At 46.9% G+C, this 143,593-nt stretch overlaps 2 protein-coding genes across 2 annotated transcripts in view; both read left to right on the plus strand.

Annotated features, from left to right (window-relative positions):
- The first annotated feature begins 20,843 nt into the window (after positions 1–20,843).
- Positions 20,844–114,896, plus strand: Adcy1 (adenylate cyclase 1). The gene is made up of 20 exons (XM_042702395.1): positions 20,844–21,482; positions 33,940–34,089; positions 49,622–49,740; positions 60,186–60,297; positions 75,459–75,586; positions 80,711–80,869; positions 82,409–82,550; positions 83,422–83,577; positions 90,238–90,432; positions 90,570–90,667; positions 91,580–91,664; positions 95,138–95,227; positions 95,945–96,198; positions 96,528–96,654; positions 107,174–107,290; positions 108,192–108,338; positions 108,854–108,952; positions 111,338–111,452; positions 112,959–113,083; positions 114,594–114,896. Exons 1-20 carry the CDS (start codon positions 20,844–20,846, stop codon positions 114,894–114,896), a joined length of 3,360 nt encoding a protein of 1,119 aa, XP_042558329.1.
- A 24,761-nt stretch (positions 114,897–139,657) lies between these two features.
- Igfbp1 (insulin like growth factor binding protein 1) overlaps positions 139,658–143,593 on the plus strand; it is a 5,438-nt gene continuing 1,502 nt past the window's right edge. Inside the window, exons 1-2 of the mRNA XM_042702398.1 lie at positions 139,658–140,045; positions 141,678–141,862. Of these exons, the coding sequence (XP_042558332.1) occupies positions 139,658–140,045; positions 141,678–141,862 (573 nt within the window). The remainder of the gene's footprint in view (positions 140,046–141,677; positions 141,863–143,593) is intronic.

Genomic DNA, 143,593 nt, shown 5'->3' on the forward strand with positions numbered 1-143,593 from the left:
ATAGATATCTGGCTTTAAAAAAGAATCTTTTGAGAATAGCAGCTACTTTGGGGGAAGGAATGAACTGGAAGAGTGTGATGGTGCCAGCTGGGTGCTGGGAACATCACTCATTTGATTTGGGTGGTGGTTATGTGGGTTTATATGTAAATAAGAAATGAATCCACATTCCTCAGATCTGCATATTTTGCTGTAATTAAGCTGTGATGGGCTGAATCATGTCCTTCTTCAAATTTACATGAATTCCCAGTACCTCATAACGTGAATTTTTTGAAAGTAGGATTGTTACAAATATAATTAAAGAAATCATATTAACTAGCAATGTTTAATTAGGATGAGCTGCTAATCCAATACAATGGGAATCACTGTGAAGAGGGAATAGTTGGCCACACACACACACACACACACACACACACACACACACACACACACACACACACACAGAGTGAGAGTACTTACTTGTGCAGGTTGGAGCAAAGCTATCACAAGCTAAGGCACCACCAGGAGCTGGAAGAGGTCAGAGCAGACAGCCTAACCACCTTTGGGCTTCTGGCATCTAGGGCTGTGGGATGATAAATACCTGCTGTTGATTCCACCCAGACTGTACTGTTCTGTTATGGGAAAGCTAACTAATACATCCTTAGCAAACTATCCCCTCAACTGTACCTTGCCTTTTAATCATGTGTATCAAGAAGCCAATGAACCCACTGCATTTGCTTATCATCTCTAAGGACATAGAGAAGGAGAGAAGTTAATAGTGCCCCCAGCGATCTGACTGGACTTTGGAAAGCCTCCATGTTGGCTTCTTCCTCTTTAGGGTTTGATTTGTGCTTGCTGGATGTTTAGCGTGGACTTTTTCTTTTCTTTTCTTTTTTTTTTTGAGGTAATTTGTGAGTTCTTTGAGGAAATGCAAGTGCTCTATATAGGTTAGAATGTCTAATTACAAACAGATAATTATAAAAATTAAGAATGGGGGGCTGGGAAGGTAGCTCAAGTGGTAGAGTGTTAGCTTTGAGTGAAGAACTGAGGTACAGCATCCAGGCCCAGAGTTCAGGCCCCACGATTGACCCTCCTCCCCCCAAAAAAGTAAGAATGGAAGGTGTAGATTTTAGAACTTAAAAAGTAAGATAAACATTTTACTCCGAAACAGCAAAATGCATGTTTTTTTCTTAAAAGCTGCATGAAACGTCCTTAGACATTTTCAATTGTCATGAGACAATTCTGGCTACAAAAAAATGCTCTGAAGAAATGTCATAAGACTGAATCGAAGCAAATTCTCTGACCACAATGGAATGAAAGAAATTTGGGTAAGTCACAAGTGTATGCACATTTAAATAATACAAAAGCAAAATCCTCTTCAATAAACAGCAGGTCAAAGAAAACAATCACAAGGGAAATTAGAAAGTGCATTGAGATGAATGAGAATAAAAACTCAATTTAGGGTATGGGACCAAAATTTATGAGATTAGTGAAAACAGTGTCTAGAGGGAAATTTATAGCTATAAATGTCTACATTAAATAAACAGGAAAGATTTCAGATTTTTCTCCAGTAAGATTGGGGGTAGGAGGAGATTAGTTCATGTAATTGTAGGGTAGTGAGTCCAGAGTCTGTAGGGTCACCAACAGACCAGAGACCCAAGGAAGTGTTGATATTGAAGCTCTAGTCCAAAGGCAATTTGGAGGCAGAATTCTTTCTTCATTGTCAGCATTTTTATGTGGGTGAGTACCACCCACATGATGGAAGCTTTTTTCAAAGTCTGTATATTTAAATATTAATTTCACCAAAAATATCTCCACACGAAAAGAAAAATGTTTGACCATGTATCTGTGTATTTGTAAGGTTGACACATACTATTAATCATTTCTCTAGCCTTCTACGTGAAGAAACTGGAAGAGAAGAACAAACTAAATCCAAAGCAAGAAGAAAGGAAACAAAGATCAGAGTGAAAGTAAAAAAAAAAAAAAATAGAGAAGACAAAAAAGAAAGAATCACTGAAACCAAAATAGAGTCTTTTGAAAAGATTAACAAAACTGACAAACCTTTAACCAGACAAAGGAACAAAAAACACTTTGTGAAAGAAAATGAAAAATGAAAGAGAGAACATTGATTTCTACAAACCTTACAGAAATTAAAGGATTCTAAGGGAACACCAATGACCAATTGTAGGCCAAAAAGTTAAGCTAACTGAAATTGACAAATTCCTAGAAATCATAAATGGATTCAAGAAGCAAAGGAAAATGGATTAAGTCCATTAACTAGTAAATCAATTGGATTAGTAATAAAAAATCTTCAAGAAAGAAAACTTTGAGGCCAGATGGCTTCACTGGTGAATTCTTTTGAATGTTTAAAGACAAATTAACACACATATGTCATAAACACTTGCAAAAGTAAAAGACGAGGGAACAATTTACATTATATTTTAGGAGGGCATTATTACTAAAACCAAAGAAAAGTAAACCAGAGCCAATGTTTCTTCTAGGTAAGACGAAAAGCCCTGCTAAAAACACAGCTCATTAGCCAGGCGCCAGTGGCTCACACCTGTAATCCTAGCTGCTCAGGAGGCTTGAGATCTGAGGATCATGGGTCAAAGCCAGCCTGGACTGGAAAGTCCATGAGCCTCTCTGCAATTAACCACCAGAAAACTGGAAGTGGTGTTGTGGCTCAAGTTGTAGAGTACTTGCTTTGAGCTGAAGAGCTGAGGGACAGTGCCCAGGCCCAGCGTTCAAGGCGCCCCCCCACCCCCACCCCCACCCCCCCCGCCCTGCAACAAAAACACAAAAAGTCAAAAAAGTAAAAAATAACCACAACAAAAAAACCCCCAAAAAACAATACTAGCACACTGAGCTCTAGTGCATATGAAAAGGACTAGATATCATGAATAAATAGGAGTTAGCTTAGCTATGCATGGGCAGTTCAACATATGAAAATCAAACAACATGATAAATCACACTCATGAAATTATGAAGCAGTCCTGTCAATAGACACAGGAAAATCATTTGACCAAATCCAGCACTCTTACACGACAAAAAAAATACACAAGTAAACAAACAAAATACATTAGCCTGGCACTGGTAGTTCATGCGTATAATGCTAACTACTGAGATTTGAGATCTTGGTTCAAAGCCAGCCTGGCCAGAACAGTCTGAGAGATTCTTATCTATGAAAGGCAGAAGTAGAGCTGAGGCTCTGGTAGTAGAGTACTAGCCTTAAGCAAAAAAGCTCAGGGACAGCACACAGGCCCTGAGTTCAAGTCCCAAGACTGGCACAAACAAACAAAAACAAAAAGCCACCAAACCAGGAAGTGGCATACAGATCCAGCATTTCCCCATGATTTAAAAAAAATACAAAACAAACCAGGAGCAGGATATAATAAAGTGTGAGTATGAAATCTTATACCAAACACCATCTAGAATGTTGAAATGGAAATCTTTTTCCTTTAAGATTAGGAACAAAATAAGATGTGGTCTTACCACTTTTGTTCATCATTATCCCAGAGTTTCAAGCCCAAGATAATTGGGCAAGAAAAATGAATACATAAAAAGCATCCTGATTGAGGGGAAAAAGTTAAATTATCTCTATTTATAGATGGCACAATGTTATATATATAGAAAATCTCAAGGAAGCAGTGTGCACATACATGTCAAAAGCAGCCAACAATCCACAGAGCTAAAACAAGGCGAATGAATTTGTAGGATACAACATGCAAAATATCAGTTTAAATAAATGGGCACCCATGCTATGTTCAGGAATTAGAAGTTATAATATGGATAGGATGACAGTACTCTCCAACCTGTCTACAGATTCCATTGAATAAAATTCTAGTGAAGAAATCAACGAGCTTATCTAAAAATTCATATGGAGACAAAACAGTCAAACAATCTGGGGAACAAAGTTGGAACAATTTTTCAGAGCTTAAACTTTATTAATTTTAATATTATAAAGTTTTGTACTTTGCAAGGGCTTCCAGAAAACTCTAAATGTAAATTATGGGAGTGGGGTTTGGTATTTTCTTAAAAGTTAAGAAAATGTTTCTAAGATTTAATTATAAACAATATTTTTCCTGAAGGATTTGATAGAGGAAAGTTATCCTTCCATTTGTATTCAATTAGATTTCTCTGGACTACGTCACAAATTCCACCAAATGCTTTTATTGCATCAGCTGAGATAGTCTATATTTTCCTCTCAGATTTTTCTTTTCTTTTTTTTTGTCCGGTCGTGGGGCCTGAACTCTGGGCCTGGGCGCTGTCCCTCAGCTCTTCAGCTCAAGGCTAGCGCTCTACCACTTGAGCCACAGCGCCACTTCTGGCTTTTTTTTTTTCTTATGTGGTACTGAAGAATCGAACCCAGGGCCTCAGGCATGCAAGGCAAGCGCTTTACCACTGAGCCATCTTCCCATCCCATCCTCTCAGATTTTTCTAATGCTAACAAACCATTGCAAGTAGCTCCTAAAAGAGGCTGTACATCCTGGCAACTCAGAGGACTGAGATTCAAAGCCAAACATGCAGGAAAGTTTGCTAGACTCCATTAACAATTAATCAACAAAAAACCAGACTGGAGGCATGGCTCAAGTGGTAAAGTACCAGCCCCGAAAAGTACAAGGCCCTGAGTTCAAGCCCTGGTACCTCCAAAAGAAGCTATAAAGTATTTCCTTGGTTTATAGTCTCATGAAGTGTTTGTGTGATTCTGGAGAAACACAGTCCTCCAAATTTTCAGGTTGTTTTTTTTTGTTGTTGTTGTTTGTTTTTTTTAAAATTGATTGTGAAGCTTGAACTCTGGGCCTGAGCACTGTCCCTGAGCTCTTCAGCTCAAGGCTAGCACTCTACCATTGAGCCACAACACCACTTCCTCCCCCAAATTTTCTTTGTGTAAAGTCCTGGAGTTGTCATGTATAGTGGATGATTATTGTTAATAACGGCAGTTATTACTTGAAATTCACTCGAGAGAGCAGCTTTCAAGAGTTCTCACCACAGGCATCATGGTAGCTCTGTAAGAATGAGGTATGTTAGAAGAGGGTTTTGTTGGCTTGGTTTTTATTTTCTTGTAGTGCTGGGGATGGAACCCAGAGCCTTGTGCGTGCTAAGCAAATGTTCTTCTGAGCTATCTCCCTATCAGCTCAGATGATGAATATAAGAATGAACTCCATGTGGTAATCTCTTTACAACACATTCATACATCAAAGCAATACCTTGCCCACCGTACGTGAGTCTAATTTTTATTCATTAATTGTCCTTCAATGAAGCTGGCAGAAAAAGGGATGGTATATTCTTTTTTTTATTGTGAAAATACTGTACAGAGGGGTTACAATTACATGGGCAAGATAATGAGTGCATTTCTTATCAAGCATTGTAGCCTCCTCCTTTGTTTCCCCTTCCCATCCCTTCCCATCCTCCCCCCCCCCGCCCCCCACCCAATTCTCCCTGCTCCTCCCCCTCCCCCCCCAAAGTTGTAAAGTTCGTTTTCAACATACGACTTGTACATCTCATTGTTGCAATGGGTCCACCTGTATCCCTATTTAAATGATTTGTTTTTTTCATTTAATTTTAGACTTTGAAAAATATTGGTCCTTCCCTCGCCCCTCCCCTTCTCTTCCCTTCCCATGTTAGGATGGAACTACGACTTTGAATGCTCCATCACTGAGCTACGGAGCTGCACTTTGGCCTCCTCCTCCACTTCTTCCTTTTCCCCCTTTCCTCCCCCTCCTCTCCCTCCCTCTCTTTTTCCTCCTCCTCTTCTTCCTCTCCCTCTTCTTCCCCTCCCCCATTTTTCCTTCTTCCTTTCCTCTTCTTCTTCATTCTCCTCCTTACCTTTGCCTTTTCTTCCTCCACTTCAACCTTCTCCTCCTTCTTTTTTTTTTTTTGATTTTGGGGTTTTGAGACAGTCTCACTATGTGAGACAGTTCCAGGCTGGCCTAGAACTCATGATCCTCCTGTCTCCTTCTGTAATCCCCAGTGCTGGGATTACAGGACTGCATCACATCACCTGGCTAATTTTAGGCTCTGCTTCAATAACATAGTCTTCATGGGCTGTTTTAATTAATTTATTTTTTCCATCATGGTACTCTCTTTTTTTAAATTTTATTGTAAAGGTGGTTATACAGAGGGGTTACAGCTACATAAGTAAGGTAGTGAGTACATTTCTTTTTTTAAAATAAGTTTTTTATTGTGAAAATGCTGTACAGAGGGGTTACGGTTACATGAACGAGGTAATGAGTACATTTCTTATCCAGCATTGTTGCCTCCTCTTTTGTTTTTACCATCCTGTCCCTCCCACTTCCTCAACTACACCCGCCCACCCTCCCCACCCCCACCCCCTGTTTTAATTTATCTATAGTTCTTTACCCAGTCTCTTCAGTTGGGTGTTTGTTTTTTATGTTTTAACCTTTTAAAATTTTATTTAGAATTTGAGGCATTAGGCTTCTCTATTAAATGTTTTCATAGCATCTCTTTAAGTTTGAAATGTGATATTTTTACTGTTCAGTTTAAAGTATTTTAAACATTGCTACTATTATTTCATTTGGAGTCATACTATGTCAAGAAGTCATACTATGTTTTTGTAGTGTGGATACTGAACTCAGGCCTTATGCATGCTAGGAAAGTGCTGTGGTACCCTTGCAAATGCATTTTAACATATAAGTAAATGACTAATTTTGTTCAGCAATCTTTTTTAAATTACATATATTTTAATGTTGTTCTGGCTGAATAACTGTTCTATATGAATTTGAGTCTTTGGGAGATCTTAGGTTTGCTTGTAGAACAGGTCCCACTACCTGCTTTACTACTTGTTTTCTTCCTCTTCTTCCCCTCCTGCTCCTTCCTTTTCCCTTCCTCTCCTTTTCTCTCTCTCCCTGTCTCTCTCTTTCTATCTCTGTCCCTGTCTGTCTTTGTGTGTTTGTGATTCTTAGGGTTTTAAGCTCATGGCCTTGTGTTTGCTATGCAAGTACTCTATCCCCATGTAAATCATGCTTTAAGTTTTGCTTTAAGTTTGTTTTGTAAATAGGGTCTCACACTTTTGCCCAGAATGTATCTTCATTTTCCTACCTCTGCCTCTGAGTAGCTGGGATAACAAGTGAACACCACCACATCTAGCTTGTGTGTGTGTGTGTGTGTGTGTGTGTGTGTGTGTGTGTGTGTGTGTGTGTGTGTGTGTGTGTGTGTGTGTGTGTGTGTGTGTGTGCTGGTCCTGGGCTTGAACTGAGGGCCTGGGCACTGTCCCTGAGCTTTTTGCTCTACCACTTGAGCCTCAGCTCCACATCCAGTTTTTGTTTTTTGTTTTTTGGTAGTTTATAGGAGATAAGGGTCTCATTGTCTATCCTGCATAGGCTGGCTTCAAACTGAGATCCTCAGATCTCAGACTTCAGAGTAGCTAGGATTACAAGTGTGAACCATTGGTGCCTGGAAACCTAGATTATTTTTGAGAGAAGATCTTGCTAACTTTTTCTGGGGCTGGCCTGGAACTGCAATTCTCCTATCTCTGCATCCTGAGTAGCTAGGATTACAGCCACCACACCCAGCCTACCTCTTACTCTTCTATGGACACTTTGGCAATATCTCAGAATCAAATTAATGTAAGACTGGACAATGAGTTTATAAATGGAAGACTTAATTAATTTTACACATACATAGAGACTTTCCCAAGAAGCATGCCAATGAGTTAATATTCAGAATCATTACAGCCCTAATTTCCAGTTGTGGACAAGGCTGCTTTCTTGTTTGGTATGGGCAGAGGTGTCTTTATGGCTTCCTGCATGCAGGAAAAGCTAGGCCAAATGGCTTTCTCTTTGCTTCTCATTCCTTTCTTTTCCTTTCTCTTCCCTTTCCTCTTCTTTTCCCCACTCCTTGCCTCCATACCCTTTCCCTGTCCTTCTTCTTTTCTTTCATCTTTCCCTTCCTCCGTCCCTCATTTCCTCCCTCTTTCCTTCCCTCCCTCCCTCTTTCCTTCCTTCCTTTCTTCATTCCTTCCTTTCTTCCTTTTCTTTTCTTTCTTTCCTTCTTTCTTCCTTTCTTCCTCTTTCTTTTTCTTTCCTTCTCTTTTTTCCTTTATTTCCTTCTATCTTTCCCTTCCTTCCTTCCTTCCTTTCTTTCTTCTTTCTTTCCTTCTTTCTTCCTTTCTTTCTTTCTCTTTCTTTCCTTCTTTCTTATCTTTCTTTCTCTTTCCTTTCTTTCCCTTCCTTCCTTCCTTCTTTCCTCTCTTTCTTTCTCTTTCTCTTTCCTTCTATCTTTCCCTTCCTTCCTTCTTCCTTCCTTCCTTTCTTCCTTTCTTCCTTTCTTTTTCTCTCTCTCCTTCCTCCCTCCCTCCCTCTTCCCTCCCTTGGTCCCTTCCTCCCCTCCCTTGGTCTCTTCCCCCTCTCCCTTCTTATATCTCTGTCTCTGTCTCTCTTTCCAGGACCTTATGTCCTTACTCTGCTTCCTTGCTTGTGACTAGCATTCTACATTTGAACCATGTCTCCAGTCTGATATTTTGCTGGTTAGTTGGAGATGGAATCTTTCAAACTTTAATGCCCAGATTGGCTTCAAACCAAGATCCTCTAGGTTACAGCCACCTGAGTATCTAAGATTACAGTCATGAGCCCAAATGGCCCTTTCTTCAGGTATAATAATTCTTATGCCATTTCAGCCTGAAATAACCAAGGTACTCATTCAGTATATTTTGAGATGGCATTTCCTGAATTTCTTGTAAACACAGCTGGAAGAGATAAAGGGCCCTCTTCTACAGACTTATTAACCTGTGGCACCTAGACTGAGCAAATATGTGTCTGTGGTAGAATCATTGCCCAGCCACAATAATTTTGTATGGCAGTCCTAGGAAACTGCTAGTGATCCTTGACTTACCTCAGTCTCTCTCCCATGTAGTGCCTGGAGCATGTTGCCACCTCTGATTCAATTTAATGTCACATAGTTCTGTCCCTGGGACTCGGCCCTTGGCAGTAACACTCAATAAACACTGATGGAATTAGAGCACATAGATGTGTCATGTAAGTAACTATGTGCAAGTAGAAATGGCCTCTGGAGAGTTATTTCCCCATTCCTGTCTTCCTGCTCTAAAGCCAGAGGCACCAGAGTGTCACCTACAGCTCTGGCCAATTAGAATCTAGGTGCCTGTTTTTTCTTCTGTGTACATTCCTGTGGTTTACACAGCTTTTATGACAACACTTCATGAGCAGAAAAATGCCATAATGTTATTTCGGAAAAGGATGAATTATAAATACACAGAGAAAAAAAAAAACCCAAACACCAAGTGAGGCCGTGCATTTACTCCATTTGTAATTCTGAAGTCCTTGTTCTTAACTGGCTGGAGGATGCAAATATTAATCGGATGGAAGCCAGCCCTGGCAGACCTGGCCAGATATGACTCTGGCTCCTTTCTTGGGAGTTTCTGCTCTGTACATCTTTTTTTTTTTTGGACATTTTTCTTGGTGATACTCAGGTTTTTACTCAGGGCTTTGACTGAGTTAGGAGAGTATTATGATCACTTGAGTCACTCTCCTAGTTCTTTTGGCTTTAGTTTCTTTGTCAGATAAGGTCTCATGCTACTCTCCTTGTCCTCTGGGGGTAGGGGGAGGGGAGGGTTAGCATTGGACCTAGATCCTCCAATCTCCCCGACTCAAGCAGCTAGGATTACTGGCACGAGCCACCTTGCCCACTCTAGACAGCATGTTGTTTATGAAAAGAGAATTGAGATATAGACACATTTATTTTCTGCCACTCATGTATCTCCTGATGCTTCACGCAGGTAGGGAACACGGCTAGTGACCAGTCATTAATTAACATTCACGGATAGAAACTGGGTTAAAATGCTACTGAAATCATCATGGGTGAGGGGCTTAAAATTCCAAGGAGCTGTTGCTATATACCCAACAGAATAGCTCCAATTAACCTCAAACTTACTGCACCTCATGGCTGGTATGCCTGTGCCCCTGGGCATGCCTATACTGGCATCGGGTTGTTCCAGGGTGCTGCACCTAGACTTCAGACAGACTTCTTTGGTGGGGCTAGTAGGAAGTTCACTTTTCAAAATTCCACCAAGCTTGGAGTCTGGATGGACATAGCCTCAAGTTTGTTGCTTGTCCTTGACTTATTTTAGCTCTACTTGTCTAGCTAGAAGCTCTCCAGAGGACCTAGAACTAGGGGCTTGAACTCAGGGCCTGATGAGCTAGCTTGGCCTTTTTGTTCAATGCTTTTTCACACTCTACCACTTGATCTATTTCTGGCTTTTTGATGGTTAACTGGAGATAAGAACAATTCAGATTTGTCTTCTTCAAGCTGGTTTTGAACTTCAATCCTCAGTTCTCAGATCTCAGTATCGAGGATCATAGATGTGAGCCACTGGCTCCCAGCTCAGATTGTCTTTTGCCATAAGAGATTAAAGGTAAATCCTGCCCTCCATGGAGACAATTGCAAAATGACTTCAAAGGGACACCAACTCTAGGGATAGTGTGAGACCGGGTGTCCCACCATTGGACAGCCAGCTGCTGGCAGCACTGGTTCACATGGGAAAAACTTTTGCACTCAGGTGAGCAGCTGGCTTTTCCTATGTCCTCTGCAGAGAGGACAAGAGATGGGTCCAGGCTGTGGACTCACAGGCCAGTACCACCATGTTGTAGCAGAACGTAAGGGACATGATGTCACAATGGTGTGTTCAGGGGAAGGACACTTCCCACTCTGGGCTATAGGCCCAATGCTGACAGGCTAGCCTCTCCACAGGGTGCTGTTAGGTTTTCTCTGGCTTGATGTGTTGGAAATTCAGCCTTAAATAAACATAAGTACATTCTTGCTTATGGTATCTTTGTAATGCATTCAAAGACAACATTTCTCCTACTCCCCCTTTTTTCTGAAGAGGTGGCTTTCTCAAGACTGACAGGCTGCAAAAATACACTTTATTGGATGTTTAGAGGTACTAGGAAGCTATTGATTGTTCTTAGAGAAAGAAACAGAAAATACCCTCTTTACATGTCATAACAAGTGTGTTGGAGGCTGAGCAGAGGTGTGTGAAGAAGGCAAGGTAGGGGACAGAAACAGAGAGCAGAGGCTGATAGTGCCAATGGGCTTCTCATGAATCTGGATTCACACCTGAATTCAGGCCTCAGCAGCAGGCCTGGCGTGGAAACACATAGGACAGAGCTATTTGGGGGAGAGGAGGAATGGCATTCACGGGACCTGGTGACAGATTGAACACAAGGAGGAGAGGGACATGGAGTATGTTTAGTTTCAGGCTGGAGAAAGGTGGAGCTTGGAGATGGGGAGAATCCAGAATGGGCTGTATGGGGTTTGGATGGCATTCACAGCATGCTAACAAGAGCACTATTACGTGTGGGTGTCAAGTGTGACCAGGAACTGTTTAGTAGAACCCCAACATGGGCCAGCAGGGACATGGTAGGTATGGATCCAGGACCACGGATGGCTATGAGCAGCCTCTGGCTCTCTCTGGAAAGTGCCTGGCTCTTCAAGCCCAGCTCAGGGACCCTGCACACACAGAGAGGCTGCGTTAACAAACCCGAGCCCCCCCCCTCCCAGGCATTTTCAGAGGTGCAAACATTATTTTGAAATCTTCCTGGAGGTTTGGTTTTCCTTTTAATCCCAAATAGCCTTTTAAGCTTCTGGCTCCTATATTTAACCTATTTAATGAGATTTCTTTTCCAGTAATTCCTGAAACTGGTAATCTCTAATTGGGTCAGATTCTCTACCCACAAGCCAGCGATGCTATTTTTAGGACAAATCCTCAGGCTGAAGCTCCTCCAGCCTTTCAGAGGCAGCTGTCAGCCGACTGTGCACGCTGCGCCCCGGTCTCTGGAGCCAGACCTGATTTAAAGTGTTTTCGATATACATTTCAGGGCGGGTCTGGGAGCCACGCCCTCCTGCTTCTCCGTCCTCCTTCCTCCCCCTCCCTGCTCAGGATGGTTTGCTCAAATCCTTTTATTGCTTGGTCCTCCAGCGTCACTATAAATAATTGAATGCTGGCACTGGCTCAGGGAAGCACCTGAGCTCCGCTTCCCTCTGTCTGTTCCTTTTGGGGACAAACCACCTGGAAAGGGGGGCTTCTATGGACCTTGGAAGTCACATGGAGACTGAGAGACTCCCTTTCTTCTGACTTTATTCAGCCAGGGAACCTTTCTGATCCTTGAGCTGTCTTGGGGCTCCAAGATCATCTTGCTCACAGCCCTCCTGAGTGCCTCCAGGTGTGTGGGGTGTCTCTGAGGGCAGGGTTTCTCTGCCGGGTGTCCACGGAGCCCAGGATTCTAAGCACACCCTTGTTTGAAGGACATGCCTCTCTACCTGCCAGGTGGTAGTAGAGTCCAGGACCAGCAAGCCTCAGCCTCATTTCCTTGAATGCAAGATATGGATACAAGGGAGCATCCTGAGGTTCATTACCCTTGTGCAGGCTTTTCCCTCCCTAGTGACTGCCATCCTGAACACAGTGACCGCCATTTCCACGGTTTTGCTCACCAAACACCCCAAGAAAGTACAGAAGGATATCTGGCCCAGCTTCATGATCACCTTGTAAGGCTTAAACCCTGGGTTTTAAAGTTTGCACACTGACATGTGGGTGTGGCTTGCCAGTGTTCAGGCAAATATTCTTTTTTTTTTTACAAAGAACAAAGAAAAGGTTTATTGCCAGTAAAGGGGCCAGCAAGGCCGCAAGGCCCCTTCTCAGGAGAGGAGTGAGGTGTGCTGGCTATTGTCTGAGGTGACCTATATAATCTACTGAGGCTAGGAGGGGCTAGGAGGCAGAGACCCTGGTGTGGATGTGAGGACCAGGGGCTTCATCATGGCAGACTAGGATTTATGGATGCTGCCCAAGGGGCCCTGCAGCTGCCCAGACCTGAAGGTCACTCTAAGGGGCTCTTGTTGCCTTTTTTTTTCAAATTTTTTATTGTAATTAAGTGGTTACATAATTTCCCAAATTTCACAGTATTGCGGGATAGTGATGCTCAGTGAAAGTCACAAACACATTCTAACTTTCCTGGAGCAAATTGTCTATCATGGTCTATAACATTTATGAGTTCTATGAGCTTTGTAATACCGTTATTTCTTCCACATGGGGTGATATGTATGTTGTTTTGCATAGCATCACCTGTTCCCTCTTTCCCACTTGTTCCCTCCTTCCCGTTGCTGCCATTAAGTTGCTTAGTTCATTTTGGTCAATGTCCAGTGCAGCTGATGGGTCTTGCTGTTGTATGTTTTCCCCTGATTCCCTCTAGTTCTGTGTCGTCTTCCTGGTTCCCCTCCGGTGTACACATACATACCACATATGTGATCAGCAGCATGGGGTTATTTAGTAGTGATTCGACCAGATGAGTGGAAGTCCTTTGTTTCTTAAGTCCTGTTAATTTTGTCGTATCACCTAACATTTTGGATTTAACATCCACTTATCAGGGAGACCATGTACCATTTGTCTCTTTGCTCTTGGCTTATCTCGTTCAAAATGATTCCTTCTAGCTCCATCCATTTCCCTGCAAATGCCATTATTTTGTCATTTCTAATGGCTGCATAATATTCCATTGTGTATAGATACCACAATTTTTGGAACCATTCATCTGTGGTGGGACATCTGGGTTGTTTCCATATCCTGGCTATTGTGACCAGTCAGGCAAATATTCTTACCAATATCTTTCCTTTCTGCTGAGTTAGTCTGAATTCCTTGCAGGGTTAGTGTCATGTGTCATCCTGGCTAAGTCATGGAACTGAGAGAGTGGCCATGAGGCTGATTTTTGAATTATTTACACTTAAATTAATTGGCTTTGAGTGAAACATTGCTCTATGTGATGTGAGAGGGCCTCATCCAACGAGTTGAAGGTCCAACTAGAACAAAATGACTCCTTCAAGGAAAAAGAAACTTTCCAGGAGACGGCATTGGCCTTGCACTGCCACAAGGGCTCTTCTTCGAGTCTCCAGTGGTCTGCCTAGCCTGCAGATCTTGAACTTGCAAATCTCCCCCTCTCCTCACGCCTTGCCCCTCTCTCTACCTCCACACATGTCCTATTGCTTCTGTTTCTCTGAATAGTATTCTCCTCCAGTCCTACACTCTAAGTATTATTGGATAGTGCCCTTCCTGAGAGAGCTGTGTAGACACGGCTTGAAATCAGGCAGGAGGTTCTAGAAGGAGTCAGGAGAGTCATGGCTTATCTGTAAGAACTCTAAGCTACTCTCAGTAGAAAAGGGGCTTAAGGGCAGCTGCTTCTGCACCCCGCCCCCCACCTTCTAGAACAAGAGTCTGTGGCAAAGACTAGATACCTTTTATGAAGTCAGAAGTCAATCCAAGATAATTTGGGATAAATAAAGAACTTTCTATGGAAACTATACATGGGCCTCAAACCCTGGCGTACAGCCAAGAGCCAGGAGAGACCTCGGGTCCAGCAAAGTTCCCTGTGAGAGCCATACCCTTCACTATGGAACCTGTCACAAAGTGCATGCACCAAACACTGGGTCCACCCACAGAGAGGAGCTCACCTCACTGTTGGAGAAGACCAAAGTGGAGATTTGGCTCCTAGTAAATCACAGTAAATCTTCTTGCTTTTGGCTTTAGCAGGAAGAGATTACAGGGTGCTCTTGTTTGGGGCTCTCGTTGGTTGTGTGGAGTAGATCACAGCTTTTTCTTAGGAAAACCTGAGTGGGTTAAGGGTAGAGCCATCCTTTGTCTACACCCAGTGGGTCAAGGGTGGCATTATCCATTGTCGACACTCAAGAGCATGGACAGGAGGAGACAGACAGGCATCAGGGCTGTGTAAACCACTAGTATGGGATGTGAAGGTTGGCACTGACCTGAGAAGACGAGGCATCAGTGAATCTCAGGAGAGGAGGGGCACAGAGGGCTGTGGGGCCTTAGGGTGGGTCAAGGGAATTCTGGAAAGTGAAGTCCCCTGGCATTGTGGGGGAGAGGGAAGATCTCTGCCTCCCTTAGTCCTCAGGTGGGTTGGATCTGGGAAAGTGCTGGTTCACAAAAGAAAATTCATACAAGTTTTATTAAATTTGCATGTCTGTGAGGATCATCACCAGAGAGTGAAGTCTGGAGAAATGGCCAAACCATGATGCCGTTTTACTTCTTAGGTAAAGAATAGTAAACTTGGGCTGGGAAGGTGGCTCAGTGGTAGAGTACTTGCCTTGCAAGCATGAGGCCCTGGGTTCGATTCCTCAGCACCACATAAACAGAAAAAGCCGGAAGTGGCACTGTGGCGCAAGTGGTAGAGCGCTCGCCTTGAGCTTAATAGCTGAATAGCTGAGGCCCAGAGTTCAGGTCCATGACCGGCAAAAAAAAAAAAAAAAAAGAAAAGAAAAAGAAAAAAAAAGAATAGTAAACTTGCAAAGGAGTAGTAGGATAAATATGTGTCTAGACTCTGGGTAGTAAATTCTAGTAATGTTACTGAGAGATCTATGGGGCTATAGGTAGTCATGGCAGTTAAGGGTAATTTGGAGTTTATTTATTCAGGATTATTGCAGCCCATCCCTCCTGAAAGAATCCATGTGTGTGTGTGTGTGTGTGTGTGTGTGTGTGTGTGTGTGTGTGTGTGTGTGTGCATGTGTGCTCACGCACATGAGTACATGCACACACACACCACACACATGTGAAAATGAGAGTGAGATTGGGCTTTGAACTCAGGTGCCCTAATGCACCTTCTTGCACTTGTCATTATTTATTTTTATGTTGGACCTGAGGTTTGAACTTAGGGCCTGGGTTCTGTACCTCAGCTTTTGTGCTCTAGCACTCTACCACTCTACCACTCTAGCACTCTACCACTTAAGCCACAGCCTCTGGCTTTTTGTTGGTTAATAGGAGATAAGAATCTTACTGACCTTCCTGCCTGGGCTGGCTTTGAACTGCGATCCTCACATCACAGCCTTCTGAGTAGCTAGGATTACAAGATGAGCCACTGGTGCCTGTCTGTACTTGTTAATTTTGAGATATGGTCTCATTTCCTGTCCAAGTGTATGCCTGGACTGCAGGCTTCCCAGTGGTAGCTAGGATGACAAGTGTGCTCTGTGCCTAGCTTCTCTGAGACCTTTGGGATCTTATGGACTTTTCTGTCCTGGCTGGCTTGGACCTGTGCTCCTGTCAATCTTAGTCTCTCAATGGAGGTTAGGAGTTTAGTGATAGGCACATCCTTGTGCCCAACTCTGGATTGAGAAAGGTCTTGAAAACTTTCCTGCCCAAAGCTGGCCTTGAACCGTGATCCTCTGTTTCTTACCTCCTAAGTAGTTAGGATTATAATTGTGAACCACCAGTGACTGGCTCCAGGAAGTATCTTTAAAGCTTTCTGCATGTAGAAAAAAATCAGGCCTTTCCTGAATTTCTGGACTTGCTCCATAGATTGCACTTGAACAAGCAACGTGTGAGTTTGACATATTTTGAGACAGCCTGTCCTTATCTGTTGTGTGTTTCAAAATATCTCTTCTATTAACACTGTGCTCCCTCCATCCCCAGCTCCTCTGTGAAGCTTGGTATGAAGAGTGTTGATATGTGCTGCCTTGAGGGACAAGAGAATAAGAGATAGGCAGCTATAGGGAGAGGACAGGAGTAAAAGGCCTGGATGCTGGAGCCCTGCCCTTCCTTGCAGAAGCTTCTTTTAGAGCAGTCACAGTTAAGATTACACATTTAGGATTATTGGCTTTGTGCCCATCTCTCCCTACCAGCCAGGAGAAGACCTTATAGGGCCAAGCTGTACTTGTTCTGTTCAGCAGCAAATCCTAAGTTCCAAGAATAACCTCCTCTTGGCTGCCTGATGGTCAGTTTCCCTACAAACTGGGCCATAGGATCAGATGCTTATCTGGTGTCTGGCATCTCCTTTGGCTGGTCCAGGACCCTGGCACAGTCCTGATGCCTCATCACCCAATACCCATGAAGGTTATTATCCTCAATAGTCTCATTCATCATCCACTCCATCCTCTTCCTGTATCCAGAGGGATCAGAGGACTAGGAGTTAGGCTGGAAGTTAGATCTAATTTATAAATATACATGTAAACACATACAGAATCATATGTGCCTGTACACTAACGTATTATATATAATATATATATATAAAACATGTTATATGCAGGGGAGGAGTCTAATGGTGTAACTCACAGTCTAACAAAATGAATATTAGGAATCTAGAAGTTGAGGTGTGTGGTATGAAATCAAGGAGAGAAGGATAGACAAATGAAGAGAAGAAGGGTGGGAGATGCAGCCATGATAGTCAATGCACACAGGTGAAAATGGAGCTGGGTGAATTAAGGGGATGTGTGGGATAAGGAGAAAGATGGGGAGAATGATGAGAGGAGTGACATTGGTTAGGAAGCATTGCACTCATAAACGGATACTTTGGATTGAAACTCCTTTGTACAACTAAAAATAAGATTATACATATGCACATATGTATGTATAGATATCTGTACATATAGGTATGTATATATATATATATATATATATATATATATATATGCACACACTTCCAATCCATTTTGCTTTAGTTACTCTTCAGAGAGGTTATGCGATGGTCAGATCTTTCTCTTCCTGTGCAGCTGGAATCACGTCCTTGGCTTCTTCTGAGATACGATCTTGCTTTTTTTCCCTGTCTGCCCTTGAACTGAAGTCCTCCTCTCTCTACTGGTCCAACTGCTGAGATCATGGGTGTGAGCCTCTGTGCCCACCCTCCACAGAGGCACACATGTTTCTGACTGCTGTCCTCAAGTGGGGATGTGCATGTGTGTCCTGTGGCAGATGAAGCCAGCTTTGGGAATGTCACACATGACATGGGGTAATGGTGGTGGATGCATTTGTGGGAATGGTGGGAACAGCCCTCAGACATTCCCATGTGCACAGAACATGATGACTTGCTATGGGGTAAAAGGGCTGTTGTTTCATGCACAGGAAGCAAAGCCTTTGTGTGTCTGTGGGCTTTTCTTCCATGACACCTTAAAGATCACAGTTGACTTGCTTGCTCAAAATCACACAGAGGGAAAGAAAGCTGACCAGGAATGTGATCTGAGTGCCAAGGTCTTTTAGACATGCTGCCACATAGCCCCCTTTCAGACCTAGGTTAGATAGGATGAGTGAGGTTCCACTCTATGCCACCTCCATAATGCTGCAATTCATCTTGCTTCTCCAAAGGCCAGGAGCCCCTTGCAATCCTGAGGCCTGGAAGCCCAGATGTATAGGACACATTTTAAGTGAGGAGAAGCCACAGGGACACTTGCTGTTCTTGCTGCAAGTCATACCAAAATCCTATCTTGAAAGGCACCAACTTTCCATACTAACAGGAAACCTGATCCCAAGTTCCACTCTGTGTGAATAGGAGTACTCCAACTGTCCTGTTAGCTTGTTTTGATTATGCTCTGCAGGACCTGAAGATGACCGAATGTCCCCTTCCAGACCTGCACACACCCTGCCTGAGGACTTTGCTCAACGCTAGTGCCCTACCATTTAAGTCATAGCTTCACTACTAGCTTTTTTGGTGGTTAATTGGATATAAGAGTCCCATGGACTTTCCTGCCCGGGCTGGCTTCAAACCTTGATCCTCAGATCTCAACTCATTGAGTAGCTAAGATTACAGGCATGAGCCACCAGCATCTAGTCTACAGAATTGGCAGGTGTGAATGAGGACTGGCAGGTGTGAATCTCCTTGGGAGGGTGGACCTGGAGGACTGGCAAGTGTGAATCTCCTTGGGATGGCAGACCTAAAGGACTGACAGGTGTGAATGAGGACTGGCAGGTGTGAATCTCCTTGGAATGGCAGACCCAGAGGACTGGCAGGTGTGAATGAGTGCTGGCAGGTGTGAATGAGGGCTGGCATGTGTGAATCTCCATGGGATGGTGGACTTGGAGAGTGGTCCTGGAGGATTGACAGGTGTGAGTCTCCTTGGAAGGGTTGACCTAGAGGATTGGCAGGTGTGACTCTCCTTGGGATGGTGGACCTGGGGACTAGCAGGTGTGACTCTTCATGGAAAGGTTGACCTGGGGACTGGCAGGTGTAAATCTCCATAGTATGATGGACCTGGGGGACTGGCTAGTGTGAATGAGGACTGGCAGGTGTGACTCTCCATGAAAGGGCAGATCTGAAAAATTGGCAGGTGTGAATGAGGACTGGCAGGTGTGATGCTCCATGGGAGGATGGACCTGGAGGACTGGCAGTGTGAATAAGGACTGGCAAGTGTGAATCTCCATGGACTGGCAGGTATGAATCTCCATGGAAGGGTGGACCTGGAGGACTGGAAGGTGTGACTTGCTAGGGGAGGGTGAACTGGGGGACTGGCAGTGTGAATGAGGACTGGCAGGTGTGAATCTCCATGGAAGGGTGGACCTGGGGGAAAGTGACTTGCAGTGGATGCCTGCAGGCCAGAAGACTTTCCAGAGAGGTGTCCTCACTGGGGAGCCTACTCCAGGAAGGCCTGTTGGGAATGAGAGAGGGCTTTTGCCCAGGACACATTATCATCTTCATACTAAGGTCTGTGACCTTGACAGAAACGGGCCTAACATCATACTAAGTCCACAAAAAAGAAAGAAAGGAAGAAAGGAAGAAAGAAAGAAAGAAAGAAAGGAAGGAAGGAAGGAAGGAAGGAAGGAAGGAAGAAAGAGGAAGGAAGGAAGGAAGGAAGGAAGGAAGGAAAAAGAAAGAAAGACGTCAATTTCTAATCCTGGGGCTCATATAACAACTGGTGGGTAGTGGCTCTTGCCTTGAGAGTCATTGGGATCCCGGGGGTTTCTAAACTAGACCAGTGTTTGGAGTGGGTCAATTTAATTCTGGTTTCTGGAAGGGGGACTCCATATAGGTGGGGGGCTGGCCTTTGGGAGGCATGCTATTGTGGGACTCTGGGCTCCAGATTGATCTGAGGAGGTGGGGGGGGGGGGGGCACAGGACTCCCTGCAGTCCTTTCTCCTCTCTGGGCCCTCTGGAGCGAGGTGGGGTTACCTGGGATCCTCACCGCAGGGGCGTAGAGACAAGGACCCCACAAGCATCCATTGAGGCACTTTCCCGCAGGCACAGCACAAAGTCCCGCTTGCTAGATTGCACTAGGTGTAACCTTGGTGCAGTGGGTCAGTCCCTGCCATTGTCTTGCTGGAAGAGATCCTCTGGGAACCAGATCCCATTTAGGGCCCGTTTCCCCTCTCCTCTTCCCTTGCTCTGTCCAGGCGCCTCACACCTCCATCCCCAGACCTCCTCCACAGTCCCAGGGCTGTCTCTTGGACCTCACTCGGTTCCTCGCGGCACCCCCATCTGTGGTTTGTAGAAGCCCAGAGGGTTCAGGCGCATAGAAGGCCCCGAGTGTCTGCTGAGGGGTTTAGGGGTCCCACACTGCAGGCCACTGTCACCCTCCTGCCGCCCTGGTCTTGGGGCCCTGGCCGGCTCCTTCCCGGTGACCTGGTTTGGTGTGGGGAGGGGACACACATTTGCCAGGACGCCCTCTCGCTCCACCGGGAATCCCAGCTTTTTTCTTCTCCCAGAGGACACCAGGGGGTGTCCCACTGCGCCCAGCGGGGAAACTGAGACTCGGAGAGAAGGAGGCGCCCAAGGTCACGAGGCCGCTCGCTCCGGGGGAGGGGGCAACGCGGGGCGCGGATTGGGGCGCGTGGGGCCGTGCGCACACCCGGACCGCGGCGCCCCAGGACCCCCTCGGTTCCCCGAGGCTGGACCGGCTGCCGCAGAGCGGGTGCCGCCGGGGCTCGCGGCCCGGGGTGCGGGCGGGCTCCAGTGCGCAGGCGCGGCCGGCGGGAGGGGGCGAGGCGCGCTCGGGGCGCGCGCGCTGGGCAGCCGGCGCCCCAACTCCGCCCGCCCCGCGCCCCGGCGCCTCGCCGCCCGCCCCGGCGCCGCCGCCCGCGCCCCGGCGCCCCGGGCCGGCGAGGGGCGCGCCCGTGGCCGCGGCCGCTGCATGGCGCTGAGATGGCGGGGGCGCCGCGCGGCCGAGGCGGCGGCGGAGGCGGCGCGGGCGAGCCCGGGGGTGCCGAGCGGGCGGCCGGGCCGGGCGGCCGGCGCGGGTTCGGGGCGTGCGGCGAGGAGTTCGCGTGCCCCGAGCTGGAGGCGCTGTTCCGCGGCTACACGCTGCGGCTGGAGCAGGCGGCCACGCTGAAGGCGCTGGCGGTGCTCAGCCTGCTGGCCGGCGCGCTGGCGCTCACCGAGCTGCTGGGCGCGCCGGGGCCCGCGCCCGGCCTGGGCAAGGGCTCGCACCCGGTGCACTGCGTCCTGTTCCTGGCCCTGCTCGTGGTCACCAACGTGCGCTCCCTGCGGGCGTCCCAGCTGCAGCAGGTCGGCCAGCTGGCGCTGCTCTTCAGCCTCACCTTCGCGCTGCTCTGCTGCCCCTTCGCGCTGGGCGGCCCCGCCGGGGGCTCCGCCGGGGCGGCGGCGGGCTCGGCCGCCGCGGAGCAGGGTGTCTGGCAGCTGCTCCTGGTCACCTTCGTGTCCTATGCCTTGCTGCCCGTGCGCAGCCTGCTGGCCGTCGGCTTCGGGTTCGTGGTGGCCGCCTCGCACTTGCTGGTCACCGCCACCCTGGTCCCCGCCAAGCGCCCGCGTCTCTGGAGGACGGTGAGTGCCACCGCGCGCCCCCCGCCCCCAGGGGATCGCCCGTGCCGCCGGGAGTTGGGCGGGTGGGGAAACTGAGGTCCTGAATTAGGCGGGGGGTGGGGGGGGGGCTGTTCCTCAAGGTCACTCCGTCGGCCGGGGACGGCGTCCGCCCCGTGCCCTCCGCTCAGGGCTTTTTTCCGAGATCCACAAAGCATCGTTGGGCGAGCGGCGTGGAAGCGCCTGACGGGTGTGGGACAGCGGGGGGACGGGGGGGATTTGCCCAAGGTCAGGCGGTTGGTTATTGGTCGGGGAGGAGGTGGGGGCAGAGCCCCTGGAGCCACCGGTCTTTCACCGCATGGGTCCCCGCAGGAGGACCGAAAGTCCGGGGGGAGGGGGGGCTGCGGGCTCCCAGCCGCCTTCTGGGCTGGCGATGCGCGCGGTCCCAGGCTCCTCTCCCGGTCCCCAGGAGCGCCTTTGGCTCCCTAGTCCCCGGGGCTCCGAAGAGGCGGGGGTCGCGGGGAGAACCCCTCCAGTCTCCCTAGCTACACCTCTGTGGACCGGACACCGCACAGAAAGAGCAGAGTTGGCCAAGGTCACGCACGGTCCGGTCCCTGCCGTCTCCGCAGCGCCCCAACTCTGAGCCTGCCTCCCCAGTTTGGCAGGTGAGGTGGTGGCCAGCGACGTGGGACATCTGCCTTCTGCGGGCTCCTCCCAGACCCCGGAGGCGCCCGTTTCTATCAGGCCACCCCACGTGGACCTGGCAGGGAAGGCTCCCCGGGACTTTCAGAGCCTCAGGTCCATCCCTGCCCAGCGGCAGGCACGCAGGGGAAGGGGCGTTATTTCTGGTGCAGGCTACAGTTAACCGGAGACGGGCTGAGCAGATGAGATTGGCGAGCCTATCTTAGGACCAAAGGTGGCTATAATTGCAAATAGAAACAGACAAGGGACCCCTGGGGAAGCTGGACAGAATGAACAGTAACTGGCGCGCTGGTGTGTATGTGCGGTGTTGGCGTGCCAGTCACCTGTGCTGGAGACACCAACACTCAGCAGCCAGACCCCGATTCCAGAGACAGCACTTGCCTAACACCAGAACTGGAGGCCAGCATGTGCTCAGACCCATGGGCAGGGGTGGAAGGAAGAGGGGAGTGGAGGTGAGGGATAGAGGAGGTAGGTATGGGGACTGGCAGGGAAGAGGGGTTTAGAGCTGGAGGGTTGGGGCTCTGGACAGCAGGGTTCTGGCTTTCACACTTCCCAGGGGCACTCCCAGACCTCTTCCCAAACCACCCATTTATGTGTGTCTAGCCTGGGCCTCATGCTGGACTCCATAGCCAGACCTGTATCTCCAACACAACCTCCCACCCTAACCAGAGGCATGGCCAGATGCTGGAGTGACTTGGGGGGAGGGGGGTGGGGAGGATCCCACCATGCTGTATGGTCCCAGATTCACACCACGGAATCTGCAGGTGCCATCAACAGCCATATTACTGTCTTCTTTTTAAATAAAGAATTTCCCTGTGAGATCTCTAAGCATTCCTTCTACAGCAAAGATTTTTAAAAGGAAGGGGGAGTCTTCCAAAGTGCACCCGCCCTCCTTCTGAGAGAAGAGGAGCCTCTATTACTCTGGGCTGGGGGAGGGAGCTCATCCTGGAAGCAAGGATTCTTGGGGAGCAGACACCCTAGTTTCCCTGCTTATTCTGGATATTGCAAACCATTCCCTCTCTGAGACTCAATATCCTCACCTATATGAAGGGAAAAGAGCCTGTGCCCCCACCCCCTTTCCCCCTTGCAGGGATGCTGTGAAGGTGAAGTTCTTAGTGGAGATGCACATATTAGAAATCTCCTGCCATTTCTACATCATTTCATCCTCTTTAGAATGTGCATATTCAAGTTGATACAGTTGGTGGTGACATTGAGAGAAGGAAAGAGATTCATGCAGAGAAATCTATAGTCAAGTGTGTGGGAAGGCGCTAGGGGATCCCCAGTGGATCCTGTCTTGTCATTACCAAATTCCAGTCATCTGTGAAAGCTGGTCCTTAGCTCTGCAACTTGGTACTTGAGATGGGGGAAGCAGGTGGCTCACACATTAGGAAGTGTTAGCTTTCAGCTGTTGCTCCCTGTTTTACCACAGACCTTGTCATCTTTGCGGCACAGTCACCTGCTGATGGCGCTGCCTCCTCAGCTTGGATTTCTAGGCAGACAGCCAGGCAGGCCTAGGGCGTGTGCCCCCAAAGAGTGCAGGATGGACTGGATGATGGAGGAAATTACATGCTGCCTCCTGGTTTCAGGTCCCCAAAGGGGTATCCAGGTGCTGCGCCCCACCAAAACACCAGGAACTAGTCATTGGCTCTGGAGTCATGCCCCTCCCCCCATCCATCACCTGGTTCACATTACATACTTTCACTTATGACCATCCACGGAAAGGAAATAGATTGCATCTTATGCTGTGTTCTTCACTGTGGGCAGGGAGACAGGTGTCTGTGTGCCTCTGTCCCTGCCTGCCACCAAAGCTCTCAGTGTTTTCTTTCTGGGCTCACAGTGGTTTGGGCAGTGTCTCTTTCCTCTCTTTCCTGTCCCATCTCTGAGGTTTAGCAGCCCAGGCCAAGCTTGCTGGGTGGGCAGGTGGCTTTTGGGTTGGAGCTGGGTAGCCCCATGCTGACTCCAATGGGAATGGGTAGGCTTATGAGTGGGTGGATTCCCCAACCCTTCAAGGGCATCAGTGTAGTTTTGTGGCCTAGGGAAGGCTGATCTCTGTGCCTCAGTTTCCCCCACTACCAATGGGAGCAGTTGTTGTTTTCATAGGGCTGATGTGTCCTACAGGTAACATGCATAGATCCTGTCTGCCAGTCATTCTTCCACCCACCCGTACTACCCGGCTCAGTGAGGTGTCGTCTCTTACCATCAGTCTATGTCTGAAGCAGGTCCTATGCTGGTTTATTGCTAATCTGAACTTTTGGAGTGAGGCACTGGTTTAGAGTACTGGTATAGGTCTGATAGGCCTCTGCCTGTTCTCCACCAACTGTAATGGCCAGGTGGGCAGGGTGCATCCTGTGGCCTATGATGCCCATCTTTGCAGCCAGACCTAGAAGCTCCAGAGGTTGTGGTGGCAGGGCGAGTATAGACCAGGAGCCTCCAGGCTGCAAGGCGCTCTTCCCTGAGGACATGAGTCATGTCTGCCCCTCCTCTCCTCCTGCTCACACATGCTTGCACACGTGCCTGCGGTAAACACACCCACCAGCTTCTGTACATATAGGCACTCTTGCTGTCCCATTCTCACACACACTCAAATGCACATACATGCTCATACATAATCACATTTACACCCCACATGCACACACCCACATGTATGCTCACAGTCATGTACACATTCAGAAACACATAAGTGCCGATCACTCCACACTCACATACTAGCAATACTTGAGGTATACGCTTACACCAGTACCCCCATGGGCACACTCATTTTACACACATACATGCACACACAAGTATGTACACAGCCACCCATTTTTGCTCTCATACCCACTCATGCATACATACATGCACACTTATACTCATGTCCACTCACACACCACACTTTTATCAGCAAGCACTTTTATGGGTAGACATGCCACCCCCCTGTCTGAGGATGCTGTGGCCCTGAGGATAGTCTAGGTAGAGGCTCAGCAGGGCTGAGGCAGAGACCCTGACTGATATCCACCTTCTGCACCTCCAGTTCTACCACCTTGGACTGTGAAGTCAGGGATCCAGGCTCAGACTTTCCTACATCAGGAGACTCATGTGTCCTGTGGGACCTGAGGGCCAAGGGGATAGTGTCCAGGGCCAGGACCTCAGAGGCCTTGGCAGGGAAGATAGTGAGCCCATCCCTCACTTAATCCAGGGCAAAGCATCTCCCCATGACTTCCATCAGAGTGACCATTTCAATGGTGTGAAGCCCTTTCTTGTCTGTCCCTCCTGTACTCCCCCACCATACCTTTCCTCCTCCGTTTTCTTTAACCCCTTGTTTCCCTGTGCTTCTTCTCAGCCTGACCTGGGACATCCTGTGTGTTTTTGTGTTAAAGCACACCTTGCCACTCCATGTGGGCCACACAGACAGGCAGACCCAGGAGGAGAGTGGGAACCCACCCCAGAGCCTGACCTCTGCTCTGGGTCAAAGGCAGCAGAGCCCTCTATGATCCATCCATATCTTGGAAGGAGGCAGGGCCTGCTCTGATCTCCTAGCCAAGTGTTTGCTGAACCTTTAGCTGGGGCTGAGAAGGAAGCTCAGAACTAGGGACAGCCATGCTGCCTGTCTGTCAGGGCTCAGGTATGACTGTGTAGGGCTCTGATGTGGCACTGAGGGTGGCATCTCTGTGTGGGCATCGACATGCCTGTGCAATGTATGTGTACACACATGCAGGTTCATGCATGCCTGAGTTTGACCATGCACAGTGTGACTGTGTCCCTGTGTGTGTGTGTGTATGTATGTGTTGTGTAAGTGTGTGCAAAACAGCTGGTAAAACTCAGAGGACCTCAGGAGCAGGTAGACAGGATGCCACCCATGGTGTGATGCAATCCAGCCTCAGAGCCCTGAAGAGGAGGAAGCCCATGCTGGTAGCACATTCTGAATCTGAACAATAGCATGTTTTCATTCTAGAAATACAGAGCAGCCTTAAAAAAATCAATCAATCAATCTATCAATCTATCTATCTATCTGTCTGTCTGTCTGTCTGTCTGTCTGTCTATCCATCTATAAATCAGAGTATGGTGTTCTCTTCTCTGAAGGAGACTCTCCAGCCTTCAAAAGTAAAATTGGCCTGAGACAGCACTTGTGTGGTTTGCTTGGCTGGCCTGGCTTCCCCGGTGCTCAGCCACTGGTGTGCACTTTCCTTAGCAGTGTAGGTCATCTGATTGCTATCATGCCGTGCCTTGTCCCTGCTTCCTGGGAGCACCAGTGCTTCCCACAGATGGGACATCGCTGCTCATGTCGTACTGGGTGAGCTCCAGACTCCACGTGCTCACAGGGATGTGGGTTGTGTACCTTGGATAAGGCCAGGTCACAGAGGGCCATGCCTGAGTTGGAACATCTGGCCATTTCCACTGTCTGGTCCTGGTTGTTGTCCCTGGCCAGCCCTAGCCCATTGAGGTGCTGGTGGGTGATCCTGAACCCAGAGCACCCTCTTGGGAGGTTCAGAGAACAGTGGCTGCCTGTTGAGCGTCTGGGCAGGGCTGTATGGAACCTGTAAGGAGCTTCTTCAATAGCAGTTATCCCCAGGGTGCTTAGCCACCCAGGGCCTGGCATCTGTCTTCTGACTTTCTGCCCACTGTTGTCTGTGTCAGTCACTCCCTGTATCTTCTCTGTCCCTGTCCCTGGGAGACATGCTGTGTGTGATTGAGGATCAGAGGCCCTCCTCGAGTAGCAAGGGGTGGGTGCTGCTCAGGAGCGAGGAGTTCTATGCAGTTCCTATGAGGCCTTGCACAGCAGAATCCCCCTAGGCATGAAGGTGTGAGGAGTTACACAGGAAACATAGAAGACTGTGATTCCCTTGGTCCTGAGAGAATCCCATCCTTAGCCTGGCAACTATAGCTTCACAAGTTGGAAACCTGATGGCAGAATTTTTTCCTAGGGTTTGAACTCTGGCTCTGGGTGCTGTCCTTGAGATTCTTTTCTTTCTTCTTCTTCCTCCTCCTCCTCTTCCTCCTCCTCCTCCTCCTCCTCCTCCTCCTCCTCCTTTTTCCTCAAGGCTAGTGCTCTACTACTTGAGCCACAGCACAACTTCTGGGTTTTCTGAGTAGTTTATTGGAGAAGAGTTTCATGGACTTTCCTGCTTGGACTGGCTTCAAACTGTGATCCTCAGATCACAGCTGTCTGAGTAGCTAGGATAACAGGTGTAAGCCACCAGCTCAGAATTATTTTTTAGAACTTGTCTTATTTTGTTTTTATTATGAAAATTTTAAACATCATAAAATGAAGAGAGAAAAAGAGTGAGAGATAGACAGACAGAGACAGGCACAGTGATTCTTGGAGAATCCATCAATAGCTATCATAATGATCAACATTCTGCTGGCCCTCTTTCAAATGATGCTAATTCTAAAGCACTTATTAATTCAAAAACAGAGAGCTAGCAAGCAATTATGTTAATTTAGAAACACAGTTGTATGTGATGTTGAAAAAAAGAAAAAAAAGCAGCCGTGGTTGGAAGAGAGTTACATTACGATCACTGCCCAGCCATGAAAGAACAGCCACAAGCAGGAGTATGCCCCTTGTGGCTGGGAGTGTGGGAAGAGGCAGAGGACCAGACACACTTGGGAGGCCATGCAAGGTCAATGCTATCCCTGCCTCAAGAAAGTACTGTGTGCTGCACTGAGAGCAATGTGCAGGGTCAGCTCCGCTGGTGGTGGCCAAGGTGTTATCAGCTAATGTGAGAGAGGACTTCTGGAGCAAAGCCTTGTGTCCATGCCTGTACACGCCCTCCTCAAAGAGTCTGATTGGGGACACCTCATGGGTAGTTTGAATGCTTCTCAGGCTTGATTCCTATTGCAGGGCCAGCCAGCACAGATTGAAACGCAGAGACATTTACTACAAAATAGGGGTGAGGTTAAGTAGGGGCTACCACAGGTTGACAGGAGAACCACTTCACCCAATCTAGGAACCAGGAGGCTATTGAGTGAAGGAAAGAGCCTCCAGGCTGAGGCTGCTGTGGGAGTAGCAGCCCTGCCCCTAGCAGAGAGTGCTGTTTACCGAGGGCCATGTGTTGTCTGCATAGCGGGGCATGTACTCGTATGTGTGTGTGTGTGTGTGTGTGTGTGCGCACATGTATGTGCATGTGTGTGCAGCATACCCTGTACATGGTTGGGGGCCCTGGGGAATGGAGTGGAGGTGTGATCTTCCCTGGTGTGCCAGGGAGCATGGGAGGGCAGGAGAATCTGCTACTGGGGATGCTGGCTGCTTCCTGGCATGAGTTGTGCCAGGCAGCAGGAGTAGAGAGAAATGGGTGGCTGGGTCTTCAGTGGGTAGGAATTGGTGAAGGTGAGGGGCACCAAGATGGACTCACAGGCTCTGTCCTGGGCAGCAGCATCTGGAGGGAGTGTGGGAATAGCAGTGTGAGATAGGGACGAGTCATTTCTCCAGGGACAGCAGGACATTTGGGCTGCCCCAAGATCAACTACAAAACTCCCAGAGGTCCGTCCAGTGGCTATTGATGTCTGATGATTGTCTTGGGGATATTTTTGGTGTTAGGTTTTCAGCATGTGACCTGTCACATCCACACATGTCGACAAAGCGTGTCATTGGTGAGCTGCTGTGATTTCTGCTATTATCATCCTCCATGTCTTTACTTTGTAGCACTACAGAATGCTCCAGGCTTGTGTTGCATATTCTCTGCTCAGCCTGAGAACCTCTCCAGAGATCCCCTCATTCCTTTCATTGGAGATTTGCTTGGAAGACCACATCTGGCTCTTGGGGGTCCTTAGTGCTCCTAGGCACCTTTATTTCTGTCTGCAGAGAGAGTTACAAAATATATTTGTAGAGGCTGGGCATGATGGAGTATTTCTGTAATCGCAGCTACTTGGCTTCAGGGAAAAGCTAGAACTTATTTGAAAAACAAACAAACTAAAAGCAAAGGGCTGAGGTTGAAAGTTAAGTGGTAGAGTGCTTGCCTAGCAAGCATGAGGTCCTGAGTTCAGTCTCTTGTACTGAGAAGAAGAAAATGCATATATATGTGCATTTCTATAAATATTTGTGCATATTCTTATCTGTGTCTAAATTAAGCTAAACCCATGTGTATTCTGCAGTTGCTTATGACCCTGTGTTCCACCCCAGTCTCTTCCCTCACTATCCTATGACCCCCTCCTGCCACAAAGTAGGGGTTGAAGGTGTTGCTCAGGTGGTGGAGTGCCAGCCATTGAGTGAAAGTACCAGATACCAGATACCAGGAAGATGCTGGGTTCCAGGGCTGGTGAGCAAGCCCTGGGCATGTGAAAGGCACTTGATGACACCATCAGGTCTTACTGAAGTGTCCCTTCCCCTGTTCCCTTATGTTCTCTTAGTGGGTTTTCCTGCTAGGAGGTATGCTCAGCTCAGATGGGCCTGGCTATTTGACTCAAAGAATTCTTTCCTCTTGAGGGCTCACAGGTAATTGGCATCTACAGCCTGAGGGCAGATCCTGTCCCATCCTGAGGAACGTAGATCTGTAGCTAATAGAAATGGAAAGATGAACTTCTAGCTGCTGAGTCTGGAGGCTCAGGGCACCTCTGTGGAGATGAGGGGACAGCCTGTTCTTTCTCATGCCCCCATAACCTGCTGACATCATGTTCAAGTGCTCTGATGCACATGGGTAGGAAGGAATGGCCCCCAGGACTGGTCAGCCATCCTGACAATGAGTGTACCAGCTGTCAACTCCCTTTCAGATGCTCTAAGCTGAGCCCATTGTGTTCCAGGAAGAACACTGGAGAAAGGAAGCTATGATGTGGGCAGATCTCAAAAGGGAATTATGGGTTTTATTTTAAGAGTTGGGGTCTGCCTGTCATTTACTTCCTTTAGGAGGTGGGTGGTAGCCTCCCATGCAGGTCCTTCTGCCGGTCTTTCAGCTCAGCTGGTGGCCTGGCTCTTTCCAGACCCCCATGGTGTTGGATTGCCAGCCACATCACCCATCAGTGCCACATGTCTTGACAGTGTGTGATGTTGTCCTAAGACATACTGCTACCCTTCAGGCATGCCCACTCTGGCCTCCCCCCACTAAAGGGGCTGGTGAGGCTGTGGTCACTTGCCTGGTGACCATGATGTCCATCCTAGCATGTGCAGGGACTATAGTACTCCCAACATCCTGTCCCCAGTGCTGGGATCCAGACATGTGACCTCAGGCATTGTGTTTGGGATCTGACACTCTTTGTCTTTGGGTGTTTCGTTGGACAGTGTAGGCCCTGTTATAGTGAGCTGTTCTAGCAGTAGTGATCTGTTCCTGTCACTATGAGATGTTGCAATAATGGGATTGTGTCACAATGAGATATTTGTGTTACAGGAAGATACTTTGTCACAGTTAGATATCTGGCTCATAGTGACCCATTCAGATCATGTGCTATGGTCTGATCCTGGTGGATGCTAGATCACAGTAAGATGTTCAAACCACAGTGTGATGCTGTTCAGGTCGCTTTGCTATAATCTTGTGAAAGTGAGATGTTCAGGTCACAGTGATGTGTTCTGTTCAAAGGAGAGACTGGGGTCACACAGACGTGCACTTCATCCTAGGACATCAGGTCCAGTGAGGAGTCCAGGATGCAGTGAGATGTGCAGGCTGTGTTGAGGGGATCAGGTCCCCGTGCATTGAGTCACAGAGAAACATCCATGTCACCTTGAGATGTTTACATCACAGTGAGATAATAAAGACACAGTGAAACATTCAAACCATTACGACATGCTCTGCTCACAGAGAAACGTTCAATTCATGGTGACATGTTCAGGACATAGAAGGCTTGGGTCACAGTGAGATGTTCTTGTCACAGTAGGATATTAAGTTAGAGTAGGTTGTTCTTGTCAAATAAGATGTTCATGTCATAGCAAGTTATTAAGTTAGAGTACACCATTCTTTGTTGTCAGATAAGATGTTCAGGTCACAGTAAGATATATGCCCATCATAGTGGGGTATGAGGGGATGTTCTGGACATATCTGTTCAGGTCACATTGAGATGTTCAGGCCATAGTTGGATGTTCTAGTTGAGATATTAAGGTCACAGTGGAATGTTCAAGTCACAGCAACCTTCTAGTTGTGGTGATATAATCTGGTTCTGTTCCCCTTCACAATGAGGTGTTCAGGGCACAAGTGCATGTTAGGGTCAGATTACAGTTACCTTCTGGTCACACTGAGGTATGCAGGCCACAGTGAGCTGTTAGCCACAGTGAGGTAATTCAATCATGGCACATTTCTGGTGTTGTAGTGAGGTGTTCAAGTCAGAGTCAGATGGTCATGTCACAATATGATGCTCAGGTCACAGTGAGGTGTTTAGGGTTCATTTGGATACTTGGTGATGTGAGGAAACCTGTCCACAGTGAGGTGTTCAAGTCATAGTGAGGTGTTGAGGTCCTATGACATGCTCTGATCATGGTGAGACATTCCATTCACAGACATGGTAGGATGGTTAGTTTAGAAGGAGTTCAGGTCACATAAGATAATCCAGGTTATGTGAAGATTTTCAGGTTGAAGTGAGATGGTCAGGATGCAGCAAAAGTCTAGATGACAATGAAATATCCCAGTGATGTTCAGGTCAGAGTGACAAGTTCTGCTCACCATAAGGTGTTAGGATCACACCTGGATGTCAGGTCACATTGGGTTGTTCCCACCACAATGGGATGTACAGGTTGCAGTGAGGTGGTCAGGTCGCAGGTCACAGGTTATAGTAAGATGCTCAGGTCACAGGTGGCAGCAAGGTGCTCAGGTCTCAGGTGATGCTCATGTCATTTCACAGTGACAGTAATCATGGACACTCACTCACAAAGATGTTGGGTTCACAGTGAGATCCTGAAGCCAAAGGAAACATTAGATAATAGCAAGAACTCAGCTCATGGTGGATGTTCAGGTCACAGTCAGATATTTAGGCTGTATTTGGATGTTCAGTCACAGTGAGAAGCTCAGCTTAGAATGACGTGGGGGTTACAGGGAGATGTTTGGGTCATGGTGGACACTAGGTCACGGGGAGAAGCCTGGCTGAGGTCACAGTGATATGCTTGGGTCATTAGAATGAATTGTTCAGGTCACATAGCAAGACCTTGAGGGCACAGTGACATGTTCAGGGTATGGTGAGATTTTTTCAGCTGATACTGAGAGATACATATCACAGAGATAGTCCAGTCCAGTTCCAGTGACGTGCTGGTCACTTTAGGGTTTAAAGTTAGAATGAAATGTCAGGTCACAGGGAGAAGGTCAGGACCCAATATGATGCTTGAGTAACAGTGAGATGTTGATGTCACAGTGATGAGATCTGAACACAGTGACATCTTCAGCTCACTGAGAGACATCAGAGTCCATTGAGAAGTTTTGGTTGTAGCGGGATTTTAGGTGATAGTGAAATGTCCAGATGATGGTTCAGATAACTGTGGATGTGCAACTCATAATGAGGTTATCAGGTCACACTGAGTTCAGGTTACAATGAGTGCAGGTCTCAGAGAGATGCTCATGTCACAATGCACACTCAGGCCATAGTGACATATTTAGGTCACAGTCCCTGTTAGATCACAGTGGGTGTTCAGTTAGGACATGGTGAATGTTAGGTCACAGTGGGTGCTCAGTTAGGTCAAGTGAGTTGAGTGTTAGGTCATGATGTGACGTCACAGTGAGTGTTAGGTCTTGGTGGTCATGGTGAGTGTTAGGCTGTGGTAAGTGTTAGGTCATAGTGAGTGTTAGGTTGTGGTGAGTGTTTGGTCATGGTGAGTGTTAGGTTGTGGTGAGTATTAGGTCATGGTATTAGGTCATGGTGAGTGTTAAGTCACGGTGAGTAATAGGCCTTGGTGAGTACCCACAGTAGTATGAATGGCAGGAGAGGCCTCTTGGTCTTCTTCTGTTCTTGCAAGGAATATTCTGGTCTTGTTGGATCTTGACTGCAGTCAGGTCAGGACTCTGACATCATGAACACTGTATTCCTGGGATTCTGTTTTAATCTGATCTGTAGCCCTTTTGGTCTGGGCTTCATTCATAGCAGTCTCCGGATTTGGCCATCACAGCCTCCCTTGCAGGCTGGCCACTGCACAGGAGGGGCACCCGGGCCACACAGAAGTAGGCCTCTAGACACCATGCTTCCCCTTTGCCAGGGTGTACTTCATGCTCAGATGAACATTCTGGGTTCTACTGCTGTCGTCTCACCTCTTCAGAATCTTTGTCGGCCTTCTGCGCCATTTGGATATAGTGACTTTTCACAGTGATTCTACATAGATCGATTTGCTTGGGTGAAAGTTACAGAAAGTCAGGGCTGAAATACCAGAAATGTGGTAGGAAGTTAGAGATCCAGGCATGGCTGGGGCTGGCTTTCCCCCAGGCCGCTCCTTTACTGGGAGCCACCATCTTCTCTCTGAAGCCTCCTGTGGTGGTTATGCCTCTGTGTCTTTGTCCTAATCTTCTCTTCTTATAATGGACATTGGTCAGATTAGATAAGAGCCTACATTTTTTAAATTTTTGCCTCAAGTACCTTTTTAAGGATGTTACCTCAAAATATAGTCAAGTTCTGAGCTCCTGGGGACTAGGGTTTTAACGTCATAATTTAGAAAGTGACAGAATTCAGACTCGGAATTCTTGCTGGACTTAGATTCAGTTCGTGCCTGGGCAAACACAGTCATTGCTGTCCCCATATTGCCGCAACTCCCCTTCACTGTGGGTCTGGATGTGCTTGCAAAGACTGTGACGGTTTCAAAGCTGGCTGCGGGGTTGTTGGGGAGCCTTGGGCACTCACTGGATGGGCTGAGCCCTGTGGCACTTGGTCCATTCAATCCCCACACAGATGATCTGTTCTCTCCTTATAGCTCGGTGCCAATGCCTTGCTCTTCGTTGGTGTGAACATGTACGGTGTCTTCGTGCGGATCCTGACCGAGCGCTCACAGAGGAAGGCCTTTTTGCAGGCTAGGAATTGCATCGAGGACCGGCTACGTTTGGAGGATGAAAACGAGAAGCAGGTCAGTGGCTGCAGAGTGAACTGGCCCTTTGTTCTCTCTGTCTCTCTCTTTCTAGGCCATGTGGGCGTCAGCCACGTGGGTTACTTGACTTATGACTGTGAAATAGAGGGAATAGCTCACCTTTGTCACATCCAAATCTCAGTTTACCCTGTGGTGATAGGGCTTATACTTCCTGGGGCTTTGTGTTGATATTTGGGGTTGTGGAATAGATAACCTTGGGAAGATGAGGCAGTTGTTGGCCAGATGAATGAAATTGTGCAACCAACTGACCTGCTGGCCAGAGAACTCAAGAGAGCAGGGGTTGAGGTAGGCATCATCCTAGGTCTTGGTCCAGTAAGTTTAATCCCAGAGCATACTGGCCTGTCTGAGGTGCCAGGAGTTATAGAGGAGTGTTAGTGGTCACAGTGGCAGCCACCACACCATGACCAAGGACGCTTCTTTTTTATTGTCATTGTAAAGCTGATGTACAGAGGGGTGACTGTTTCATCAGTCAGGTCATGAGTGTATTTCTTTTTGGATAGTATCACCCCTTCCTGGGCTCTCTCCCAGTTTTTCCTTCCTGCCCTTTGCCTACAAGTTGTATAGTTCATTTTCAACATGTTTACTAAGTACCACTGCTACATTTATTCACCCATTGTCCCTCCATTTCTATGTCTCTCTTACTCCCCCAAAGACAGATAAATGAGGAAATAAGACAAAAAGGAAAAAAACCCTCACCATTTCCTGGAATTCTTGACAGTATTATTTTATATGATCTGAGGCACAGAGGCATTAAGAGTATCCTCCTTTGGTCTCAATGTGTGTGAATGCCTAGAGTCCTGTATAATTTATCATGTCGCTGTGTATTTTAGATCTAGCTTCTGTATAAGAGTGAAAACTTGTGCTGTTGGTCTCTCTGAGGTTGACTTACCTCCCTAAACATGATTTGTTCCAGGTCCATTCATTTCCCTACAAATGACATAATATTATTCTTTCTAATGGTAGTGTAAAATGTGCATGGATACCACAAATTTTGGGTCTAATCATCTATTGTAGGGCATGTGGGCCATTTCTTTTTTTATTTAGTTTTTAAATGTAAAAATAGTGTACCAGAGGGGCTACAGTTTCATGAGTGAGGTAATGAGTACATTTCCTATCCAGTGTTGTTACCTCCTCCTTTGTTTATTGCCTAACATCCCTTTCCTCCTCACCTCCTCACCTCCTCCCTTTCCCCTCCCTGCCCCCAAGTTGTAAAGTTGGTTTTCAACATAGTGTCTTGTACATCTCATTGTTACAATGGGTCAACCTGTATCCTTATTTCAGCATTTTGTTATTTCCCTTCCCCTCCCCAAATTAGAAAAATGTATATATAAGATACAGGGCACCTACATCAAATACAGTGAAAACAGGGGTTATATCATGGGGGAAGCACATACAAAAGAAGCAAAAAAAATCACATAGTACATTTTAAAGATGTTAAAAAACAATAGCAAGAAAAAAAAAGAGTTATGTCCCTATCTTGGGGTTCATTTCACTTAATATCATCTATATGGTCGTATGTACATAGCTTTTGACTTTTCTGCTTATCCTTGACTTATACTAGTTATTGCAAATAAGGGAAACCATGGGACCTATGTTCCTTTGGGCCTGTCTTACTTCACTTAATATAATTTTTCCAAGTCTTTCCATTTCCTAACAAATAATGCGGTGTCATTATTTCTGATGGAGGCATAGAATTCCATTATATAGATATACCACATTTTCTTGATCCATTCATCTACTGAGGGGCATCTGGGTTGGTTCCATATCTTAGCTATGGTAAATAATGCTGCGATAAACATAGTTGTGCTGGTAGCTTTAGTATGGTCTTGTTTGTGATAGTTTGGGTAAATGCCCAAAAGTGGGATTGCTGGGTAGTAGGGGAGCTCTATGTGGAGTCTTTTCTTTCTTTCTTTCTTTTGTTATTTTTTTAAAGTTAATTTTATTGTCAAGGTGATGTACAGAGGGGTTACAGTTACATAGTAAGGTAGGGAGTACATTTGTTGTCGAACTTGTTACCCCCTCCCTCATTTTTCTCCCACTTTCCCTCCCCCTTAACGTCCACCCAATGTTGTTGGGTTTATTTCCAGCATGTTTTCTTGTAAGTATTGCTGTTGCATTGGTTCACCCTTTGCCCTTTGTCTCATCATTTTTTTGTCCCCCTTCCCTCCCCTCATTCAGATAAACTTATATACAATACCCAGGGTACCAAAATCAAATACAGTAACAACAGGGGATAAACCATAGGTTAAAAAAAAGTAGAAAGAAAAAAGAAATCACATAATACATTAACAACAACAACAACAACAACAAAGATTCCATATCTCTTGTTTCCATATCTTGGAGTTCACTTAGCATCATCATATATGGTCATATGTACATAGCTATTTAACTATTTTAAATTGTTATCATAAAGGTGATGTACAGAGGGGTTACAGTTGCATATGTAAGGCAATGAGTACATTTCTTTTTAGACAATGTCACTCCTTCCTTTTTTTCCTTCCCTTGTTTTCCCCTCTCATTCCCATCCACAAGTTGTATAGTTCATTTTCAAAATAGTGTCTATTGAGTAGGAAAGTATTTCTTAAATATTAAATAAGGTTGGCAGTAGTGATTAGTGATAAAATGATTATTGGCATGCATGAGGCCCTAGGTTTGATCCTCATCATAGTATAAAATGTAAGATGAAAGATATTCATGGGAAAAATGTGGTTGTATATGTGTGTATGTGTATACATGTATACATAGAGATAGATAGATAGTCATTGCCTGGCTTTGAAGTAAATGGCAACAAATATCTTGCATCTTGTCTTGACACTAGCTGTGATTTGAATGAGAAGGAAATTTGTAATGTTTGTTCAACAAGAATGTAAGGAATTGTTACAAGCACTTTCCTGGTAATCTGTGTCCTTGGACTACTTGTACGTACTTCTATTGAGGTGGTGTGGGTCATGGAGTTGGATCTGTTCTGTTATCTGTTTAATATTCTGATTTATAGAAAAGCCTAGAACTCAACCCTAAATTCCAATCTAAATTCACGCAAAAGAACTGAGGCTACCATCACATCACACTGCATATCATCCTTTTTTTTAAAATTAAGTTTTTTATTGTGAAAATACCGTACAGAGGGGTTACAATTACGTGAGCAAGGTAATGAGTACATTTCTTATCCAGCATTGTTGCCTCCTCCTTTGTTTTTCCCCTACCATCCCTTCCCTCCCACCTCCTCAGCTACACGCTCCCACACACACCTAAATTGTAAAGTTAGTTTTTTGACATAGCGTCTTGTACATCTCATTGTTGCATTGGGTCAATCTGTATCCCTATTTAAACAATTTGTTTTTTCCCTTCCCCTCCCCAAATGATACCAACATCAAATACAGTGAAAACAGGGGTTATACCTTGGGGGAGGGACACGCAAAGCAACAAAAAAATCACATGGTACCTTATAAATACGTTAGAAACAATAGCAAGGAAGAAAAAACCACTTGTATCCCTATCTTGGGACTCATACTGCTTTCCAAAGTGGTTGAACAAGTTTACACTCCCACCAACAATGCAGTAGGGTTCCCTTTTGGCATCTGGGCCATTTCTATAACTTGGCTATTGTGAACAGTGCAGCAGTGAACATGGATGTACAAGTATCTTTGCAGTGTCCTGCCTTGTGATGTTCTGGGTAGATGCCCTAGATCCAAGCACCTTTCTTGAGCCTCCTCCTCATGACCTGCTAACAGTGTGACACTCCATTCTTAAGATGAATCAGGTTCTACCTGTCCCCATGGCTTGTCCCATGTGTTCTTGTCTGCTTTCTGGGCCCTTCCCATCAGCTGGGCCATGGAAGTATGAGTCGAGGACAAGGTCTGATATATCATGGATACTTTCCCAGGAGGATCTAGACTCTTCTCCTAGCTTGGGGCTCTCAAGGTTTCTGTGTGCCAGCTGCTATCATCTTAGGCATGTGGTTGTGAAAGTTGAAGGGCAGACAGGTTCCCTTTCTCAACTGAATTCTACTTTGGTTATAACTAGAGGATATGGTTGCACGTGATGGCACAAGCCTGTAATCATAGCTACTCAGGAGGGGAAGACAGGAGAATCACCAGTTCAAGTCATCAAGACACTGTCTCAAAACAGAGGGCTGGTGACATGGTTTAAGTGTTAGACCACTTAGCTAGCATGTTTGAGTCTCTAGTTCAGTCACTCAGTACTTCACAAAAAGATTATTATTATTACTATTATTATTGGCTGTATGTTTAAAAACATACATTTATTATCAGATATGGACATTATAATGAAACCCAGTACTTACTGTAAAAAGAAGAGACAGTGGAGGAATAGCTACTCCGGTCATGTGGGTATTGATGAGGGTGGGAAGTGGAGATAGGCTGTGGGGGAAGTATGTCTGTGTAAGGTATGTGGAGTTACATGTGTGCAGGTATGCATATTTCCTTCTTGTTTGTGTGCATGCATTTACATGGGTCACTGTGCATAGGTCTCATGTCTCTTTGTCTCTTTGCATGTGTATACCTGAACATGTCTTGTGTGGATATGTGGACATTTGTGTATATGTACTTATAAGTAGGTATATATGAGAGTGTATGCATGTGTGTATAAGAGAGTGTGTGTGTGAGAGAGTGTAAATCCTGCCTCTTTCAAGACTGTGTCTAAGCATTTCCTCCTACTCATAGGTCTTTGTTACCTTCTAAGTTGTTCACCTTGGTTTTGCTTCGTTTTTGGAGAAAGACTCTCCCTATGTAGCTCAAAGTATGAGAACCCATATCCAGCTTTACCTTAGTTTTATTATAGCTGCATGGGTTCATCGCTCGGTGCTCTACTCAGTTGTATCCTATTGACTTACACATCTGTTTTGTGTCAGAACCATGCTGCTGCTTTTGTTCTTCCTTCCTTCCCTTCCTCCTCTTCCTTCCCTCCCCTTCTTCCCTCCCCTTCCTCCCTCCCTCCCTCCCTCCCTCTCTCCCTTCCTTCCTTCCTTCCCTTCCTCCCCTTCCCTCCCTCCCCTTCCCTCCCTCCCCTTCCCTCCCTCCCCTTCCCTCCCTCCCTCCCTCCCTTCCTTCCTCCCTTTCTTTCTTTCTTTCTTTCTTTCTTTCTTTCTTTCTTTCTTTCTTTCTTTCTTTCTTTCTTTCTTTCTTTCTTTCTTTCTTTCTTTCTTTCTTTCTTCCTTCCTTCCTTCCTTCCTTCCTTCCTTCCTTCCTTCCTTTCTTTCTTTCTTCCTTCCTTTCTTTCTTTCTCTCTCTCTCTCTCTCTCTTTCTTTCTTTCTTGCCATGGCTCTGTAGTATAGTTTGAAGTGAAGTTAGGTGTTAAGCTACCTCTATCATGGTCCGTTTTTCCTCAGGTTTGCTTTGGCTACTGGGGGTCTTTTGTGCTTCCATAGTAATTTCATGGTTTATTTTTCTTTTTCTATGAAAAATGTAATTGGAATTTTGATGAGGATGGTGTTGATCATAGATCATTACATTAGAGTGGCTATTGTTACAATATTAGTTTTGTTGATCCATGAACATGGGAGGCCTTTCTATCTTCTGGTGTCCTTAATTTCTTCCTACATTGCTTTGTAGTTTCATGTAGAGGCTCTTTATCTTCTTGGTTCGGTTTATTACTAGGTGATTTTTTTCTTTTTTTCTTTTTAGTTTGTTGTGATGAGGTTGTTTTCCTGGTTTCTTTTCTCAGCATGTTTGTTTTTGACATATAGTACAGAGACTGAGTTTTCTATGTTAAGTTTGTATCCTGCTGTTTTGCTAAAATGTTTCTCAGAGTTAAGAGTTTTCTGATAGTGTCTCTAGGGTCTTTTAAATATAGGATCCTATCATCTACAAATAGGGAAAGGTTGATTTCTTCCTTTCCTGTTTGTATCCCTTTTATTTCTTCCTCTTGAAAGACTGGCCGATATTTAAGTGCCACTCTTCTGAAAAAGTTTTCTCTTAATGCACATTTATTTTCACCTAGACTTGACAGTGTGAATATAATATAATGTGCATATAATATTAATGCAATGTAATATGAATATAATATTATGCCATTTCTCACAGATTTCCTAGACTATTTTCCTAAAGGCTTTGCTACTTTATTTCCTTAAGTAAGGTCTAGTGGTTACAGTTTACTTTTATAGCACTACTTCTTTGAATGGCCAGGATGCACAGCATCAGTAGTACTGGAAAAACTGTCGGAAATGCAGATTATCTGGGGAAGTTCTGGTGAGCTGCATTGTAGTGTCAGGAGGTGATTTTGACGGGCTTTTCTGCCCCATTTCCCCTTTTGTTTTGTCCTTTTCTTTCTCTCCCTATTCCTGGCTCTGTTTCTGTCATACCATATTTTTATGTCTGTTTCTACTACTGTCTCTGTGTCTCCCTTTTAGACTGTTTATGTGTCTGCATTTCTTTGTCTCTGTGTCTCCTTGTCTGCGTCTGTTTCTCTGAACCTTCATCGCTCTCTATGTCTGTCTGTGTCTGTCTCCCTTTCATGTCTTATCACTTGCTGTCTTTCTCTGGGTATCACTCTGTGCCTAACTCTGTCTCTCCCTGTCTCTGTTTCTTCATCTCCTCTCTGTCTCTTTCTTTTTTGTCAGTGTCTTGCTGTCTGTGTCTCTCTCTCTATCAGATGGTAGCCCCTCATGCTTTCTTGCCCTTCCCCTGCCCCTGCCCCTTCCCTTTACTGATTCAGTAGCATTTCCTGATCAATGTCCACATTTTTTTGGTAAATCATGTGCTAGGCCCTTTGCCTGTGATGCTCTAACCATTGGGGTGCTTTGTGCATAGCTCACTCCCATAACAGAGGTGCTACTAAGGCAGAGTACATATGTTGATTCTCAAGTACTGAGGATATGTCTTCTATAGGTTCCTAAGTCCATCCCGAGGTCTCTGCAGTCCCTCTTTTTTTTTTTTTTTTTGTTGGTCGTGGGGCTTGAACTCGGCCTGGGTGCTGTCCCTCAGCTCTTCAGCTCAAGGCAAGCACTCTACCACTTGAGCCATAGTACCACTTCTGGTTTTCTGGTGATTTATTGGAGATAAGAGTCTCACAGACTTTCCTGCCTGGGCTGGCTTTGAACCATGATCCTCAGACCTCAGCCTCCTGAGTAGCTAGGATTACAGGCATTTTTCACCAACGCCTGGCTGCAGTCCCTCTTTTGTCTGTATTTTTCTGAGTCTGGAGTTGTCTTGAGACACCTGTTCCTGGGCTGACTGGTCTTTCCTGCCATTGGCCCATTGTAATACAGAGCACAGTCTCTTTGGGATGGTAGAAGGAAGGGAACAATAGGGCCCATTACGACTTGTGGTTCCTGGCTCTCAGGACCACGGTAGTCCATCCACATTTACCCAGGTGATGAGGGAGCAGGCCTCCCATGTGTCAATATGGAGCCATGGTCTCCTTGAGTGACAAGTGAGGGCCCTCTCTACCAGACCTACGGGTCAGGTCCATTTGATGGGCTACTTCTAAACACTCCCCCACTGACCATGAAGGCAACCTGCTGGGTGATAGAAGGGTCTTTGAAGCACATACCCTCATTCCTCCCACTGCCTTGGAGGAGACCCTCTAAGCTTAGGTACTGTTTAATTCTGTTAGTAGGTGATGTGGTCCCTTTGATACCATCTAGTGGCTTTAGGTCCATTTTTTCTTCACCAAGTAAAGGATTATGAGGCAGAAAAAATGGGAGCAAGTTTATTTGAAAGTGAGAGCAAGGCATGAGGGAAGCTGAGGGTATCCTGTTGGCTACTAGCTGGTAGGCATATGCCCCTAACTGGAACTCCTTGTGGGGAGACCACCTCCTGCTATATGAGGGCCTGTCCACTTGCTTCCTGGGGAAGGAGGAGAAGAAGAGGAACAGAAGGAGAGAGACGAAGAGGAAGAGGAGGAGGATATAGCTTAGATATAGAGTGCTTGTCTAGCATGCATGAAGCCCTGGGTTCGATTCCTCAGTACCACATGCACAGAAAAAAGCCAGAAGTGGAGGTGTAGCTCAACTGGTAGAGTACCAGCCAAGTAAGAGTGTGAGGCCTGAAGTTCAAGCTCCAGTATTGGTACATCACCTGCCTCCTCCCCCACCCCGCATTCATCTGAAAAGTGACCAGGCCTCTATCTCATTGCTCAGAGTGCAAGGACTTTATTCTGTTTGATTAATCTGAGAACTAGGGCTCAGCTATTTTAAATAACTTGGGAAGGATAATGAGAGAATTGCAGGGCAGTGGGGGCAGAGTTGAGGCCAAGCCCAGTATCTCAGAAAGGAGTGAGCTGCAGCTGCTTTGTGGCACATCCCTCCTCAGCTCAGAAAGGCTCTCTCAGAAGTGAGCATTTATAGAAAGCCAAGTAAAAGCGCTCCAAAGGGCTGGGAGGCATCTAGCAGGGCTCTTTCTGTTTCAGGACAGGAATGTCAAAAGTGGAATCTTTGAAATGGAAAAGCCCCAGAGAGACCTGTGGAGAAGAAAGTGAGCCCACCCACAGGAGAGGTGTGAGTGCTGTGAGCAAGGAAAAGGAGCTGGCTGCAGACAAAGCAACCCAAAATAGAGAGTGGGGAGATGCTAAGAATAATTTTGCCCCCACATATTTGAAAACTTAGACCAAACAGACAAATTCTTAGAAAAGTGTCAGTTATTAAAGATGTTGCTCAAAGATAAAGAAACCTATAAAATTCTATAAGCATGAACAATACTGACTCAGCAGTGTGTCTTATTTTTGTTTTGTTTTACATTATTTTATTTATTTCCTTGTTTCATTGGGATGTTAGGCACTGAAGCCAGGAGCTTACATGCCAGGCTGGTATTCTGTCACTGAGCTACTCCTCAGCATCTGACTTAGTATTTTTCAAGCTTACGCTGTAGTGGCAGCAGGCTCAGGTTTTGCAGGTGAGTTCTACAGAGATGTTATTGGAGACCCATCCTCCGAGCTCAGAGCAGCCTTGCTCAGCACAGAGAGTTGAGTCTGGAGGCCTGTGTTTAACAGGGGATCAAGTACACTCACAGCCAGTTTCTCTGTCTGTACCCAGCTCTTTAGTGTCTTCCCTGGCCCTGTGCTTCTGGGGCTTGAGTGGAGTAGAGGTTGGGTGTGTTCACTTGTCCCCTGTGGTGTTGCTATTAAGGCACTGGGTTCTCACAGAGGGGTGTTGCTGTGCTTCCACTGGGGTGGCCTGATTGCTTGATGCCTTGGTGCTTGGTGCACGTGCCACCTTGGCTCTTTGATTGGCTGAGCAGGAACCTAGGGCATTATGGGAAAAAGCACTGTGATGGGTCACATGCTACCTATCATGTGTTATGTCCAGTGTTTAAAAAATTCTACCTAACTGAGGCCTAACTCTCCTTTATGGTATTCTTTTTTGCGGGGGGAGGGTCCGGACCTTCTTTGATTCCTTTCTTTTTTTGTTTTTTTTGGGGGGGGGTTCGGTTGTGGGGCCTGAACTCTGGGCCTGGGCGCTGTCCCTCAGCTCTTCAGCTCAAGGCTAGCGCTCTATCACTTGAGCCACAGCGCCACTTCCTGCTTTTTTTCTTTTTGCTTATGTGGTGCTGAGGAATCGAACCCAGGGCTTCATGCATGCAAGGCAAGCGCTCTACCACTGAGCCACCTTCCCAGCCCCCCTTATGGTATTCTTTCTTAGGGACGCATGGTAGGCCAGGATACCCCATGTCCTAGGGTATATTGAGGCCAAGCTGTGTTGCAGACAAAGACATTTTCACTTGGAAACGTGGGGGTCAAACTCCTTCTGGTGGTGTGAAATGTTATCTGAGGCTTGGAAGGCTGGTTCTTTACCTCTTGAAGGGAGAGGAAGAATCAAGGGTGGACCCTTGATGGCTGTCACCATCACTGGCCTGCAACCACCAGCTCTGGGTGTCTTGCTTTTTCCAGATGTTTCTGGGTGGGGTGCAGTAGTCTGTCCCCTTAACCTAGAGTATCTCACGCACTCAGAAGTCCCTTTATCAGGTATCTGCCATCCCCATCCAATGAGCCATCCTTTCTTAGCATGCCCAGAATGTTAGACAGGATTGTTCTTTGGGGTGTCTCTCTGTAGATTTTACCACCTGGCACAGTGATTGGCAGATACAGCATCATGGCTTCCTCTTGAAGAGATGGGTCAAGGAATGGATGCCATCTAGGAAGAGTTCATGCACTGACTTCCTTGATCTAGCTCTCTGGGGCCACTCTGCATGCAGCTCTCCAGTGAGACCGGTAGCCTAGAGTGTGGGGTCAGGGCTGAGGACACAGGGAGGCAGACTTTGTTTTCCTTTGTTTTGTCTAACTGCGAGTTTTCAAGAGGGAGACAGATTTTGTTTTTCCAATGTGTCCAAGCAGGAGTTGTGAAAGAAAGGGCAGGTCAGCCTCAGCCATCAGAGAGTGGAGGACAGCAGCTCTAGGTACAGGTCAGCACAGGGCAGCATGGAGGTCACTGGCTAGTTGCTGTCTCCATGGATAAACTTCCAGGAAGGACTAGGAGAAAAGTCACCTCCAGGCTCAGGTCTCTGGCAGAGTGTGGAATGGCCCTCAGGACACCCTGAATCACTGGGGTTAATGGCTGATGGACATTTGGCTCAGGGACTCCCTGCAGCATGGCTGGACAGAAGACCAAGAAGCTGGCACCTGAGGGCAGGAGAGGGAAGAAAGGCCTACCTTTTGCACCTGTGGTGAGGTGAGATAGGGTTCTTTGGGCGAAGGGCTGGTCCAAGAGTCATCTTCTCTGCATTTGGTCCCTGCCTCCAACACCACTTCCCAGCAGCCCCTGGGGAGGAGGGAGCCTGGAGTCACATGGGAGGATGCACCTTATCTGGCAGGAGCCAGCTCAGTGTGTTCCTCAGTTTCTTGCCCACCCCCCATCCCCCACCCGCCCCAGCATAAATGAGATCCTGAGGCTGGGGCCATTTCCCCAGTCTGTGGAAACCCCAGGTGTGGGTGAACCCCAGAAAGGATGTCTGACACAGCCTGGGTGTGATGCACAGTCTTCCAGAGAACACCTGGTACACAGGTGCAGCAGCCTCTGCCCCTGTGGAGTAGGCTGCGTGGAGGAGTAGGATTGGGGCTTTGAGGGCTACGTAGGAGGTTTTCAGGTAGAGGCAGGGAAGTGGGCACTCTAGGTGGCATTCAGGTAGCAGATTGTGGGGTCATAGGGACTATTTGGGGGCAAGGATGGCCTGAGTTCTACCCCTGCTGCATGGAGAGAGTGGGGCTAGGACAGCTGCTCCATGAGGACCAGCAGGGGTCTCACTAGGCCCAGCCCTGGAGGTCTCTCAAATGATCTGAAGATCACCCTCAGCACCTGGGCTTCCTCCCCTACCACCCCTGCAGCCCATCCCGCAGGGCACCCCAAGCCCAGCATCCCTTTCTGAGTGTGAGGCTGGTCTCAGGTCCCTCAGCTGTGACTACGAAATCAGAATTCCCAAAATAACATGTAGCTATTTAAGGTGCACACTCAGTCTGCTGCCCTAACAAGGTAAGTGGAACGCCGCCGAGGGCCCCGTGTGAGCACACGCACCCAGAGACAGGAAATGGTCCCTTCAGTAATACTGGGTGAAGTTTTATACAGGCTGTCTCCCGTTTAGGCAGCAGCTTTCCAAACTACTGCTCGTGCTATTGATACTTTATTTTGGTGGCACTAGGATTTGAACTCAGTGCTTGTTAGGCAGGCCCTCTACCACTTGAGCCACATGCCCAGCCCTTTTTTGCTTTAGTCACGTTTCAGTTAGGATCTCACGGTCCTTTTTTGCTCAGGGCTGCTTTGGATCCTGATCTTCCTGTGTCTTGTCATTAGTTGGGATTTTAGGCACATACCACTACCTACAGCTTATTGGTTGAGATGAGACTTGCTAACTTCTTTTTCCAGAATGGCTTTAAACCTTGGCCCTCCTGATGTCTTCCTCAGGAGTAGCAGGGACTAAAGGCATGTACCACTGTGCCTAACCCTTGTACTTCATATGTGAAGTAGCTTCATTGATGGATGGCATCCCATGACGTACAATTGAAAGAGCAAAACAATCAAAAGGCTCTTTTAATAGTAATATATTTTATTGTAGAATAATTCTACAATAATCTCAATCCCATATTCATTTAATAGATAATCTTAAGTTTATTAAACATGCCTTTATATTTCAATCTTATTTGTGTATTAAATAATCTTAATATCACTTTGCAGAATTCTTATATGGTAATCCAATTTTAGAATACTTCATTGCCTTCAAAAGAAGGCTGGTTTCCAGTCACACCTATTCTCCTGTGCTCTCCAACCTATCCCTCAGCCAGAACTGGGTCCTTGTTCACTGATCTACTTTCTGTCTCTGTGTTTTTAACTATTCTGGACATGCCATCCACCAGAAGCTAGATGACACTGCTGGGTCTGGTAACTGTGTGCTTCTGCTTACTACAGATTTCTGAGGAATGTCTAGATGGTGATGTTGATCAGCTTTATTCCTTTTTATTGCCTAGTACTATTCCATTGTGTTGACAGACATGCTTTGTTCACCCATTCACACTGAATAACCATTTGCACGGTTCCTACTCTTCCCCTTTACAAACGATGCTGCCATGAAAGACTGTGTTGATCTGTTTGTGGGCAAAGTGGCCGTGTCATTTTCTGTTCCCACTGAGAAAGTACAAAGACACCATTTTTACCATACTCAGAATCTGTGGGTCTTTTTGCTTTGTAATTAAAATTTTGGGGAAAAGTGACTTGCACATTTAAATATAGTAGTAAGAGATAATCCAGAGATCTCCTGTACTCTTAACCCCACTTGCCTGTGTAAACCACGCTGAGTGGTGTATGGTACCAACACCAGGAGATGCCGCAGGGAAGACAGTGCACCCTATGTCTATGAAGCATGGGGATCTCCCTCGATCCCCGCTTGTCCTCCCAGAGCCTCCCCACCGTCCTCCAACCACCTGAGCCTGGGCTCAGGAATGACCCTGATCTATGAATTGCTAATTTAAAACATGTCATAAAATGGATTCATACAGGCTGCAGATGCTGGGGCTGTCACTCTTTCACTCTGTGCTGTATCTTCCTTGGATCTTGTATCTGAGCTGGTTTTCTGCTATGTCACTCTGGCAAAGATTGGGGTACCAGGTGGCGGTGAGGCCTGCGCCCCACATGAGGCTTACACTGGCCCTTGTGAGGGGAGGGGGCTCCCTTACTGCTGAGAAGCAGTGAGTTCCAGCCTTTATGGACCTCATTGAGAGCACTGAGATGGGGAAGCAGAGCCCAGTAGTCCTCAGGGTCCCCAGAGACTGGGGTTGGGTACAGGTCCACTCTCTTTGTGGCCTGCTCCAACACTGACTGGTGTCAAAGAGTGGCCTTCCTGTATGGCCTTCACTGGTGTGGTTCTCAGACATTTGGCCTGGAGTAGAGTGGTAGCTATCTAGAAGCTTCCTCTTGGAGGCTTTCTGTTCTGGGTCTTTGTACTGGAGAGAGCTTTAGTTGGACCTTCTTGATTTGTGCTCTTCAGCATTTGAAGTTGCCTACTTCTCTAGCCCTGGGTCTAGTGTGCATGATGCGAGCAGAAAGCCCAGAGGACTCCTGTCCATTGTGCTTCTTGTTTCTTGGTTCTGGATCCCTGCTGTATTCCCTCTATCTTCCATTCCTGGCTATTCCGCAGGGAATGACTGGGGTGTTTTGTGATGTTGGGAAGGAACAGGGGAATGCTTTTTCCATCTTCCCCAGAATGAAGGCCTGACAGGAGTTGTTTACATATATCTAATTTTTGTTGAGAATGACACATGGATTAAGGTTTTAGTATAGCCTTCATAAGCTTCTGTGGTACTGTGTATGATCTGCATTCATAATGACTTTGGTACCCTTGATTTCTGCCTTTGTGTTTTGTTTTTGTTGATCAGAATTTATTGATGTCATTATCTGTTACTGATGTTAATTGCATTTGGGGCTTCAAGGTCAAATTCAAGATTGGAAACTAATTTCAGGTATTATCTTTATAATGTGAGTGAGCTACTTTATCTTAGTTATTTTGTTTTTAATCAGAAACGGGCTCTTAATCTTATTAAGTGTCTGTTTTGGTCCCTGTGAGAAAGGCCATGCATGTCACTCTTGGTTATTGACAGGCACTGGTTTTAGGTGCCATTGCTCATGCAGTGGAGGAGCTAATGCCCAGTTTTTAGTTGGATGTAAAGTCTGTTTCTGAAAATTTACATGCCAGTAGCTTTCACAAGTGTAGCACATACAGCCATATGCACATATACATACACCTGTACACATACATATCCACACCCTCTACTTACACAGAATGCCCACATACACATGTGCACACACATACCACCCTCTTCCCCTCCCATGTACACACACACACACACACACACACACACACACACACACTCCCAGGCAGGCACCTGCTGCTTTCTGCCTCTATTCTGAAGTACCTGACTCAGCTTATAAAGGGCTCACCATTAGGAAGCTCCAGTCCACAATCAGTGGCCCCATGGCTTTGGGCATGCAGTGAGGCAGTATACCATGGCGGGAGCATGGTAGAGCAGAATCGCTCACCTCATGAGGCGGAGGAGGAATGGGCTGGGGGCCTACCATGCTGCGATGTCGCACCTCCAGTAGTCCAAGCCCAGCTGGAAGCCCACACCACTCCAAGGTCCCAGCGCCTCCCAATAGCTCTGTGCTAGGGACTTCACCTTTAACCCCTGGCCTTGCTGTGGGTGTCACTTAAGATTCACCTGTAGCATTTCCCCATGACCTTGGACTTAGGCTCAGCTGTGTGGGAGGCTGGGAAACATGGTCTTTATTCTGGAACTCTAATGAAGGTTCTAGCGGTAGAGCAGGGGGCAGCTGTCTCAGCTGCTCCTTGCAGTGCCTGTGCCGCAGCCCAGCCTTCCATGTGCACGAGCCCTCACATGGAGGTTGCATCATGGGGTTTCTGTAGCACAGGGTTGCCTCTGCAAGTCAGAGACCAGCCGGCATTGAGGCGAGTTCTCCCGCAGCACAGATGGGTAAAATTGGGACCTCGAAAGGGGTAGGGACTTTTTGTGGTGGCACAACTCTCCTTGAAAAACACAGTCATTTATCTTTTCCTCAGATCAGGGAGAAGTAAGAAGCTAAAGACCAAGAGAACAAGGCTCTGTCTCAGAGTAGGATGGAAGCGCCTCTGTGGCCCTGGGAGGACAGTGACTTCCGTGGGGGGGCGTTCTAGAAGATTCTTTTCCAGGGCATGTGAGGAGCAAGTTGAGGAGCCAGCCAAGGGCCCTGCCTGGAGGCAATGGCTGAGCTGTGATCTTGCTGCACACTGAAGCATGTCATGACCTGGCATCCTGACCTGAACAGGAGCCTGCAGGGATTGCCTGCACGTGCTCTGGAGACCAGGTGCTTGGCAAACTCCCAGGGTGCTCAGTGGCAGTCCCAGGCTGCATGTGGCACACCGAGGCTCTGGGGGCCTGGATGCATGTGGTGGCTGTACCTGATGAGGGTGTACAGCACCTCGCAGAGAGGAAGTCCTCACTCTCCCTTCGTTGGTCAGGCCTCCCCAAGGAGGAACAGGGAGGCCCTGCTGTCTGATGGGAGCCTTCTCTTCCGTCCAGGAACGGCTGCTTATGAGCCTTCTGCCCAGGAATGTTGCCATGGAGATGAAGGAAGACTTCCTCAAACCTCCGGAGAGGATTTTCCACAAGATTTACATCCAGAGGCATGACAATGTCAGGTAAGGCTGGGTGCTCACTGGACCAGGGTTGGGCTGTGTGGCTGTGCTGTAGAGGTGTTGATGGTGGTGGGGAGGGATTAGAGGAGGCAGAGAGAGGACAGAAGATGCAGAGAGAGAATAGGGAAGGTGGGTGGTGGGGGAAGCATGGGAAAGAAGTTTGGAAGATCAAGTAGTACAAAGAGGAGAGGTATGGTCAGAAAGCCTAGGTGAGCAGCTGCCCTGAAGGGAAGCTGGGTCCCCATGGAGGGGACCATGGTGACACATGTCACACTTCTCATTCTCATTTCTTCCTTCAATGTGCTCATACTTTAGTGTGGACTAGAGAGTCCAAACTCTGTTGTTAAAACTGAGTTTGAGGAGTGACACATTAGGCTGGAGCTTTGCTCAGTTCTGGATGTTTGCTGGACATTACAGTTTCTGCTCAGGTATGGGATGGGCCTCTTCCTCTTCCTCTTCTTTTCATCTGTTGTTCCCATTTTATAAGCAAGGACAGTCTCAGTGTGAGCTAATTTGCTGTAGCTCTGAGGTTTACTTGTCTGTTTCTAGAGAATCTGTTTGTCTTATTACACTGTACATTGCTTTTTAAAATGCTTTGTGTTGAACCAGGTGCTGGTGGCTCACACCTGTAATCCTAGCTACTTAGGAGGCTGAGATTTGAGGTTTGTGGTTCAAAGCCAGCCCAGGCAGAAAAGTCTGTGAGACTCTTATCTTCAGTTAACCACCAGAAAACCAGAAGTGGAATTGTGGCTCAAAATGGTAGAGTGCTTGCTCAGGGACAGTGCCCAGACCCTGAGTTCAAGCCCCATGACTGACAAAATAAATAAATAAATAAACAAGGTGCCTTGGGGATGGGAAGGTGGCTCAGTGATAGAGTGCTTGCCTTGCATGGATGAGGTCCTGGGTTTGATTCCTCAGCACCACATAAGCAGAAAAAGCTGGAAGTGGCTCTGTGGCTTAAGTGGTAGAGTGCTAGCCTTGAGCTGAAGAGCTGAGGGACAGTGCCCAGGCATAGAGTTAAGGCCCCACGACTGACCAAAAAAAAAAAAAAAGATGCTTTGTGTTGAAGTATAAGATATTTAGGGGCTGAGAAGGTAGCTTAGTGGTAGAGTGCTTGTCTTGCATGCCTGAGGCCCTGGGTTCGATTCCTCAGCACCACATAAGCAAAAAGAAAAAAGCTGGAAGTGGCGCTGTGGCTCAAGTGGTAGAGTGCTAACCTTGAGCTGAAGAGCCGAGGGACAGCACCTGGGCCCAGAGTTCAGGCCCCACAACCGAACCCCCCCACCCCCCAAAAAAGATATTTAGAACAGTCAGTGCCACTTGTTCAGATTGACACTTTGCATGAATATGACTTTGATAGGAAGTTGTGTATGGGTACCTGGTGCACTGTCCCATGAGCTGCTCTTCGCTGGTTTTTCTGGGTGTTGGGTATCAGGCCTCCCTGCTCTTGGGTACCTTGAGATATAAAAGACTAAAGAAAGCCCTGTCTTATGTCAGATATGACAGGCAGGTCCTTGTGAGCCAGTACTTGTTCATAAGAAATGCTTTGAGGCTGATGGATTGTCAGGGTAGAGTGGTTCCGTTCTGTGTGCTGAGCCAGCCTGTCTAGTTTCTGCCTGGTCAGGAGCTCACCAGCTGCTGCTTTGAGCTAACACAGGAGCCCATTTACTCCCTGCTGTCCTGCTGATCATTAAGGACGGGCGTTGACCTCCTTCTGCAAAGAAGGATGCTGAAGTAGCATAGGGTCAAGGCTCAGGTGTTTGGAAAATAGCAAAGAACCACCATTCAGGCCCAGGATAACCCCAAATATGGAGAACTTTACTGCCAAATCTTGGTTCTGTTTGGAATGAACACAGAACTGTTGACATTATCACTCCATGTTATAGGTAGGAAATTTTAGATTCTGAGTGAAGCATGTGTGAAAGGACTCCCTGGCCAATGAGTTGCAGGGCTGGGACCAGAACTAGGAGTAGCTGACACTCTCATTTGCTTTGACTTCCTGTATTTCACCCACTGTCTCTTCTAAGGATATGAAGTGGTCAAAGGAGCCACTGCAGAAGAGAAGACCACCAGTATGATTCAAGGAGTTCCCTGAGGGATCCAGAGTCTCTATACACTATAGGAACAGCATCAAATGTCCAGCTAGGCACCTGTGGCTCATACCTGTAATCCTAGCTACTCAGGAGGCTGAGACCTGGAGACTTGCTGTTCAGAACCAGCCCCAGTAGGAAAGTCTGTGAGACTTCAGCTCTAATGATCCAGCAAGAAGATTAGAGGCATGGCTCAAGCGGTAGAGTACCACGCATGAGCAAGAAAGCTGAGCAAGAATATAAGGCTCTGAATTCAAGCCCTGGTACTAGTATAACAAAACAGAGCAAGACTATAAAAGACAGTCAGAGTTCCTTATGGCAGCTTGAGCTGGTCAACATTATGACAACTCCCCTTCCCAATTTAGCAATAGCAATAAGAAGAAGAAGAAGAAGAAAAGACTCTCAGCTGTTCAACTTCCCCCAAGAGGGAAAGAGTCAGTTTGTGAGATTGGTTCTCTGGTCTCTCTGAGGTTTTTCAAAGAGGGAGCATCTGTCTTTCTTGCCCTTGATTTCTGAGATGTCTGGTTCAGTCTGGCTATATAGGGGAGAGGGGGATGAGACCTGTGCTAGGAAACACCAGCCCCACATGCCACACTGAGCGAACAGACCAATCCACAGTGGCCTGTTTTTTTATGGGAAGAGAATGAGTTGTTAAAAATCTCTGGCTGGAGTGATATCAGTGGGGCTCCTTTTCTGTGTCAGGCTGGTTTCTAAAATCAGAGTGAGGTGCCTGCTTTGTCTTATATGTAGTTACCAACACAAAGGGTAAAAGAAAGTGAAGAGCCGAAGATATTCCAAGCAAAGGAACAAGATGCATCCCTAGAAACCGCAATAACAAAAATAACTCATAAAACTGCTCACCAAAGTCAAAATAATAATAATTATAGTAATACATAAGCAAAAGGAAAACTTCAACAAAGCAGCTTATAAAAGTGTGACAAAAAATCATGAAGCTGAAGATTAAAAAACAGAACAATGCATTGGATGTTAATAAAGAATCAAGCAGAATAAAAGATCAATGAACTGGAAGAGAAGTCTCGGGAAAGAATTTAGTCAAAGGAGTGAAAAAGAAAAAAGAATAGAAAAGAAGGAAAACAAGCTTAAGGGAATTATGAAAAATCATCCAGGCAGAAGTATGTACATTAGGAGAATTCTTGAAGGGAAAGGGTGAGAATGTGGACCAGCTTCAAAGCATTTTTCAGATAGATAGATGATCAGCAGATGATAGATAAAGGATAGATAGATGATGAAGCTTTTCAAATCTTGTGAAGGAAATAGACATCCAGATATAATAAACCCAAATATGACCAAGTTTGATGACTTTTACCTCAAGACACACTAGCATCAAATTCTAAAAAGCCAAATGAAAGTGGGAATTTTGAAAGCAAAAGGAAAAAAGTGCCTTTTTACAAACAACAGACTCCTCATGAGATCTTTCAGTAGATCTTTCGACAGAAAATATGCAGGCCAGCAGGAGTGGCCTGCTGGAAAAAGAAGGAAAAAATGCCGAAAAAAGAAAGAAAAAAAAAAGAACATTGCTGACCAAGAAAATTATGCCTGGCTGAAATCCCCCCTTCATAAATAAAAGAGAGATAAAGACCTTACCAGATGATTGAAAGTAGAAGGAATCCATGGCCATTATGTTGGCTTTACAGAAAGTGCTAAGTAGAAATACAAGGGTGTTAAACAGCGACATAGTAGCACAAAGAACTTACTAGCTGATAGAGGTAAATATATACTCAACCATAAAATAATCTATTTCTGTAACTGTGGTTGGTAAACATTTTAAAATCCTAGCATCAGAGAGAAAAGACAAAAGTATTACAATAACAATAATGAAAAATATTTTAAAAGATAGTATGAATAGATGTGAATGGTGACAGCATGGGGCAAATCATAGAGGAGATGTTAGTGTGTAGAGAAAGAAATGGGGCAGAGTTAGGAGCTCAAAAGTAACCCCTCAAATCACAAGTTAAAGAAGAGGTATTTCAACTGATGCCACAGAAATAAAAAGGACCAGAAGAGACTACTGTGAATAATTATAGAATAACGTTGTTGGTCAGTCTCTGTCACTATGACAAAATACCTTATATACACAACTTAAGGGGAGAAAAGATTTATGTTAGCTCATGGTTCCAGAGGTTTGAGTTTATGGTATATTAGTTCTGTATTTTTGGGCCAATTGTGAGACAGAACATCATGGTGGTATGAAAATATAGTAGAAGCAGCAGCTTCTCATGGACCCCAGGAAACAGAAGACAGAAAAAGGGCCAGGGTAAGATAAGCCCTTCTATACCATGATTCAGTCAGTGACCTCCAGGCCCTGCCTTGCTCAATTCCACCACCTCCTTAGAATCTGTTCAAGTTTTGAATCTGGCAGTGGATGGGTCTAAGCCCTCCAGATCTAATCCTCTCTGGAAACCAGTTACAGATAGACCCAGAGTCATATTTTACTAATCTCCTAAATAGCTTTCAATCCAATCAAGTTCAATCAAGATTAGCTATCACACCACCTAACTGGATAACCTAAAAACACTGATAAACGCCCAGAAACAAACAACCTGCCAAGTGGAAACCATAAAAAGAAATGCACAGTTTGAACACTAATAAGTGATATAGAGTTTGTATCAGTTATCAGAGACCTTCCAAAAAAAGAAATTCCAGGAGGCCTTGAGACAATGACAGCTCTCAAATCCATTAAAGAAAGATTAGAATAGGAGATCACACTTTCGAACTCATTTTATGAGGTCAGCATTATATTGCTACCAAGATTGGATATTGGAACATAATAAGAAAAGAAATTTACTCGCTAATGTTTTGATGAATCTACATACAAACATCCTTATTAAGGAAGTAATATCCAATAACCCCTTGAACATATCATACACTGTGATCAACTGGAATTTATTCTGTAGAAGCAAATCTTGCTTAGTATATAAAAATCAATTTGGTACACCACATCAAGAGAAAACAATCAAATCACATTACCTCAATAGATGCAGAAAATATAGTCAAACATTACTATTCTTTTATGATAAAAATTGTCAGCAAACTAGGAGAAAAGCTCCCCAACAAAATAGAAACTGCATGTGAAAACTGCATAGTTAACATCATACTCAGTGATGAAAAGCCAAAAGTTTGTCTTCTAAGATCAGGAACAAGGCAAGGATGTCCAGTCTTATTACTTCTGTCCAATTTTAGCACTGGAAATGCTAGCCAAAGTAATGAACAAAAAGGAATTAGCAAACAATTGCACCAGAAAGAATAAGAATACACATAGGATTAAGACTTGTGTACCCAGAATTATAAGTCATTGATGAAAGAAATTAAATTTGACACAAATTAGTGGAAAGACATTCCTATTCATGAATTGGAAAATAATATTATTAAAATCTCTACTACAAACAGGACTACCAAATCAGTTGGACTTTCTACTGAGATCCCCAGCAACTTAAAAAAAGACCATGGAAAGACCACAAATAGCTAAGGCAATCTTTTTTCAAAAATTGTTATTATAAAGGTGATGTACAAAGCCGGGCGCCTGTAATCCTAGCTAGTCAGGAGGGTGAGATCTGAGGATCACAGTTCAAAGCCAGCCTGGGTAGGAAAGTCCGTGAGACCCTTATCTCCACTAGAAAATCAGAAGTGACTGTCTGCCTGCTCTGTGTCTGTGTGAAGGCAATGCTGGTGCCAGGCACGCTGCAGAAGGCCTCAGCACTGGGAAGGGATCCCAAGGGTACTCCCACCAATCAACCCGGACACCAGCCTCTTCCACCTCCTGGGTGTGGATGCCGTTGCCACAGCCATCGTTGGATTTCCAGTGACCATCTCCATGCCAAGACCTTGGCAAATAAACATGGCTACCAGATGGATGACAATCAGTCGTCTGTCATTGAAGACTTGATCCTCCAGCATTTGCTGTCCTTGTCAAATTTACCATTTAAAACTCAGTGAATTCCAGGTTTTTAAAGTTTTCATCATAGAGGTCCTTCACTTCTTTGGTTAAGTTAATTCCTAGAATTTTATTTTTGTGGGGCTATTGCTGAATGGAGTTGCTTTCCTGATTTCAGCCACACTTTTCTCATTGTTGGCATACAGAAAAGCCATTGATTTTTTTTTTTTTTTTTTTTTTTTTTTTTTGGTGGTCCAGTTGTGGGGCCTGAACTCTGGGCCTGGGCGCTGTCCCTCAGCTCTTCAGCTCAAGGCTAGCGCTCTACCACTTGAGCCACAGTGCCACTTCTGGCTTTTTTCTTTTTGCTTATGTGGTGCTGAAGAATGGAACCCAGGGCCTCAGGCATGCAAGGCAAGCGCTCTACCACTGAGCCACCTTCCCAACCCCAAAGCCATTGACTTTTGAGGGTTAATTTTATACCCTGCTGCTTTGCCAAAGTTTTGAATCAGCTTGAGTAATTTGGGAGTGGAGTCCGTGGGATTCTTTAAGTACAAGATCATGTCATCTGCAAAGAGGGAGAGTTTTACTTCATCTTTCCCTACAGACCTATAGCCATCTAATTTTCCATAAGGGAGCTAAAAAAATAGAATGGAAGAAAGACAAGCCTCTTCAGTAAATGGTGCTGGCAAAATTGGTTAACTACTTGTAGAAAACTAAAGGTAGATCCTTATATATCACCCTGCACCAGAATCAACTCCAAATGGATCAAAGACCTCAGAGTCAAAGCAAACACTCTGAAAACATTACAAGATGGAATAGGAAAAACCCTAGGTCTTGTTGGCACAGGCCGAAATTTTCTTAATAGAGACTCAGAAACACAACAAATCAAAGAAAGGTTGGACAAATGGGATTGCATGAAATTGCAGAGCTTCTGCATGGCAAAGGACATAGCTAGCAAGATCAATAGAAAGCCCACGGATTGGGAGAAGATCTTCACTAGCTATACAATGGACAAAGGTCTTATATCTAAAATATACCTGGAACTCAAAAAATTAAATCCCCCAACAACAAATCCTCAAAGAAACAACTGCCCAATAAATAAGTGGGCTAAAGCCTTAAAGAGAAACTTCTCTGAAGAAGAAAGAAGGATGGCCAATAGACACATGAAGAAATGCTCAACCTCCCTAGCCATAAAAGAAATGCAAATCAAAACAACATTGAGATACCACCTCACCCCAGTTAGAATGGCTAGAATCAAGAACTCTAACGTATTGTTGGTGGGAGTGTAAACTTATTCACCCACTTTGGAAAGCAGTATGGAGGTTCCTCAAAAGACTCCACATAGAGCTCCCCTATGACCCAGCAATGCCACTTTTGAGCATTTACCCAAATGATCACAAACAAGACCATACTAAAGCTACCAGCACAACTATGTTTATTGCAGCATTATCTACCATAGCTAAGAGATGGAACCAACCCAGATGCCCCTCAGTAGATGAATGGATTAAGAAAATGTGGTATATATACACAATGGAATTCTATGCCTTCATCAGAAAGAATGTCATTGCTCCATTTGTTAGGAAATGGAAAGACTTGGAAAAAATTATATTAAGTGAAGTAAGCCAGGCCCAAGGAAACATAGGTCCCATGGTTTCTCTTATTTGCAATAACTAGTATATGTCTGAGTCAAGCAGAAAGGGTCAGATAAGTTGATGTTAGGTGAAATGAACCCCAAGATAAGTATTCAAATGGTTTTTCTTTCTTGCAATTGTTTCTAAATATTTATAAGATGATTTCTGTGTTGCTTTGTATGTCCTCCCCCACGGTATAACCCTGCTCTCACTGTATTTGATGTTGGTATAATTTGTGGAGGGGGAGGGCAAAAACAAATCATTTAAATAGGGATACAGGTGGATCTATTGCAACAATGAGACGCACAAGTCGTTATGTCAAAAAATGAACTTTACACCTTTGGCCCTGGGGGAGCGGGGGTGGGGAGGAGGGGGAGATGGGAAGGGATAGGAAGGGGAAACAAAAGAGGAGGCTACAATAATTGATAAGAAATGTACTCATTATCTTGCCCATGTAATTGTAACCCCTCTGTATGGTATTTTCACAATTAAAAAAAAAGACTTCAATTTAAAAAAAAGAAGAAGAAAACCAGAAGTAGAGCTGTGGCTCAAGTGGTAGAGCGCTCGCCTTGAGCTGAAGAGCTGAGGGATAGTGCACAAGCCCAGAGTTCAAGCCCCATCACCTACAAAGAAAAAAAAAAGGTTGATGTACAGAGGGGTTACATACAGTAGCATAAGTCAGGTAAAACAGTGCATTTCAGATTGGGATGTGTGTGTGTGTGTGTGTGTGTGAGTGAGAGAGAGAGAGAGAGAGAGAGAGAGAGAGAGATGAACAGTGGGGTTACAGTTATATAAGCAAGGTAATGATTATATTTAATTTTGAACACTTACCCCTCCCTCATTTTCTCCTACTTCCTCTCCCCACTCTCCTCCCCCCCAAGTTGTAAAGTTCATTTCTAATATAGTGTCTAGTTAGTGTCAGTGAGTATCATTGTTGCATGAGTTCATCCTTTCTCTTGCTGTTTCTGTGATTCCCTTTCCCTTTCACATATCATATAAACTTATATATAAGACAGAGGGTACAGAAAACTAAAACAAAAAATAGAAATAACAAAACAGTACATTTAATCAAGAACAAAGCTAGATGCATTACATTCCCAGAGTTCAAATTATATTACAAAAATCAAATTGTATTACAAACACTGATCAGAATAGTGTGGTATTGGCCATAAAAACAAACACATATATTACTGAAACAGAATAAAGAGCCCAGAAATAAACTCACACATACATGACCCACTAGTCCTCAAAAGTGCCAATAACAAGGAACACACAGATAATATTTTCAATAAACTGTGTTGTGAAAACTGAATCTCTACATGACAAACAATAAAATTGGCCCTTTATACCATATACAGAAAATAAACTCAAATTGATTAAAAATCAATAAGATCAAATATAAGATCAAATATAAGAAGAAAACAAGGGGAAATATCCCTGATATTGGTCTTGGATATGGCATAAAAAAGAGTCAGCAAAAGCCAAAAAGAAAACTATATGGTCAACCTGAAATGCTTCAGCACAGCAAACGAAACAGCAAAAAGAAAAGGAAAAATTTGGGGGACAATGTTTTAACCATATATCCAATAAGGGATAAAATTCAAAACAAAAAAAGATTATATAGCTCAACACCAAAATGCAAATAACTTGATTTAAAACTAGACCACCAGCCTAAATAGATACTTTCTCAATAGAAGAAATTCAGATGACAAAACAGTATATTAAAAGATGTTCGGCAGATTCTGTCTCAGAACAGCATCATCAAGAAAACAAACAACAAATGGTGAAGATGCAGAATTAGAAGAAACCTCATCCATTGTTGGTGGGAATGCAAATTAATGCAGTCACTATGGAAATCAGTGTGGAGCTTCTTCAAAGACTAAAAACAGATCTGTCATGGGATCTGGTTGTGTTACTCTGGAGTATACACCTGAAGGAACCAAAGTCAAAATAGAATGCGGATATCTGCACTCTCATGTTTGTTGTAACATTGCTCACAATAACCAAGGTATGATAACAGTCTAAATTCTCTAGCTAGATGGAGAAAATACAGCATGTGTATGCTGTTCTGCCTTTAAAGAAATATATCTTGCCAATAAACTGACAGTAAGCGAACATCAGATGATGTTATGGTGAAATAAATGAGCAGGCCGCAGAATGATCGGTCTGATACTGTACATATGGGAAGATAAAAGAGTAGCTGTCCAAGGAGAAAAGGCTTCTGAGCAGCTGAGGGTAGAGGGACAGGCAGTGGTCACATTGAAGAAGTACAGAGTTTTAGATATGCAGGATGATATATTCTAGAGATCGGATGTATAATATGATGATGAGAGTTAAGAATGTATACTTGAAATTTTCTAAGAAGATAGACCTTAAATTTAATCTTCTTCACGTACCCATGCACGCGCACATAGACACAGTGGTGACTGTACGCAGGCAATGCACATGTTAATTAGTTTGATTATAGTGATTATTTCACAGTGTAGGTGTTTATCAAAACACAATTTTATGTAGTCATAAAATAAATTGTACGAGGTGAATAAAAGGCAATCCTTTGAGAAATGAAATGCTACAATATGTGAAAATAAGAATAAAACCAGAGGACATTTATGCCAATGAAATTTAAGAGTCACCTGCAGATGGAAAATGAGTCTGTGGACACGAGGTATCTAAGGCCATCAAGTTCACAGACCTGAGTGAGGTGTGATCGTTCCCCAGGGGAGAGGAGGGTAATGAGTGAGTAGTGGCTAGTGAATGGCCATAAAGTTCCAGTGTAACTAGATGAACAGGTATGGAGACTGACAGTGATGGCTCTGGTTCCCCTTTCTCTTACAGCATCCTGTTTGCAGACATCGTAGGTTTCACGGGCTTGGCCTCCCAGTGCACGGCTCAGGAACTGGTGAAACTGCTCAATGAGCTCTTCGGCAAGTTTGATGAATTAGCCACGGTAAGCAGTGTTTTGTGTTGTGGAGGTTAAATCAGAATGGCTTCTGGAATGATGCTTTGTGGGCTCACCATGCTGTCATGTGAGCCAGACTAAGAATGCTCAGCTGTGCTGCAGCAAGGCACTTAAGGCCCTGTTGCTTGATGCCTCACTGTTCATTGACTGCTTGGACCTGAGCCCTGCCCAGGCCACCTGAGAAAATGAGGGTCAAGTGCAGCCTACATCCTTCCAGCTGAGGCTTAGTCCTACTGTCTGCCCCCGGCACTGGCTGGCCTCACACATGAGCCCACACAGAGGAGCTAGGGTCCACAGTGCTGATTCTGAGGGAGCCATGGCTCTTGGTAGATGCCATCCTTGTCCTGGGTTTGTCACCCTTCTGGAGCTGATGCTGTCTGCAGGGTGCCTCATGGATGATGCTGGGTAGGGGCTCATGCTGACATTTGAGGTTTTTTTTGGGTCCGGTCGTGGGGCTTGAACTCTGGGCCTGGGCACTGTCCCTCAGCTCTTCAGCTCAAGGCTAGCGCTCTACCACTTGAACCACAGCGCCACTTCTGGCTTTTTTCTTTTTGCTTATGTGGTGCTGAGGAATCGAACCCAGGGCCTCAGGCATGCAAGCACTCTACCACTGAGCCACCTTCTCAGCCCTCATGCTGACATTTGTAAAGCCCTTTCTGGCAGCTAGGTCCTGCTGGAGGTCTAGGCAGCAGCCTTGGCTTGGGGTGTGCTTGGAAGCTGAGCCTCTGTGTGGGCATGTTTCTCATTGGCTATCATGGCCTCATGTGGAGGGCAATCTGCTGTCTCAGGAGCCTTTTGCACTTCTGGAATGTAGCTATGTTGGCCACAAGGCTTCCACAGGCTCTTAATGTATGATTCCCTCTCTCTCTCACCCCGACCCCCGAACATGGTGTTTATAGCAGGCCCAGGGCATGTGAAGCTGGGATCCAAGCTGAGAAATCAGGCTGTCCCAGGTCTGTCCCTAGTCTATTCCTCACTTTCCTTTAGTGCCCGTAGGGATATTGGGGATAAATTGTGCTACTCAGAGCAACGACAGGATCAGAGCCAACAGGGTGCTGTTGTCCTGTAGCAGAAAGCGCCAAGTAGCTTGTGCATCTGGCAGAGCTTCACCAACACTAGTTGAACTGGGAGGCAGAGTCCTGCATGCAGGATGTGACCACAGCCTGGGCAGGCAGAGATGGGTGACATGTGGCGTGTGAGGCTGTGGGGACGGTACCCACTAGATCTTTGCATCCCAGACCTCACTGTTTCTCTCTGAGGTGGTGGGTGAGAGCCCCTTCCTCTGAGACACCCCATGGTATCCTGGGCCACTTGGGGAAGGAGGGCAGTCATTCTCCATTTGGGAGGGACATACACTCTGGCTGAGATGTTTTTGGCTGGCGAAAGTGCTGCCTGTCTGCCAAAACCTCACAGCTTTTCGTCTGGCAGCCCACTAGACCTATCCTGCTGGAGATGGCTTGAGTGTCCCCAAACAGCTTTCCTTGCCCCCAGGGCTAAGTCAGTCCCCAGATTCTCCCTTCCTGTCCAGTGAAAAGGACTTCTGGTGTGCATGAAGGAGGCATGCTAATGTGAGTGGCATGACCATCGTACAGTGTGAGGGATGGGGAGGGGGAAGTTGGGGTCTCTAGCCCCTCTGCACTTGGTTCAAAAAATGTATTTTGTTCGGATGCTGGGTGGGGGGTAGGGAGGGTGGCAGAAGCTTCCAGAAGAAACTGCTGTCTGGGAAATGCAATGGTGGCTTTGAAGACTCAGTGAGTGGCTTTCCACATTCTCTGTCTTGCTTTTGTCTTTTACCAGGAAGCTAATCCTTTAAGAAACTTCTGGATTGAGGGTCCTTAGTCCTGTTTGAGACATTTTTCTCATTTGTGGCCCATTAGGTGGGGCTGGACCTTCTACCCGGGCCATTTGATCTGGTCTTGCCTAATCAAAAGTCATAGAGAAGCCAGGTACAGTGACTCATGCCTGTAATCCTAGCTGCTCAGGAAGTTGAGATCAAGAGGGTAACAGTTTTAAGCCAGTCCAGACAAAAGATCTGCAGGATCCCATCTCAACCAAAGCTCAGAGCAGCGGTGCCTGTCTATCTTCCCAGCTATATAGGAAGTGCAAATAGGAGGATTGCTGTCCAGGCTGGCCCAGGCAAAAAGGAAACCAAAAAATAATGGGGGAATAAAGACTAGGAATGTGGCTTACGTGGTAGAACTCCTGCCTCACAAGCAGGAGGCCCTGAGTTCAAACCCCAGTGCCCCATCTCCTCCAGAAAGAAGCCATTTCCACAAAATATTTTAATCACATTTGCCATTTTAGCATGGATGTGATGTACCGTCACAATGATGGTACATCATTGTGATTTTCTTTTTTCCTAGTGCTTAACTGCATTGAGCTGTGGCTAAGTAGCTGTGGATTTTTTTTTTAAATCAAGTGAACAAATTTCTTTTTATTCCTAGTTTACTGAGAGATTTATTTTTAAATGTAATTTTGTTGTTATTTTTAAGGCATTATACAGAGGGGTTACCTTTTTATAAGTTAGGTACTGAGGACATTTCTTTTTAAACAATCTCACCTTTTCCTTTGCTTCCCCCCAGTTTCCCCTCCAATCCCTGCTTACAAATTGTAGAGTTCATTTTCTGCCTAGTATCTATTGAGTACCATAACTGCATTTGTCCGTCATTCCTTCTTCTTGTACCCACCCTCAGAAGACAGAACAATAACAATAACAAAAAACCCCAAGCAAACCAAGGGCAAAACCAAATGACACCACCACCACCAATAAGACATTTAAAAAAATCAGGATTGGTACTTGAAAATTTTTTTCTTTTCATCTATATAGTGATGATCATATGATTTCTATTTTAGTCTACGAATGTGGTAGATTAGATTGATGGCAGAATGACAAAAAACATCCTTGCATGAGTCCTTTTGGTCATATTATATGTTTTAGATATTGTTGGCGTTAGATTTCTTATTGCCTTTTTATGTCAAAGTAATGTTGATATCATAGTTGAGTTTGGAACTGTCTCCTCTAGTTCTTCTGTGTAAAAGTTTCTGGAAAAGTTTGTGTACAAATGGAATTATTTCTTACTTAGATGGGTAGTAAATCCATCTGGACCTGGTTTTCTCTTTACAGAAAAGAAATTTCCCTATACATTCATTGAGTTGGTTAGGTTATCTGTTTTCAATTTTTTTCCTGGAATTATTTGATTATTGATTTATTTTCTTTCCTCCCCCACCCCCACTACAGTACTAGGGATTTAACTCAGGCCCTTATGCCTGCTAGGCAAGAGCTTTTCCATTTGAGCCATGCACCACTATGTGTGACTTCAGTTTTGAGACAGGGTCTAATTAATTTTGACCAGGCCTGGCTATGTAGTCTTTATTTCTTTCAACTTACTTTAAATGATCGGAATCACTAGAATAAATCTGCTCACCATATTTCCTCATTGCTTTTCAGTATCTGTAGACCTTGAGTGGATATCACCACTCTTATTACTGATTTTGGTAATTTGTATCTTCTCTTCTTTGATGGTTGTTCTGATTTGAGGTTTAACAATTTTACCTATTTTTAAGGAAACTTACTACTTTATTGTTTCACTGATTTTTCTGTTTCATTAATTTCAGAGCTACTTATTTCCTTCTGACTTTTTATTTAATTTATTCTTTATTGGTTTATAGTTTCTTAAATGGAAACTGAGGTCATCTACTTGAGATTTTGGGGGTTCATAACCTTCCCACAAAGTCCTGTTTTATCAGTATCCTGAAATTTCTGATGTTACTGTTTTATTTTTATTTAGTTCAAAATATTTTTAATTTGTCTTTTGGCCTGTAGTTCAAGCTTTTTAAAAATATCTTTCTATTTCAATTATGTTTTGACTTTCCCTCCCTCCCTCCCTCCCTCCCTCCCTCCCTCCCTCCCTCCCTCCCTCCTCCCTCCCTTCCTCCCTTCCTTCCTTCCTTCTGTGCTGGTGATTGAACTTAGGGCCTCATGTATTCTAGACAAGTGCTCTACCACTGTGGTTAACCCTCAGCCCAGTCTTTTTGTATTTGACTTTTGTTATAATTCTATTGTGGTCATAGAACATATTTTTAATTATATGAATTCTTTTCACTTTAAGGCCTAGAATATTGTCTGTGTGGAAAATGACTGTATGTACCTGAAAATAAAGTATACAATAGAGACTGGGTATCTGTGGGTACAGGGTTCCCAAGAGACCACGTTGAGGAAATCCTGTGAATGAATGCCTAAAGATGCATCAAATTCAGTACTGTACTGTGGATGCTTGATCCATTTTTCCCACAATGCCACAGTCTTAACTTCTACTAAAGAAACATCACTTTTCAACAAATTTAAAATTAAGTCCATTAACTTTCATGTTGCTCTTTAGGCACTATTTGCTTTTTAGGAGGGAGATTTTTCACAAACTTAAGGCCAGGGACACACTCAGCAGATCATACAATAACTTAAGCATAACTGACAGTATAAAGACCAGCTGATGTTAGACAGGAATTCTATCAAGAGATACAGCGAAGTCACATTCTGAAAGGTTGAATCAAGAGTCTTTATTAGAAAGCCAGTGTCTATGAGCAGACTCCTGTCACCCCCCAAAACATGCAACATGGAGTGTGGTTAATGCAGTTAGAAAACTGAGCAGCAAAGGTATAGAGAAAGAGCAGGAAAAAAATCTCAACAAACCTGATCAACTCTAATGGAATTGTGACCCGAGAAGAGTCAGGAGACAGGAAGAACGTAGCAGACACAAGGCACGCCTCGTGGCAGGGGTGAGGGGTCATGGTCGGGGCAATGTCACAGGGAGCTCAAGAGTGCAGTGAGTTCATGGTACAGACCTGGCAGATCTAGGAACCTATTGTCCCAGTCCCTGTCCATCTGCTTCTAGGAGTTTAGGTGCCTATCACCTGAGAGTGGGCATAGGGAAGTGGATTCCACTCCGGAGCCCTGGGAAAGTCCCCATCATCCACGAGATGCCAACATGTCACCAGTTAGACCCAGTATCTGTCCATATGTCACAGGACTCTGCACAAAGGACATGCAAGAATATGGACATTTTTGGGTTTTGAAATTTCTTGCTGACTTTTAACTAATTTACTATTATTTTTCACTGTATTTGGCCAGAACCTGCCATAATAAATCCACAAATGAGGTGGATTTGCAATGCACTGCTTTCATAGACTACTTTTGCCAATAGTGATTTCTATAAATGCAGAAGTATTCCTATTGGTGATAGAGCTATTCCTGTCTCCTTTGTCATTACTGTGATTTCTCTCCATTATATGAGAGATGTATCAAAATCTCCAACAAAATCCTAGATTCCTTATTTCAGTTCTGTTGGTTTTTGCTTCATGTATTCTTAAGGTCTGTTATTAGAGTCACAATTGTTATTAAAAATGCCCTTCTTCATCCTAACAATAAACTTTCTTTTGTAATCTCAGGTGCCTGGTATTACTAGAGCCAGGCCAACTTATACTTATTATTATTATTATTATCAGAAAGAACATCTTTGCCCAACATCAGTAACTCAAGTCTATAATCTTTGCTATTCAGGAGACTGAGGTAAGGATCAAGGTTCAAAGCCAACTCAGACAGAAAAGTCTGTGAGATACCATCTCTAATTAACCAGCAAAACGTTGGGCTAGAGATGTGGTTCAAGTGGTAGAGGGCCAACTCTGAATAAGAAAGCAAGTTAGCATGAGGACATGAATTCAAGACCCAGGATCAGGAAAGGGAAGGAAGGAAAGAAGGAAGGAAGGAAGGGATGAAGGAAGGAAGGAAGAAAGAAAGAGAGAAAAGGAGGGAAGGAAAAATGTTTTCCCTTTTATTTTTAGTCTGTTTGTGTCTTTTTTGGTTAAGTTTACTTCTAGTTTGGTTTTGCTTTGCTTCTATTTTATTTTTTATGTAGAACAACAGTCTCTGCTTTCAGTTGGGATGTCTGGACTACATTCTTTGTGTTTCATATGGAAGGCTGCCACCTTGCTGTTTGCTTCTGTCCCATCTGTTCCCTGTCCCACTTCTTGCTTTTTCTAAATCTTTTTGTAGATTGATTGAATATGTTTCATGGTTATGTCTTCCTGCCTTTGTTGGCTTACTAGTAGAAAGCATTGTTTTAGTTATTTTTAATCATTGCTTTAGGTTTTATAGTAGCTATTTTCCCTCCTAACAACCCACCGTTGTGTGGTTTATTACTTACAGGATAGGAAGTTTACATTGGTATGCTTCTGTACCTCCTCTCTTGGCCTTTATGAAATTGTTGCCATGCATTTAACTTTCTCTTGTGTTATAAACTCTGTTTTGCATGGCAACGATTGTGTTTACACAGTTAATTAGTTTTAAAAGAGATTTAACTAATAAACAAGCCTTATCTGTTTATTCACATAGTTACCATTTCCATGGCTCTTCCCTCAGTATGCCTGAGTTTTGTATTTTTCTGCCTAGGAAATCAAAGGAATTCTTTTAATATGTCTTGCAGGGCGAATGTATTGGGGATGAATTCTATTAGTTTCTGTATTTCTGAAAAGCTCTTTATTTTGCCTCTTTTAAAATTTCTACTGGACATAAATTTCGGGTTCACAATTTAGTTTTACTTTTTTCCTTTCATACTTTAGCAGTGTTGCTCCATTGTCTTTCTCTGTCTTCTTCCTTGGTGTGAAATAGGCCTTTTTTTCCTCTCTATCTACTTTTGGGATTTTTCTCTTTATCTATGTTCTAGAAAACCTGATTTTAATGTGCTTTAGTGTGGTTTCCTAAGTGTTTCCTGTACTTGGCGTTTACTTAGCTTCTTACATCTATGACTTCATAGCTATAGCAGATTTGGAAAAGATAAAGAAATCCAAGTCGCTCTTTTCAAACGCTTTGCTTTCCTCCCTCTTTCTTCTAGGATGCCACTTCTACCTAGACTATCTTCAGCATGGCCTGTGGGTCCTACCTGATGACTTTTTTAAAAAACAATTTTCTGTTTCACTTTAAATGATACCTGTTTCCTTCTACCGTGTATACACTGTTATTTCTCTGTGTTCCTTCCTGGTAGGCAGAAGGTCTTCATCTTTAGACGTTCAATTTGAATGATTATTCCCTAGGTGTAGGCAGCTAGGAAACTCAAGTGACAAGGCTCCTTCTCTCCCTGACTTTTGTGTCACTTTTTTATCTTTTGTGTCCCCCAAGGGTGGTGTGTTTTGAACTGTTTTGCTGTAAACTGCTTGAGTTTTTTCAATTGCTATCCATTAGGTGTATACCAAGGGTGTTCATTTTAACAAGGGCATTGATGTATACAATGCTTCTGGATCATAATCACCCCACTTGTCCCCTCCCCTTCCCCAACCAGTTTCATCAGGTTGCCTTGTTCCATTTTCACATGTGTATATAAAGTCTTTTGTCTCTATTTGTTCTCCCTTTCCACATTTGTCTGCCTCCTTCCCATTGATGCCTAAAGCTCAAAGATTTTAATATCCTAATATTCTTTCTTGTCAATGTCATGTTAATTGTTCCAAGGTCTTTCATCATGGTAAAGAGTAGGGAAAGTGTAGAACTTACTGGCATAAGCAGGAACCTCCTGAATAACATACCAAGGACTCAGCAAATAGGAGAGAGGATTGACAAGTGGGATTTCATCATGCTAAAAGGCAAAGGATAGAGCTAGTAGTCTGAAAAGACAGCCTACAGAATGGGAGAAGATATTTGCCAGCTGGATATCTGGCAAGGGTGTAATAACCAGAATATGCTAGTAGCTTAAAAAATAAACTTCCTCCCCCACAAAATCAATGGCCCAATTAATAAATGGACAAACGAACTGAACAAACACTTCTTGAAAGAAGTATAGATGACCAACAAATGCATAAATGCTTGACATCCCTATCCTTAAAGGAAATGCCAATCAAAATGACACTTAGCATCCTCCTCCCCCATGAGTTCTTTTTGAGGAGTACAAAGACTCTCCCAGGTGTGTCTATTTTGGGTCTGAGTCCCTAGCATCGAGGGGCAGGGTGGCCTCTGTGATATGCAGGTGTGGAAAATCACCTCCAGCTGCAGTCCAAACACCTTCTCTGTCTGAAGGTCTTCACGGGCAGTTAGATAAACACAGGCATGTTTGCTTTCGTCTCAATAGAAGCTGGTGGTTTATTTGCCTCCTTAGTCATGGTTGATGGGAACAGATGACAGCAAGGTTTGTGACCTTTCCCCCACTAACTGGATACCTGTTAGATCTGCATTGTTTCTTCTACCCATGTGTATTTGAGAAAGTGACCACACATCTTTGAAGTCACAGAGAAACCCCTGATCCGGCCTTTGGTTTTATTCCATTGCCACAAATGGAGGGAGGGGTGGGGCCCCTTCACTGGATGAGTTTTTGTTTTGTTTTGTTTTTTCTTGTCCGTTGTGGGGCCTGAACTCTGGGCCTGGGTGCTGTCCCTCAGTTCTTTGGCTCAAGGCTAGTACTTTACCACTTGAGCCACAGCGCCACTTCTGGCTTTTTTTTCCTGCTTATGTGGTACTGAGGAATTAAACCCAGGGCCTCATGCATGCAAGGCAACACTCTACCACTGAGCCATCTTCTCAGCTCCAATGGGTGAGTTTTCTTCACAGAATTTGACCTGGTTGGTCACATTTAGCTGGTTCTGGGGGTCAAGGTGGGTGTTGGGGAGATCACAGTGTGCTCAGCATGGCCTCTCATCAGCTGAGCCAGCCTGGGGACTATCCTTCACCCACACCTCAGGTAGATGAAGACACAGTTCCTTAGCCATGAACATAATCCCAGACCCCTTCCACAACATTTCCCCAGTGAGTGCATATTGTATTATTGTAGCTTCTTAGCTCCAATATGATGATTTTCTAGCATATGTCAAAGGCTTGATTCAGACCTCACATGGTACAAGCACCTGTGTTAGTAGATAGTGACTGTTTCACACAGAGTTTTGGTGGGCAGTGGAGCAAGGTTAGACAGCCCCTGAATCTGAGAGATGCTGTGGGGTGCACTGGGCTTGCTGATGACCTCCCGGGTCTGAGAGATGCTGTGGGGTACACTGGGCATGATGATGGCCTTGTATCAGTGCTGTCCTCAAACACAGACACACAGACACTTTCTGGTCCTCAAGGACCTGTGGAAGACAAGCATTTGCACAAAAGTTAGTGAAAATTTAATTTAGGATCCTTTGCACTGACTCGTGCTTTAGAGGCAATAGTACATGTGTACCAATCTGAGCAGCCATCCTGCAGACTGACATATCAGGGACCTCGTGGTCACATGCAAGGCCAGCCCGCAGCCCTGTGACACACTCAACCTTTGCTGCTCACACATGACATTGTTATGGCTTGGGTGAGTGAGCTGTTCTTGTTTTGCATGTATTCTGTGTTTACTCTGGCTATTTCCAAAAGAGCTATCTGTGTCAGGTGCCAGTGACATCAGTAGTCTGTTCATTTCTGCCTCTGGTTGCTCTCCTGGCCTTTTGTTACTAGAGCCCTAGGCCAAAGGCCTGATTCTGGGGGTTTCAACATCTCATGTCCAGCCATTTACACCACAGAAAGAAAGCAAAAAGTAATAGTGAAAAGGTAGGAAAGGCTTTTTCATCCTAATGTTCATTTGGGATGGTGTAAATTAAACATTTCAGCCCATCTTCAGGGTATTGACCTGAGCTTTGGGTTTAAATCAAGGAAAAACGGAGGCAGGGGATGAGAGGTTGGCATAATTAAGCAGTCTGGGTCAAGGTTGGTGAATATCTCAGTTCTGGTTCTGCAGGGGAAGCCTTTATTATTGCTAGAGGGGAGAATCCAGCCACAGGAGAGAGTGTTATTCCTGCTTAGGGGAGTGGGGGTGGGGAGGTTCTCATCATGAGTTACCTGTCCGTGAGGCTTTGCTGTTCCTGAAACCCAAGAGGAGACGGTAGGCCTCCTCTAGAGTCTTGAATAAGACACTGCAAAAGCTGGCAGTGAGATTCCTGTTACTCACCCCCCTTTAAGTGGGGCAGGGTGAGATCAGTTAGGAATCAACACTCCTTGAGTGCTAACTATGCCTACATGCAGAGCTAAGCAGGTGTCTGAACCAAGGTAGAAGAAACAGGTGCAAAATGGAGTCAGAGGCCAGGTTTTCGTTTTACCTTTAGCTACCTTGCGTGCCCAGGTGAGCCGTTAGTCAGTGTTTTCAGCAAAAAGCCATTCTTAGCTGGGCACTGGTGGCTACTTATGAGGCTGAAATCTGAGGATTGTGGTTTGAAGCTAGTCCAGGCTAGCTTCAAAGTCTGTGAGACTCATTTCCAATTAACCACCAGAAAACTAGAAGTGAAGCTGTGGCTCAAAGTAGTAGAGCGCTAGCCTTGAGCACTAAAGCTCAGGAATAGTGTGCCCAGGTCCTGAGTTCAAGCCCCATGACCAGACCAACCAAACACACACACACACACACACACACACACACACACACACACACACACACACACACACACACACACACACACACACACACACACACACACACACACACTGCTGTTCCTAAGGACCTGTCATATGTTGCCCTCATGGAAACCTTTATTAGCCTAGATTCAGAGGTCAAGGTTCAGCAGGTAACCCTGGGACATAGCCACATCATCCTTACTTCTCATGTCTCAGTTTCCCTGCCTATGAAATACAAGAAAGCACCAGAACAATCTTCACAAGCTCTACTTGTGAGCCACTTAAAAAATGGCCACATTGTGTGCCAGGTACCGCTGGCTCACACCTGAAATCCTAGCTATTCAGTTGGCTGAGATCTGACTATCACAGTTCAAAGCCAGCCCAGGCAGGAAAGTCCTTGAGATTCTTCTTTCCAATTAACCACCAGAAAACCAGAAGTGGTACTATAGCTTAATGGTAGAGCAACTGCCTTGAGCTGAAGAACTCCAGGACAGTGCCCAGGCCCAGAGTTCAAGCCCTATGACTGACCAAAAAGTGGCCACATTGTGCCAGGTACCAGTGGCTCACACCTGTAATTCTTGCTACTCAAAGGACTGAGATCTGAGGATCATAGTTCAAAGCCAGCCCTGGAGAGAAAGTCTGTGAGAATTTTATCTTCAGTTAAACACCAAAAAAGCTGGAAGTGGAAGTTTGGCTTAAGTGCTAGAGTACTAGCCTTGAGCTAAAACCTTGAGCTCTGGGACAGTGCCTAGGCCCTGAGTTTAAATCCCAGGATCAGCATAGTCTCAAAAAAAAAAATAATGTGGCCACATTGGAGGCCTGCAGTGAACTTTTTGGTGAGCTGTATTCTCTGTTAATGGGGTACTTGTAGCAAGCTTGTATGGTACTGTCGGGCAAATCATATGAGGACTATAGTCCTGGTACTTACAGCTCAGGAAGGGGACTTTGCTGCATAACAAAGAATTTGCTGAATAAGAAGCTTCATGTGGTCTGGTCAGTGTGAAAAATCAAGCATCCTGGTAGCTGCGTGGAGGGAGAACGTGGTGCATTTTCAGGAAGATGGGCTGAAGGTAGAGAGTGTGGAGAGGAGAAGGCTTTTCATGGAAGTTGGAATTACAGATATACAAGACTGGCTATGAAGGAGACCATGGTTATGATGTGAGAGAAAGAGCTGATTGGGAAAGCATGAGATGAGGCTGGTGCAAGAAGCAGATTAGTTAGATGGGGAGGACTTTCAATGCTCTAATGATCTAGAAAGGTGTCCACCCAGTCCATCCACTGGGGTGGCCAGTGTACATAGTTGTGTGTTGAATGTGAAATGTCCCCCTACAGCCTCATGTTTAGAACATTTGGTTCCTAGATGATGGTGCTATATTGGGAGGGTTGGGAATCTTTAGGGTGGAGCCTTGGTGGAAGAAATAGGTCCCTGGGGGTGTACCCTTGGCTTTCTCTTTCCTTGGCCTCTTCCTGTATTCCTGATGCACCCTGGCTACCATGATGCTAACTGTGCTACTCTGCCATGCCCTTCCCACAGTTGGTGGACTAACCTCTGAAAACTTTAAGCCAAATAAATCTTAACTCTAAAGTTGTTCTTTTGGGTATTTTGTTCTCAGTTGTGTTATAGAAAAGTCATTCTTGTGTGTATTCATTCAGAAAACAACTACTGAGTCCCCACTGTAGACTCCACATTTTTCTAGATGATAGGATAAAGCATGAACAGGTAAGGACCTACCCCTGCACTTTAGAGACTCACATTCTAGAACTTATTGAGGGAGTCTTCAAACACGCACCAAGATAGTATACTGTCATGAGCCCCGTGCTCCATAGCATAGCTTCAGCAGCCATTAATTATGGCCAGTCTTGCTTGGTGTCTGCCCTCCACCTGCTCCCAGGTACTAGACAGCACCTCTCTTCCCGTAGAGGTTGCATAGCTCTACTGTCTGAGGATGCCCACCCTCTACCACTACCCCTACCATGCCATTATCACACCCAACCACAGCCTGAGAGGCACAGCATTTCTTTTCTAAGGGATGGCACTGGGGTTTGAACTTAGGGCCTTGTGCTTGCAAGGCAGGTGCTTTACTATTTGCATCAAATCTCCACATCATTTATAACACCAGATGGGTTGGGTTTATCCCTGTTGTCTAAAAATCATCTTTTTTTTTTTTTTTTTTTTTTTGTCGGTCGTGGGGCTTGAACTCTGGGCCTGGGCGCTGTCCCTCAGCTCTTCAGCTCAAGGCGAGCGCTCTACCACTTGAGCTACAGCGCCACTTCCGGTTTTCTGGTGGTTTATTGGAGATAGGAGTCTCACGGTCTCTCCTGCCCGGGCTGGCTTTGAACCGCGAGCCTCAGATCTCAGCCTCCTGAGTAGCTAGGATTACAGGCGTGAGCCACCAGCGCCCGGCTTAAAAATCATCTTTTCATTTTGTCATATGTGTTCTGACGGGCTTGTCTCAGTCAGGAGACATATGAGAGGGACATAGGTCTTGATTGTTCTATGGGATTTTAATTTAGATAGTGTGAGCAGAGAGGCCAATGTCATTGAATCACAGTCCTCCAGTAAGAGCTGCATCATGCTCTCTTGCCTATATGGGCTCCTGAGGTAAGCACTGAGGGCACCAGCAGCCAGGAACAAGGAAGCATATCCTTATTGTGTGTTTTAGAGGGAGGCTGGAGTAAGGCAGGTTTAGCAGCTTTGAATAATCTGTGTATCTTCTTGAGCGCTTGATGTGGTCTCTAGTCGTCTGGTACCTGTACCAGGGTAACTTGGGCAGGGCAGATCCCATGTGAGATACTAGCTAAGAGGCATCTGAGGAGGTGGACTGGAGCTCAGTAGGTCTGCATGTGGAAGGTGAGCTGTCAGGGTCACCCAACCAGGCCTCCAAGTTGTTAGACCGTCTTCAAATAGAAAAATGTGTAGGATAAGTTTAATTTTTTCTTTTCTTTTTCTGAAGGTACCATCATTTTAGTCTGTGAAATAAACTAACAATGGGGTCATAAGAAAATTCCAAGCTGGGTGCTAGTGGCTCACACCTGTCATCCTAGCTACTCAGGAGGCTGAGATCTGAGCATTGCAGTTTGAAACAAGCTTGGGCAGGAAAGTCCATGAGACTTATCTCCAAGTAACCACCAGAAAACCTGAAGTAGTGCTGTGGCTTAAATAACCACCAGAAAACTGGTGCTGTGGCTTCATGTGCTAGAGTGCTGGCCTTGAGCAAAAGAGCTCAGGGACGTCACCCAAGCCCTGAGTTCAAGCCCTACCAACAACAAAAAAAGAGAGAGAGAAAGAGAGAGGAGAGAGAGAAAGAGTGAGCGAGCAAGTGTGTGTGTGTGTGTGTGTGTGTGTGTGAGAGAGAGAGAGAGAGAGAGAGAGAAGGAAAATTCATACACATTTATTAACATGCAGAAATATAGGGGCCATGCACCACATATATGACACAAAAGAATAGGCCACATGGTTGAAGCCTAAATAGCATTTTGAGCTTTAGGCTGCTGGGATGGGTGAGAATGTAAATTATGGAAGGGCAAAGGGATGAAATGACCAGAACAGATTTCCAGGAAGCAGCCAGCAGAAAGACAGAAGGTCATGGCTGGCTGGCTGGCCAGGTGTCATACCAGCCTTGAGCTCTTTCTTCCTGTGAACTTTCCTAGGCAGATGGGTGGGGCAGGGACTCAGAGAAAGCCTCCTTGGATCCACCATTTTCTTCTACCCATGCAACCCATTCCCCCAACAGAAGAACAGCTCTACACAGCGGTCCTGCCTGCGGCCCTGTGGATTGCCATCTCAAAATACGTGAAAGAAATGCAAGGCAGTTCATATTGATCTTTCTCACATAATTAATAAACCTATTGCAGTTGGTTAATTCCTTAATGTATCTTAAATTTTTTTTCCATTTTTACTCTTTAACATTTTTCCCTCATCTGTGCTTTTGTATTAGCTGCTTCCCTCTTCCCTCATCATTTTTCCACACATCTCTGGGACACATCTTGTGGAGACTTTACTAAATAGATTCCTGGGCCTGTTTGGTTTTGATTGGTCCCCTTCTTGGCCAGCTTCCCTTTGCTTTCCTCAGCAGAGGGCGCCCAAGGCCATTCTCTTTTGCCTGGTTGAGGTTGGGGCAGATGGTCCACAGAGGCTCTATGACAGATTGAGCATTCCAATCGGAAAAGCTAGAAACTGAACCTTTATATGTCATGTTCACAATTAAAAACTAGGATTCTGAGGCATTTGAAGGCTCCAGACTTTTGAATGAGGGATGTTCAACCAAGAAAATCTGAAAAGTATTTTAAAATCTGAAAAAGAAAAAGAATTCTCAAGGCTGAAACCCTGTGGTCCCAAGCATTTCAGATAAGAGATACTCCAGTTCTTTTCTTGGTAGCTTAGTATAAGGCCATTCACAAAGTGAACCTTCATGATGGTGCTTTCTGAATGTGTGCCCCAGGGGTGGTAAGGTTGAGAGGACCTATCCAGGGGACACCTAGAAGGGTGTGCCAGTCTCTTGGGGTGGGGTGGGGGCGTTACAGAAATTCCTCACAGAAGTAGCCTTCCACCTGGCCCTAGGGTTGGCCAACTGGTGAGGATGGATGGGAGACTGGGGGTAGTGAAGAGAGCAGCAGCATGAGTATGGTCCCTGCCATCAGAGGCCATTACAGCAGCATGGTGAGTTGTCCACATGCTTTGCGGTCATCAGCATGGAGAGAGATGAGGTAGAGCTGCCCAGGCCGGCCAGCCAGGCCTCACTGACCACGTGCTTTGTCTTTCCTGAAGGAGAACCACTGTCGTCGCATCAAGATCCTTGGGGACTGCTACTACTGTGTGTCGGGCCTCACCCAGCCAAAGGCCGACCACGCCCACTGCTGTGTGGAGATGGGCCTGGACATGATCGACACCATCACGTAAGTGCTGTGCTGTGCAGAGGTCTGTCCAGTGCTGGGGAGCCAAGGCAGCAGCAGGAGGGTCTGCATCAGACATTCTCACCTGGGTTGGGAAGTGAGTGTTGGGAAGTCAGTTTGTGATATATTTTTCTTTGTCCACAGGATTCCTGTGTGTTGTCAGGTATACCTGAGAGGTCAGGAAGAAATGACCTTTGTAGCTGAGCTCAGTAAACCATTCAGAAAGGGCTGGCCTAAGTTTGACTGAGTCCCCTGCAAAGGAAGGGGGTGGATGCTGGTCTCTCCAGGCTGGTCTCTGTTTCTGGTACTGTGTGGGAAGAAATGGCTGGGCCAGGCATATGAGGCCTACTGGCATATTAGGACAACAGCAAGGCCCAGCCTGCTGATTTCTTGGTTGGCCTTGCTTGTCCTTATCAAAGATGGATAGAGAGCTGAACATCAAGTTGGAGGTGAGGAGCTGCAGATTGACAGATGGAAGATCCATCCAAACTCAAACATCTCAACACATTCCAGTGAGATGGGTTAACAGTAGTTGGCATGAAGTTTTATGCTTGGAATGGAAAGCAGTAGCGCAAGAAATGTCTGGGGGAGGATGTGATGAAGCAGTTTTGGGTGCAAGAACTCACAGAATATCACCTCTGTCGAGGCTGTGCAGATGAGCGAGACCCTGACCCAGCTCAGCTTCCACAGCTTGCTACAGGCCACCCCAGTGGTCATTCTGTAGCTAGTGAGAGGAGGCCTGAGGAGGGAGCCAGATTCATGAGCATCCTGAGAAGCAGGGACAGTGAGCAAAACCAGCCCTTCCAGTCAGGGAGTCTCTAGTGAGGCTGCTCTGTGCCCAGATCCCAAGGTCTGGATTGTGCTCTAGAACTGAATGGTAAAGTCCCCCCCCCCACCCCCAGTGACTGATAAACAGCCACTGCCCTGGAGAAAAGGAACAAACTGGAGGAAGTGCTGGACTAGACCTGGGGAAAAAGGGAGGAAGGGGAACAGGAAAGAAGTGGAAGGAAGGAGTCCTGGCTTGGAGAAGGCTCAGGATCTCATATCATATATGACACGTCATACAACACATGGTATCATATGTCACATGACGTGTCCCTATGTCCTGTCATATTGTGTCAATGTCCTGTCATCACAGGATGTCATCTGTAACATGTTATATCACATTTGCTATAGGCCATCTGATGCCATATGTGTCATCTAATATATTTATAGGCCCTGCCAATTATCTATCATTTCATCTAGTACATTAGTGATCATACCAATCACATGTCATATCATGGCAAATACCATACTGTGACCATATTATATATATGTTGTCATATGTCACATTAGTTCTGACATCATGTCATCACACTGCTGTCTACCCTGTCTGTTATTTGCTGCTTAACAAGGGCTTGAAACCAAGCCAAGCTGTAGAAGTATTTGGTAAGCCAACTCATCTAGGACGGAGGTGGACAAGTTCTGGATGAACATCTTTGCATGGATTTTAGCCTCTTATCATTAGGCAAGGGAGAAAGAAGAGAGTTTGGGTTAGGAAGCGATGGATAGACTCTGGATTAGGAAACAATGGCTGGTAATCTGTGGCTTTGTGTGGTTACAGGTGCACCTCACCTCAGCTTCATGTAATTCATAGGGCTGCATGCCCATTAGGCATCTCTGCCGGTCTGCAAGTCTAGTTAAATGCCGCAGAAAGGCTGTGGTGCCAAGACCCCCCTGGGACCTAAGCATGTGACAAAACCATATCTCACTGTGTCCTGCATCATTTGTGATCTGTTGTAGATTGTGTGTGTGTGTGTGTATTTGTGTGCACATGCCACCTATCAGACCTGATCTTGTTTTGTGTGATCACCTTGTTATTGGAGTTTAGTTTTCAGAGCCAGCCCTGTAAATATATTGAGGATGGATTTCTGTGGGGTAGAGGGTGCTTGTATGAATTCGTATCTATACTTACCTGGCTTGCCTTAACATTTTAGGGCATCTAGAGATTCTGTGCCTGTGTGGTCCAGGTTGAAAAATTGCAGTTTTATGGATGGAGAGGCTGAGGCTCCACAGGGGAGTGAGGAGGCAGAGTTGAGACCAAGAGTTTGGATATATTGGGTGGAGACCATCTGCTCCGTTCTTCCATGTTCCACTGGAGCCTGGCACTGTTACAGTTGTGTGTGTGATCACCATTTCTAGAAAATTCTGCCTAGACAATAGTAAATTGGCCTCTGCAGTGTCCATTGCTCCCTTTGATTTTTCTTTTGTGTGCTCAGCTGTAGCCACGGGGCTGTGATAATGGCTCAGGGGGAGAGCTCAGTAGGTGTCTGTTGAATGGATGAACAAAAGTGCACATATCCATCCTTTTATTTTTGAGTATAGTGCAGTCATAATTGTGTGTTGGCTTTGTCAGAACCTGTTTATAGCAGGGGATTGGTAGGGGCCCCGTGACTCAGGAGCACTGCTTCTTTGTTTGCACTCTGTTGGGGTGAGCACTGAAGCCATGGTCAGGGCTACAGATTTGCAGCCTTGTGAGTATGTCTGGCTTTTTCTCTGCATTGAAAATACTTGAGATAAATAAGTGAACCTGAAAACAGGCCCAGCCCTCATACCTGTAATCAGGAGGCTGAGATGTGAAGTTACTTGAGGCTAGCCCAGGCTAATTACATTTCTAGATTACATTTCTAAAATAACAAGCAAAAGGCAGGGCTGGAAGAGTGGCTCATATGATAGAGTGCCAACTTAGCAACCATGAGTTCCTTAGTTCAGACCCTCAGACCCCAGAACTGCCAATACATGCGTGTACACACACACATGCATGTGCATGCACACGCACATACCCATGCATACATGCCAAATAAAGGCAAAATGACCATACTTTCTAGTTTCTTGGAAGTTGAGCTTGGAGGTTTGTTAAAGCCAAGCAAAGCCAGCTTAGATATCTCTGGGGAAAGGATTCTGGGAGCTCTGGATGCATGACTTCTTTGGAAAGGATCTGAGCTGTTAACTACAGACCCAGCAGTGCCAGCACTGACATATGGGAGGCAGACGTGCAGGCAGGCTGGAGATGAAGTGTGTTGGTGGACGGCACCGGTGGACACGGGAGGTTCCGTGGCCTTGCATGGAGGCTGAGCATGGTCCAACCCACAGGGACACTGTGGGGCTGGTTTGAAAGGCAGAGGATGAGATGGGCTGGGTGGGCATGGGTCTGCCTTGTCCACAGGGCACCTGACTGCCATTAGCAGCTTTTGTCATCTGTATATTCTCATATGCTTTTTCTCTTTTGGATTGCAAAGTATACATTTTAACTCTAGGAATTTGTGTCTTCATCTCTTACTGGAGATTAACAGGCAACTAGGGAAAAAAGTAAAAATTTGAAAATTCCATTCAACATGTATAAAAATAGATCTTACAGCAATCAACTAACTTCAAAGTAATTTTTGTCAGTCTGAATGGTGCACATTCCGTGTGTGTGTGTGTGTGTGTGTGTGTGTGTGTGTGTGTGTGTATGTACATGCATGTGTATATGTCAGTAATGAAGCTTGAACTCAGAGCCGTGAGCTCTCACTTGGCTATTATATTCAAGGCTAGTGCTCTACCACTTGACTTACATCTCTTCTGCTTCTGGCTTTTGACTAGTTAGTTGGAGGTAAGGTTCTCCTGAGCTTTTCTGCCCAGGTTGGCTTTGAATCATAATCCTTAGATCTCAGCCTGCTGAGTAGCTAGAATTACAGGCATGAGCCACCAGCACCTGGAAAGCATGCATACTTCTGAGGTTACTGATGCTAACCTTGCATTCAGCGTTCCAAGATTCCAACTTAAGATGTATCGGCTCTGCCACTGAATGTGGTTGAATACAGAGGCCATCTGTCGACAACCAGGGTGTCTCTGGGTGCTATGGTTTGGGTGGAAGTGAATGGGTAGTGATACAGAGATCCTTCTGCTTGTAAGAAGAGCCCAGGAGGGTGCCTGTGGGCACTGAGCGGAGGCTGGAAGGCTATGGGGGTGTGCTCCTTCAGTCAGGGTTCCAGAATGGGAGTGGAATGGGCACTGTTCAAAAGGGAGTCAGTAAAAAGGTGAGCCAGACACAGTCTTCTCAGGTATGGCAGAGGTGGTCCATGTTTCTCATGTTGTTGTTGTTATTGTTACTGTTATTATTAGTTGTAGTAGTAGTGGTAGCAGTCTTTATGCTTACTGGGATTTGATTTCAGGGCCTGGACGCTGTGCCTTCATTTTTCGGCTCAAAGCTGATGCTCTACCACTTGGGCAACAGCTCCACTTTAGCCTTTTGGTGGTTAATTGGAGATAAGAGTCTCATGGAGTTTCCTTTGTGGGCTGGCTTCAAACCAGGATCCTCAGATCATAGCCTTCTGAGTAGCTAGGATTACTGTGTGTGACCCTGGCACCTGGCTGTGAGTCCTCTGAAGGGGACCACAGGACAGAATGTGGGGCAGGGCTGAGGACGCCGTGAAGGCTGAGCAGGTTTGCTTAACCACCACTGTCGGGTGCAACAGTGATGAGGAGCGAGCACTGTGCCCCTGAGTCCTTTGTCAGCCTTCACTGGCATTTCCATGTGTGGTGTAACAGAAGGAGTTAACAGGAAGAGCTAGCAGGCAGCTGGCCATTTTCTTGTGCACTGGGATGGAGCTTAAGTGATTTCACTGCTTATCAGAGCCAGCATGGACAGAGCTGGAGTACATGCAAGGCAACTGAGGCTCTGGGGACTGGCACTGGTGGGTCTGACATTGGTTGGGCTGGCAGCAAGATGTGGGGGGAGGGATCGGGAGCAGGTCAGTCAGTCATCCAACACCTTTTTTCTCTGCCTTTGCTCTCCCCAAGGCCCCTTCCCTTGGTGATAGGAGTTAAGGTCCTAGGTTCACTTTTCTCTCTGAAGACTCTTGGCATGGAGGGGCCAGGGGAGGCCATAGAGGGAGCCCACAGAGCCAGTGTGGGCACTGACGGAGCAGAGCACCCTGTCTGGGGCGGAGGAAGCACTGCCATCCATGGACCGGGCCAGGAGACCTCAGCACGCCATCCCATCCTGACCTCGTGCACACTGTGCAGCCAGGGTGACGTGCGTGGCCTAGGCCAGTCACGGTGGCTGTGGAGGCTGAGCCCCGGCTCATGCCCTGTGCTGTGTTGCAGGTCAGTGGCGGAGGCCACCGAGGTGGATCTGAACATGCGAGTAGGGCTGCACACCGGCAGGGTTCTCTGTGGCGTCCTGGGCCTGCGCAAGTGGCAGTATGATGTGTGGTCCAATGACGTGACACTGGCCAACGTCATGGAAGCTGCTGGCCTGCCAGGGTGAGTCAGGGCAGCGTGGGCGGAGGGCTGGCCGCTTGGCAGCTGCCTGTGGCTGCTCAAGTGCTCATGAAGGCTTTGCTCCAGAGGACACATGTGGGCCCCTCAGAGAATCCTGGCCTGTGCCTACCACGCCTACCACCAGATCCTGCTCAACTCATGTCTGCCCACCCTGGGGCCCTGCCGAGGCCTAGGGCATGTCTGCAGGACGTGGGGGGCCGGGGGAGAAGAGGAGCTGTGCCAGGCACTGTGTACCTCCACAAATGACTGTCTCTCTGCCTCCTGCTGCTCAGCCTCATTGTTCTCAAGTGTGTATAGAGAGCCCTGTGACTCTGGACCCCCAGGGACTGGAAGCTCCCTTCCCACCCCTTCCTCTCCCCACACCCCACCTCTGAGGATCATAAAGTAGCTACCACATTGCCCTTTGTCCCCTCACAGAGTCCTTGAGAGCCTGGAACCTCTTCCCCCAAGCCTGCCACCACCTGAGAGGGCCTCCTGGCTTGGCTTTCATTCTCAGCCAGCTGGAGAGTTTAAAGTGGAGGTGTTCTCCTGCAGGGAAAGCAGTTGGTCCAGGGACGAGTCAAGTTGGCAGGCATGGCTTGGAACACCAGGGAGCTTGCTTTTTGCCCCTTCAGCCCATGTGCTCATTCCAGGCCAAGGAGCAGAAGCTACAGGTGTTTCATTTGTTTCTTGGAGTTTGCTTTTGTTGTTGTTGTTGTTTTTTAATCAGTCAAGGGGCTTGAACTCAGGGCCTGGGCACTGTCCCTGAGCTCTTGTGCTCAAGGTTAGTGCTCTACCACTTCGAAGCACAGCTCCACTTCCGGTTTCTGGTGGTTAACTGTAGATAAGAAACTCACATATGTTCCTGCCTATGCTGGCTTTGAACTATGATCCTCAGATCTCAGTAGCTAGGATTACAGACATGAGCCACCAGTGCCTCAGATCCTCAGATCTCAGTAGCTAGGATTACAGACATGAGCTACCAGTGCCTGGCAGAGTTAGCATTTTCTGTTAAGGTGATGCTCATTGATGGGACCTTCCTGCCTTCATCCAGAGGCATGCAGCATTGCAAAGTCCTCAGGCCCCAGGAACACTCCATCTCACTGTCCCAATACCCACATGGTTGGCTGGTACCCAGCCCTGACATGCTACTGCAGACTGGGCTGGCCCTGATACTCTGGAAAGCAGCTCCCTTTCCTCCTGTTGTCTTTCTCTTCCTCCCTTCGCTCTGCTTTTTCTTTTCTCGTTCTCTCCATTCATCCTTTTGAACATTTTTTTCCTTTCCTTTGATTCCTATCTCTTCCCCTCCAGCCCTTTGTCCCCTCTGCCTTCCTGGCATACTCCTCCTCTGTGCTTGCCTCTGTCTCTCCTTTCTTCCCTGCTCACCTGTGCAGATGTGCATGCAGACCATGCCTAGGAATGTGAGTCCTCCTCAGGGACCTTGCTTGCCCCTGACAGAAGAGCCTCTGCCATGGCCCCTCCTTGAGCCCTGAGCGTCAGGGCTCACAATGCCATGCCCATCGCTGTGTTCTTTTATCACAGGAAGGTCCATATCACAAAGACAACCCTCGCGTGCTTGAATGGGGACTATGAGGTAGAGCCGGGCCACGGGCATGAGAGGAACAGCTTCCTGAAAACTCACAACATCGAGACCTTCTTCATTGTACCATCCCATCGGAGGAAGGTGGGCACTGGACACCTTCATTTGATTGGTTCTTAGATGGCCTGGTTTGGGCGAAGCTTTAGAGACACCTTGCTCTCCTCCCCTCCTCCCGACACTACTTCTTAGCCAGTGAACTTGCTGACGTAAGGAGAGGTGTCCCACTGGCTTTCCTAGTGAGGGCTTTGCCTCTTGCATGAGGGGCAGGGGGGCCAATCAGAGACATCAGGGAGTAGGAAACCTCGGATATGGGGATGTCTCCTGACTGGACCACTTCCTGTCCTTCTCCACCTTGAGGTGAGCCCAGACTGGGCTAAGAGCACGGCATCCTGAAATGGAGGAGACGAGATTGTGGGGCACAGGGTTCACTTAGGGCAGGATTCGTATATTTATGCCTGGGTCTGGCTTAGGGTCCCACTTCTTCACTGCCTCGTTCGGTCTAGAGAAGTCCAAGTCCAAGGGCAGGGCATTAATCCGAAATGCAGATCAGAGCCATGATGTTTGCAGTATGAGATGCAGTACTGTCAGCTTCACAAGGTATAAAATCCTCCACTCAGCCTCCTGGCCTGTGGCCTCTCTCCTCTTCTTCAGCTGTGACAGAAGCCACAGAGGGATGTCTTTTACAATCTCCATCCTGGGTCCCAAACCTCCTTCCCTTCTGCATCAGGTCTGAGGCATCCTTTAGGTTTTCAAGACCTTTGGTGTTGTTTGGGAATTGGATGTTCTGGGACCTGCTGCTGGGCTCCCCAAGGCCTGGCTCATGGGAGGGATTGAACAAAGAGATCCCAGGGCCCCAGAGCCCCTGTTGCCACAAGGGCCATGTTGTTTCCAGCCTGAGAGGGAGTCTTCCATATGCATCATTGAGAACATTTCTCTGTGCCTGTTGTTTGGACAGATATTTCCAGGCCTGATTCTGTCAGATATAAAACCTGCCAAGAGGATGAAGTTCAAGACTGTCTGCTACCTGCTGGTGCAGCTCATGCACTGCCGGAAGATGTTCAAGGCTGAGATCCCCTTCTCCAACGTCATGACCTGTGAGGACGATGACAAGGTGAGAGTGACCACTCCTGGCTTTGCAGGAGTCCACGGGGGACTTGGTCTGTACTCCATTCTCTCCTCCCCTCCCCTTTCCTCCTCTCCCTTCTCTTCCCCGACCCTCCCCTTCCCTGGCCACTTTAGTCTCAGGCCAGCTGCCCTTTCCCAACCTTGGGCTACTGTGGCACCATTTCCCTTCCCTCCCATGGTTGATTGCTTGTTGTTCACCTCGCGGGCTCCTTTCCTTTTATTCCGTCTCTTTTTGATGGACAGGAGACTCCAAGAGCTGACCACACAAGACCTTTGTGGATGTGAAGGTGTTTTGGCCTCTTGCACTGGGAAGATTTGCAGCCTGTGGGTGTGGTTGGTTGTTGATCTCAAGTGTGCCCAGGCTGACACAAGAAAATATCTCAGTCTGGCAAGGTTAAACCTCAGCCCTTCATCCCCACAGTGCTAGAGATTGGAAGTTCAGTCAGCAGGGCTCCCTTTGGCTTGTAGCCTCTGTCTTCTTTCTGTGTCCTCACATGGATGTGAAAAAGGGTGCTAATGTCTCTTCTTCTCCTTATAAAAGCATAATTCCACCAGGGCCTCATCTAGTTCTAATCAGTCCTACCTACTAATATCACTACATCGAGGGTTAGAATTTCAACACGAGGACTTTGGAGATCATGAGCATTTGGTCCATTGCTATTGGCATCTCCTCCTTCGTTGGTTTGCTTCACTAGGTTAGATGATCTGCTGCACTAGGTTGGGATCTCCAGAGTTGCCGCCGAGGCCAGCAGAGCCTGTCCATCCTTGACCCTTTGCCGTGACTCTTCTGTGTGTTCTCAGGCATAGGAACCTGGTAGATCCATTCTCACGGCCTGTGTTCATGAGCCTGCATTAGGGTGTGCCTATTCTGTGATCTTTTTTTTCTTTATACTCTAGAAGGCACTCATGGACTTAGTGCCTCCACCTCTGGAAATGTGTAGGAATTATTTTGTTGATTTTTGCCTTCCACTTTTTTCTTCTTTTATCTTCTGAAACTCCTATTATTTGGATATTAGGCTCCTAAAGTGATCTAATTCTCCTTTCTGCTTCCTCTGTTTCTGAAACGTTCTTCAACTTTAGCATCCAACACTTCTTTTTTTTTTGTTTTGTTTTAAATTTCTTCAAACACATTAACATTTTTCTTTGAACTCTTTAAGTCTTTTCTTTTATTTGGACTATTTCTTTTCTGACATCCTATTCTCCTGATAGGAATATGTATGGATGGATGGATAGATAGATATTTTCCCTCTTCTTGTCTCCCTGAGATTTTCTAAAAGATATGTTTTCTTGTTCCAGAAACATCTCCATTTCCTCTAAGCAATTTTTATAATCCCATTTTCCATAGGTGTCCAAACTCCTCTGTAGTTACTGATTAACATGGGGATGTTCAGGGCTGACTGGAATGCAGAGGTGTGGAGAACTGTCCTCTGTGGACTCTGGTGGGCACCAGGATTCTCTGTCTTCTTGGATTGGTCAAGGTCACTCATCTTCTTATCTTCTGCTGTGGGACAAATGAGGGTTCTCATTGTCTACTTCAATCATATGAGCCTCATATTTAACTCTGAGGCTCAGACCACACTGAAGGGTGGGTGGGAGAGGCAATAGAGCTAGTAGTAAAGAGCTTGGAGTAAATTTCAGGATTGTAGCGCCACCTTGTGGACAGATTTTAACCAGGATAAAACTGCAGCCAGGAGAGCCTGAGTACCACCCTACTTGGCTACTGTCCTCAAGTTGGTGGTGTTGGAACAACACTCCGGGTTCTTTATTGAAGGGTTTCTTTATTGAAGGTCATGAATTCAAAGCTCTTCAGCCCCCTGGTTTGGAGAGCTTTGAATGGTGAGAAGAGGAGAAAGGGAATGCCAAAGTCAGCTCAGGTCCCGCTCTCTGGGGTTTGTATTGTCATTGTGTCATTTCTGTTTGCTAAACTTAGTTACCCTTTTTTCCCCTTCCCCTTCCCCTGTGCTGTCTTTACCCCTTTGGAGCCAACTTCTTGCTACAGTTTCAAAGATTCTCAAGACAAATTCAGATGCTGTTATCTCCTACTCATTACTGTGAGGATCTGTGTGTGTGAGAGCTCAACTTTGCAGGAACTTTAATAATTCTCTGAGAATTTTATTTATAGGGGATCCAATCAAAGAAGTTGGACTTTTATACCTACTAGCAATCTAGACATTAGACTAAAGCTGCTTTATACTAAATGCTTGGCGTTGGCGTTTTAGATGTCTTAGATAGTAAGAATTTTGACCCAAGAGTCATGCTGGTGTGTTTTCATGTTCTCAGAGCAGGTTCCCATTGGGTTCAGAGATGGAGTCCAAGGTGGGTGAGCCTCTTCATCTCCCTGGCACAGTGCTTCCCCAGGCATGATCTGCCGAGGATAGAGCCTTGGGTCAGGGGTTCCTGCCTCCTTCATGCCCCCGCTTTTCCCTGTGGTGCTCTCTGACTGCCCCATGGGAAGTATAGCCTGACAGATGAGCATGAAAGATGTCCTCAAGGTCTGAGACCTTCAGTTTTCTCATTCTGTGCCACTCTCTCCTGCCTCCATGTCTCTGGCCTCTAATCATTTCCTTTGCTTACTTGTCAGTTCAGGTGTGCATTTTAAAAAGCGCACATAAAATTAAATAAAATGAATACGTTTGTAACAGGTTTATAATGGCAGAAGTTTCCGTCTGTCTTGTTCGGGGTATTTCCAAATTTAATCTGTGTATTCCACCCTCAGCACCCAGGCCCCACTCATCTCCCTAACAGGACCAGAGTGAGAACTGAGTGAGTCAGATACACAGTTTTAAGTGTCCCCGTGGGCAGAGGTCCTTGATATAAATACCATTTGAAAATAAAATTTGACTCACAAGAATCCACGATGAACAACAGCAACAACAAAAATTAAGATTGGAAAGAATGAGTGGATTCTGAGGCAAAAGGGAAAATTGGCAGCCAAAGTTCTCAGCTGACCGGGAGGGAGTTCTTTGAAGTCGGAGTGGAGGTGGGGGGACAGAGATCCTTCTTGCTCAGTTATCAAAGGGCACAGGTGGAAGAAGACACTAGACTTCAAGTGCCTTCCTGGGCATAGTGGGCTGGCCTCTGATTCATATATTCCAGTCTTACCTGGAAAGCCAAGATGGTATGCTGCTCTGATTCCAGCATCCCCGTGAGTGGCTCTGTAGGTGGGAAGGAGCTGCCCAACTCAGACAGCTGACAGCCTGCAGCCTGTCTCCTGTCCCTAGTACCCCGAGAAGCTCCCCATTCTTCTTGTCCTTGGCTGCCAGCCTCACCACCTGAGTGCTGTCTTTTACACTCCAGCCTGGGCAGGTTCCCTCCCCTCCCCTCCAGCTCACACCCCTCATTTCCATCCATCTTTATCTGCCACCATGCAGCATGCAGGTGGACACCTGCCTCAGCTCCCTGGCCACAGCTGTGGTCGCCCTGATTTGCACCTGTCTGCTCCCTGGGGTGCACTGAGTGTTGGTATCTCCATTCTGTCTTTAGTCTGTATGTCTACGCCTTCCTCCTGGCAGGTGGTGCACACTCCCCCACCTCACCTATGGGTTCAAAACTCTGCCCAGCTGCCCAAGGGCCCCGGATGACCCAGGGCCCAGCTCCCCTAAGGATCCTGCTGCCCCATGGCCAAGCTGCCTCAGGGCCCAGCTGCCCTAGGGCCTGGCCATCCCAGGGCCAGCACTCTGGGTTGCAGCTTCTTCCCTCATGCTGCCGCATGCTTTCTGCAGACATTCTGGTCTTTGTGGTAATAGCTTAACCCTGGGTCCCACTCCAGCCTGGGCCCTCTAGCTGCCGTCCTAAATGGGTTGTACTCCTTGGATCAAGCCTGAGTATCACCTTGTCCCCTGCAGCTCCCTCCTGTGTCCTTTCCACCCATCTGACTGCCTGCTATTCTGCTTTATGGCTGGTCTATACACAAGAGCTCTGCCTGCAGGTGATTTTCCTCTTGTGCTTTTATGTGCAGCCCAACCTGTACCACTAGGTGCTGCTCTAACACTACCAAATGCTATTCTCATCCTCTGGCCCCATTTGCAGCCTCTGAGGCCCTGGTCTCCTAGTAGACAGATGCTGAGGGTCCAGCCTGGCTTCCACTGTAAGGCCTTTGCTGTACTGATGTCTCATTCTATCTGTCCCATTCCAGCTCTTCTGTTGCTGCCTGGGACTGGTGGAAACAAGCCCACAGCAGGGCAGATAGCATTGGCATTGTGGAATCCTCAAGCTTGCTGATGAGCAGGGCCTGGGGTGGACCAGAGCCTGGCAGGTCAGGAGAAGGCTGTGACAGACACACACTGCACAGCCTGTTTTGCCCTCCTCAGGAGCATCCCGGCTGGTTTCAGCCACCCAGCTCTCCTCTCCCATCCTCCACTCACCTGTGCTGCCAGAGCACTGTGCAGGGACTGACCTCAGCATGTGGTGGAGCCCAGCTTGCAGCTGAGGTTAGGGAATGCCTGGAACATGGACCTGGCTTTTGCAAGTCAGCATGTCTCATTCTGGGAAGTGACTTGCCAAAGCACTCAACTGTCTATACTCTTGGGAGTCTACTATTTTTGGGGGGGAGAGGTTCTGCTCATTTTGGGGTGTGGGAGCAGGAATATCACACACAGGTCTAGTCCAGAGCTGGGAAATGGAGTCACATGTGAGTGCTTGTTAATGTGCGGCGGGCAGACTTCACTTCGGGCGTGTGCAGGGGCTGTGCACGCACAGTGGAGTCCTGATGTGTAGAGAGTCGGCTCAGAATGCAGCACAGGCAGATGCTAAATTGTATACCGCATATCCTGTTCAGGGGCAGACATTGTCTTTGTTGATCAACGGGGACTGAACACCTAACTGTGACACTTTGAGCTAGGAGTTGTAGGCTGTAGAGCATGCCTAATTATTTTAAGGAAGTAGCCCATGACATTGAACACATGCATCATTCCTTTTGGTGAGAAGTGGATTCTAGGGAACGTTTGTAGGTGAGCCTCAAGCTCATCTATCTCGTGGACTTTCTCTAGTTGTCCTCTGTGGTGTGGTGGGTGCTGTGTTTCCGTGCTGAGGTGGGGTGGAGGACGGATGTCCAGACTTGGGGGGATGGATGTCCAGGTTGCACACTGTCCATTTCCTCGGCGCCAATGTGGGGGCAGAGGCAGAAGTGCGGATGTCCCATTAGGCCATCAGTGATGGTACAGCATGATGGAGGGAGAGCTTGACTTCTCTCTCTGCCTGGCTCAATGGGGGCATGGCCCTGCTTCTTCACAATCTTCCACGTGGCCTTGGTGGCTGAGTAGAGACCGTATGAGACATTTCTATGGTCTTCATTAAGAGTAGCATGGCGTTTGTTTCTAGATTCTCTTTCTTGGTACATTTGCCAAGGGTAAAATTTGTCTTTTGTGGTGCCAGCATTGGGGTGTGACCTCAGGGTCTGGGCACTGCCCCTTAGCTTTTTCATTCAAGGTTCATATACTACTATTTGCCTTCCACCTTCACTATGGCTTTTTATTGGTTACTTGGAGACAAGACTCTTGTGGACTTTCCTACTGAGGCTGTCTTTGAACCAGGATCCCCAGATCTCAGCCTCCTGAGTAGGTGGGACTATAAGTATGAGCCACTGGCGCCTGGCTGAACAGATTTTCTTCCAGCTTTTGCCCATTTTGTCATCTTCATGAGCATGTCCAGGTTCTTATGGGGGTGGATAAGATGGATAACAGCCCTAGGGAACCCTTCCCTCCCACACAGTGGTAAAGTTCCCATGCTGGTAGTTTTCTGTTTGACTTACATGCCCTGTCAGTGCTTTACCATTTGTTTAGAATAAAGAGAAGTGTGCTTATTCCATCTCTTCTGGGACTGCGCAGTGGTATCCATTTAACGTTCTTGTTGCTCCTGCAATGTGTTGGGCGCCGGAGGCCCTGCTTGCAAAGCCCCAGTAATAAGATAACAGCAGGTGGCTCCACATTAGACTCCATTTTCCTTGTGGCAAGTCAGTGCCTTCTTGTTCGCCTCCTGTGACACAGGGCAGTGTGGAGGAGGTGTTCATAGTCTGTCCATCTCACACTAGCCACAGTGACAGGCATGGTCCCTTCTCTTGCTGCTAGTTCCCTCTCAGGAGGAGTGGGCTGGCTCCTCATACAGGAACCCTGGAGCATCCTTTCCTACATACACAGCTGCTCTGCCCTGGGTGATGTCCCATCACATACAGATTCCATCCCGCAGCCCCTGCCACGGTGCCTGGTGCTCATGTTGCAGGTGTGGGGCCTCTACCCAGAGTGGAGAGGCTCATCCCCACTGCCATGAGCACATCTCAGGTCCATGGACCCGAGAGCCTGCGGCCTACAGCACACCGGATATAATCCGGAGGATGTGCACAAGTGCACAAAGTGGACACTGAAGCCAGGCACTGGTGGCTCATGCCTATCATCCTAGCTACGTAAGTGGCCGAGATCTGAGGATCATGGTTTGAAGCCAACCTGGACAGGAAAGTCTGTGAGACTCTCATTTCCAATTAACCAGCAGAAAGCAAGTGGGGTGGTGTCTGAAGTGGTAGAGCACCAGCCTTGAGTGAAAAAGCTCAGGAAGAGCACCAGGCCCTGAGTTCAAGCCCCCGTACTGGCACACACACAGACACACACACAAATGGAGACTTGACAGTATTTCTTTATTCCTATGATGGCTGCAGCGGAGAGCATTGAGAACAGCCTCAGAGAAACTCAGAAACCGCTCCTCTTTCTCTACAAATGTGGTGTACAGCACTCCGGGCACACGTGTCAACAGGTATATCAGCCGCCTCTTGGAGGCCCGGCAGACGGAGCTGGAGATGGCAGATCTGAATTTTTTTACCCTGAAGTACAAACATGTTGAACGGGAACAAAAGGTAAGTGACTCTAGTTTTAACTTCCTTTGTTCCCTTTGGTGAAGTTTCTATGCCCTAGAAGCTAATGGCCTTGACAGACTGACCAAAGTCTCCTTTCTCTCTCTATGTCCCTCCATCTCCTTCCTTCCTCCTTCCAGTACCACCAGCTTCAGGACGAGTATTTTACCAGCGCTGTGGTCCTCGCCCTCATCCTGGCTGCCTTATTTGGCCTTGTCTACCTTCTGATAATCCCACAGTAAGTACTGCTCCTTCTCTGAACTATAGCACAGGAAGGTGACCGAGAACTCCAGGTCCCTGGGGTCAGTGGCTGTGTGCTCTTTGTGTTCAAAATTGACTCCATTCACTCTGTCATTGTGCCTGGCCTGTGGGATCACTCCAGTCCCATGGGTCAGTGGCCTGTGGGATCCCTTGGGTCACCCTCCAGTCCCATGGGTCAGTGGTGTTGGAGTTCGGATGGCTTGTGGTGTGGGACTGCACACTGTCAATTTGCGTTTTTGAACATCCTCAGCTGGGAGGCATTGTGTGTTTTCTGTTTCTCTGTCCATGAGACCACCATGTACCACTGCCTTAAAACTGGCTAGAAGCCAACCCTCCCACAAATGGATTCTAAATCCATATCACATTCGTAAATGTGGAAATGAGAAAAAGTGCACTTTGAAAAGGAAGAAAAGCAACCATTTTATTTATTATTTATTTATTAATTGTTGTGGTAAAAGTGATGGGCAGAAAAGTTACAGTTACATAAGTTAGGTAATGGATACATTTCTTTTTGAACAGTGTCACCCTCTCCCTCATTTTCTCCCAGTTTCCCCCTCCTGTTCTCCCTCCCCCACAAAAAGCAGCCATTTACAAACCAGTCACTCATATCAACCAATGTGAGTTTAGCAACTTTCCTTCCAGGTCATAGAAGATACCTAACCTAGGCTAGATTTTGGTGGAGGGGGTGGGAGAAGGGCAAACAAGGGGATCCTCACCCAGGAGCCTTGGGTGCCTTTCTCTAGGGGACAATCCGATGGACAGGTCCCCAGGGACCATCCACTGCGGTGCCTCCTGGGGCTCTAGGGACATGGGTCCAGTGCAGGAGGGGATGGCGCTCAGCTTCACCTACCTCCCCTCTCACAGTGACCTCCCTGTCCTCTGTCCCTAGGAGTGTGGCCGTCCTGCTCCTGCTGGTGTTCTCCATCTGCTTCCTGGTGGCCTGTGTCCTATATCTGCACATCGCCCGGGTGCAGGTACGTGTGAGTGAATGCCCTAGGCCTGCGCTGCGTTCCGCCCAAGTAGACAGCAGGTCAGGTGACACAGGAGGGCCCACAGTGACTCTGTCCCCCACCTGACACCACATGGTCAATGGAATCTCCGTGTGGTAGATACTCATAAGGCCCAATCTGCACTGGGTCCTGTGCACTGTCTCGGGCTGTTGTCTGTCTGTCTGTCTGGGTGATGAATATTAATGAAATAAATAAACCTGAGGTGCTGCTGCTGTTCTAACTGAAGTGAAGTGAAGCCTCATTGTGTTCTTAATTTATATTTATTGATTTTGTGTGTGTGTGTGTGTCTGTCAGATTTTTGTCTGTATTCATTTGAGAAAGTTATATTAAGATCCTTTGCCCATTTGAAAACCAGATTACTTGTTTTCTTCCCACTGAGTCATCTAGTTCTTTACAGAATTTAAATATTTCCTTTTATCAGGATGTAGGGTTTACAAACATCTCTCAATCCAGGGGTTATTTCTTCTTATTGATGATCATAGATGAAAAGCTTCCTTACATTGGTCTAGGCAATGTGTGTTTGATAAAATTCTGAAAAGAAAAGAAAAGCACGGCACAAGCAATAAAAGTGAAAGAGGACAGTTGGGACGTCAGATTGCAGAGCTAAGTCAGCTCTGCGAGTAGAGCTCTCACATGATTCTGCTGTATCCGGTGTCATGAGACAAGCACTCCTAGCTGAGGAGCTTAGAGTCACCCAGTCACCAGTTCCAGCTGTGGTATCGGATCACATGGTCACCAGCCTGAGAACATGATAGCTCAAGTGATCTCTGGCTTGAAAAATCTGGGGAATATTTTACAACTGCATCTATCCCAAATACAAGAAAACAGATTCATTTTATTACATTTCTATGTTGATAGAAGTGTGTGTGTGTGTGCGTGCGTGTGTGCATGTGTGTGTACGTGTGCATGTGCATGCATGCGTGTGTGTGTGCATGTGTGTGTGTGTATGTGTGTGTGTGTTGGTATTGGGGCTTGAACTCAGAGCCTGAGTGCTGTCTCTTAGCTTTTTTGATTAAGTCTGGCACTTTACCACCTCAGCCACAGCTCCACTTCTGGTTCACTGGAGATAAGAATCTCACAGACTCGCTGTCTTCAGATCTCATCCTCCTGAGTAGCTAGGATCACAGGTGTGAGCCTTGGGCTTTATTTTGGCTGACAGATTACAGTTCTCAGGAGAATTGTAATCTGTCCCATTGGTTGTCAAAGGCTCTTCGTGTGTGTGTGTGTGTGTGTGTGTGTGTGTGTGTGGTTTCTACTAGCAGACTGGAAGCCCTGCCTAGGTTGGGTGCAGGTTTGAGCATGTGTGCAGTCTTAGAGTTTTTGCCTCAGCCCTGTGTGCTGCCACCTAGGAGGTGCTATGACTGTGTCTCCAGAAGCCATGGCAATATAGAGTGAGGCCGGTGCTTCCAGATGGCAGGACCCGGTAGGATCAGTAAATTACATGTGTTTCTATGCCTGTACTAGGCAGAGCCGGAGCCAGGCCCTCCATGGGGAGTGGAAGTCCTTGTGGCTGAGTCTAGCTGTCACCTCTCTCCCTACCACTTTGCCCATGGGCTCACTGAGCAATGGGCATCTGGGAAGGATGTGTCTGACCATTTTCTCTTCAAAGGGAGGCTCATACTCCCCAAGTTCTCCCAGTGGGAGGGCTTCCTTTCTTCACCTCCTTCAAGGGTGTCTACAAGGGGCCTGAGGCTTTTCTTCCTTCTGTCAGCTGATCACAGGATGGTCCCCTTGAGACTGCAGGCACAGACTGGGGGAGAGAAGGCCATGTAGCTGGAGAGAGGGCATGGGCGTTTAGGCCTCTTCCTAACTGACTTGTGTGCTTAGGACCTACACAAGTATATGGCATCTGCATTTGGTGATGGGCTGGAGTATGCCCTCATCTTTGAGTCAGATGACTTCCAGACCATACTGGGTAGCTCAGGTCACACGGGAACTTGGTGGCCTGTGAGCAGGGCAAGATCCCTTCTCAAAAGGAGTGTCCTTGTCTACAGATGGTACTCCAAATCCTGTGCCAGGGCCGGTATGTGGATCACTGATCAAGATCTGCCAGTGGCTCTGTCTGCATCCCCAGCCACACCCCTGCTGGGCTGTGATGGGTACTGGAGAAACAGCCTTGAAGGGCTGCTCTGGAGAGCAGAGGCCTACAGTTGTGTCTTGCCTGGTCCGGATCAATTTCGGAGAGAAACGGAGGATCAGGGCCAGCAAAGCCTGAGGCCTGGCCATGCACTTCAGCTCTTCTGGCTGAGACCAATGGAAATGGAGCATTGTTTGGGTGACATGCAATAGGACTTGGGGATCTGCCAGCTGCTCTAGCTTGTTGCTTGGCAGTCTGTTCTGTTCTCACCCCTAGAACCTAGGATTGTAGGCTTGCTCATGTTTGTGCTGACTTCTTCTCAGCTGTCTATTCTCCTGACCTCACAGGAGGTTAGTAGGATGACTGCACAGACTACCAGATCGTCCTGCCAGGTCAGATTTGTCTGCATGAGCTGAGGCTTTCTATAAGGTGCCGTGAGCACTCATTGTGGTCTGTAATTTAATTTTTAGGAATGTGAGTGCATAAGGATGTCTTACTTTTATCCTTGCCCCCAGTTGTTGAATATTTTAAATTATATTTAAAGTAAATTAAGTAAAATATAATTTCTCTTAAGAGTGGTATATAACCTGTACAGAGAACATAATAATACTTACTTATTTGGCTGTTGTGATATGCAACTGTAGTGTCATGAATCGGAGGCCAGCCAGGGCTACATAGTGAGTTTGAATCCAGCCTGCAGTATAATAAGGCCTAGATTAGGAAAATTGGTGTGATGACACCTATAATCTATATGTGCCTATAATCTCAGCCACATGGGAGTGGGGATAGGAGAATTGGGGATCCGATTTAGGATAGTCTGGGCAAAACAGCTCAAAACCTTATCTGAAAAACAAATGAAAACAAAAAGGACAGAAAGTGTGGCTCAGATGATAAAGTGCGTGCCCAGAGGCCCTGAGTGCACTTACTAATCTCACAAAAACAAACATCAAACAGACAGACAAAAACCTTACTGAAGAACATAAATTCTTGTCGCTCCTGAGAGGGGAGAATTCAGTTTCTTGAAAATACCAAGCTATTCCATTCAAATTTGATTGCCAGTCAAGTTAGAGAGCGAGAGGGAGGGAGAGAGAGAGACAGAGACAGAGAGGGGAGGTAGCTCTCTTTATCATTTAAAGACCAGATTTTTTTCTTTAACTTGGTAAATTCTTCACCTAGAATACAGGCAACAAAAGATAGGGGATAAATAGGTAAAAGCAGACAAGGGAAATGGGCGAAGCAAGAAGCGATTTGGGAGGACTGCTGAGAGCCGCTTGCTCTTTCTGTTCTAGATTTTTTGCCATATGTATAAATCTCATTGGCAGTCAGCATTGGGTTTGAAAGTGCTGCTTTTCTCCATCAGTGTTTCCCAGGGTGCCTGACGATCCGGATCCGCACTGTCCTGTGTGTGTTCATAGTGGTCTTAATCTACTCGGTGGCCCAGGGATGTGTGGTGAGTACCAAAACCTTCCTTTAGCCAGACACCAGTGGCTCAGGCCTGTATTCCTAGCTACTCAGGAGACTAAGATCTGAGGATTGCAGTTTGAAGCGGGCTGGGGCAGAAAAGTCTCTGTAAGATTTATTTATTTATTTATTTTTGTTGGTCGTGGGGCTTGAACTCTGGGCCTGAGCGCTGTCCCTCAGCTCCTCAGCTCAAGGAGAGCACTCTACCACTTGAGCTACAAGGCCACTTCCGGTTTTCTGGTGGTTTATTGGAGATCAGAGTTTCCGAGATTCTCAGATCTCAGCCTCCTGAGTAGCTAGGATTACAGGCGTGAGCCACCGGTGCCTGGCTTCTCTGTAAGATTTTATCTCCAATTAACCACCAAAAGGCTGGAAGTGGAACTGTGGCTCAAGTGGTAAAACACTAGCTCTGAGTAAAAAAGCTCAAGACACACATGGAAGAAAAAAAAAATCCTTCCGTCAGTGTTGGGCTGGAAGTTACAGAAGGAACTACCAGGCCTGAGGAACAGATAAAACTGACACCATCTGGTCTACTTCAGCCCCTCCCCTGCCCTGCGGCCAGCCTTTGCTGTCTGTGGCAGCAGGATGATCCAGACCTAGCTGGAGGCACTTGGAGGTGTGATGGTCCTCGTGGGGAGAAATCTGTGGGATATCTGGATTCCCCGATGGGTAGCTTTCCTGAGCCTCCCTTTCCTTTATTGCACAGGTGGGCTGCCTGCCCTGGGCCTGGAGCTCCCAGTCCAACAGCTCCTTGGTGGTCCTGGCAGCAGGCGGCCGGCGCACCGTCCTGCCTGCTCTGCCCTGCGAGTCTGCGCATCATGCCTTGCTCTGCTGCCTGGTGGGCACCCTCCCGCTTGCCATATTCCTGCGGGTGTCCTCCTTGCCAAAGATGATCCTTCTGTCGGGGCTTACCACGTCCTACATCCTTGTTCTGGAGCTCAGTGGGTACACCAGGGCTGGGTGAGTGTGGGATGACCCACGTGGGGGGTTATCAGTGATGATGCCAACATGGACACTATGCACACCACCTGCTGATCGGCAAACTTGTGTGGACTAAATACATGCAACATTTTTAGTTCTGTGCCGTCTCCGTTTCCCCTCTTCAGCCCAGATGCAAGCAGGGCCTTAGACTCCCCACTGAGAAGGGGGTCTCATCCTGAGTCTGTTCCCCAGGAGTGGTTGGTGGGCATTACTGCCTGGGAGGGCTCTCTGCCCAGCTCTGGGGTTGATGGCCATCTCTGGCCTGGGAGCTTAACACTGACTTAGCATTTCTTTTTCGCTCCTGCCAGGGGTGGTGCTCTTGCTGGACGCAACTATGAGCCGATCCTGGCCATTCTGCTGTTCTCATGCACACTGGCCCTGCATGCCAGGCAGGTGGATGTCAGGCTGCGACTGGACCACCTCTGGGCAGCACAGGCAAGTGAACCCTTGCTGCTTCCTGGGTGTGGAGGGAAGGGAGCTTCCCACCAGTGGGCTGGTTAGCCATGACAACCACTGGCCATATGGTCCACAGAGGCTGCTGCTCAGCAGCATGACAGGGCTGGACACTAGCAGGATGGAAGAGACCTGTCCTGGGGTCTGAGGAGTAGAGTGTGCCTGTGGAGTGACTGCATGCCACACAATACTGCAGGATGGGTGTGCTGGAGGCTGCATGAGGCTGAGGTAGCTGTTCTTTGAGACAGTGGGTCCCCTATCCAAGCTGGGTGTGAGGGTGATATCAGGGGGCTCAGCCTCTGCTGATGTTCCAGCATGTCCGCAGGGTTATCAGGAAAGGGGAAAATGGCCTTACAGGTTGAGATTAGGAATTTGAACTTTTTGGATGGGTCAGGGGGAGGTCAGTCATGGGGCACTATCCCTGAGCTCTTCAGCTCAAGGCGAGCACTCTACCACTTGAGCCACAGCACCACTTCCAGTTTTCTGGTGGTTAATTGGAGATAAGTCTCACAGATTTTCCTGCCCGGGCTGGCTTTGGACTGTGATCCTCAGATCTCAGCCTTCCGAGTCGCTAGGATTACAGGCATGAGCCACCAGTGCCCGGCTAGGAATTTTAATTTTTAAGCAGCCACCCTGGAAAACTCTCCCCATTGTGGAGGTGACCAGGAGTAGCAGTGTGAGCTGGCCAGGGTCCCTGATCACCAGTGGCTTTCCACCTGGGTGTGGGACAGGTGCCAACTGCAGGATGATTACCGGTGCCCTTGCTCAGGTATTTGGAGATGCCTGGTCCCTTCTGTGTCCGCAGGAAGGCAAACTGTGCCTGGTGCCTTCATCTGCTTAGTGTCCCTAGGCATCTGGGGCATGAGGCAGTGGAGCAGGCTCAGAGCCATCTGCAGAACGTGAAGTCTCTCCTGAGCACACTGCCCCACCTAGACTTCTTATCTACAAAGAGGGAATGATGGCTGACGATGCCAGCCGTAGCAAGAGACAGTCTTCTTGTTTTCCCACATTTACAACATCCCTGATATCTGAACAGTCACTGGTGGCTCATGCTCATAATCCTACCAACTCTGGATGACCATACTTCCAAGCCAGCCCAGACATAAAAGTCCATGGAACACCACTTCCAAAATAACCAGCAAAAAGCTTGACTGGAGACATGGCTTAAATGCTAGAGCACCATCTGAGCAAGCAAGTGTAAGGCCCTCAGTTCAAACCCTATGCTGGCGTTTTTTTTTAAAAAAAGAAGAAACACCTCTTTGCTGCCGGAGCTATATAATTTCTTCAGTCGTCAGAGTAGCAGTGCCCAGAGACAGGAATTACACATGAGAATACAGGTGCCTATTAGACATGCCTGGGTCAAACAGTAGTCAAGCTTTACTAGATAACTGAGCCACAGTCTGGCTGCTATCTGTGACCTCTGGGTGGGCTCAGAACCCCTGGAGTGAGTGATGTTTGGGGTGGAGTGGGAGCGCCTTCCTTCTGCAGCCATCACTGAAATGGGGCCCAGTTCAGCTGCCAAACTGAGCCTGCCAGAGGATGGCTGGGGGGGGGGGGGGGGCGCTAGGCCATTGGATGGCTCTCTGTGGAATGGAACTGAGGATGGCATCTTGTGGTAGTCTGGATAGCTCTGATATGTTTGCTATAGTGGGAAAGCCTGGTGGCCTATCATCCCAGCTCAAGCCTGCGTGGGCAGCAGGCCATGGAAATTGGGGGAGATGGAGACCCTGGGCAGATGCAGCAGGGTGACAAGGGCTGCACCTGATATCAAATAGTCTTTGTGCTAAATTCTAGCAATTTCATCTAGGGCCAGAGGTCTGTCAGACTCTCTTCCCTCCAGAAGCAAACAATCTAGGTTGGCAGAAATAACTGAGCCTCTTTCTGCAATACACTGGTCTGGGGCTGGAGTGAGGAGGAAGGTGTGCTGGGCCCTCCTAGCTTGCTCGCTGTGGGTAGCTGTGAGTTCTGTTGGGTGACCAGCTCTGGCAGGCTCACCTCATTGACCCAACTCAGCCAGAAGTGGGTAATGTTCAAGTCAGCCTCCCAGGGGCAGGGCAGGTGGGAAAGACCAGCAGCTCCTGGGAGGAGACTGGTACCCTCTGTTTGCCAGGGCCATGCCAAGTACTCAGAAGAGCCTCTCTGCCGACCTGTGCTGTTGCTCATGGTCTTTGTTGGGCCCACTGGCTGTCCAGCATAATCCATCAGATTGGCTACTGACCTTGTCACTAGCTGATCCCTGTTTTGGGCTAAGATCTTTTCATCGTGACTATCTATCTCCCAAACTGTTGATGAATGGACTTAGGATGAGCCAGGAAGCTAGGTCGGTAAGGGTGACAAGATGAGATGTGTTAATAAGGCACCCCATTCACTTCAGACTCTTAAGCAAGTAGAACAGAGATCTTGGCTTGGGACTCCCTGTGGCAGGAAGATATTTTTCCATGTCTGGGTTGATACGACCTTCTGGGGGGGAGTTGGTTGTTAAATTGTGATGTTTGTTATTATATACAATAGTTGAATGTTTCTCATTAGAATGTTTGAGCTTCCATGTGACTCTTATCTACTAGAACCTCACATAGGAGTTTACCAGAAAGTTTGGGTCAGGAATATACTGCCTGTGTGTCATAAGGGAAGGGTTGCTAAATGGAACACACTGACACATTTTTTTCTTCAGTAGATACATGCCAGGAACTGTTACCTCACTTTCCTGTCACCCCAGAAAAACATGGAGCTATCTAGACTTTGCTTCTTTGCCCTGTAGATATTTAGGTGGGTTGTTTCAAACTATTGCTTCATTTTCAGAACAAACTCTGGGAGGGTTAATTATTTATGGAGAGCAGATCGGTTGTACAAACCTACATAAATAAACAGGCTCTACCTTGTGATGGTGCCCTCAAGCACTAGTATTTAACTATTGGGACACTTTCCTTCCAGTGTTGTTGTGATTTTACAACTCAGCAGATAGCTACCATAGCAACTATAATTTCAGTGTTTATGCTCATTACGACCATTGCAGTCAACTTGTCTACCAATAAATTCTTTTTAATTATCTTAAGTAGTGTACAAAGGAGTTGCCACTTAACAAAGCAGTTTATGGCAATGATGACCAATAATTTCCATTACATAATAGCCATTACTAACTTTGAAAGGGAAGTTCACTTGTGGTCAGGCAGCACGTATTCATGGAATTCCCTATTAGAACACTGTCCTCCTCCTCACTTCAGCCTCAGTGCTATTCCTGGGCATACACATGTAACAGAAGGACACCTTTCTCAGGCAGTTTGGTAGTCATTTTTTTTCCTGTGTCTTTGCACAGGTGTCCCCTGGGCTCTGAGTGAGTACCTCCTGTCACAGAGCTTTGTGGGGGGACAAATGATTCCCGGTCCCCTCTCCTGAGGCCCCACCTTGCATGGATCCCACCCCTGAGCATCCTCCCCCCACCCCCATGGATCAGAGGACCACACCTGTAATCCCTGAACCCTTGGGAACAAACCACATCTAAAGCATAGCAATGTCTTTGTCTAAATTTGGTATCAAAGTAATACTGGTTCTTCAGTTTCCAGAAGGGCTTTGGTGTAGAGTTGGTTAGGTGAAGCGAAGCTCTCTGGACCTGGATGCTTTGTTTAAACTAAAATTCAATTTCTCTAAACATACAAGGCTATTCTAGCTTTCCATTTCTTTCTAAGGTAGCTTTCGAAGTTTATATCCTTCCCTGGAAGCTGTTGATTTTGTTGACATGAAATTGGTTGTAATATTCTCTTAGTAGCCTTTTAGTATTTATAGAGCCTGATATGTATTACATTTCTACCACATATTCTGTAATTAATTTACTGTTATTTTTCAAGTTTTTAAGGTGACTTGAGAGAAGCTGATCTTCCTTTTTCACATTGGTATTTTATGTTATGAATTTACCTTTGTTAGCTGAATTCCACAAATTAAATAGTTTCAATTTTGTTTGCTTCAAAGCACTAATTATCCTTTTGATTTCTTCTTTGAACCAAAAGTTGCTGTATTTGTTTTTTACTTTTGATTATTTCCCAGAGATCTTTCAATTATTGACTTCAGATTTAATTATAGTATGCTCATATGTTATATAATTTGAATCCTCATAATTTTATTTATTTTTATTTTTATTTTTTTGTCGGTCATGGGGCTTGAATCTGGGCCTGGGTGCTGTCCTTGAGCTAAAGAGCTCTACTACTTGAGCCACAGAGCAACTTCCAGTTTTCTGGTGGTTTATTGGAGATAAAATCTCTTGGACTTTCCTGCCTGGGCTGATTTTGAACCATGATCCTCAGATCTGAACCTCCTGAGTAGCTAGGATTACAAGAGTGAACCACTGTTACCCGACTCTCAAAATTTTTTTATTGCTTGCTATTTTTTTTCCCTATTCCGTGTGCGCTTGACTAGACTATGTATTCTGGCATGGTGGTTTATAGATTTCAATTAAGTCCTCTTGGTTGATAAAGTCTGTACTGGTTTTCTTTCTGTTTTTACTGGGGTTTTGGAATTTTCAACCATAATTGTGGATAGAGTTGCAGTTCTTCAGTTTCTGCTTTGTGTATCTTATGACTTGTTATTAGGTACTTATATTTAGGATTATGACCTCTTAATAAATTTGCCCCTTTAAACCTCTTTAGCATTTTAGAAAGATTCCCTTTACCCAGCTAATACTTGGCTCTGAAGTCTACTTGGTCTTGTGTTAATATAAATAATCCAGTTTTCTTTGAATATTTTTTCTACCATTTTACTTTTGACCTATTTGTGTCTTCTTGTTTAAAATGCATTTTTTTCTCTAAGCAATATTAGATTAAATCTGGCTTCTTCATCCAATTTATAAATTTCTACCTATACCTGTGTAGGCCATTGTATGTAATAGATATGGTTAGACTTGTCTATACCTTGCTATACTCTTTATCTGATGTCTTCTTTATTTCTTCTTCTTCTTCCTCCTCCTCTTCCTCTTCCTCCACCTCCTTCTCCTCCTCCTCCCTTTTCTGCCGCTGACTGGGTACTGTCCCTTGGCTTTTGTGCTCAAGGCTAGTGCTCTACCACTTTGAGCCACAGCATCATTTCCAGATTTTTGGTAGTTAATTGGAGATAAGAGTCTCATGGTCTTTGCTGCCTGGGCTGGCATTGAACCTTGATCCTCAGATCTCAGCTTTCTGAGTAGCTAGGATTACAGGCATGAACCACTGATGCCTGGCTTCCATATTCTTCCTTTTGGGTTGTTTTTATTATCTGCTTAAATTTTTTGTTTTGCTTATTAACTGTTCTTCTTCAGTTCAGGATTTTAGTGGGTACTTATAGCCTATCTTCAAGTGGCATTTTTCTACCCTATACATAGTGTAGGACCTTTGCCCTAGAATATGCTGTGGTAGGTTGCTGGTGTACTGTCAATGTTGCTTTGTTGAAATCTAATGTTTAATGTGATGCTATTAGAAGGAGGGTTACATGGAAGAAAATTAGTTGATGAGAGAAGATCTTTCACAAATTGCTAGTCTTATAAAAATGCTTAGAGACTTTCTTATCTTCTTCCTGCCATGTAGAAATATAATGAGAACTTGGCCATTTGCAGCCAAGTGTGTTCTCATCCTACCCAACCATGGCTAGGTGCCTATGGTTCATGGTTGTCATCTTAGCTACTCAGGAGGCTGAGATATGAGAATTATAATTGGAAGCCAGCCTGGGCAGGCAAATCTGTGAGACTCTTATCTATCTCTAAGTAACTAGAGAAAAAAATCCTGAAGTAGAGATGTGGGATTACAGGTGTTTATTACCATGCCTTGTAGTATTCCTCATTTTGGGGTGGGGGGGGGTCTGGTCGTGGGGCCTGAACTCTGGGCCTGGGCACTGTCCCTTAGCTCTTCAGCTCAAGGCTAGCGCTCTACCACTTGAGCCACAGCGCCACTTCCGGCTTTTTTTTTCTTTTTCTTATGTGGTGCTGAGGAACCGAACTCAGAGCCTCATGCATGCAAGGCAAGCGCTCTACCACTGAGCCACCTTCCCAGCCCGTATTCAGCATTTTTACTGATTCTTTTTTTCTCTGCTTCATTTTTGATAGATTTTCCAACTATGTCTTTAAGTTTACTAATCTTTTCTATCAAAGTATATAACCTGCTAGTCTCATCCAGTGCACTGTGTATCTGACATTACAGTTTTCTAGAAGTTAGTCTTTTCATGTCCCTTTGCTTGTACTTAACATGGTTCTTCTGTGAATCTAATTATCAATACACTCATAATGATGATTTTAAATGTTTAATCCAATCAACTGTATTCAAGTAATAATTATTTTCTCCTTATAATGAGTGGCACTTTATTGTTTCTTTGTTTGTGTCTATTTTTTTTGGTGCTACCTGGAATTTGAACTTAGTGCCATGCACTTGGTAAGCCCGGCATTCTTATCATTTCAGCCAATCTACCAACCTGAATATTGATTTTCAATGGCATAGTCAAAAATTTGAATATTTTACTTTTTATACAATGGCTATTCTTTCATTTCCAAAGTTATCCTTAGGTCTTTTTTTGAGACCTAGATAAGTTCCCCTTGGAATTTGAAGAAGCCTCTAAAAATGGCTTCTGAAATGCAATTACTGGAGAGAAAAGCCTTTGAAGCCACAGCACAGGGCAAGAGTTGTGGGCAAAGGGGAAGAATGTGTGATCTCTCCTCCAGGGAGCAGGAGAGGGCTGGGTGGTGGCCTATGGGGGAAATATGGGTGATGGCATGGCCCTTTAGAGCGGCTTTCTGAACCCAGTATTCTGAGGGTGAGGGTTGGGTTCTACTGTAGAGCAAACATCTCCAGGACATCAGTAGGAGCAATGAGCAAAGGTTTATCCACTCCTTATGACATGTCTGTGTGGGTTAGCCAATGCTACATCATTTCAGTCTTCCAGGCCAGGCTGGTGGCCTCCAGCACAGCCCTTTGTGGCAAGGAAAGGGAGCTGGAGGTCCAGAACTGGCCTCTGAAGGCTCCAATCCAGAAGCAACTCAAGAGTTGGCTTGTCTTAGGGGGAGGGGGGTAACCTTGTACTATCCCCTTGTCCTTGGAAGCCAGTGGAGGAACATTAAGAATGGCCTTCCTGGAGCCTTCGTGGGGGAGGGAAAAACACTGGAATTTTTCTGGTGCTAGGAGTCTTCATGTTGCTGCTGAACCCCCTCCAGTCTTACAGCAACTTCCGACGTGAGAGGGCAGAGCTTCTCCGGACACCTGCGTCCCCATCTAGCCTGCCTGGTCTGGGCCCCCGATGGTAGAATTCATCCATCACAGGGACAGTGATACCAGGCAGAGATGTGTGCCATCTCTGACCCACACAGCATCATCTGCATGTCCGGGAAACAGGTTTTACAGAGAGCTTTGTGTTCAAGTGAAAATGAGTAACCAAAGGAGGGTGACATGAAATAATTCAGTCCCAAAGCTAGAAACTACGTTTCTCTCCTCTGGGGCTGAAGAGGTTTAATTATAGCCAGCTGGACCAGGGAAAGTTCCTTTAACTTGGTGTGCTTCCCCCCAAAAGGAGAATATGCCCCCAGGGAAATCTGATGAGTCAGTGTGAGGGGGCATCGAAAAGTTTATTTATAGTGAAAATCAGGAGACGTGCCGTCCTGATAGTGAAAATGAACTGGCAATCAGGTTCTTGGCACGTGGCCTGTGTCCACACAGGGTGCAGAGGGAGGAAGAGCTGTCCTCTGTGAGGAGCATACTGTTGATCCAGGCGCTAGGCTGGGGTGATCTTACACTGGGAACTCTGTCAGAGTGATGGAGAGGGTCATTCACAGCACATGTCAGCAACTCAGGGAGTTGTTTTGTTTTGTTCTTTTTCCAAAATGACAAATGCACTAGGCTGTGACCTCCCTTGGAATGCCACAACAAGGCCAGTGGATGTGCCCTGATCAATAAATTCTAAAATGTCAGCACACATGAGAAGGAACATGAGTTTGGAAAGAAACTTTCCATCCCGACAATATTGTGAAAACAGAAATCGAATACGTCTCTATCACATGACCTTGTTGACAAGAATAATGGCCTTCAAAATACTACAGCCTCCTGGCTACTTGGAAAAACGTATATGTTAGAGAATCTCAGTGGATTTTCATCTTATTTCATTAAAAATAAAACAGTACAACTAATGCTTACATCTCAAAATATAAGTGGCATGGGGTGGATGGACATTTATCAGTCATATGTCAACAAAGATCTTACATTTATAAGTTAGGCAAAAAAAATGACATAGGAAGGACAGTCCCTAAATTCACAAATACATAAGCAGAACTTAGAATCTTTTCATCACAGTGTTATTAGTTAAGATATTGTTTTTAAGCCAAGCACATCCAATTGTGTTATTTTTATGAAAATAGTATTAATATTAATAGTAGTTATTTTGGGAAGAGTACAATTTTATCTGTAAATCAGTAAAATGAAAAATTATTTTTAAAGTATCATTTCTTGCTGGGCATTGGTGGCTCACATCTTTAATTCTAGCTGCTTAGGAGGCTGAGATTGGAAGTATCATGGTTGGAAGCAGAAAAATATGAGACTCCATTTCCAAAATAAGCAGCAAAAAAAAATCAGGGTAGAAGGCATGGTTCAAGTTGTAGGGCTCTAGCCAAATAAGTGGAAGGCCCTGACTTCACACTCTGTACCATGGTGGGGGAATCTTTTCTTTCCTGTTTATCTCACCCTTCAGAAAATTTTCTTTTGTGTATATTGGACCCTAACATGTTAGTGCATGATTAGAAATCCTTGCCTTGTGGAGAGAGCTGTGTGTAGACTGTTCCGTTGACAGATGTGGGAAATGAGAAGATAGAGGCTAATATCAGAGGCTGCCAGTCTGTAAGAGAGACCCACAGCAGACTGATGGGTTTGTTTCCTGGGTGGTTCATTGCCGTCACAAGGCCAAACAGTGGTGATCAGTGCAGATGCAGGCCTTTGTTGTCTTCTCTGACGTGGGCTCTGAGCCCCTGCAGAGTGGGTTCCAGCAGGTCTGGGTGGCAGTAACCAGTGCCTACTTAGGTCTGACCTTGAGGGTATGGCCCAGAGGTGCCTTTCTTGTACTCCTATGTGCTGTGGTCTACCTGTCTAAAGATCAGGAAAAACAACATTGTGCTCTCTGTGTGGCACATGCTAACTTACTGGCCTGGTTTTCTCAGATACCATCCTCTGGGGGCTACCCTGCCCAGTCTGGCCCTCCATCTTTGTGCTTACCATATCCTCATGCTCAGCTCACCTCCTTGCCCCTCTCCTTGGATATGTCTATTTCTTAATTTAACTGAATCACTCCATGAACTCTAGCAGCATGTAATTGGCTAAATGGACTCTTACTCTCACAGTTCCACCAAAAAGAGGCTGTGCTTTTCCACTGAGGTGGCCCAGGCCTTCTCCAAAGCCCTTGTTGAGTGGAGCCTTCTTGAGTGGATGTTTTTCTTCCCATTTTACAGCAGGCTATTGTGGGCAGAGATGTGTATCCTTCACATCACCAGCCCCCATGTGGGTCAGGGGCCATGGCATGCTAGCCTTTGTGCTGCAGTGTTTGTTGGCTAGGCCCTGGGCTTTCAGCTTTCTGCTACACCTAGGAATTTGGTGCTCAGAAATAGGATGTACACATAGAATATTTCCCAGGCCTTCTCCTTTTACTGGTCAAGTTATAAGCTTGATGGGATGCTATTAGGGCAGTGCCTTCCATTTCTGAGGATTGCGCTGTCCCACTGGCCACAAGCCCTGCTCCAGAGCCCTTCTTCAGCCCTCTTGGTAGTCCATCACTGTCACTTACATCCACCTTCACAGGGCCCTGGCTGGGGAAAAGCGGACTAGGTTGGGCTGTAGATGGCTACTCCCACAACTTTCTTGTCTTAGTGCCACAGTAATGGGAGTGCTTATGGGGGCCATAGAGAGCCCATATCTGCCCTGGAAAGATGCCTACCACTGGTTCTTATGAATTCTCGGAGGCCAGGGGGCTGCCTATGGTTATACAGCCTAGGGATGGGCCCCTGCCTCAGAAAGAACCACTAATGGGCTCACATGAGCTGGTGGCCCACACCCATAATCCTAGCTACTCAGTTCAAAGCCAGTATGGGCAGAAACATCTGTGAGATACTTAAGTTTCAATTAACCAGCAGAAAGCCAGGAGTGGCGGTGTGACTCAAGTGGTAGAGTGCTAGCCTTGAGGAGAAAAGTCAAGTAAGAATATGAGGCTCTGAGTTCAAGCCCCCTTACCAGCACAGACAGACAGACCAGGGGAGGGGAGGGGAGTGAAAGAAAGTACCACCATAGCATCTGAGTCTCAGCAGTTGGCTAGGGGCAAGGAAGACTCTAGAAAATCAGGTCATTCCAGCAGGCCTGTAATATGACCCTGATTCCTATATCTGGAGGGGAAGTGGGGAGACAGTGGGTGTGGACCATTGGTGAACCTGGAGTCCAGTGTGGAATGATCAGAGAGCAGCTATGGTAGGCAGGATGGATGTCTAGATGGCATGGTTGGCTAGAACTCATGACCCCATGACTCCTAGGCAGAAGAGGAGCGAGACGACATGGAAAGGGTGAAGCTGGACAACAAGAGGATCCTCTTCAACCTGCTGCCAGGCCACGTGGCACAGCATTTCCTCATGTCCAATCCCCGGAACATGGTGAGCCCCTGGCTGCATGGGCACTGCCTCTCCTGGGGTCTGCTGAGCTCTTCCCACAGCAGGAGTTCCCAGTCTGCAGCTGGAGGCCTGGCACAGAGGTGTCCCCTGCTTCTCCTGCAGCTGAGACCCCTTCCACAGCTGGACCATGACTTCATGTGCTCAGCTCTTGCTTCTTCCCCTCCCTGCCAGTCCTGAGTGCAAGGTCAGGTGCAGAGCCCTCAGGAAGCTGCCGGGGCTCTAGGCTGACATGTATGCTTAGCTTTAGCTTTCTTCTCCCCTTTGATCATGGAGAAGAATCTACTGTATTTCACACAAGAGAAAGGAAAATGGATGTCAGTAAATTGGATATGGAGAGGCAGCACTGTTTGTCAAGGCCAAAGCATTTTCTCTATAGCTCATTTTACTCGATGAATACCTGAGCTGGGTGTGGCTCTCTGGAAGGTTCCTTTGCCTTCTTGCTAGGTGCTCATCCCTGAGCACCTGCTGAAGAGTGACACACGGGAGTCACCTGTATGGTTCAAGGCTTCCAGGCCAAACTTACAAGTAAAAAGAGCTGAGCTGACTTTAAGGTTCTGAGAACAGACACGAAAGCCTAATGAAAAAAAAGTTCTAACGAAAGCTTTAGTCTAAAGGGGCAAACATGCTGATTTGTTCATCTTGCTTCACTTTGAAGCCAGGCAGAGCACATGGATTTCCTAAGATCCCCTTTCCCTGCTGTCTCCTGAGGAAGCAGACTGCAGGATGTTGGCACACACCTGTGAGTGGTGTGGCCTGGAGCCCTCAGAGCCCATCCCCACATCTGCAAAACTGGCTGCGTCTCCATGAACTGGCCCATTCCTGGTCTGAGCACTGTTAGTGGACCGTCCCTGGCCTGACAGGGTGAACCCCTCTGCTCTTGCAGGACCTCTACTATCAGTCCTACTCGCAGGTGGGCGTCATGTTTGCCTCAATCCCCAACTTCAATGACTTCTACATCGAGCTGGATGGCAACAACATGGGGGTGGAGTGTCTGCGGCTCCTCAATGAGATCATTGCAGACTTCGACGAGGTGAGGCTGCACTGTCTGCTTAGGGTGGATGAGCTGTCCTTCACCTAACCCAATCCCAAGCATGTCCAGAACGTCAGAAGCTCTGATCCTGGGAGCATCCTGTCTCCTTTAGGATCTAGATCCTCCAAGGCAGTTTATGAAGAGGGTCATGACTCCAGGATGGGAACTGGGCCACTGGGAACTGGGTGGGGTTGTGATATATGCAGTGGTGGAAGCTTAGGTATATTTCTCCTCAGACGAGCCAATGGGCACCTTCCGGCCCTTCCCTGATGGGTACTGGGTTCTCCCCTGTCACTGAACTTGGCTCATAGGCAGGGATGTGTCCTGTAGCATCCCTCTTTGCTGCTTCTTTCACATGTATTCCCAGCACTTATCTGTCTAGTACCCAGAACAAAGAGGATGGCTGACGTCTACAATGCATGTTACCTCCACTATTGCTCTGGGAGGCCGATGGCTGCAGGGATGTCATTCTTGAGTGTTTGGTAATGTTTAACAGCTCTATGTCTTCCACCTAGCTCATGGACAAAGACTTTTACAAGGACCTAGAGAAGATAAAGACCATCGGGAGCACTTATATGGCTGCGGTGGGGTTAGCGCCCACAGCGGGGACCAGGGTGAGTGTCCAGTGCTTTTTTTCTTTTCCTGCGCAGACCTGGTCCCTGTCCTGCCCTTAGACAGGTCTTGGACCCTGGGCTCATCTCTGTTCTTGGGCTGAGGTTTTCCTCATTAGATTAAGGGAGCATGTCCCCGGCTATATTCCAGCTAGCTGACTCTCCAGACAGCATCTCTAAGGAAAGTCCACACAGGGCAGTCACAGGAGCTTTTCATCCTGGCCCTCCCTAGAAATCCCTTCCCTTTTCCTCACTCCCTGCCCTCTCTCCCTTAACCATGTACCACTGAGAACTCTCCTCCCCCATAACAGAATTATGAATAAGAAAAACAAGTATCCTAAGAGATACAGAGCCATAAAAATTGATTCAGTAATTACTAATCTTCCAAGTAAAAAAGCAGTAGGCTCAAATACATTTATTGGTGAATTCTACCAAAAATTTTAAGGAAAGTAAGATAGTAATTATATCCAGGTTTATCTAGAAGATAGAAACAGAAATTTCAAACTCATTCTAAGAGATCAGCATCACCAGGACACCGAAACTGTTCAAAGAAAGGAAAACTGCAGACCAGTATTTCACATCAGCTTATTAGTCCTCATCAAACATTAGCAAATTAAATATAATAATAAATAAAAAGAATTACACCTGAAAACCATGTTGGATTTATCCTAGATATGCAAGGTTGGTTCAATGTTCCGAAGGGAATTTAGGAAATTTGCCTTTTCAGAGGGATAAAAAATTTTAAAATATCATATGATCCTATTAATTGATATAAAAACTCATTTAATTATATATGACACTTCTGATTAAAAATTCAGTAAACTTTCCAAAAGAAAGAAACTCCCACACTTGTACCTTGTGGGGGAGTCAACCACTTGAATGAGGTGTGGATCCAGGAAAGATATCCTCTCTCACTACTCTTTACTTCCTACAACATAGGGAAGTCCTAGTTAATGCTGTAAGACAGGAAAAGGCTACACAAGGCAAACAGATTTTGTTTTCGTTTTGAAGATGTAGGTCATTCTTCTTTATCCCACATTTTTATCAGAATCAATTAATTGTACAAGAGGACTTCCTCTTGGGATGGGAAGGTGGCTCAGTGGTAGAGTGCTTGCCTTGCATGCATGAGGCACTGGATTTGATTCCTCAGCACCACATAAGCAGGGAAAAAAAGGTAGAAGTGGTGCTGTGGCTCAAGTGATAGAGCACTAGCCTTGAGCTGAAGAGCTGAGGGACAGCACCCAGGCCCAGAGTTCAGGCTCCACAACTGACAAAAAAGAAAAAAGAGGGCTTCCTTGTAACATATCCATGTGTGCATACCAGAGATCTTGATCAGGCTCCCCATCCCCATACCTGTCCCTCATCCTCCTCACCCCTTCCTGAGGCAACCCCAACAAGCTTCATTGTTCCATTTTTCCATGAGTACATAAAACATACCACATTCACCTCTTACCCTCTCCATTCGCCCTCCCCTCTCCCACTAGTACCCATCCCTGGACAGGACCTGTTTTACATTCCTGTCATTCACTGTTTTAAATGTATGTTAACTGTTCAAAGGAGTTCCACCGTGGCACTTTAATTAAACTGAATTCTTACTCTCAAGAAATAAAACTATCTTTGTGTAAGGTAAATTAAAGTAGGTAGCCAATAAATGGGAACACCATGTGACATTCAGGCAGGAAGAGACGTTTTAGTTTATTTTATTACCAAACTGCTGCCCAGCTGTGCATGGTGGAGAGCACTTGGCCAAAAGGGGCCGGGATGGCTGTCTTACCCTCCCCCTCCCGCTTCCGGCCTTAATTAGGGGAGGGGTAGGGAAAAGGTGTGGCCTGGTGTAGGGGGAAGGTGTGGCCACACTAGATGTGGGTGTAACCTTAAAGCCTGGGACCCTCCCACAGTCTAATGGGAGGCACAGGGCGGGGAGGGAACTGCCCAGGAGGTGACCTTGGAGGAGGGGGAGGTGACTGCCTCCAGGTATGCCAGTTACCTGGTGACACAGGTACTGGGCACAGACTTAGCCAAGGAGTCTGCCCTGCATTCCCAGGGTGGAACTTACACTTTGTAGATAAAATGATTATATTTGTAGATTACAGGTGGCTCACACCTGAAATTCTAGCTATTGAGGAGGCTAAGATAGAAAGGATTGTGGTTTGAGGTCATCCTTGGCCTTGGAGTGGCTTGGAGTGGTTTCTAGCTCTGCTTCTTGGGACTTGGGGTTTGGGCTCCAACTAGCCTGAGAATGTTGGGATAAAGATACTGACAGCCAGGTACAGGGAGCACATGCACATTCCAGGAATCAAATCTCACTCCTAGTTCAAGTGCAGCAGCTCCCTGACCCCTTCTTCCCTGGAGTTCTCCAAACTTCCTGTTTCCGTCTGCTCACTGTAGGCAAAGAAGTCTGTCTCCTCCCACCTCAGCACACTGGCTGACTTCGCCATCGATATGTTTGATGTCCTAGATGAAATCAACTACCAGTCTTACAACGACTTTGTCCTCCGAGTTGGTAAATAGCCCTCATCTTGTTCTTACCAATGACCGAGAGCACCCTTGTCCCTCAGTGTATGCCTGGCCCAGGATTCAGGCTCAGTGTGGTCTTACAGGAGGGAAAGGTGCTACCCTGGAGCATGTGGGGCCATGGGACGCCATAGCTCCTGACAGCAGCTTGTGGAAGTGGCCACAGTTCCCAAGAGAACATAGGTCTAGAGATTCACTCTGAGAAATCTCCATCGTTAACGAGGTGCTCTGGGCTCCTCAGCCAGGCTCTGATGGAGCAGATGTGTGGGTCCCTTCAGAAGGAGGTCTTGGTGCGAGCCCACTGCAGGGTGCTGGCAGCTCCCTTCCTGTTTGGGAAGCAATGTTCAGGCCCCTTGCTGGATTTTATAAAAACTATGGTTTGCTGGGGAGCTTTCTCCCTTCCTGGGACTTGCCTCTTGTATTTCCCTTATTTTTTTTTTAATTTAATTTTTTTGTTACTATTAAGGAGTTGTAGAAAGGAGTTCTAATTCCGTAAGTCAGGTTATGTGCCGTGCTTCCCGGACATCATCCCTTCCCTCATTTTTGCTGGGGGACTTTAAATCTTACATTCATCTTTTTTTTCTGAGATGTAAACAGGTTATCAGAAGAATTCCTACTAGCCCAGAATCAATTTAAAATACATATTTTCTCCCCCTGTTCCTTCCTTTCCATCCCGCCTTCCCTCCCTCATTCCCTTCCTGCCTGCCCAGAATACAGGTAAATTAGTTGTTTTACAACTCAATCATCCAATGCCCATAAAACCACCCAGGGCTATGTCTGCATGAGGGGTGGGAGGAGGAGATGGGCTCTGCTTGAATGGCCCCAGTTATAGGCAGCAGCGCCAGCCAGCTATGGTAAGAGAACCAGATGTCCCACAGGAGGCCAGGCCAGGCCAGAATGGACAGAACACTTTGTGTTCCATGTGGAACGAATGAAACCCAGGTTCTGAGAGGACAAGCAATTTGCCAAAGCGTGTGTGAGAGGTGATTCCAGACGAGGCTACACCTGGGCCTGGTGACACTGTCCAGCTGTGTGGGCACCCAGGGACCAGGTGTGGAAAGAGAAGAATCTCCTTCTCACCCCTCGGAGTGGGCCTCTGAACTCTGCTCACTGCAAAGGCTCACACCAGACAAAGGTGCCATGCTGCATCCTTTGTTGCAAGCAGCACAGTCAGACTTCCAGGTGGCTCTGGAGCCGGCCCTGGGTGGGGTGCCTTCTCCAGGTGAGACACGATATCTGATGGCCAGTGCTGCTGCAGAGTACCGTGGCCACACTGTGAGGGGCTACTCACCAGCTACCCAGAATGCCCTGGGCAGGAGGTACCTGCCACTGGCCTTCTGTGAGGGTGGGGGGGTTCCTGCTTCCTGCCTGGCTCCACATGACCCAGAAAACAAAGCCCCTGAAGGAGCAGGCTTTCCTATACCCAGAGCAGTGCCAGACACACTGGTCACCCTGTTCCAGCTGATCACAGGTCATGCTGTGGCTATTTTTCCAGGCATCAATGTTGGCCCAGTGGTGGCTGGAGTGATTGGCGCCCGCAGACCCCAGTATGATATTTGGGGAAACACAGTGAATGTGGCCAGTCGGATGGACAGCACTGGAGTCCAGGGCAGAATCCAGGTGAGTTCACCTAGAAATTCCCAAGACATATATATGCCAGCTCTGCAGGTAAGGAGAGACATGGGGGTGGGGGTAGTTGTACATCCAGGAAGAAACGAGGCAGAATCTGCATCTGGAGGGCTCAGCCCAGGCCTGGCCATTTGATTTTTACTGTTTGGCTTTACCTGAAGCTTTAGGATGGCTCAGAAGTGAGCAGGTACAGAAATGGGGACGGGGGCTGGGAAGCTGGCTCAGTGCTTACCCCTCATTGGGTTCGATTCCTCAGCACCACATAAACAGAAAAGGCTGGCAGTGGCACTGTGGCTCAAATGGTAGACTGTAGCCTTGGGCTGAAGAGCTCAGGGACAGTGCCCAGGCCTAGAATTCAAGCCCCATAACCAACCAAAAACAAAAACAAAACAACAAAAACAGCAATGAGGATGATAGGGAGTCTAGTGGCCTGATACTGAGTTCCCCACATCCCAGGACAGTGGCAGGCAGAGGAGGTAAGGGGTGCTGTCTTGTGTCACAAGGGCTATATATGGTATATTTTCACTGCACCCAGGAGACTTCTGAGCCATTCAAATGGAACAAAACCTGTGGCTCAGTGCCTTCTCAGAGCCATTGGAAGGCTTAGATTAAGGCAGTGGCCTCTGATTTTCTCAGGGTGGAGGAATGCCATCTTAATCATTGTTATTATATTCCTGCCTTTCCTATTCAGGCCTCCTGCTGTCCAACATGATGTGGGAATGGGAAAGGGGGGGGGGCCTTCCCAGCTCTGCCAGGATGTGAGAGGATAGCTTGAGATGGGTTTCATTGTTTGAATTAAAGATAATAGAGGGATGGTGCAGCCAGGGGGACAGGAGGGAGAGAAGACAGCTACAAGACACAACAGAGATCCAGTGTTGTCCTCATTCCTTCTTCTCTTTGAAAACACTGGTTGGAGGCCTGAGAGAAAGAGAATGAACAGATACCCCAGTTCCCCCGTGATGATTTATCTCTGCCATCTCTGTGCCCCTGATCCCACCCTGGGCTCCTCAACTCCAGAAAGTAAGGGCATCACTCCCAGTGGTAGAATTAGAAAGCTTCAGATTCCATTTGGTGGGGGGACTCAGAGCTCTGGGCCAGGAGAATCAGCCTGTGCCTCTCTGTTCCTGACACAAGCTGGTTCCATATAGCCTTGGGCAAGTCCACAAAACAACTGCCCTGGCTCCCACAGGCCCTGCTGGGTCCCCGCCAGAGCAGGTGTACCCAGCTGCCTCCCCTAGCCAAGCAGCTCAACCTGCTTCTAGCACTTATCCAAGAACAGATGACATGAGTCACTGGGCCCTTTGATGTCCCCCCTGGGCAGACTTGGCAGGGTGGTGGCCTCTCTAGAATGACTGAGTTGCTGCTGCAGGTATGGGCGAGCTGGGAGAGCCTTGTCCAGACACTGCCAAGATGAGCAGTGAGAGAGGATGTGAGCCCCCACCCCCAGCTCATGCCCTCATCACGCAGGACCCAGAATGACACCAGCTTCTCTCTGCAACAGGTAACTGAGGAGGTCCACCGGCTGCTGAGGAGGTGTTCCTACCACTTTGTGTGCCGAGGCAAAGTCAGCGTCAAGGGCAAGGGGGAGATGCTGACATATTTTCTAGAAGGCAGAACTGATGGAAATGGCTCCCATCCCCGGTCCCTTCGCCAGGAGCGCAAGATGTGTCCATATGGGAGAGCTGGAGGCCAGGCCAGACGGCCCCCACTGTGTCCTGCGGCTTGTCCCCCGATCCAAGCTGGCCTTCCCCCGGCCTCTAGTGGTCAGTACCTGTCTTCTGCAGCAGCAGGAAAGGAGGCTTAGAGGAGCCCCTGTTGGCCTCTGGGGTGCATGCAGGACAAGAATGCCACCATGGTTCCAGCCAGGACCACAGTAGGTAGCTGGCTGGGCCAGAGAATGAGCATTGTTCGGGTGTGGCCCAAGAGTCAATGAGAGATGAGCCTGTGCCACCCTCTCAGGGTTAGAGAGAGCCCTATCTCTTTCCAGAGGACGTGGCCAGTGCTGACAATGGCATTGGGACCTTCAGGGTATCTGCCAGGGTCACTGCAAGAGCTGTGGTGGTCCAGCTGGCGGAGAGATGAAAGAGCCCACCACCAGTGCACCCTGAGTTGGTGCCACATCAACCTGGTCACAGTGGGTCTTGGCAGGTTCTGGTTCTGGGCAGTGGCTTCACAAGCCAGACTGGAAATTTGGCCCCGCAGGGCAGGGCCATGTGGGGCGGCGCTGGTCTGGTCTTAGGAAAGGACAGTTTGGGAAGAATTGCAAAGCTGCCTCTCACTGCATGGAGAGTGAAGCTGCTGGCTTTTCTCAAGAGCAGTTTTTTGCTTAGAGCCAGAGGCAGGTCTTCTGGAATCCTCAGGGGCCCTGCAGCCCCTCCATCTCCCAGGCCAGCACCAGCAGCTGGTCTACCTGCCCTTTCTCCTGACTCCAACCCCAGCCCCACCTGCCGGCTCTCATCCTCTGTGACAGCCAGGCTTTCCTTTACCTGTGCCCTCACTACGTGTTCAAGGAGAGGAGGGCTGAGCACCGTGTCGCCTTCTCTGTGGTATCTTGGATCCTGTATGATTAACAAGAATCAAGGCTTCATTTATGTTGACTTCGAGTGACTGTCACATCCACGAGCCAGTTCCCTCGGTGGAAGAGGCCACCTGGTCCAGGGGTACCTGCTCCAGCATGCAGGGCAAGTGGCTTCAGGGGATCCTCCCATTTGTATTTCTTGGTGATTGCAAAGGAGGAAGCCAGGATGTTGGGGGTGGGTGTCCAGGACAGCTGGTAGGAAGGGACTGGCCAACAAGAGCTGGTGGAAGAGCCAGGCTCCTAGAGGCCTCTGATCTCATCTGCTGAGAGAGAGGCAGCAGGGAACAGGATGGGGGAAAGTTCTAGGCAGGTGCATCCACAGGGAATGTCTAACAGTTGACCAGAAAGATTTGTGGGGAGTAGACAGGTCTGAACCCTGCCTTGTTCATGCCTGTGTGGGGTCTTTCTCTTCATTGTTTCCAAAGGACTTACCCCTTTGTTGGGGTGGGAGGACTGTTGTCGGGAGAGGGTGCTGTTGTAGATTTTCAGAAGAGGTGCAGAGCAGTGCCCACACTTCTTTAGCGGGGTGGGTGGGTGATGGCGCCTGGTTTGGTTGTGTGGCTGTGCAGGGCCCGCAAGGGCTCTGATCATGGTGGTGACATGGGTGGCTTTGCAGGTCAGCCAGCATTCTGATGCTTAGGGCAGGCTGACTGTCTGCCCCTGTGGGACTCAGTGGAGGCTAGATGGGACAGAGTGGGGCAGTTGGACAGGTGACAGCTGGGGTTATGTTCAGACTGCTCAAGGACCTGAGGCTATAGGCTGTAGGTAACTGATTGGGCTGTGAGGATTTTATTTATTCCTCTCTCTGTGTTGGATCATGGCTGTGGCACTTCCTGCAAGAGGACTCTGACCTTCTCTGGCCTACCTTTTTTGCCTTTCTGGCATCTTCCCTTGGCCAGGACTCAAAGCTCATGGGCCAGAACCGTGCTGACCCACTGGGGACTTAGTGGCTTCCTCGGTCATTTCACATGGGCGTGGCTTCGCGGCCTCATTCTGTGTCCGTGTGCGCTGGCTGCCATGAGCAGAAGACAGGAGCAGATGCTCTTGGGGCATATGCTGTGCTCAGACGTCCATCACAGACTGTTGGCGGGGAAAGCTCCAGGCTACTTCAAGGGCTCCTGAGCACAGGCAGGTGTTGCGGTAACCCGGGGATTGAGTCACCAAGCCGTGTGCTGCTTGTGGCCCTGCCTCGTCTCTGCTGCCCGGCTCTTGTCTTCAGGACTTTCTCTTCTCTCTGGTGTCCAGACTAGATGTGAAGAAGTCAGTTCAACGAGAAGCTTAACCAGCAAGCAAGCTAGTGAGCACCGAGTGAGCAAGCAAGTGAGCGAGCATGCTGCAGGGTGAAGGTGAGGCTGGCCCTGGGCTCTACAGGTCTCCCGCTGGACCATGGTGCTGTCCCCAACCCAAAGCCATTCAGGAGAGTAGAGAGTCTCAAGTACAGTCTGGTCCGTGGCTGTTTCCTAAGAGTAGCTCTTGAGTCATGCAGGTAGGGCAGCAGTGGCTTCTGAAGATGTCCATACTGTGGTCCTGGGCCTGCTGGATATGTATAGTCACAGTCGACATGGCTCTGTAGAGGAGCCAGAGAGTTAGGAGTGTTACAATGGGAGAGCCTCCCCCCTTACCCCCCCAGTTGGCTCATTGAAACCATGTGGCTTTCAGATGTGGACCGGGGCAGGGGTTGGAGGACCAGGAGAGATTTAAAGCATAGCCAACCTAGCCCTCATCTCCGGTTTGAAGAGGAGGGCCACAAGACAGAATGCATATGAGGACAACCCCAGACAACACAGAACCAGGGATGTCGCTCCCACGTCTACATGTCTGACTCAGCAACAATGTGAATAAACAGGAGACAGAATCACCAGAGTCACCAGGTAGGAGCCCAGCCCTGGACTGGACCTGTGAGACTTGGAACAGAATTGGCTCCACAATGCTGTGCCTGCCTGGGGTTCACTGCGCTGTCACATGTCAGTGCGTTGTCATCAGGGCACATGGGGGTGTGAGCAAAGCCGCTCCAGGAGTGTTTGGAACAAGAAGTCACTGGGGACACCGCTGCCCTCTCTGGGCCCAGAATCGTTGTGAAGTTCACCTTGTCTACCGCACAGCAGCCTCGGCAGACATCTCCATCATCAGCAATCCCAAACCCTGCCTACTTCCTGTGAGGCCAGGAACCATATTTAGCCATAATGTTCCTTGGGGTTTTAGTGAAAAACAACTTCCTTTTTATTTGTGATAAACTGTATTATATTGCCTTATTTATTTTTAATCTTGTACAATATTCATGTACAAATGTGATAGAGCCATTTGGGTAGGAGTCTCTAAATTATTTATTTTAAGATGCTCTGTATATAGTGCGCCGATGACAGGTGCTGCCTGTTCACTTGTACCAAAAACCAGGAAAAGCCCGGCACCCACACCCACCCCTGCTTGTTAGCTCTTGGGAAATGACCCTGTGTGTCCCCCTGTACCCCAGCATGCCTCCCGTGCCTGACACTGTAGAGTAGGACAGCCCCACAATGCTTCCATGGGCTGTGCCGTCCACGGCCTGTCCTCTCCCAGGGTGTTGGTCAGTGTCCTGCAGATAGACACCCCACACCTCCAGCAATCCACTTGCCAGCCCGTGCTCCTCAGACTCTCTTAAAGCCACCAGGGCTTCCAGACCCCTTCTGTCATAGAAGCAATAATTGTAACTCTATACTGTAGAGATAAGTCTGGCCCAGCAGATTGGCAATGCAGAGACCAGCCACGCATACAAGTGTGTTGTGGGGTACTGCTGTCCCCAAGGCCCTTATCCTCCCTCCTCAATTTCTGGGACCACACTTGGTATCCCAGGCAGGTGAACAGACTGAGTGGATGGCCAACCCTCAGTCCCACACTCTTGCTCACTAGATGAAGGGAGCAGGGCACCTAGTCCCAAACCTGTTCCCCATCTTTGAATCTCAACATGGCAGTGTGGTAAGATACAGTCCGTCTTAGCAGAGCATGAAAGGAATAATGCAGCAAGGCTTACCTCTGGTTTGCTATGTTCAGAAAACAGTGGGGCAGTGAAAGTTGCCCTAGTAGAAGAGCCATCTAGATAGGATGCTGTCTTCCATTGGGGAACCAGAGGGATTCCCGATCTCCACGGATGAGTCAGACCCTGGGGCTGGGCTTGGCAGAACACAGCCAATTTCACATGATTCCTTGCTTTATTTGCATTTCCTAGAAAGGCTGTGCCATAGTCCTGACAGCAGCCTGCGTGAACTACTTCTATGGCTGCTTTAGAAGGAAGTCGTTTGGATTGGGGAATCAAGGCGCTATGAAGGGTTTCACCTGCATGTATAACTGTCTCCACCCCTCGAAAGGGTGGGGCTGGGACTCTCCAAGTCCCAAGAATTTTACTCACAGCTGTGCTGGCTTGTGTCTTAACAGGAATGCAAGGTTTATAAGACAGCTGTGCACCCTTTACCACATGGCTTATCACCCCAGGCAAGCACAGGGCACACTCACATATATTTGTGCACGTTTGTGGAAGTACGTACTTACATTCTGAAATCGTGTTATTTGGTGGCTGTATATAAAGGAACACCAGAAACTGAGTTGCTTCTGATTTTGCAATGGCTTCGATATTTAATACAAAATACACAACACCATCCCTCTCGGCCCCCACACTTCATTTAGAAGTCATTGGATTTGAAACTGTTAGGTTTGCTGCAAACTGGCAGCCTAGATATTTGCACCACTGATGTGGTTCTGGGCCCTGGAGTATGTCTGCCTCTCCAGCTGTAGTTCACCCTGAACAGCCACATGGAGAGTTGAACCAGCAGTTAACCATTTCCACTTAGAACTCTGGGTCTGAGAGCAAGTAGATGAAAACCTCAGTCTATTCCTATAGTATCTTGGGGCTTGTGCTTGCGTATGTGGCTCTTGGGCTGGGGGTTAGAAGAGCTGTGAAGGGGTTGGTTTCTTGCTAGAGAATATGTGGCCTAGACCTTAGCAGGCAGGATCAGAGCCATCTGGGTTGGCCTAAGTATGGGGAATTCATCTCTATGGCTCAAGCCTTTACCTTGAACTTGGGGGATGTTAGAGAGAGGTCACACTCAAGGTACTGAGATACCTAAATGAATACTTGCACATGAATCATTCCATATGGGCACCAGAAAGGAAATGCGGTGGCCAAATATCCACAGCTAGCATAGTAGATATGGTAGAAATGGAGTTGCTTGGGCATCAGCTGACCCCTCACATCGCCTAGTAAGTCAACTAGAGCCAGTGGGCTGAGAGCAGTGATTGGGAGGGATTAAGACGAGACATTGAAGAAGGCCCCGAGGCTTGTGCAGTGGTTTTCCCCAGAGGAATCAGGTGAGCTGCAGTCTCAGGCTGTTGGTAGAAGTGAGCCCAAGGACTTATTGGCTAACGGCAAAATCTATAGAAATTGTATTGATTTTGATGGAGAATGCTAGATCATCTGCATAGCAGTGCTCACTGTGGTGGACCCATCCCACCAAGGCTTGTCCCTGTGGGCAAGTCTTGCTCTGAGCCTTTGTCCTTAGAGCAAGGAGCTAAGGCCTCACCGACTTCTTATTGACTTCTTGTTAAATCAGGGCAGTAAATTGGCTCTTGGCTAAGCCATAGTCCTTCGGAAAGATTACTGATTCCCAGCACAAAAATAAAATGTTAGACTCAACATTTCCTATTTTGTCATGTTGCACTTCATATTCTAAAACTCATTTTTGGAACAGAACTGATCATTGTGTCTTAAATGATACAGAATCTCTCTGAACAGGGAGATCAGTGGCTGTCTTTCTGTAAGGCCTTTCTGATATCCAATAGGGATAGAGTTGTGGTACCCTCAGATACCCCAAACTATACACCATTTCTCCATTTGCCCTGGGCCAGCCTGTGTTGTGTGCCAGGAAGGGTTGTTTGCTGTGTTTGCCATTACTGCTGTCTTGTTCCTATGCTATAAGGCCGATCAGCGTTAGGGGCCGTTCAGCATTGGGCTACACTGAGATGCAGCAAGATGCAAGCAATTAGGTTGTCTGCATAGGGCTCGAGGATATGTGCAGAGATTTCCCCCGGAGTGTTCATAGACAAGGAAGGCATCATGAAAGATAGCAAGCACTCAAGTACAGGTATCCTGAATACATCCTAGGTGTTAGTTTCTACTGATACCAGACTGCACAAGCTTTCATATAGATTGTTTTCCAAAACTGCTTCGGCCACTTACTGAGAAGTGTTGTCTAAATATTGCTGGTATTGTAGCCTAACTCCCATGGGATTTGTGGAAACCCTTGGACTTATACATTTGTAATATGGGACCCTTGGAAGAACAATTGCTCAGAGCATCCTGCCTGGGGGCAGCTGCCTTCCACGGCACGCGCAGCAACAAGTGGGCAAGACTGCAGCCAGAACTTGTATCTCACCTCCCACCAGCAACTCCCTCTCAAGCCTAGGCCCCCGGGCACATGAAGCACAAGTATCAGGGTACTGCCCTGCACTGTGGGGATCCCAAGGAAGCCCACAGCACCTCCTGAATACATCAGGGATGTAGGGATGTGACACAAGTGGCCAGCAGCAGCACACATGCCCAGGATCACACAGGTGCAGAGGGGCTCACTGTGTTGCCTTCATCCCCGTTGGAACTGCGTTTCAAGCCATTTGCACTCTGGAATTGCATGCTGGAAATTCCTAATTGTGTGCACTTTTGTTTGAAATCATGCAGCATGCACAAAGGGATAGGCCAGGCAGGACATCGCCACCTGCTGGCACAGAACATCCCTAAGCATTTCCTGGGGGCGAGCCTGAGCTTTGTGTAGCTCCAGCAATTAATATGCACTTTCTGTATTCAGTCCCAAGCCCCCTTCCTACCACCCTTCACTTAAGCTGATTGCACACCAACTTGCACAAATAGGAACGTCATTATGAACATCTCTTCGTGGTAATGCCATTCTGACTTAAGGTAAGCCCTGAGTCCACATCTGCAGTTTCTTACCCTCTGAGCATGGTTGGGTGAGCACCCCTGTCCTTGCTTGGTGAGTGAGGATTTCTACCCTCAGAGGGCTGGAGAGTGGTATGGGCAAGGTTGTCATTTTTCTCCCACAAAATAAACTCACTGAAGATGCTTCTGTAGACCTGAGAACACACTAGCTATATACACAATCTCACTGGGTAACTTCTCATGATAGATTTGTATAATCAATACGGGTCTATTTTTATGTCAACTCAACACTTAGAGCACCTTCCAGTCTTTTTCAAGATTGTTAAATCGAGACAAGTAATTAAAAAATTTGTCCTATTTTTATTTATATAAAAAGTGAATGGACTGAAATGTTAAATGTGAATGTACATTTCTTAATTGCAACTTTTCTACTGAGTGTTTGCACTATACTTTCTGGAGTCTTATTTAACAAAAATAAAGGAAAAATTGCTTGACTAATCTGGGCCCGTGGTAGTTGAAAGATGAGTGATTTGTGTTGTTCCCTTCAAGGTATTACATGATCCCTTACTTACACTAAACAACTCTGTCCTATCCTTAATAATATGATGTCCTCCACCTTTTCAATACTACATTTGAATTCAGTGTCTCACCAGCCCAACTTTTAGCTGGTTATTTTGGAGATGGAGTCTAGTGAACTTTTCTACCCAGATCTTTTCTACCTAGATCTCAGCCTCCTGAATAGCTAGGATTATAGATGTGTCCACCAGCACCTGGCTACCATTCTTATCTAGTATTTTGGTGCAGTTTGTCTTTAAATCTCACAGTTAAGATACTTATTTTAATTTAAAATTTAAGATATTGTCCATTTCCTATTTCATAAAGCCTTCCTGCATTTCAGGATAACATGTCTTTCATTTTTCTGAAGTTTCTTTAGCTCAGGATTCATTGATCAATTCATTTTGCTGTCACCTGTAAATTAGCTGTGTGTGTGTGTGTGTGTGTGTGTGTGTGTGTGTGTGTGTGTACACACACACAAGCATGCCAGTCCTAAGACTAAGTCAGGGACTAGTTGCTGTCCTTGAACTTTTGTGCTGAAGGCCAGCACTCTTACCACTTTGAGCCACAGCTCTACTTCCAACTTTTTTAGAGGTTAATTGGAGATAAGAGTCTCATGGACTTTCCTACCCTGTCTGGCTTCAAATTGCAATCTTCATATCTCAGCCTCCTGAGTAGCTATGACTGCAGGTGTGAGCCACCACTGCTCGGCAATTATCTATTTTCTTAAAAGAGAAACAACTGAGTTCTGTTATCAGTTGAGTGCTTTGAAAATTTTGAGAATATCATCCCATCCAAGTGTAGCTGTGTGGTTAAGAATGGTGTCCGTTCATACTGAGAGATTTCTGCCTTGTTTTCCTTGGTATGCCATCTTGAGATCTCCAGAGAAACAGGAACCACGACGAGGGTGAGGTAGGGATTTGCTCTGCCAACAGAGAGGTGAGAAATGGAGTTTCTTGTAAGGAACTAGCCCCAACCATTGTGGGCACAGCAAGTTTGAAATGTAGTGTGTTTTTTCTTTAACACTGTCAGCTGATTAGATAAGGCCCAATCAAATTGTGGAGAATCCTGTTTTACTCAAAGTCTACTGCTTGGAAATGTCAGTTACATCTAAAACTTAACTATACAGCAATGTCTTGACTGAGGTTTGATGACACCAGGGACCATGACCACCTGGCCACCTTGACACACAAAATTATCATGTATGTGAGGGGTCATTTTTCTCTTTTTAAAGACTACCTCTTTCAGGTGGAGGGAAGGGATAGTAGGAGAAAAACAAAGGAGGGAGTAAAAATGCCGGATAAAAAATGTACTCATTACCTTACTCATGTAACTGTAACCCCTCTGTCAAGCATCTTTTTTTTTTTTTTTTTTTTTTTGTCAGTCGCGGGGCTTGAACTCTGGGCCTGGGCGCTGTCCCTCAGCTCTTCAGCTCAAGGCGAGCACTCTACCACTTAAGCTACAGCGCCACTTCCGGTTTTCTGGTGGTTTATTGGAGATAGGAGTCTCACAGTCTCTCCTGCCCGGGCTGGCTTTGAACCGAGATCCTCAGATCTCAGCCTCCTGAGTAGCTAGGATTACAGGCGTGAGCCACCAGCGCCCGGCTGTAAAGCATCTTTACAATAAAAAAATTTTAAACATTTCCTAGCAAAATAATTTAAAAATCATTACCAAAAGTCTATCTCAATAGATTTTAAAAAAGGATAGTTATCAGTGGGAGAAATGCAATCCATCAGAAAACATGGATATCTATACACCTGTTAATAGAAGAAATGAAGATTAAAAACACCGCACCCATTCTTGCACTCTGGCAAGTGTTTTCAAAAGATATTATAGGACCAGCCAATTGTATTTGTACACTTACTTGTAGGAATTCACCCCTCACTTGGTAAAATTTCACAGGAACCATAAAGGATTAGTAGCCTTTGATGGAATAAACAACCCCTAGGAGCCTAGTAATATTAATAGGTGCTCAATTTGTTTTGTGCCAAATATAATGGTATTGAGAGCAGAAAAAAAAAAGAGCCTGGCTAGGCAATCAGGGCCAAGACTCCTCCTATAGAAGTTCTGTATCCCTTATGATGGCCTTGAGCAGTCTAATATGCAGGCCCCTTGTATATGAACAGCAGGCTGATTGGACCCTATAGATAGGTGCCAGAATGGGCAACCAGTCAGAAGTGGCTAAATACCACATAGAGCCTTGGATAGGTCTGGGGACTGATTTGGCATGCAGGCTGTTCAAAGGTCTTGAGAGTCAAGTAGCTTTCTCCTTAGGGACACTTTATCAATTCCTGCCCAACACCCCTTCCTCATGTCTAGCAGGAGCCCTCTTTACCTATTTCTTTGATAAATCACTGCCATATTACTCCTTCCTCTTGTGGAGACTCATTCTTCCCACAGAGAAAAATGACCCAATTCAGATGTTGCAGATTTTCAGTATTTTTACCTACACACCTATCTATAAGCAAGTATGGTTGGCATCATCCCTGAGGACTAGTGCTTATCAATATTCATTGCATTGTTAATTTAGAGAACTTGCTGTTTGTTTTAACCTGACCTGGTAGTGCCTTTTTCCCCATGTGCTTCAGTCTGGGAATGCCCTATCTCCTGTCAGCTATTTCCTACTGCCACCTTTCCTCCTGAGGACAGAATAGATCAGACTGGAAATGTAAGTATACTTTTGTTCTTAACAAGAATATGCAGTTTTAGATAAAGTGTGGAATGCAAACATTCACAAGTGATTTTAAGTGATCACAACCCAAAGCTACACACTCAAAGAGGTGCTCTAAGAGGCCCCCACTTTCTTGGTATCTTTGATCTCGGCTTAACAGTCTTCGTATTCAATGGTGAGCTCATGCTGGACTGCCTCCTCGATTTGCTGAAGCAGGCAGGCCTCCCATTGCCTGACTCGTTCCATCTGTTCAGAAGAGATAGAACTTTACTGGGCAAAGCAGGTGTATGCAGAGTGCACTCAAAGAAGCACCCACTAGGCCTGTGGACCCTGGCCCAGGTCAGAAACACCAGCCAAACCCCTAGAGCTCCTCCTTCCTGTGCTTCAAGTGCATGTGTGTCAGGTGGCAGGGGTGGGGAGCAGGGGCAGAGAACCACAGGGCCTTCATACCCTCAGGGGGATTTCTGACCTGCCAGTCAAGTGAGAGGCAAAGGTGGGTAGCTCCGGGGTAGTGCCCTTTACAAGAAGATGCTAGAGCAGGTGGCCCATGGGGTAAGATCATGAGTCCACAAAATAACCAGGTAGCTGCTCCAGCAAAGGGTAGTGGGTTGGAAGTTAGAAAAATGAGCATGGAGACAAACATTCCATGAAGCTCCTGAGCTGCGCTGGGCAGCCCTCCTTGCATGCAGATCCAGGTTTCTAGTTGTCTGTTAGGAGCTAGGGTTTGAAGTGGAGGCTGCTAATTAGGAACTGGGAACTTGGGGGACTGTTCCCACTGGCAGACTCTGCCCTTCCATTCTCCCTTCTTTCCAAGAGAACCCCTCTCATTAGTAGAGGCTGAGATCCATCTCAGACAGATGAGGGTTTGGGATAGATTATGCCCTGTTGGCTGACCTGAAGGAGGTATAGAAATCTCAGTATGTGAGCTGGGACATTTGTCTCAAGGCCATTCTGAGGAAGAGATCGGGCCACTTTGTCTGGGCAATGATCCAGGAGTGGTGACTGCCTCCTATCCAGTCTAGGACTCCAGCTCAAGGTGTAGGAAGGAGCTGGGACTTTGCCCAGTAAGGAAGCCTTCCACTGGAAGAGGTCCATGCTACTACTCGTGTAACTGGGGCAAGGGGGGCTTGGTCCTGCTACTTATCAACCACTCTGTACAACCCTCAGAGCAGAAGATTGGTTGGCACCTGGATCTCTGAGCTGGAGCCCAAGGGCAAAGGAGCAGCCAGAGTCCTCAGATGAAGGCCAGGAATCTGGGGCAGAGCCCAGGATGCCACAGCAGCCCTTCTGAGCAGAGCTGCCATCAGACTGGACAACATATAACAAAACCTAAATGGCTTCCATGATTTCACATGCAGAGTGCCAAGGTGGGGGCCCCTGATGTCTGGGTATTGGGGAGAGCAAATCTAGGGGACAGCCAGTGCCTAGGGCAACACAGTAAGGCAGCACAGCTCCCACCTCGGCTCAGGTTCCTTTTCTCCACTGATTTAAGAATTATAGCAGACAGAATACACTGACTTAAAAGCTAAAGTAACAGCAGAAGAGAGGAGGGAGACAGACACAAAGAGGATGAGAGAGGGGTGAAGGGAGAGGAGAGAAGGGGAGGGAAGAAAGGGAGAATGGGGGAGAGGGGGGAGGAGACAGAGAGGGTAAGGGAGGTTGTAGGAAGGGGGGAAAGCAAAGGGGGTGCAGGGATTGGAGAGCCCCCCTTCCATTCCTCAGCCCCAGACCTAAGAAAACAGGGAGAGGAAAGAGTGGCAAAGAAGGAGGGTGAGGGAGGCTTCTTGAGCCGAAGGGTCCCAGAGCTGGGCTTTATATAAAGTTCTGTGCCCCCGCCCCTAAAACATGCCCCTGTTCTGATTGGCTGAGGGACGGACATGTGTTCCAAAAGATCTAGTGATTGGTGCCTTGTTTCTGCTGCGTCATGCCTCTCCCCCACCCCACCAGCGTTTTGCTGAGTCATTCTGAGTCATCCCTTCCTGCCCCGCTGCCATCTTCCCCCTAGCAGAGGCCTTCCCGGAGCGTCAACGGGGGAGGGGCACCTCGGGGTCCCAGGTCGGTGAGGACCAGGGCAGGACTCACCTCCACTGCTTGCCTCTTTGGGCCTCGCTTCCTCCCCCCCACGGTGTCTGGAACGCCGGGCAGGCCGGGGTTCCGAGCTGGGGACGCGGGTGTGGACCAAGGTGGCTGCCCAGCGGCAGGGCGGCCTCCACCAGGCCCGGAGCCGCCTGTGGACCCGTCAGGGGCCCCGGGAGCAGCGGCAGGGCCGACCTCGGACCCCCGGCGGCGGCTGGCCCTTCCCGGAGGCTTGGGGGTGCTGTGCTTGGCCACCTTGGCCTTCCTGCCAGCGGGCCTTGACTGGAGAGTGGGGCTGTCATCCTCAGACGAGCTCAGCCCGGGAACCTGGAAGATCAAACGCACATGGCACAGCTGCCCAGGACACAGTGCCACCGGAGTGTTGTCACCTGAGTGCCATCCCGATCCCGTCCCCCCCCCCCCCCCCCCCCCCGCAGCCATTACATTGGTTATTGTCTCAGCGTTGGATCTTCAAGGGTAGGGCTGAGACCCAGGAGGGTGAGCAGGTAAACCTCACCCCAGAAGAAAAAGGACGCCAACACTGCCAGTGACACCACCTTAACATGGTAATGACATAAAAAGATAAAGATGGTGACCAACGTGGCCATTTCTCTTGAATGGACAAGAAGAGTCTAGAGCAGACAGCTGCAGCTGATGGCTCCAAGTAGATGGTGTGTGGAAGTTAGATAATAGGTTAATACCCCAACATTAGCCCAGTGTAGCTTTTAACTCAGCCAACTTCTGTTTTGTTTCCTTCAAGAGAAGGTCTAGACAATTCGCCTAGTATACTCTTGTATACTTGTATATGTGTATGTATATGCTCTGGTATATATCCTTTTTTGTGGGCAGTTGTCATAGGGCTTAAATTTAGGGGCACCATCCCTGAGCTTTTTCCATTTTACCACTTTGAGCTACAGCTTGACTTGCAGTTTTCTAGTATTTGGAGATAAAAGTCTCACAGATTTTTCTGTCCAGCCTGTCTTCAAACCACAACCCTCAATCCTAGCTACTCAGGATTACAAGCATGAGCCACCAGCATCTTGTGTATATAATTTTGGGTCAAAGTTATTGAGAAATGATTTAAAATAAATGGGAGGACGCATATAAGATCTATGTGAACACTACACCATTTTATATAACATGTTGGCATCTGGAATTGGATGGGGGTGATGGGAGGATTCTGGTGTAATCCCTCATTAGATCTTCACAGTACCCCTTAAAAAGCTGTTTCAACCTGAAAGCCACTCAACACACCACAGTGTTCATCCTTAGTTCTCAGGGGTCTTGACACATTTACTACCAGTTGAGGTAGCTCTCAAAGGCATTCCAGATTTCTCATTTTGTTTACTCTCACTCTTATGGAACATTTTGCTGTTATTTTTTCTGGTTACAATGTCCACTGAAAGCAGTGTAATACCCACGTATGGTAAGGAAGCCACTATCCTTCAGGCCTCAATGGAACTAGAACAAAGCAAGAGAACAATTTTACAAAGGAGTGATTCTGGCACTCTCTGAGACCTAACAATACTATGTGACTAGCCATTGCTTTTCCAGGGCTCAAACCTCACCAGCAAACAAGAAGGACCCAGAATTATACCATTGTTATAGAACAGTCCAGATGCCCTACAATGGAGTTAAAGACAAATACTGATATTTGTCTTTTTAAACGTTTCCTATAAAAGATAAACAAGGAGCTACTGTTCTGGTTATTTAGTAAAATCTTAGTGGCCTAGTAGACAAATGGAAAGTTTCTGAATAGTTAAGAGTAAATGTCTGCACAGGTACATATGACCTCATTCTTGTAAGAAAAATGCATATCAAGATGAAACAAAAGTACCATCCGTTAACTGTGTTAGACTGGTTAAGAAAAAAAAAATCCAAAAAAAGAATGAAAACTTTACAGGAGGCAGTGGGAAAATGGGCATATCTTTGGTGAAAGGGAATTTGGTAACATTCAAATGCATGCTTTATTTAAATATAGTGTATAAGAGGATGTGTGTACAAGGAAGTTCATGACACCAGTTTGTAGCAGAAAGTCATTATCGTGGACAAATTAAGTTGTTACCCACTTAAGGAGATGAAAGGCACCTGTTACAAGAATACAAATGATTTTTATATTCAGGTAAGAAAAGATCTGTGTTTTGGGTAGTTCTTTTGTACAAATACAGAGAAATAAGTTCTAGAAGCTAGTAAAATGAACATTGACTGCTGGGTACTAGTGGCTCATGTGAGGATCTTAGTTTGAAACCACTTCAGGTGGGAAAGTCCATGAAACTTATCTCCAATTAATCATCCAAAAGCCAGAACTGGAGCTGTAGCTCAAGTGGTTGAGCCTCAGCCTTCGGCAAAAAAGCTGAGGGACATCATCTAGGACCTGAGTTCAGGCCCCAGAACCAGTACATATACAAATGAACTTTGCCTTCTGGTGGAGAAGAGCTGAGTAGAAAACACAGGAGTCACCGTGGATTTTTTTTATGTTTTAGAGCTATTAAAAGCATGGCAATGCATTCCTACCCATTTACAAATGAAAATGGAATCCTTCTCTGATGAAGAAGTTGATCACACTGAGACTAGGGGAGAGCTATGACAGATGGATTGAGGACAAGGAAGGCCTGCAGGTTCAGTGGAACATTCACAATACAGGCTAAGCACTGGATGGCCTTTATTTATTTTGTTGCTAGTACCAGAGCTTGAACTGGGTGCCTGGAGTTCCTTCATAGCTATTTCCACTTAAGGCTGGCATATCACCACTTGAGCCATGTATCCATTCTGCCATTTAGCTGATTCACTGGAGATAGTCTTTCAGATTTTTCTGTCCAGGCTGGCTTGGAATTCAGATTTCAGGCTCCTACGTAGTTAGAACTACAGATATAAGCTACCAGCTACTGGTTTTTGCAGGTCTTAATATTACATGGAATAATTACCAAATTTTGAATAGGCCAGCATCACACATTTCTCATTGACAGCAGGTAGTTTTTTGCCCTCTGACCTGTAAGTCCCTTTGAGATTGTGCCTTGAGGCTACTGGTTCGCAAAGCTGTGGTGAAGGAGGATCTGATGTCTCAGATTTCCCAGGCCCTAGGAGACATGCCAGGAAAAAGGAAAGCCATGGACCAAGAAGCCAGAGTCTGGTTGCTGAGATTCCCCCTCATAGAGTTCAAGAGGCCCAGGGTATGCCTGAGCCTCAGAACCAGACTGCAGAGACTGAGGGGAAGAGATGTAGAAGGACCTCCTGTAGCAAATCAAGGGGCGTCATGTATGGGCCTCAGGCACAAACACAAACAGGCTCAACTAGAGCTACATTTGCCCCACCAAACACAAGTACAGACCAAGGCTTCATGACTGATGGGAACTCCACAGCTGGCATTCACCCTCCACCCCACCTAACAGCATCCCTGAAGGCCTACCTGCGTTCCCAGCTCCATCCTTTCTCAGGTCTGGGACTTGCGAGCTAGAGTGGCTGCAGCACAGTCCCTAGCTCTTTTTCCTCAGCATGGAGAAACAGGCGTGGTCTCTGCTTGCTGGCAGGGCTTTGAGTGCATGCACACCTGTGTGTGAGCATGCACACCTGTGCCTCATGAGCACCCAATGCCTCTTGGCCACACAGGGTAAGCACAGGGCAGAGTCTCACCCCGTGGGTCTCTACTTGGCTGGTTCTTCAAGATGCACCTAAGTGAGACTGTGTGTCCAGTACTTCACCTACATTCTCACAGAATAAAAAATGGGTGCTCAAAGCTCAATTAGCTCAATGGTTAGTGACATTTCCAAGTCCAGGCCAGCTGAAAGCCATCCAGAACTGTTAGCCTTTAAGGTGTGTTCCACCCTGAAGGACTTGATCCATTCCTTTCTCTTCCCTTCTCAGACTTAAGCTCTCTCAGAACCCCGTAGAGGAGCATGTTAGAGTACTGGGCCAGCCAACGTGCTGCTTGAGCTGGTCTAGGTAGAGACCCACAATTAGCATTTCTAATGACTCCTGTGCGATTGATAACTCTGAGGTGCAGGTCCAATTTGGAGCCTCACCATTAAAGAATAGTAATGAGTATCCCATGGGTAATTGCTTTGGAGGAACAATCTAGTAAGGCTAAGGGACAGTGCCCAGACCCTGAAATCAGGTCCCAGTACCTGCACAAAATGAACAATAAACAAAACATTACGGTGTGCATGGCAATGTGCAGTAGATGAAACTTGGATAACAACAGGAAGATTGCTTGAGCCCACCAGTTTGAGATCTCCCTCACTCAAAAAAAAAAAAAAAAGCTGTCTGGGTGCGGTAGTTCATGCCTGTAATCCTAGCTACTCAGGAGCTGAGGTATGAGGATTGAGGCTCAAAAGCCTGTGAGACTCTTACCTCTAATACAAAAAAATAAAAGTGGAGCTGTGGCTCAAGTAGTAGAGTGCTAGTCTTGAGCACAAAAGTTCAGGGACAGCACCAAGGCCCAAAGTTCAAGCTCCAAGACTAGCACAAACAAAACTCTCCTGGCACAATTTAGTTCAACATGGAAAGCCTGAAGGCAGCAGAATGAAGGGCCTTTTCCAGAATTCTGAGTAAGTCAGACCTGGGTTGCTCCATCTTGCAAACTGTGTCAACTGGTATGACCAAGGATATAACACATTTTAGATAAGTTTCTGAATTCCTTTTGCTATCAGATGAGTATGGGATGTAGGCTCTGCCCGCCAGGGGTCTTACTAGTCTAAGGCAAGAATGAGTCAGACCCCATGACCAGTAACTGTCACCAGTGTCACGTAGCCGCAGAGCCACTTCCTCAGCCTGGGAGCCTGCTGTGATGAGCGAAGAGAAATGGTGCATGGAAGCAAGGGTCCACTTCAGAATAGAGCATAGGCTGGCACATCTGAGCACAGCAAAGCCTGGGATGGCTGGAGAGGTCACAGGTCAGTAGAGGAGGGGGGCACCAGAGTGTTCTAGGGAACAAGGAGACCATGGTGATTTTCCTCCAGGGCCTTCCCTAAGCAGAGGGCCAAGTCCTAGGAAGAAAATAGTAACTAACGACCTTTACCATGCTCATTTCCCAGTTGAGGGGCCTTGGTTTCTCATAGTTTAATTATTTTCTATCACAAGGATTGATATTTTAAAAAATCCCATGAAACTGAGCCCAGTTTGGACTTTACACTAGATTCCTCATATTAAGCATTATACTTCTTTTTTTTTTTTTTTTTTTTTTTGGTTGTTGGGCTTGACCTCTAGGCCTGGGCACTGTCCCTCAGCTCTTCAGCTAAAGGCTAGTGCTCTACCACTTGAGCCATAACACTACTTCCAGTTTTCTGGTGGTTAATTGGAGATAAGAGTCTCACGAGCTGAGCATCGGTGGCTCACGCCTGTAATCCTAGCTACTCAGGAGGCTGAGCTCTGAAGATCACGGTTCAAAGCCAGCCAGGGCAGGAAAGTCTGTGAGACTCTTATCTCCAATAAACCACTCAGAAAACCGGAAGTGGCGCTGTGGCTCAAGTGGTAGAGTGCTTGCTTTGAGCTGAAGAGCTGAGGGATAGCACCCACGCCCAGAGTTCAAGCCCCACAACCGATTAAAAAAAAAAAGTCTCATGGATTTTCCTGCCCAGGCTGGCTTTGAACCAAGATCCTCATATCTCAGACTCCTAAGTAGCTAGGATTACAGGTGTGAGCTACTGCTGCCCGGTGCACTATACTTCTTAATATTAATACACCTAGCAACCCCCATGGTCCCAGAACCTGCTGACTTCTCGGGTCTCAGTCTTCTGATCCCCAACGTTTCCTGATGTTCTGACTTGCAGGGTTCCTCTAATCTCTTGATCTCTAGACCTGACTTTTAGGGTCCTCCAGACTTCTAGCCCTCACATTCTTGAAGTCCTGACCTTACTGTCACTTAGGCACACTGAGGTTTTATATTAGTGTAAGACACTGGGAATCTGCACTGTGCTTTCTGAGCACACATTGTTACTATTGGGTACCTTTTCCATCCCTCATGGGGCCCCAAGTCTGAGCAGTGGAAGTGGCCAAGGTTGCTCTTCCCAGCAGAGCTTTGCAAGGCTACCATGGCATTTTCCACCAACCAATGACTTGGCTTGACAAAGCAACACTTGTGCCAACGAAATCCAAAGGTGTGTCTCAAGAGGCTTCTGTCAGTCTTCGCAGTTTATATGAGACATTGCAGATGTATGTGTAAACCTTGAGGTTGGCTGGAAACTTGGTTTTCTGATGGCTCTTCTATGTTTCCTTTGAGAGATACAGCAGTAGCAACAGCGATTACTCTGTGTCTATGTTTTTTCTCATATTCACTCATTACCCCCAGTCCCATTAGGGGTGGGCTCACTAGTGGAGGTTTTTTTGAATCAGTAGCACCAAATCAACCCATGTGTCAAAGCCCCTGGAAGCTTGTTAAAATATAGTGCTGGGCACATTCCTAGAAGTTAGATTGGAGTTTGGGCAGGGCCGGGGGGGGGGGGGGGGGGGGGAAGGGAAGCATCTGAAGATCAGCCTGGACGTTCAGTTTCTGAGTGGCTTGACACTGAACTAAACACCCTCCACCCGTATCACACAGATGGGGTGATCAGGAGGGATTTGTCACAAAACATTTGGGGCAGAAAAGAAGGAAGGAACGCTGATGTTTGCAGACCTCCCTTATACCTAGCCCTCAAATATCAGTGCTCTTGAAGCAATGCACCCCTGATACAAATGCATCTTGGTGGAGTGCTGGCTTTGTTGTCAGTGCTGAAATTGCAATAGCCCATCTTTTATATATTTATTTTATTTTTGGTGGTACTGGGGTTTGAACTCAGGGCTTCCTGACTTCTAGACAAGTATTTTACGTCTTGAATCATTAATCACACCTCTAGTTCTATTTGCTTTGGTTATTTTTGAGCTAAGGTTTCACTCCCCCCATCCCCAGGCCAGACTTGACTGTAATCTTTCTATTTACACTTCTCACTATAGCCAGGATAAGTATATAGCATCCTACCCAAGTATTGGTTGAGAAGGGACCTTGTGAATTTTATTTTTTATTTTTGCTAGGGCTTTCTTGAATTGTGATCCTCTGGATCTCAGCTTCCTGAGTATTCAAGATCAGAGGCACGAACCACCATGCCTGCCTTGAAACTCCGGTCATCTGATGTGCCCTCAAGATATAAGTGCCTGTAAGCCATCCTATGTTTAGAACCTGGGCTTGTTGACGTGACAGGAGGGAGGTAACTTTTCCACTTTGGTATAGACATGAACTATTTTTTTCTTGCTATTTGCAGAGCGGCTCTCTTTATCTGCTATTGAGATAAGAGCGGCAGACTGGGCCTTTGCACACGTTTACATCATCCCCTGTGTTGATCATGAGACAGGACATCTTTCTCTGTGTGTGTTTTTCCCCCAGGTTAAAAACAACTTCCTTTCTGAAGTTTCCCTGCATTGCAGTGATTTCCCCCCCTTGGAAAGTTTGACTTTTGCTCTTGACTCTGGTATTGTTTTCCAAAGCACAAATTACCCAATATTCCAACTACTGCATGCAGACAGAACTAGAACAGTGGGCGATGGAAGGCCTTGGGAGGTTTCATCATCCCTTAGCCCCACACATCAGGAGCCCAAGGATGGTGCAAATGACAATAGCTCACATTTAATTCCATGCTCCCCTCCCTCATCACCCTCCCATTACAGCCTTGATTATGTGAGGAGCCCCTTCAGGCATTAGCAAAAGACTCAGCTTTAAGTTCTTTACCTGGAGTAGTCCATGGCCAACTTCTTCTCCAGGAGGCTGAGATCTGAGGATCTGTGTTCAAAGTCAGCCAAGGTACGAAAGTCTGTGAGAGTCTAATACAATTAACCACCAAAAAGTTGGAAGCGGAGTTATGGCTTTAGTGGTAAGCATCAGCCTTGAGCAAAAAAAGCTTAGGGATAGTGCTCAGGCCCAAGTACTGACACAGACAAGACACACACACACACACACACACACACACACACACACACACACACACACACACACACACACACACGATGTTAAGTGCCATTGTAATATTGGCAAAGGTGCTATTTTTCACAGCGACCCCTGGAGTGCACAGTGGGATTGCTCTGAGGTTCATAGAGACTTCACAGTATGTAGTGGTGGTCTCTTAACTCTGGTCATAATCTTTTCTGGTCGTTGACATAATTCACATTCTTTGACTGGCACTGAAATCTGCCTGTGCACATGTCCCATGCCACCCATCACAGCCTCCCAAAGAAACTTTCCTTGCTGCTGCATAGGCAGACAGACATAGTGGCCCTACCCTACACACAGTGCCTGTTTGGCTGACAGGAAGCACACGGGCTTTGATTATGGAGAAGTGGGGGCTATACCCCAGCTTCTGATAGTGATACCTACTGGTAATGATGACATCTTTGCCTGGCTTGTGCTGAAAACGCTACACACTTACAAGGCATTGACTCTCTGTTCCCCTGCCTGCCTTCATGGCTCCCAAGTTCAAATGCTCTTGGCTCTGGGATCATACAGTTGGGTTATGGGATTCTTTACATGTCCTGGGAAGAGGGGATACTGTACACCCACCTCTGCTCACCTAGCCTGGCATAAGATGAGTGGGTCTGTTTCAGCTGTTCACCACAACTAGAACTCAGTGCCTCCACTTCCAGGCCTTTTGTTGGTTAACTGGAGATAAGAGTCTCAGAGATTTGTCTGCCAGGACTGGCTTTGAATCAGGATCTTTAGATCTTATTAGCTTCCTGTGTAGCTAGGATTACAGGTGCTAGCCATTGGCACCTCAACAATAGCTACCTTTTAAAAATAACCTAATGGCCACACCCAGACACAAGATGTTCTGTCTTCCCATCACAGACAGCACAGGCAACCTTACAACCAGCCCTGGCTAGATCCCCCACTGCTGGGCTGAGAGTGTTGAGGGTTATGGCTTGGTTTGGCAACATATTAATCCTCTCCTATGCTCAGCCCACCTGTGCCCCACTTAAAAGAATCTTGCCCTGTGTTCCACCATAGCCTCTGTTGGGTGAGGAGAAGACTACAGACAGAAGCCCAGAAAATGCATGGCTGTGAAGCTGGAAGGAACAGAGATTCATTCTGCCATGTTTGATCATGGATGGGAGGCTGGAATCTGAGGACTGAGGACTGAGCCCTGGGAGAAAGATTTTGGATGGAGGGCTGGGAAGGTGGCTCAGTGGTAGAGTGCTTGCCTTCATGCATGAGGTCCTGGGTTCAATTCCTCAGCACCACATAAGCAAAAAGAAAAAAACTGGAAGTGGCGCTGTGGCTCAAGTGGTAGAGTGCTAGCCTTAAGCTGAAGAGCTGAGGGACAGCGCCCAGGCCCAGAGTTCAGGCCCCACGACCGGACCCCCCCCCAAAAAATGATTTTGGATGGATGGAAGAGGCCAGGGGCTTAAGAGAGGAGAGGAATGAGACAGTCAAAGCCACCTGGAATCCTGGGGTACAGAAGTGAAGTTGGGTTGTTTTTAATGAGTGTGGGAACATTAGAGGGAAATGACCTGAAATCTTAGAGCAGAATTAAGACTAGGTAAGGAAGATGGCTGAGTCACAGCTGTGTCCATGACCTGCATACCCAGCCTGGGGCCAGCGGGTGGATAAAGGCCACATGAGCCTGAAGGGAGGGTCTGGTGACCGAGGGTTGGGATTAAGGGTGGAGCTGTGTCTCCAGGCATATTTAGTTTGCTCTTGCTATGAAGTAAGCAATGGAAACATTTGGGAAATCCATCTTTGGGAAAGATCCACTACATGCAGGAGCAGGGAGAACATAAGAAAGGAGGGGGGCTGAACACGTGAAGCAAGTGCACAGCGGAGTAAACCAAGTCCCACAGCTGCAGGGCACACCTGGGGGGTCTCCAAATATTTGCCAAAGGATTTCCCCTTTCCGGTGTTCATGAAGAACATATTTCAAATGTGGACAATGATCACAAGTTGAGGTCACAGAGGAATTTCAGTATATACACTCTTCCTCTGAGGATGAAATTGTGTTGAGACTTACATCAAAACTGTTAAGATTTTAAAACATTAAATGAACAAATGTTAATGGGAAAGAAAATATTTTAAAATTGATGCCAGGCACCAGTGGCACATGCCTCTAATCCTCGCTACTCGAGAGGATCTGAGGCTCATGGTTCAAAACCTGCCTGAGCAGGATCTCCAATTAACCCCCATAAGCCAGAAGTAGAGGTGTAGCTCATGTGGTAGAGCACCAGCCTTGAGTAAAAAAGCTAGGAGACAGCACTTAGGTCTTGAGTTCAAGCCTCAGTACCAGGACACACATACAGATTTGAGATCTTTGGATTAGTTCCTTGACTAGGAACCAAACTGTTCTGTAAAAAAAATAATCACAAGTGGTATAAAAGTGGTAAAAAAAAAAAAAAAATAATCTCAAGTGGTAGAGCGCCAGCCTTTAGCTGAAGAGTTGAGGGACAGCGCCGAGGCCCAGAGTTCAGGCCCCACGACTGGACCCAAAAATAAAAATAAAAGAAAATAAATTGACGTACGTTTATGCTTTAAAAAAGATTTTTAAAAAGCCGGTACTGGTGACTTACACCTATAATCCTAGCCCCACAGACACGGACTAGCACAGACCTCTGTCTTCAGAGCTTCAGCCTCCTCCCCTCTTCCCACCAGCTCCCTTCAGGATGAGGTGACTTTGTATCAGGATCCAGGCCACACCTCTGGCTCTGCTGGGTGACTTGAGAAGGGTCCTCCTTGGGGCCAGATGGGCTTGAACAGCCTGGGTATGTCTAAAAATTCCATAGCACATGGGACTGTGGTCCTGTGTACTGCCTGGGACAGCTTATCTCAAGCCCCTTTCCTAGCAAAACCTTCAGCTCCCACCTCAAGGGTCCTGTCTGGCAGGTGTGCCTTGTAGCCCATTTTCCTGGCCCTCTGCTGGGGTTTGTTTGTAAACTCAGGAACCAGTCAGACACCCGCCCAGGTGCTGTTTTCCTTGAAGGCAAGAGTGATTGTTGGTAGGTAAGGTGCTGGTGGCCTACACCTGTAATCCTAGCTACTCAGGAGGCTGAGATCTGAGCCTCTCACGTCAAAGCCAGTACTGGCAGATAAGTCTGTGAGACTCTTATCTCCAGTTAACCAGCAAAAAGCCAGAAGTGGAACTGTGGCTCAAGTGGTAGAGCACTCACTTTGAGTGAAGCAGTTCAGGGACAGTGCCCAAGCCCTGAGTTCAAGCCCCAGGACTAATATATCACACACACACACACACACACACACACACACACACACACACACACACACACACACACACCAGGACTAATATATCACACACACACACATACCAGGACTAATATATCACACACACACACACACACACACACACACACACACACACACACACACACACACACACACACACACACCAGCCCCGAACCTGAAAGGGAGAGATTAAGTGAAGCTCAATGGTAGAGTGATTGCCTTGTCCACAGGATTGGATTCCTAGAATCCCCAAACAAGAAAAGAAAACCCAAAGGACAAAGTGGGGCCCAGGGCAGGGCTGGTGCTGGTCATTTTAAGCTAGCACCTGGATTAGGAGGCCAAGGCCTGTGCCCCTGTGTGGGGCTGGGGGCTGGAGACATAGGAGAGACACAAGGGCAGGCCTGGAAGAATGTATGTGGCGTTGGGGGGCACAGGAGAGACCCACAGACAGGCTTGGCACCATATACATCTCTGATCTCTTTCTCTGGGAGCTCTTGAGGGGCTCCAGGGAGAGTCTGCAGCTTCTGAACTGGAACTATTCCTGTTTTTTTTTTTTCCTTCCTTCCTTCCTTCCTTCCTCCTCCTCCTCCTCCTCCTCCTCCTCTTCCTCTTCCTCCTCCTCTTCCTCTTCCTCCATCTTCTTTTTTGTCTTGTCAGTTGTGGAGCTTGAACTCAGGACCTAGGCGCTGTTCCTGAGCCTTTTCGCTCAAGGCCAGTGCTCTACTTCTTGAGCCACAGCCCCACTTCCAGTTTTTGGCAGTTGATGGGAGATAAGAGTCTCACAGACTTTCCTTCTTTCTGGGCTTCGAAACCTGATCCTCAGATCTCAACCTCCTGCAGGCATTAGCCACTGGCATCAGGCTCTGACTTTTTCATTTGACAATGCAATATTCAAGAAATAACATTTGACAAAAGGAGAAAAGTTTTTGTATTCAATGACTAAGAACCTTCGACTAAGCCCTGAGGGTCAAGCCCCAGGACTAATATCTCTCTCTCTCTCTCTCTCTCTCTCTCTCTCTCTCTCACACACACACACACACACACACACACACACACACACACACACACACACACACGAGTCCGGCATCTCCACCAGAACCAAGGCTGTTCCCAGGTGCATGAGCTTTGCTTTCCCCAGGCTGGTTGGGAAAGTCCTGGGGTGAGGCATGGGTTTTCTTGCTAGCTGAGAGCATCTTCCTGCCATTCCCAGCCCATTGCTTATTGTGAGGACTGGACTTTAGCTCCCAGGCTTGACCCCTGCAACACACAGGACAAACGGAATCTGAAATCGGACCCTCTTCCGCCCCTGGATTGCGCAGAGCTCACGAGCACAAACAAACTTATTTTGAACACTGGGATCTCAGCATGCCAGAGTTGACAATCATTAATCTCCAAGTCCACGTGGCGCGGCCAAAGCCCTTCATAAGGCCGGGGCTGCCCCCAGCCCGCATCGTGCACTGCCCGAGCCACCTGCCTAGCGACGCTACTCAGCGCCAAGGGCCAACAGTCCCGAGAGCCTCAGCCGGAGAACGGGGCACCGCGCTCCACAGCACCAAGCGTCGTCCACCGCCCGCCGCCTCCCCGCGATGCCCGCCATGCTCGCGGTCCCCGTCGCCGGCCCCTGGCGGGCGCTGCTGCTCCTGCTGGCCGCCCAGACCGCCGTGGCCACGGGTACCATCCAGCCATGGCACTGCGCCCCGTGCACCCCGGAGAAGCTTGCGCTCTGCGCACCCGTCCCCGCCTCATGCCCGGAGATCTCCCGGGCCGCCGGCTGCGGGTGCTGCCCGATGTGCGCCCTGACGCTGGGCGCCGCCTGCGGAGTGGCCACGGCGCGCTGTGCTCGGGGACTGAGCTGCCGCGCGCTGCCGGGGGAGTCGCGGCCTTTGCACGCCCTGACCCGCGGCCAGGGAGCGTGCATGCCCGAGTCTGTCGACACGCCTGCCGGGGCCGCCTCCAGAGCCAGCACGGACCAAGGTACTCCACCTCTCCTCTCTCCCTACCCCCGTCCCAGGCCCGGATCCCAGGGCATATCCAAAGCTCACAGAGGCTCGGAGGCACGTACAAACGCCCCTGGGCAGTGGACCAGGAGTTGAAGCCACTGAGAGGGTACCCATCATTGCTTGATCTTGCAAGGTACCCCAAAAGATGGAGTGGTCCAAGGGCGCACAGTTCAGTGCTCAGAAAGAGGAGGAGAGAAAGATCTCCCATTTGGTAGGCTGGACCTTAAACCTCTCGAGATGAGGCAGTGAGAGTGAAGGCACGAGGCAGCCAGAGCTGCGGGGTGCCCCCCCCCCTCAGGCTGCACCCGCCACCCCGCTGGCCCTGCCCTGGCACCCTCCTTGGCCTGGAACTTTCTTTGTAATATATATCCTGTGGACAGCCGTATGTGCTTCTCAGATATTTACAGAACATAATGTGAAAGTTTAGGCTGAACACTTCACTTCTATTCATGCCCATAGATAAATAATGTTTGATGTGTAGGTTGCCCGCTGAGAAGTTGACAATCAAGTTCTTTCCTGAATTTAGCAGTGATTTGTTTGTAGTTGGAAGTGTAGGAAATGCCTCTTATCTCCTATCTGGGCTGCTAGTTCTGCCCATGCCTAGGCCTTGGGAGGAGTCTGGGGGATTCCTGTCCGGAAAGGAATCTGTAAGGGAGCACTTGACCCTGTCAGGAGGGGTGGGGAACTGGAGCCAACTCAATGGTACAAAGAAGTAGATTTCCTGGGGGGGTGCTTAGGGGCTCTTCTGATTCTCTGCTGCATCCTTGGACACTGTCACAGGGGTCTAGTGATCTGTCTCTTGGATGTTAGAGAAGTCACTTAATGTGTGGAAAGGGGGCGGTGGGGGGGGCGGCAGAAGAGATGAGTAGTGATCTGGGTCAGGAGAGCTGCAGTCTAGACTCCACTCTGTGTGTGTGTGTGTGTGTGTGTGTGTGTGTGCCCCCGTGCACATGTGCTCATGTTCGTCGGTTGGTTCTGGGTCTTGAACTCAGGGCCTGGGCATTGTCCCTTAGATTTTTTGCACTGCCACTTTACCACGTGAGCCACAGCTCCACTTCTAGCTTTTTGGTAGCTACATGGAAGTAAAAGTCTCATGGACTTTCTTGCCCAGACTAGCTTTGAACCATGACCCTCAGATCTCAGCTTCCTGAGTAGCTGGGATTACAGGTGTGAGCCACTGCTGCCTAACTGGACCCCACTTCTGACTGAACCCTCTCATTTGTTCTTGGAGTGTTTAAAAAGCTCCTCTTTTATGGAGGGAAAAGCCCTAGAAAACATTTATCATGAGGCTCAGGAGTAGTTCCCAAGCTTTGGGGCTTCTTCAAACTTGCTCCTGGCTTCAGCAGAAGCTCCTGGCTTCACGCTGCTCCCTCCTCTGCCTGGTCCATTAGAAGCCCAGGGAGCCCTTACCACCCGGAAACCCATTGTTTTCCTCAGTAGAGTTACCCTTGCCATTAGGTCATTGCTGTTTTGACATATGATCGGCAGACATCTGGATTAACCTGGTCAGCCTGTGTGCCACCCTGACTGAGAGAAAGAAATGACGGGTGGGACATAGGGATACATGCGTCTGAAGACCCACGGATCTTTGGTGCTACCTTTGTAGAGGTCAAGACCACTGTAGCCTCTGAGAATGAGGCCCCTAAGAGCACAGAGATGACTGAGGAGCAGTTGCTGGAGAACTTTCATCTGATGACCACTTCTGGTGAGGACCAGCCCATCCTCTGGAACGCCATTAGCATCTACAAGAGCATGAGGGCCCGTGACATGGCCGATGCCAACAAATGGAAGGTGAGGCTTTGCAGGGATCTTCACACAGGTGGCTTCATGGAGCCCAGCTCACGTCTAAATGACAGGGTCAGACTAGACAACCAACCACTCAAGAGCATCTTTTGAAGCATCTTTTGAGCACAGGGTCTAATCCCCACACCCCACTAAATCTTTTTGTGTTCTCGCTTTAAAAATTATGATAAAATTATCTATAATATAAAATTTGGTATCATAAGCATCTTAAGTATAGATTTTTATATCATTGAGTTGCTATCTCACTACCATCTTCAGAATCTTCTTTCTCTTTTTCCTTTTGTTCTTTCTTTCCTTTCTCTGTCCTTCTTTCTTCCTCTTTTTTCTTTGTTTCCTTCCTTCGTTCCTCCCTCCCTTCCTCCTTCCTTCCTTTCCTTTCCTTCCCCCCTCCCCTCTCTCTCTCTCTCTCTCTCTCTCTCTCTTTCTCTCTCTCTCTTTCTCTCTCTCTCATGCGAGCTCACTGGCTCATTCGCTTACTTGCTTTCTTGCTGATCCTGGGGCTTGAACTCTAGGCCTGGCCTCTGACCCTAAGCTTCTTTGCTCAAAGCTATAGTCACAGCTCTACTTTTGGCTTTTTCTGTGATTAATTGGAGATAAGAGTCTCACAGGCTTTCCTACTCAGGCTAGCTTCGAACTGTGATCCTCATATTTCAGCCTCCTTAGAATTATAGGCATGAACCACTGTGGGTACCTAGCTCTCCAGAATTTCTTGTTTTCCAAAATTGAAACCCTGGGCCAATTAACTCTCACAACCTAAAAAAATTATTATTATAATTTATTATTTGCAGTGCTGGAGATTGAACCCAGGGCCTGGGATCTGCTAGGCAAGCACTCTACCACAGAGCTATATCCCCTAGTCCTGTCAGTTTTAATTCTACCACTTGAGGACGCCAGAGAACCAAACTTGGAGTGTTGATTTGCAGGGGAGTGGGAAAGAGAAAAATCAATTCCAGAAAAGTGGACTGGCAGAAGAACGAACAAGCCATTTTTTTTCTTGGACACTGCAGAATTTGTGTGGAAAGGATGACAAATAGAGGATGTTGGTTTTTACCCACAAGTTGTTAAGACAGATGCCACACCTGATTTGACTTGTGTAGACTGCAAGGAAAGTTTTCAAAAATCTGGAAGTCTGTGGTTACATTTCTCAACTTTCCCCAATGATATGGTTTTTTATGGCAAGGGAGTCCAGTCCTGAATCTATACTGTCACTAGTCTTATTAAACAAGCTCCAGTACTGTGGGACCCTGGAAAAGCAGTCCTAAGCAGACCTAAGAACAGTGTGAGGTTCCACAGCCAGTGGAGTATGCCTCCTTTCCTTTCGACCAGGAGTTTGAACTAACCCAGCAGGTAACAGCAGGCAGGAAGAGCTTTGTAGTATTGGCCAGGCTCTTGCTGGGTACAGATGTTTAGAAACTGTTCAGTGAGGGAGAAGATAGTGTTGCAATCCTTTAGCCTAACAGCTCAAGAGAGACCAACTCCCTCTCTTACAAGTGAGAAAACGAGCTCCTGTCTCTGGAAGGCATATTATAGGACCAGCACATGGTTTTAGGACCCCATGGCCACATGGTGGGTGCTGCTCCTAGCCCATCCCTTCTCATGAATTCTCAAGCTAGGCACTGGTGGCTCACGTCTGTAATCATAGCTACTCAGGAGGCTGAGTTCTGAGGATCATAATACAAAGCCAGCCTGCGCAGAAAAGTCCATGGGACTCTTTCTCCA

Source organism: Dipodomys spectabilis, unplaced genomic scaffold, assembly GCF_019054845.1.
Source record: "Dipodomys spectabilis isolate Male_0828 unplaced genomic scaffold, ASM1905484v1 ptg000322l, whole genome shotgun sequence".
Lineage (NCBI taxonomy): Eukaryota > Metazoa > Chordata > Mammalia > Rodentia > Heteromyidae > Dipodomys > Dipodomys spectabilis.

What these genes read in the sequence shown, in the direction of transcription:
- Adcy1 (XM_042702395.1), top strand. Translation starts at nt 20,844, where the DNA reads ATGGCGGGGGCGCCGCGCGGCCGAGGCGGCGGCGGAGGCGGCGCGGGC. An exon ending in GCCCGCGTCTCTGGAGGACG is followed by an intron (nt 21,483 to 33,939) that starts GTGAGTGCCACC and finishes CTCTCCTTATAG; the next exon opens with CTCGGTGCCAATGCCTTGCT. An exon ending in AGTGGGTACACCAGGGCTGG is followed by an intron (nt 96,199 to 96,527) that starts GTGAGTGTGGGA and finishes CGCTCCTGCCAG; the next exon opens with GGGTGGTGCTCTTGCTGGAC.